The 144,179-nt window shown below is 35.3% G+C and overlaps 7 protein-coding genes across 7 annotated transcripts in view; 4 read left to right on the top strand and 3 right to left on the bottom strand.

Annotated features, from left to right (window-relative positions):
• Positions 1–55,208, bottom strand: part of LOC136820835 (omega-amidase NIT2-like) — a 63,226-nt gene extending 8,018 nt beyond the window's left edge. The window contains exons 1-10 of the mRNA XM_067077070.1: positions 55,122–55,208; positions 29,232–29,350; positions 28,728–28,937; positions 27,667–27,760; positions 26,267–26,341; positions 25,261–25,339; positions 24,938–24,953; positions 21,190–21,272; positions 17,917–17,972; positions 17,400–17,516 (exon numbers count right to left, since the gene is read on the bottom strand). Of these exons, the coding sequence (XP_066933171.1) occupies positions 17,431–17,516; positions 17,917–17,972; positions 21,190–21,272; positions 24,938–24,953; positions 25,261–25,339; positions 26,267–26,341; positions 27,667–27,760; positions 28,728–28,937; positions 29,232–29,350; positions 55,122–55,131 (828 nt within the window). The 5' untranslated portion in view covers positions 55,132–55,208 and the 3' untranslated portion in view covers positions 17,400–17,430. The remainder of the gene's footprint in view (positions 1–17,399; positions 17,517–17,916; positions 17,973–21,189; positions 21,273–24,937; positions 24,954–25,260; positions 25,340–26,266; positions 26,342–27,666; positions 27,761–28,727; positions 28,938–29,231; positions 29,351–55,121) is intronic.
• LOC136820833 (protein IWS1 homolog) lies at positions 6,951–16,807 on the top strand. The gene is made up of 16 exons (XM_067077067.1): positions 6,951–7,094; positions 7,511–7,610; positions 8,172–8,319; positions 8,964–9,030; positions 9,215–9,290; positions 9,776–9,855; positions 10,499–10,628; positions 11,175–11,216; positions 11,729–11,821; positions 12,031–12,096; positions 13,224–13,430; positions 13,603–13,747; positions 14,024–14,289; positions 14,638–14,724; positions 15,324–15,431; positions 16,297–16,807. The coding sequence occupies exons 1-16, from the start codon at positions 7,000–7,002 to the stop codon at positions 16,357–16,359; spliced, it is 1,773 nt and encodes a 590-aa protein (XP_066933168.1). The 5' UTR covers positions 6,951–6,999; the 3' UTR covers positions 16,360–16,807.
• Positions 33,275–36,759, top strand: LOC136820968 (uncharacterized). Its single transcript, XM_067077199.1, has 2 exons — positions 33,275–33,803; positions 36,146–36,759. Exons 1-2 carry the CDS (start codon positions 33,275–33,277, stop codon positions 36,757–36,759), a joined length of 1,143 nt encoding a protein of 380 aa, XP_066933300.1.
• Positions 55,209–55,340: 132 nt separating the features above from the next.
• Positions 55,341–65,936, top strand: LOC136820834 (serine/threonine-protein kinase Chk1-like). The gene is made up of 14 exons (XM_067077069.1): positions 55,341–55,490; positions 58,669–58,768; positions 59,193–59,316; positions 60,530–60,594; positions 61,094–61,163; positions 61,341–61,447; positions 61,918–61,999; positions 62,254–62,358; positions 62,552–62,633; positions 62,864–62,977; positions 63,876–64,074; positions 64,760–64,900; positions 65,195–65,299; positions 65,788–65,936. Exons 1-14 carry the CDS (start codon positions 55,420–55,422, stop codon positions 65,854–65,856), a joined length of 1,434 nt encoding a protein of 477 aa, XP_066933170.1. The 5' UTR covers positions 55,341–55,419; the 3' UTR covers positions 65,857–65,936.
• Positions 65,937–78,554: 12,618 nt separating this feature from the next.
• LOC136820868 (olfactory receptor 1496-like) lies at positions 78,555–79,511 on the top strand. The gene has a single exon (XM_067077106.1). The coding sequence runs from the start codon at positions 78,555–78,557 to the stop codon at positions 79,509–79,511; it is 957 nt and encodes a 318-aa protein (XP_066933207.1).
• A 14,010-nt stretch (positions 79,512–93,521) lies between these two features.
• LOC136820866 (coiled-coil domain-containing protein 191-like) lies at positions 93,522–109,670 on the bottom strand. Its single transcript, XM_067077105.1, has 15 exons — positions 109,507–109,670; positions 109,120–109,231; positions 106,186–106,371; positions 105,786–105,829; positions 105,306–105,422; positions 104,642–104,853; positions 103,952–104,126; positions 103,372–103,562; positions 98,412–98,613; positions 97,248–97,797; positions 96,642–96,724; positions 95,637–95,738; positions 95,117–95,413; positions 94,582–94,736; positions 93,522–93,797 (listed from the first exon to the last, which is right to left on the bottom strand). Exons 1-15 carry the CDS (start codon positions 109,600–109,602, stop codon positions 93,656–93,658), a joined length of 2,664 nt encoding a protein of 887 aa, XP_066933206.1. The 5' UTR covers positions 109,603–109,670; the 3' UTR covers positions 93,522–93,655.
• Positions 109,671–117,151: 7,481 nt separating this feature from the next.
• Positions 117,152–133,969, bottom strand: LOC136820832 (propionyl-CoA carboxylase alpha chain, mitochondrial-like). Its single transcript, XM_067077066.1, has 22 exons — positions 133,816–133,969; positions 129,659–129,685; positions 128,879–128,926; positions 128,567–128,635; positions 128,142–128,255; positions 127,760–127,813; positions 127,387–127,555; positions 126,886–127,067; positions 125,989–126,015; positions 124,457–124,524; positions 123,936–124,079; positions 123,372–123,522; positions 122,940–123,083; positions 122,256–122,442; positions 121,653–121,758; positions 121,212–121,302; positions 120,460–120,561; positions 119,920–119,970; positions 119,481–119,546; positions 119,143–119,217; positions 118,820–118,897; positions 117,152–117,948 (listed from the first exon to the last, which is right to left on the bottom strand). Exons 1-22 carry the CDS (start codon positions 133,876–133,878, stop codon positions 117,877–117,879), a joined length of 2,088 nt encoding a protein of 695 aa, XP_066933167.1. The 5' UTR covers positions 133,879–133,969; the 3' UTR covers positions 117,152–117,876.
• Positions 133,970–144,179: the final 10,210 nt, after the last annotated feature.

Here is a 144,179-nt window from a genome sequence, read left to right as displayed (position 1 = left end):
TATGCGATAAAATATTTTTCAAATCAATGATACCGATTGATAACCAGGACCGGATATCGATTGTTCCCAACAATTGATAAGTTATTGAGCTTATTCCAGAAAATCTTGGGTATCACTAAAATTTATGGTGGTGAGTGTTCTTCAGCGATTACTCCTTAAAAGGCTGTAAATACTCCTCGTCAAAAATTTTAATTTTCCCCTCAGATCCGCCACTAAAGAACTTAGCAGGGTTTGGACTTAGTAAGGGATCTGGTAAGTGTAAGAAATATATCAAAATCTATCAAATGCTGCTTTTTTCGGTGATCGATTTTTTTGTGGGTGTCGATTTTTTTTCTTTGGGATATCGATATTTTGTTTTAGGACGTAAATATTTTTTTGGTATCAATTTATTTTTTGATGTCCCTTGTCGACCACCATAGAAAAGAAATTCTTCATACAGCTGAATAAATAAGAAAGAAAAAAGAAAATTAGAGAAACCTTGAAACAAATATGAATATAGAAAGAGAAAAAGAGATGATTTTTGAAGCAAAGTAAATCTTAAAGCAAAATGTAGAGCTGCTACGATGGTTTTTTGTTTGTTTGTGGTTGGGTAGATACACCCCTTTCTCACAGCGAGATTTCTTCAGCCAGTTGGGGTAAAAAGAGCGGACAAATTCATTAAAAAAAGACAAATTTAGCGAAAATTTTGCAATAGCTTTGTGAGTGCTCGGTTTAGATTCAATACACTCTTCTCGAGATGCATAAATTTATTGTTGTCCTCGTTTTCAAACAGATTTCATTGCTATAAAATTACATATTCACAATGATAATTGTGTTGTTTACACCTCATGAGACATTTTGAATTTCAAGTACTTTTGTTTTAGAGTTAATGTTTGCCTTTTGGGAATTTAAATTGGTTTAAATGTATAATTTCATAGCAATGAAATCTGTTTGAAAACGAGGACAACAATAAATTTATGCATCTCGAAAAGAGTGTATTCTTCTAATGTCGACTAAAGTTGAGCCCCTCTCTTTCTTTGTTCTACGTTTTTTTATAAGAACATCCAAAGTTTTTAAAGCTTTCGGATGTTCTTGACTTTTTAAGTTTTAAGTGTTCTTAACATGTTCTTATTTTCACCGTTTTTGTCCCAATTTTTTGACTTTTTGAGTTTTAAGTCTAAAAAATGTTTTTAACATGTTCTTATTTTCACCACTTTGCGAGTGTTTTTTGTCCCACTTTCCTGAGAAATTGGGCGTTTTATAGTCCGCAAAGCCTTAAAATGTTCTTAATTTGTTCTTGACAGTATCCTTGAACCATAAGCAAGAAGTAACAATATATTATAAGCTCCTGATTGCAATGTAGAGGCTCATAAGTTACCCATGGCAACATTCAAAACAAAAGAGCAAATATGATATAATTTGTTGTTGATGAAAGAGGGAAAAATCTTTTCATTTTATTTGTGTGGGCTACTATGCTATACTTTAGTCTAGCATTCATCTATAGACGTTTGTAAAGGTTATTCAATGAATAGAAAAGGTGTTGATGAATTAATTTTAAAACAAGCTTCAAGTTTCTCCTTCAACAAAAAACAAAACTATTTATATATTAGATCCCTGTGAAAATTTTTTTTGGTTTAGCTTGAATTATACTGTACGAGAAAAGCAGGGATTTTTTGCTCAGGTTTTAAAGCTTAGTAGATAGTACTAATTGTTGGTTTGGTAATATTAAAGGTTTTGTTTTTGAATAAGATTGATATCATTTACTGACTCATCAATTTTTAATTCACAAGCTTTTTCACATTGGATCGACATGGATTTTTTACATGATAAGGCTATCTTAAAGAATTAAAAATTTGAATTTGAATTTTCGGTAAATATCTCCCAAACAGCAACTCTTCGCATTGAACCAAGACTGGAACGCATGTGGACGAGAATGAGGTTTCATAATCATATGCATTTTGCAGAACGATCCAAAGTCAACTTTCCAACTTTCATTTCTACTTAGGGATTTTTAATTATTCTTTACGTTAAGTCTACATTGTCAATAGGGAAGATTTTGAAGATATTGCTTGTGTCTTTTTGAAAAAAAATAGACGGTGCTCACAATTATAATTTACAGGCTTCGGTTGCTGGAAGCGCTTGGTAGACTTGCAGCACACCACTGTGGAAGCGTTGCGAAAAAGCAAAACGTTGCGGAAGGTTGCAATCCTCCGGAACTCTGCAATTTGCCGAACTGGATTAGATTTTATAATTTTCGGCAATGTTTTGCTTTTTGTCACGCTTCCACAACACAAGTTAGAGCAAAAATTTCTATTATTGGTACTCAGAGTTTGAAATATTCTTTGAAAACTCAACCTCTGATACTCCGGGTAACAAGTTAGAGCAAAGAGTTTTTCAAGTGTTAAATGAAAAGCACCCTAGAAAAATTAGTACTTGAGATAATTTGACTTCTGTCATCTTAAGTTTGACACTTCAAACAGTTTTGAGTGGGTAGCTCCTTGAACATAACTTATCATTTTGAGAAAGAGAGAGTCGCTCATGTAATCGAAGATCTGGAATACTATCAAAATCAAAGTAGAAGTAAGTTTGAAGATATTCAGTCTAGTTAGATAGAACTTTTCTAGATCATCTGAAGCACAGATAGATTTACAAAACAACAAGATCTTATAGGTTCACTTAGGCAAAATTCGGTATGAACACGTGTGTCTGGAAGACCCTTCTTGAGCCAATGAGAATCTTTGACTGGGTTTCAAATACATCATATTTCAAGAGGTGGATTTAACAGTTGCAATTAAAATTGGGCGTGCACAATTCCATAGTTTCAATAGACGATATCGGCTTAACGTGAAAACTCAGATTTGATCCCCGAATATTGCCCACAATGCTTTGTGCGGAAAAAATTTCACCATGAACTTTTTTCCGCGCAAAGTATTGTGGGCAATATTCGGGGATCAAATCTGAGTTTTCACGTTAAGCGATATCGCGGTCTATTATTTGAAGGTTTGGATTACAGAGTCTCGTCAGATTGTGTCACAGACTTTTGGAACTTTTTAGGACGGTCTAAAAACCATGAGATTGGGAAGATATTTCATCAATAATATCATCTGATTCAGTCCAGCTTTCAAAAACAATCAAAAATTTCCCCTCATCTACCGAAATGTTTTTTCACCGGGTTTTACTCGTGATATTCATTGTGCAATGTTTTGTGCGCCAAGAGTGGCATATGTCATGTCCGGTGTTGTTTATTTGGCATCCGGTGAAGAAATTCTCTACCGAAAAGCTAAAGCTCTGGTGGGTCCAACCAAATTCTATTCCGTATTTACGGGAAAGGCAATTGAACCCGACTAGTAATGCGGTCCATCAAAGGCCGACTATCATTCCTCTCTGATGGAAAATTATCCCACTGCTTTAGAGTTTGAGAGTGGGCGACGACCAATCAGCAATCGGAATATCAGATAAGGTACACGTTTTTTCTTTTATTAGAACCCAGTTTATAAGAACATTGAGGTTGAAATTCGTCGAAAAATTAAGAACATCGTAAGAACATGCCCAGCCTCAGTTTGGAAAAAAATGACAAGAAACTACAATTTTTTCCTCTTTTCAAGCAGTTTTAAACAAACTTAGGAATGGATTTTCTAAATCGAGAGTCAAATATTGTCCAAATTTTACCAATTTTAAGTTCTCTTTATTTTGCATGATATTGTCGATTTAGAGTAGTCTGAAAATTTAAGAACGCATCTAAGAACATTTCAGGCTGAAAATTGCTAAAAAAATAAGCACATCCAGGCTCAGCCAAATTTTAGATGTTCTAATAGAAAAAAAAACGTGTATGTTAAAACAATGCGTCATTCATATCATGAACAGAGACAGTCTAGTAAACTCCTGTGTGGTAATGCTGAGAAAAAAACAAACGCGAGACAATTTGAACAATTATGTAACAGAGAGAAAATTTAACACAGCTTATTTCCCATCTCCGTTCAACTGATATCCCTTGATATGCTTGTAGTGGGGGGCGTACGAGATTTCGGTATTGCGGAAATGGGCTTGTTTTTGTGCGGAATTTCGGTAATCACGTCAAAACACTTCGGTATTTCGGAATCCAAAAAGACTTCGGTTTCGGAAAAATGACTTTTTTTACTGCGGAAATTCGGTCTGAAGAGCTTTACTTTCGGTTTTTCGGTATCCGATTGTGTGCTTCGGAAATAATACTGAGGTTAAGCATACCAGGATAATCACGATGACGGACGAAAAAATACGAAATTTGATTGGTTGAAACTCACTAGCCTGTTTAATTTTCATGGTCGTGATTTTACCAATTTGGGACTTAACCTCACTAATTTCTATCCACAAAAGACGCTTTCTGAATCAATGACGTCAAGCACAAGCGCGCGCTAGATCCTAGCGGCGTTCGCGCGCACATATGATAGGTATAGGTCGATCTGTCAAGTTGTTGATAGGGGTGTTGTAGTTCTTTTAACTACCTTTACCCATTGAGGATTTTAATTTAGTTTATTTAAGTTTCTGTATCCAGCCTACTTAACTTGTGGGTGGAATTTCTGATTAAAAACATATTATGGGTATAGGTATAGATTGCTCCACAACACAATCTTATTTCATTCGCGGACCTTTTATAAGCAGTGAAAAATTGAAGCTTTTTCAAAACGGACCAAAGCTGGTACGATGAATGGCACGATGCCTCGAGGGCTTTGTGAGAAGGTCAACATTTTTATAATAAGGCGTTAATATTTTACTTAGAGTCAAATCATCACCTATCATTCGGAACGATGAAAATCCAGTTCTATAACAGGGTTCCCAGCGGTCAGGGAAAACTGGAAAATGGGTTGTTTTTTGAAAAAGTCAGGGAAACCTGGAAAGGTCAGGGAATTTCGTTAAAATTTCTCAAAAAGTCAGGGAAAAGTTCGGGAGCTTTTTTTCAGAATGCCTTGAATTGATGGTTTTCAGTCAATTTTGAATCTCTATTTTTTATTTTTTTAAAGTCAACACACTTTGACTATTGTAAAGCTGGGCCGGGTTATTTTTGAAATAATTTATTTTACTACACGAAAAATTTGACGTTTTTGGTCAAAAAGATATTTCCTTTCCATTCTAAAGTCAGGGAAAACTCTTCTCAACACTTTTTAGGGAACAAAAGGGTGGATTTTTAAAGCAAAAGGCGTCAAGGAAAATTTTTCGCGCCCGCTTCGCTCGCTTTCTTTTACAAACTTCATTTTTTGAGGTAGGGGGTTAAACTGAAATTTGTGTCCTCTGGTCTCTGTGTCGTACCACCTCTTTGCAGCGTGCGGTGTCCGCGGGGTGTAATAGCTGTACTGTATGTGTTTCTTCCTTTTTTTATTCAAGTTTTTCTTTAAGTGAAAATTATCTACAGAAAAAAATTCGGTATCGGAATTAGTGAAATATTTTTGCGGAATATCGGAAATCAGGTCAAAAATGCTCGGAATTTCGGAAATCAGAAACCCCGTACGCCCCCCCCCTTGTACAGGGAGACTTGAACAGGCTACAAGGCCCTCTCTTCTCATTCCTCATATGTCTTTAAATTGAACCTTCAATTTTTATTGCGAAAGTCTTGAAAAACTAAGTTATTATATATTAAGTAAATTGTCAAACAGAGATCAATATAAAGGGGGAAACTTAGACGAATGATAAGAAAGCGAAGACTTAGAATAATATGATCACATAGAGAAAAGGTGAAAGACGTTGGTAGGGAACTTTTTTGTATCTGTGTCCCTCTCCTCGGCAGGTGTTTTTTCTGGAGCGGATGGATTTTTCTTCTAATGTTGTTTTTGTTGAAGAACCACGTAGAATTTCAAAAAAAGTGAAAAGGGGAAAAAAGAAAAGGCAAATTTTCAAAAGATCAAAATGTGATAATTTGCTAGAATGAAATATATTATTATACTTTGTGTTCATCATAATGGGTAATACTATTTATTATATCGGTGGACAGTTTGTCATACAGCCTGCAAGAACAAGGTTCTTTTGGTAAGTATGAGGTTGATTGGTATATGGTATCCATTGTTTGAAAATGCACCCAAATGGTGGTTAATGCGGTGTGCAGGTGAAAATTTTGTGTCAACTGAATTTTGAAGCTAAAGAGGAACTTGTGAGGTCGAACTTGAACTTCAACTACAATATTAAAATTTTCTGAAATCAACATGGCCTTTTACTTATGATGTTTCCACCATTTTATCTTAGTCACTTAACTAGCTTGCCTTGATACATTTCGCCTGTTGAAATCATCTAAAAACTCCTCTGATTCAAAACTCATCTTTCCCCGTGGAAAAAAAGACTGTCGTATTACAGACAAAGATAAATGGACTTTTTAGGGGTCGAAATAACAGAAAGCACAGACGTCTAGTCCATAGTGGTTAAACATTGGTGACAAGGTTAGACTTAGAATGATTTTTGAAAGAAACTATACAATATATAAAGGTATCTTTAGTTTCGTTTCGTTCGTTGTCGTGAAAATACGAAATGAATAACCGCAAATATTTCACCATCAAGTCCAAGAAGAAGTCAAATAAAAGTATAATTGTATTACAGAACCACTGTAGAATGTTCTGGTTGTCAAAAGCTTATACGATGTACAGTTGACTCTCTATAATTCCATCTTCAAGAAACCAAAAATTTTCATAATTCTTCGAATTATAAAATTTGGATTTAAGAAAAATAGAAGTTCGAATTAAGGAGAGAGTTGACAATCAGTTTTTTAGGGGCAGGGGACCAAAAGCAACCTAGCGAAGTTTCTGTATATAAGTTATCGCAGAAAGTCTAAGGTAAGATGCAATCGCTCGAAAATAAATATTTCAACTACCTCGTTACTATCTCTCAGCTCCACTATCCTCATTGGGATTTCAATGGGAATTTTTATCCCCAATGAGGAAAGGTTCCACCGGTGCTGTGAGACAGGGGTGTATTATGCCTTTCAAATTGTTTTAATAGTCTTCTTTACATTCTAAGAAAAAGAACAACTAGTAATCCTAAAGAAACTTTAATATCACCACGATGACGACGAAATTCTTAACACCACTGGCTGTGGTTGGTTCAAGTGTATCGATATTGTTCTATTTTGCAACTTTCCTGGTTCTACTATGTCACAAGTAAGTACACACGAGTGGAGGTTCAAACTTTTAGCTCTAGGTTTTGATTTCGTGTAATTATCACAAAAAATCAAGTAAACAAAGCCAACAAAGTCTCTGATTAGACAAAAATGTGAGCAGTTTTCAGCCAATCAGATTTTGTTTATTTGATATTTTTTACGCAAATAACAAGGCCAATGTATTGGACATTACTGGAATTATTTAGGTCGACAAGGATACAAACCACCAGCCAGTCCCCCCAACATTTTGATACAGAGGGCTTTTCCAAAAAAAAACCGTGCACTCCCTGTGAGGAGGTCCAACCTTTTGTGACCTACCCCCTTGGAATTCCAGGCAATTTTAGGATAGAGGGGGCCAAAAAAATCTCCCATTATATAGTAATAAAGTAATAAAAAAGTCATCAAATTTCCTTTTAGACAGAAGAATTTTCTATTACGAATGAAGCAATATTACGGGTTAACTCAATGTATCGCTAATTTTATTATCGTACTTGGGTTGAAAAATTTCACTGAAAATGTAAGTACAAAGATAAACTTCCCGTTGTTTTCAATCACGACATGGCCCCCGTCACCGGGGTGCTAGGGGGCATGCTCCTCCCCCCAATATTTTGCAAAGTAATTTTCTTTTACTATACAAAATCTTATATATACCGTTTAGAGGAGTGAAATAAGGGTGGAAAGTCGAAAATTTTCTTCGTCGCCCGACCATGGTGGGCGACATATTTTTTGGCCCCCTCTATTCGATTAGCACGCCGGGGGCCATGCCCGACGGAAACATAAAAAATGACGTATTTACATTAATTCTTGATTGCTTCGTATGTCATCTAGAAATACATCTCAGCCACACCTTAACTATAAAAGGGGGATTGGATCCGAGTTTGCGATATTTTGTTCAATTCGCACCCAGCCCCTAAGATACAACTTTTACCTAGAAATACATTTCAACTCAACCTTAACTCTATAAAGGGGATCATAAAGGGGATTGGATCCGAATTTACGATATTTCGTTAAACTCGCACCCAGCCCCTATAACACAACTTCAAGAACATTGAAGTAATGACTATCCAAATTTTTTCAGGAGTTGTGTCGATTTATTGTTATCATTTTTCAATACATCATGATCAGCTTGTTTGCATGGATTGCTTTTGATAATTACGTTCTTTGGTTAACGTTGTCAAAGAAATGCAAAGATTTTTTACCAGTCAAAGTCATGTTCTACGTTTTCGGTAATTTTTATTGACATTTATGTTCAGTGGATGCTCCCTAATTAATTGCGTAGAAAAATCGCAGGTGATGTCTAGTATAGGCTAGGGTCCCCGGGGGGGGGGGCACTCGATCTGAAAACGACCATACGTTCGGCCCAAAATTTGGCTTCTAAAATCCGACCCTTACAGTGCAGTGAATTTCCATGAAAAATCATACCCTTACAGTGCAAAGGGCGAAAATTTTTGCAATTTTCCAAGAAAACGTGGAATTTTTCCTCCAAAATTGACCAATTTTGTGCCAATTTAACCAAAAAATTGGCCTTTTATCACAATTTCCTACCCTTACAGTGCAGTTCAGTGCAGCTTTGTAATTTCTGAAGAAAAACCTACCCTTAAGGGCCGAACGTCTGGTAGGTCATTTACCTTGAGTGCCCCCCCCCCCCGGGGCTAGGGTAGCACAGGCTAGGCTGGGAGTAGCTTAAATATAACTCAAATTATATTCATCGTACCAATACCATCGGGTACTTTGAAAATTTTCACCTCCACGATAACTGGAAGATGATTAAAAAAAAAGTTGGAGATAAAGCCGTGTTCAGAAAAGCCGTACCAAACTGGCCTAACAAACTGACTTACATCAACTCATATTCTTTCTTTTCCCTTTTCAGCTTTTCCATTACCATTCTTATTTATCTCACTCATGATTGGTTATCTAGTTGAAGGAACTAATCTAAGGTCAGTAACTTTTAAACATAAAGCTTTCATATAAAAATAACTCCTCCCGAGTATAGCATTGAGATTTCAAACCTACACTTATGCGACAAAAGAATTAGCTTACAAATTGTAGTCTGCTCTTAAAACGACATTACAAAATATGTACATTTCCATCTTTACATCTCATTTACTATGTTTTCTTTAGTTTGGCTTATTACAATTGTTGGAATTCGGATCATATCATTTGGCTTATGATTATTCCGTGTGTTTGCTTGGCTGCAGTGAGAATCTTTTACCATTACACGTTTTTTATAAGAACAAACCACATAAGGCTTCGATGGTCGAAACTTTAGAGTTAAAAATATCTAAGGACTCTAAAACACACTACCGCAGTCGATTGAGCCGACTGCTCTTAAAATATGGAGCCATTTTTGGTGGTTGGTAAAATACCGTAAGCGTATTAAAACATTTTGAAAATATTTAACATTTAAATTTAAAAATTGCTGCAGAGCCTCCGCCTAAATTTATGAGAAATATGTACAGTCAACTTTCTCTAATTCAAATCTCTGCTATTCGAATTTTTCTATAATTCGAACCAAAATATTTGTCCCAGCTAAAAATTAGTACAAAATTTTTGTAATTCGAATCTTTCTCGAATTCGTTAAAAAAATATTCTTGGTCACTCGAAGATTTTGAATTAGAATTAGAGAGAGTCAACTGTATTTCGTGTCTCGAAATATAAACACGTTTTACGCTTCTTTCATAGATTTCCATGAAATTCATAATATCAAGCAATTTATATTGCAACAAGAAGAATAAAAATGATCTGCAGCTTGCTTCTTTAAGGTAGGCGGTAGCAGAGGCGTTTGTATTATAAATAAAATCTCTAGGACTTTTATAATGAATATGGTAGAACTTAGAATCACTGTCAATATCAGATATTTTTAAGTTCTTAGTTCAAGTCCAGGGGGGGAGCACTTAGGCAAACTTGAGTACTAGGACGTACCGCTGGCCAATGTCCCTTTTTTAGGCTCTGAAGATATCCGACAAGGTTCCAAATTTACTAATATCCAAAATATGTATCTGAAAGGGTCGACTATTGGTAATTTTTTTAAATTTATAGGGTGGACATTAGAAAATGTTTAAATTTTTTCGTCTACCTTTGGTCATTTTGGTCACTTTTCAGGGTGAAAATGGGAAAATTTATCTATTTTTAGTTCTGCAGGATCCCAAATTCAACAAATATTAATATCTGACAGGGTCCATTTTTCAAACTTCAGCGGCACGTCCCCGTTGGCCTCCAAGGTCAGTGCCCCTTCCATAATCTTGTTTTGCATGTACCAGGCATCTTAGTTAATAACATAGCGCGCATAACGTGTATAGACTCACTACAGTGAGTGTCGATATTTCTGAGATAAAAGCGTTGTTTCAAAGTCAAAGATGGCTAGAATATGAAAAATCACGTCATTCGTCATTGTTTTTAACTCAGATATTTTGCAAGGACAAATATTGTGATGTTGGTTTTACAGACCATGTTATGGGTTTGTCTCGTTCTCACATTTTGGTATCCAAAAGAAGAAACGTTCCATTCCCTGTTTGGTGTCGTCACTTCGCTAAAGGTCAGTATGTTGTAACAATGGTTTACAGAGATCGCTTTTCAACGATCATACAAGAATGCACTCTATAAGAACTTATTCATGATTAAATTTGGCCACAAAAATAATAAGGATATGTTAAGAATATCACCACCATGGAAATTAGCCCCAAATTGATGAATGGGTGACCTCTTTAAAAAAGTATTTTGTTACTTTTACCTCATATGCTAAGAAACTTTCATTCAAAGAAACAATCAGATCAAAAGTTAAGGGGTAGTACAAGAAAAAAAACCCTCCTAGTTCAGCCCCTAAAAACCTGTATGAATAGGGTTAAACAAGTATTGCTTGTGTCAACTAGGGTAGTTACGGGGCGCTGAATCTCTCTAATTCGGTTTTCAAGGGACCAAGAATTTTCTTCGAATTTAAAGAAAGATTCGAATTACAGAAATTTATTTTATACTAATTTCTAGTTGAGAGGACCAATAATTTAGTTTGAATTAGAGAAAGATTCAAATAGCAGAGGTTCGAATTAGAGCATATTAAAGAAAGATTTTCTGTTTTTTTTTTCAGTCTGCTATTACATTCTTCATGTATGCTATAACATACGTCGAGGTAAGTATCCCTTTCCAAAATCTATTCAAAACTTCCATCAAAAAGCTTTTGGAAGCTGTCCATACGTTTTTCCCGACTAGGTGGAATAAATTACATAAAACATGCTATTGTTTAAGCTTTTAACGAATTGAATCTCCTGTAGGTCACGTAAGACCACATTTGAAGATTATCCAAACTCTTGGATTACCTGACTATAAAAAGCAGTTAGGCGTAGCCTAAGGATAGTTTTACCCAACATTTTTGAGCTTGTCAATGAAGCCGAATATTCTATTAACACCTTTCTAACTTAGATCTTTTTTTCAAAAGTGCAAGAGATATATTGAGCAACTTTCATATAAGCATAAACTTTATAAACATAACACAAAGCCGACATTGTTATGCAAAAAGCAAAGGACTGAATTTTGATAAAGCAATGAAAATCCAAGCGCATATAAGTTTCTTCATCAATCAACTTTGTATAATAAATTAAACTAGTACAGCTAGTGTCAGTTTTCGTTTGTGATTAAATCTAGATGTACAAGCATAATGGTTACCATGACATCCAGACCGAATATTACGAAGACCAGAATGATGATGGTGCAATTAAAATGGATCCACTTGAACATGTAAGTTACAGGTCCTTAATTATTACCGTGTCAGAACCTGCCAGAGCCCAATTTTAGTAATTTCAAATTGTCATATTCCAACTTTGAAATAGAACTTTAAAAAATATTTGGACATTTTGCTCAAGACAAAGGAACAAAATATACAGGTGAAATATCTAAAACACCATCTGATTATACCTTTAAAGAAATCTTGTCATCATTCACTTTAGGAAGTCAGCAATCAGAATCTAAAGGATGTAGAAACAGAGCAAACGGGAAGAATAGAAGCTGTAGAGGTAAGAAGACGCCTTAAAGTGGTAAAAATTCTCCAAATTAGGGTTAAAATGTGTGTTGAATGCAGAAAACACTGCAATGTACTGATAATTTCTTTCTTATTCTCGTTTTCTCTGCACAATTAAGAGTGTTCAATACTTGATTAGAGAGGATTAGAGCTTGGTACATAAAAATAACGGTTTATTTCTTCTCAAAACTTTCAGTTTTTTGCTGACGCATTCATCAGTTGATTAGAAATAATTTTTTTCCATTAAAAAAAACCGTAGAATTTCAAGCCTAAATTATCAAATTAAAGAAAATAGATAAACGAACATCTTCATTTGCAATAAAGCAAGTATTAGCTCACCAAAATTCATATTGAATGAGCACAGAATAAAATAGGGTCGCAGCAATATAGCCTTTTATGGCAAAAAGACAAAGCAGATAGTTGTATAAGTCACCTTTGAGTGGGAGTTAGTACATTTTCATTGAAAGTTTCCTAATTTCAAATCAAAATTTCAAAAGATGCTTTTTCAAAGTATTTTTCGCCTTTTAAGGTCATTTTTGTTTTGAGAAAAGGGAAAATTTACCCGTGCGGAGAAAATTGTGAAAACCACGACATAATACTAATACAATAACAAATTTCTCTAGGTAGTGTTTGTCTCTCTGATTTTTTCGCAAGTATAAATGAGTAGGACCTGAAGACAGTTACATTTCAGAAAAGAAATACATGTGGGTAGTAGTTGTGCATTTTTTTTTCACTTAAAGTATGAAGATCCACAAGGTAAAATAATAATTTCTTTAATTATGATTTTCTTAGGCCCTATTTCGTGTCGATTGCATGCATATTGAATGCAATTATTGAATGTTTTGTAGCTGTAATGCACGGTATTCAAAGTGGTATTCAAACTTGTTTTATTTTAGCTTAAAAGCTGCAGTTATAGGCATTCATTATGAAGGAAAGTAACATTTATTACTGTTAGATTTTGGAAAATATTAACCTTAAACAGAGCAAGCATTGAATTAAATTCGTCTTTAGAAGGGTGGTTGAAAACCTTTCTTTTTTCTTGCATAGAAATGGTTGAATATTAGGTTCTAGCGTCTGGGCTTTTTATTTTATGGGTCATTTAACTAATTATTTATTCTTTAGTTCAATGGGTTGGGCCAACAGAACAACCATCATATACACACACCACAAAAACTCACCCATGATATATCACCTACTACACCACAAAAAGATGTCGTTCAACCTTTCGAAACAGAAGCTTCGGAGGGCGGACCTGTTAAAACAACTGAAACGCCCCCGCCCACACCAATCGAAGAGACAGTGCTTGTTCACCATAAACCTAAAAACGAGGTACCACACGATTTTTTCAGTTTTCCATCAAGGTTTTCCTATACTCAGGTGGCTGATTGGTGGCCAACTATATCAAAATTTCTAAAGTCAGAACCCGGTCAATTACCCAGTCGAGTTCAAGTGAGTTAGAATACTCTTATCTCAATTATTACATGTAATTATATTTTATAAGGATGAAAATCAAAACCATCAAGACGATGAAGACTCCAGTACAACGAATCTCGTAGCTATGACAACTAAAGACGAAGATACTTTTGATTCGTTGAAAAGGGGGCATGGGGCAAGCGTGACCAGTAACAGCAATATCAATGATACAGGTACAAGGATTAGGTTTTTAGTTTCAATATGAACCAGTGCCGAAAGAAACATGGTGATATTGGAGGAAGGGGGTGGCTGAGATTTTGTTACATCATGTGGGCACACAGGTTTGGCTTGAAGGGGAAATTTTGAAAAATTTAAGGTCAAGATGGCCGGAAAATGTACCTTATTGTAAAAGAAGGCCAAGTTTTATAAATATTAAGTTATGGTTTTTTTTCATAAAAGAAATCACGAAACAATAATAATGAAATAAAAACAACGTCACTGTTTTGTAGGAAGTGACGCCGAATCAAAATCCGTCAAAAGTACCAACACTGATATTACCGATATCAGCGTCGACAAATCAAACAGCACCACACCTGTAAGGGTGGAAAAAGGCATTGAAGACGAAAAACCTACACAAGAACGCCCATCTCCTGCGCTAAGCGCTGGAAGAGAGAACACTTTCCCAAGCCAAACCACGATCAGCAGTAAACAGGAGACGCGACCAGCTTCTCGAATTTCTAATGTCTCTTTTACAAGTCAAATGGGGATGAATGAGGTATTATTAATTTTTTATAAGGGTATCAACAAATTTTCCTGATTTTGGCTCATTATTTTCAAACTTAAATTTCCCATAAATACTAATAAAAAAAAAAGTACATTAGACCCGTGAACTGATCAAAATGAAAGAGCCAAAATGGTTTCAGATTTATGGTTGGGCAACAAAGAAAATTTACATTTTTACAACTTTTAAACATCCTACCTAAAACGCAATCTGATTGAAATGACCCATACAGTACATAACCTCCAGAGAGAAAATGGTGCAACTTTGAGCACCAAGTTTAGAAAAATCAGCATTCTATGTAATCGCAACAAGTTTCATAAAGATGCATTTCCAATTTTACAGCTTGAAAGTCTATTCAACAATCCTGACTTATTGAGCCAATCAAATTGGAAAGCACGAAGTAAATCACATGCGTCGCCCAATAGAATGGTAAGACTTTGTCAGGTGATTTTCGAGAAGGAAAGTCGACAATCTGACTAGGTGCTAAGATACTTGTGTATTTAACATATCAATAGTTCTACTTGCAACATATGAGATCAGTTTTAAACTTTTCGGGCATTATTATGGTAGGTCTTACTTTGAAGCGCCGCGACCTAGGTGCTGCCCTGTTTTTTTGACCCCGTCCGAATGAAAAAGTCTAGATTGTCATTATTTTTTCTTAGTTGGGGCGTGAACGCGCACTTTAAATAGAAAATATCTGAACATTTGAAGTTACGTTGTGATTAAATTTAATTTCGCGAGGTTCGCTCTTAGGCTTAATCAGGACAATATGTTATCTCTTTGATGCAGAATACACCTTTTCGACCGTAGCCGCCAATTGTCGCCCGGGCATTCTTTTCTGCTTTACCACCCTAAAACTGTCCCAGTCTTTTTTTCGCGCCTTAAGACTATAGAAAAAAGTGTAAAAAAATGGATTGGATCGAGTTTAGGGTGGTAAATTAAATAATAAAGTGGCACGCGCCTGACCACGCGACTACGGTCGAAAATGTTCATTGAAGTAGTTGGATTAAACCTTTTTCTTTATCCAGGCGACAGAAACAGCAAGGCAGGAGGTGCAACAGAAAAAAGTCGAAACAAAAACCATTATTGAAAATAAAGAGGACGATTCAACTGAAGAAAATAAAGCTAAGAACAATGTAAGTACAAAAATTGCGACGAAATGAGTAAATTCTAGTTATTCTGGTTATTGTAATATGATTCTTATGGTTATTATGGTTATTGTGGTATGTAGGAAAAGCTATCTGTCAAAAATTGAAGAAATTGTGAGGTATTGGGGGAAAATACCCAAAAGATCGTAGCAGTCATGTGTGAAATCTTTTTAGCCAACATATACTCAACACCTTTCAATGTTAATACGATTTTAAACTAGTGTTAGTCTAGCAAGCTAGACGACTAATTCAGACATATTAGAAATAAAGCAAAAAAGTAAATTTTAGTCGTCTAGAAACCTTTGTGCACTAACTCCAAACAAAAAAAAAGTGTCAATATCGCAATTAAAATTTTTTCCCGCTCAAAAAAAATTGTTGAAAATAAAATGTGTGTGGATTTGTGTGTTAATAATGTTTCATTTGAGTTGATTTTATTTTGAGTGTTTGTTGTTGCTTAATAAATTGTTTTTTTCGCTACGCAAGTTTCTGCGTAGCTAGGCCCGGTATCTATAAGGCTGGAACACCGGATTCTTCCAGTCGTTTATACAAACTAAATTCCGTATCATTATTTGTGTTTATTATTAGTATTACATGCATTATAAACGACTCCAGTCTAAACTAGTGTGAGGCGGGAGTTCTATAACAAATCACAACCATGACCCTGTTTTTATAGACTGGTTTTTGGCATTCCAAATCCAATGAATTTTCACAAAAATCAACCGTATAAAATTTTCGTCCCTTCCTTTTGCTAGTATTTTTGGACAACTTGAAAAATGAATTTCAAATCTACAGACACAGACACGTCAAACCCTTTATACTTCTTATTCAAATTGATTTCTAACTATCTTAATAGGACACACCGTCGACAAAGCGAAGTAAAAAAGATAGTCGGAATGAATTTTTCGATTTCAACTGATGACAGCCTGAAGATTCCAAAACAAAACATGGCATCAATGCAGAATAAAAGAAGGTGTAAAGTCCAAAGCCTCAATCATGTGGTTTTTAGCATTGCTTCCACAACAATGGTGCCACGCCACTAAAAATTGGGATGCGTGGATAAAGTTCTGTAAATTCTGAGAACCATCACCGAAAGATTGACCTAAATTGATAAAACGTTTTAATGTCTTGTCGAGAGTTTAAAAGCCTTTAAGACATTTACAACGACATTTACATGATATTGCCTGTGAAACACAATTTAAAAATACAAGGACCTGAATAAATGGAACATTACAAAGATGGAAAAACAAAGAAACATTTACCATAAAAACACTAAGAATCCCAGACACTCCTCCGACTGAACGATTCCTTGAAATGACGATTCCCCGACCGTACGATTTCCCGAGTTGTCCGGTCGGGGAGTTTTCTGTCAGGGAGTTATCCGTCGGAAAATGGTTGGTCAGGGAACCGTCAGCCGGTGAATCATCAGTTCGGGAATCTTCCTGAACGGTAAACAATAAATCCAAAGCTGAGTTATGAAATAGATCATGGACTTAAATAAAGTTTAAGTGCCCTGTACATCGTTGTCTGTGTGGACCAACGAAATTTTTTTATATGTTGTGGGTTGAGTACATGGATAAACGTAATGGTTTTTATGGGTAGTTGTTGCGTTCAAAATTAAATTTTGTCCATCATTTTACTGTTTGTATTATATATATTAATGAAACTGGTAAAAATTTATTTCATAGTAATTTCTAGACATTGAAACTTCTAAATTATCCTTCTGAAATGATGTTACGTAATCCCCAAGCACATGCATATTACATATTGGTAATACATCTAATTAGAGCTTGGTAAGAGAACTGATTTGCTCGCGTATTTTCGGCTTTTCTGGCACTTGCTCCTACGCAATGACCCTTTATCAGTGTACTACAACGCGTATTTATGAGAAAATGTGTCCACATCCATAATAAACCAAAGAAACTAAAAAAAACATTTGACTAAAGTGTCTGTTCTTACCAATCTAAAATTAACGGATTATTCGGTGTGTTTACATTTTACTTTGCTCATAAACATCGTGACGTTTTTGTTGGCGTGTCGGAATGCTTTGACGGACCGTTTCGACAAGTTGAAGATCTGAAAAAAATATTAAAATTTGGTTTGATTTTAATAGGCGGTTTTAGCCCATGTCGAACTAATCAGAGAAAGAGATTTGTGATTGTAATTTTATTGTCTTTTAACGAGCGTTGCACTCCTTCGCATGTTTCCGACGTACTTGCTCTATTGTCTTAAATCTGTCAATGAATCTTGAATTGAAATAACAATGACCAATATTTTGTATTCAAAAGTTGATGAAAAATCTTGATTTAAAACTATTTTGCGTCTCCAGCTAAACTAGCGAAGTCTTTCATATTCAATGGGATCGATCAAAAGTCACGTGATATAATGTACATTTTTAACAATCATTCCGCGAACTATATGCAGAAACACTTATTTTCACACAAAAAACAACTACGTAAATTTTAACAAAACTTACCTAGATCAGCATAAATGATTTCTTCATCGATTCCTGCCTTAGCAATCACTTCCGCCCTAAAAATATCAAAATACTTTAGGCGTAGAAACTTTCGCGAGCAGAAACTTTCACGATTTTCGCGAATTTTGGTCCTTTTCGCGAAAGTAAATGTCTTTAAAAATTCTAGGAAGGGCCATTCACGAAAGTTTATGCTCGTGAAAAATTCTTGACAAAATAGAAAATCTGTAAAACTTCAAACTTTGAATAAAATGTAACTTTTATGGCACTTTTTAGCCTGCTAAAAATACTAATAAGTCAAAAGACAAATATTTCAAGCCAATCCAAGAAGTATTTGCCCCTCTAACCCATTTTTTCATGTAAAAATTCTCAATTTTACGTCTTGATTCGCAAAAGTTTATGCTCGCGGAAAATATTTTTCAGTTAAATTCACGAAAGTAAATGTCATAAATTTCGCGATTTTTCGTCCTCGCGAAAGTTTCTGCTCGCGAAAGTTTGTACGCCTAAAGTAATTAAAACAATTTTGTTTGTTTGTCAAGGAAGAGTATTTATCAGGAGTGTCATTAAAGAATAATAGAAGACTTGAAATGCAAAGAAAACATTAAAAACACCTCGGAATTAATTGTAGGGGTTAAAGGTTTTGTTTTAAATAAATTGATATCGTTTGCTCACTCATCAATTTTAATTCACAAGCTTTTTCACATTGAATTGACACGGATGTGGAGGGAAGATTGGTCAGAGAGAGGGAAAGAAAAACACAATATAACAATAGGAGACAACGGCCTGATATACTACATGTGACGGATATGAAACGGGGACACTTATGTAAAACTAAAACCTTTTAACGTGTACGAAAGTACGTTTGGAGATCAAATATTTCTTTAAAAATTCTTAACAAAGCAAGTCGCGAAAGTTAATGAACTAAAAGGATTCTTGAAAATCTATAAAACTTCGTATTCAAATTATCAGAAGAAAACAATACGTCGTAATATGGGGGATATAAAATTTCAAATTATAGCTTGAGCAACTTTAACGAAATAAATGAAACTAGCCGTCCCGACCTCGTCCAAGATGACTTTTTACCATAATTATTAAACTCACAGTAATTTTTTTTTTGAGAAATTAGATTTTTTTTTTTTACTTTTATGAGAAATATGTAAACAATTTCTTCTATTTTCAAGGAAGACGAAGAATAATAATAAGATGAGAGGTGGATGAACTTTTGTCCTGGAGGGAGAACTGAATAATGTTTTTAAGTTTAGAATAACTTCCATGATTGTAATTTAACTAAAACATCCTCCAGATACATGTTGTTTTTTTTATAAGCAAGTGCCTGCACCTATATCAGGCTCGCACTATGCTTAGCATTCTATTGTTCTCAAACAATAGAGCCATTGTTTAGGTGCCAAAAACTGAGCCTGCGTATGCTTATAAACGTTATGCTTATAAAAGAAAAAACATGTAAGTGCTTCTTTTGAATAAAAACATCCAAAGAAAAATCAATGTAATTTATAGTAAAATCGCCATATCGGTTAGACGAAACCAGTATGGACACAAGCATGTCTTTGAGTTCAGAATTAATTCCATGACTGTAATTTAACTAAAACATCCTCAGAAAAGTGTTTCTTTTGAATAAAAACAACAAAAGAAAGATCAATGTAATCTAAAGTAAAATGACCATATTGGTTAGACGCAACCAGTATGGACATAAGCATGTCTTGAGTTCAGAATAACTAAAACATCCTCAGAAAAGTGTTTCTTTGAATAAAAACAACAAAAGAAAGATCAATGTAATCTAAAGTAAAATGACCATATTGGTTAGACGCAACCAGTATGGACATAAGCATGTCTTTGAGTTCAGAATAACTAAAACATCCTCAGAAAAGTGTTTCTTTTGAATAAAAACAACAAAAGAAAGATCAATGTAATCTAAAGTAAAATGACCATATTGGTTAGACGCAACCAGTATGGACATAAGCATGTCTTTGAGTTCAGAATAACTAAAACATCCTCAGAAAAGTGTTTCTTTTGAATAAAAACAACAAAAGAAAGATCAATGTAATCTAAAGTAAAATGACCATATTGGTTAGACGCAACCAGTATGGACATAAGCATGTCTTTGAGTTCAGAATAACTAAAACATCCTCAGAAAAGTGTTTCTTTTGAATGAAAAGAAAAAATAAAAGATGAAAGTAATTTAAAGTGAAATAGCCATATCGGTTACGCGCAAGCAATATGGACAAAAGCATTTAGTTGAGCTCAAAATGATTTCCATAACTGTAATTTAACTGAAAAAGGCGGTGGTTACACGTAGCCGTGGTGAAATTCACCCCGGGGTGAAATGGAAAAATAATTCACCCCGGGGTGAAATGGAAAAATAATTCACCCCGGGGTGAAAATCATTTTAGGATACACTTCGGCGAAAGGCGGGGTGAAAACCCTTTTTCTCAATCCGGGGTGAAAATTTTAACTTATTTTCACCCCGGCGTGAAAACCTAATAATGCATAACTTTTAGATTTTATCAGTACACGACATCGAGTAGCGTTGAAAAACTCTTTCGTCTCTCACACGCGAGCAGGAAAGATAGCTCCTCTTGATAGAAAAAGCTTATTGATGTTAATTTCTAGTATCACCACAATATTATCGCTTAGCCTTCTGCCAATGCAAATTCATTCAGTTTTAATTGTGAAACTGTTGGCCCAAAAACGAGAGTTTGAGAGATTGCAGATGGAGGCTGTTCTTTCAAGAAACATTGCAAAGCAAAGATATCATCGTCTACGTTTGAGTTAAGAGTTTGACAGTCCCTTGTTTTCTGGTATCTCTGGGCTAAAAGAGCCTCAGCATCAACTTTGCTCGCGAGCACTTTTGCACGAAACAACCGGTCCTCAGGACTGGGGTGAAATCAACCCCGGGGTGAGTTCAACCCGCCTAGAAACGATTTCACCCCGCCTAAATACGTGTATACAGAAACAGTGTTTTCTTTATAGACCGTAGTGAATTTCACCCCGGCTACGTGTAACCGCCGCTGCTCCTTTTGAATAAAAACATCAAAAGAAAGATTAATGTAATTTATAGTAAAATGACCATATCGGTTAACGTGTTGATGATGTCCTAAGGTAGGTATTTCTTGTTTGCAAACCCTGTACGCTTCTCTTTCAATATGAACACAAATTCAGTCTTTGTTAGACTTTGATCAGATGACCTGACCTTTGACCCTATCAGAAAGTGAAAATTCAAATATAACAAGAAATATTAAAGAATAACAAAAGTCATACCATGGGTTACATACTGTACTATGACCCCACGCAACATAGCTTGCATTTTCATCGCGAGCTGGTGAGCACATCGCAGTGTACAGCTGAAAGTATAATGAAAATAAATAATAAAATCTTTCAATGTCAACAGTTTTCTGAAAAAGTAGCACTACCTAGTAACAAAAACTTAAAGAAAATAGAAAAAATTTGAAGTACTTAAAATGCAGCAATACCTTTTCCGAATCATGATTGAAAGTGCTTGGGGTTTTTAGTGATAAGAAAAAAGAGAGCCTTAATCAATGATACTTTTTTTTTTTTTTTTATTTAACATTTATTCGACTTCAATTTTTACAAAATTGTTCTTCCGTCTAAACTAAGAATTATAAAAATGAAAATGCAAAAGATATAAATTATTAAATTATTAAATATAGTAAAATTTTTATATTGATTTAAAATGTAATTAAAGAATGCTAAAGACACAGGACTGGCAAGAAATTGAATTAAGGATGAGATATAGGTACAGAGCTAGGCCTGCTGGAAGTCAAGAAAACATGGACGGTAAACAAAAGGCTGTAAGATTAATAAGTCAGTAAAGAAAAAAAAATATTTATACCGTAAAATACATAAATAATTAAAGTAACAAAATATTTATAATGCTAATTATAATCACAGGGATAAAACCCTGGCTAATGCTTTATCAAAATAATATTTTTTAGCTTCTTTATTAAATTCTTCTAGAGTCTTTAAAGATTTTATGTTTTCTGGCAGATCATCATACCAACGAGCTTGACATTGAAATGTACCATCATTAACAACTTTGATCCTTGGTTCTTTGAGTGTACAGCGAAGCTTCTTACTAGGGTTAGAGAATTCGACATTTAGATAACTGGGATGATTTTTATCTCGACGTGACTTGTGAACAATTTTAGCGGTGTTAAGTTCGATGTACTCTTTGACTGGTAGCCAATTTAGTTGAATTACGTCATTTAAAGTAGCGAATCGAGAAAGCACGTACCCAGCTGCAATGTTTTGGATCTTTTGAAGACGTTCTACTTGGTACTTTGGAATTTGCGCATAGACAACATTGCTGTAGTTAAGCTTGGATAATATCATCGTTTCAGCCAGAGTCTTGCGAACATGAAATGGAGTAAAGCGACTGAATTTTCGTAGTGCTCGTAATGTTCCTTGAGAGGATTTGATGATTTCGTTGATATGTGTTGACCATGTTAAGTTATGATCAAGATAGACACCAAGCAATTTAACGTAGGTTTTGTGCTCGATTGATCGGCCAGAGTAGCGGAATAGTTGGCTTTGATTTTTTGGAAAATTCCTCAAGCGTTGAGAATGAAAAATGATGAGTTGTAGTTTGTCACTATTAAATAGTAGGTTACTGTCTTTTGACCACGACTGAAGGTTCTCAACATCCTTCTCCATATCCTTGATGGTTTCCTGCAAGTCCTTGAGTTTACAGTGACGGTAAAGGGTGGTATCGTGAGCGTATTGAATACTGGATGATGTTACTTGATCTGAAAGCTCGACGACATAAAGGTTGAATAACACAGGGCCTAATATACTACCCTGTGGAACTCCAAAATACATAGGTTTTAATGAAGAGGTTTTATCCTCAACCTGTACATACTGTCTCCTCTCCAATAAATAGCTCGATAGGATTTGTAGAGAATCAGAAGAAAAATTCATATCTCGAAGTTTCAACAAGAGATTAAGATGGTCTATTGTGTCAAAGGCTTTGGAGTAATCAATTAGAATGGAAAGAGTTACTTCACTTTTGCTCATTGCTTTCTTGATGTCATCTCGAAGCTTGATCAGTAAGGTAGTTGTAGAATGTCCTTTACGAAACCCGGACTGCGTTTGACGATAGAGAGCTTTATCTTCAATAAATTTACAGAGCTGATGCAAGATAACTCGTTCAAAGACTTTCGAGAGCACAGGGAGTACCGATATTGGGCGATAGTCTTTGATAGGTAGGTCGATTTTCGGAATAGGGCATACGCGAGCAATTTTCCATTGTCGAGGGAAGATTTTCTTGTCAATGCAGTTATTGATGATATTGACAAGTGGCGATGTGATGAATTCCGATATCGGTTTTACAAAACGAATAGAGATATTATCAGAGCCGCAAGAACAGTCATTTTTCAGGCTCTTTAAGATCTGACATACTTCATCATAAGTGACATGATGAATTTTAAACGCGTTTTCGTCATCTATCGTTTCGATATTATCTGGTAATGTTGATTCTTCGTTAGGTTTGCCGGTGAGTTCAGATGCTAATTTGCAATAGTAATCATTCATCTCGGATGGATGGTGCTTAATTCGGGATTTTTGATTATGGACATGTTTTTTTTTGACTGTACCAAAATCAGGTTTTCGAAAATCGTGAAAATCACTTTATTTTAATTATTTCGTCATTCGCATGATGAATTTTCCCAAAATTTTGATATTTATTGAAATTTGGGAAGGGCTTTAAAATGAGCTATTTGAAATTTCAAAATTCGGAGTATTTCAGGATTAATTAATCATGGAGTGTTTTGGATCATATCTCACTCCATGACTCATTATTCGGTCCTGAGGAGGTTTCTATGCATTCCTGAGGTAGCCTAAAATCATAAAATAGCCTGAGGAGTAATTTTTTTAAAGGCCGGAGTGAGTTATGATCAAAACAAACAAAGGACTTTTTTAATCATTTTTCACTCATTTTAACCATTCCCGTTTTCTTTAGTTGGTTCCTTTCTTATCAACTAAACAAAAATCTCAAATCACTTCCCCGATAGATAGACTTGTCAGGAAAATATATACGATTAGAATTAGCAACTAGATTTCAAAAATGATAAATTTGATCCCATTTTCCTCCGGTTTTTTCCAAAAAAAAGAGGTCGATGTGAAAATTCAATCCTTTAGCTACACCCTGATATAAGTTTCGTATATAAATTGGACACGACAAAGGCCAAATATAGAGCCGACTTTTTAAATCCGAAATAGACTATGATTTTTTTCATCCTGAAATACTCCGGATTCAACAAGCGATATCTTAAGTTCCATAAAAGCTATTAAGATCGGACAAAAAGTATCGGACAGAGCTACTAATCTATTTTCTTATTTTTGAATAACGATAAGAAAGGGTTCAGCTGTCTCTGTTAGTGCCGATTTGAACCGGGTTGGTTGAAAATCGGCATTTTGGTACAGTCAAAAAAAAACATGTCCTTATCCAAAACTCGATGTATTGTACTCCAAACGGCTTTTGGATCCCTCGAAGATAGGGATTTTCTGAAAAAGTTATTTTTGATTTCTTTCAGTCTCTTTTTGTACTTTTTGAGGTTTTCTTTGTAGGTGGTTTTGTCTTGTGGGTTCAACTTAGCCTGTTGACGAGAAAGTTCAAGTTGAGCTCGACAGTTTTTGATAGCTGGGTCCCTCATCCATGGCGCGATGGGGCGGGTCAGCTTCACACGTTTCAGCGGAGCATGATTTTCGATGCATTCGAGGATTAGATAGTTGAGGATATCGATTTGGTCTTCTGGATTGTCGAAAGCATAAATGGTGTTAAAGGGTGCTTGTGCTACATCATTGACATATGAGTTCATATTGAGATTTTTGTCATCACGAAGAAACTTGTAGCGAGGTTGGAATCGTTCTCTAATGATAATGCTAATGTTTTTTTCAGAACATAAGAGCTTGGATGGCAAAAATATCAAGAACAACTTAACAATTAAGCACAACAGAGTACAAGTCAGTGGAATAGAAACAAAAATTTTACCTGGAAGTCGTTTGCCCTGAAACAAACATAAAAAAATTGAAATGTTATATAAGAACATAAGGTTTCGATGGCCAGAATATTAAGAACTTGTAAGTTAAGAAAATCTTAAGACTTTGAGGACCCTAAATTCCAATTTCTTAGGGAATATGGACTAAATTTCTCACAAAATGATGAAAATAAGAACATGTTAAGAACATTTTAGGCTTAAACCTTAAAATGTAAAGAACATCCGAAGGCTTTAAACATTTTGGATGTTCTGATAAAAAGAAGACGTGCACATTCTAAAGATATATATAAAGTCGATCCAACACAGCTAATGATACCTTGCACGTGTAAGTAATTCCCAGTGTTTTGGACCTGTCGTCATATTGAATGCACTTGGAAACAACAACAAGTTGCAACCTAAAAACGATGTTTATAATAACATAACCTAATACGGTAGGTCGTATTCGATTGCATTCAATTAATTTGGTCTTCAATACTTTCAATTAATAACACCACCTGGAGATTTCTTTTTTTTTTCAGAAATGAGCAGAAATTCTTGATATGCGTATGTCATTTTTCTAACGGAAACACCCGAAAAAATCCGGGCTTTGACCCCTCTCTGTTGCTAAAAATAGAAACACGGAGGTCAAAATCCGGCTTTTTTCGAGTGCTTCCGTTAAAAAATATGACGTCATCTTGACTTACGCATATCAAGAATGCGGGACTTGTGGAGATAAACACCTATGAATGTTGCCATTCAAAGTCTCTTTCTTTTAATTTGAGTAAACTCTGATTCATATCATCGAACACTCTTGGAAGATATTAAGACAACAGACTTTTCTTTAATAACATATCTTAGTCTAGTATGCTAGACAACTAAAAGTAGAAGAGAAGCAAGAAATAATGGAAGGGGCAAATATTAACGGCTGGTTAAAATTACTGGTGTTTTTATTCGCATAGAACTTTCCCTAATGTCTTGTTATATTCATGTAATAAGTTAAATGCCAAAATAAGATGTTCTGAACTTAATTGTAGAAGTGTGATTTGCAGTCACGATCAAAGTTAATTACGGCTTTTTAACTAATGGAGAATTTAACTAATGGAGAATGTGCATTTTTAGCATGTATCAGTATAAAATAATTATGGAATAACTTGAATCAAACGATAATGACATGATGAAAACTAGCCCAAGGCTTGAATTGACCCGGACCAAGGTAAGGTCATTTGTCAAGTGAACTACAGTGGGAATCGAACTCGGACCACTCAGACAGGATTCACGAGCGATGACCACCACACAATTACGCCTTGACAAAATTTATTAATTAGGCGATAATCTACTCAAACCTTGTTTCGCGTACACAGCAGACAACTCAGGAAAGCGAATATCATAGCAAATACCAAGTCCAATCTTCCATGGCCCTAGAAAAGGTGAAAAAGGGCTTCAACCAAACCACTTGTTAACAGTTTAACAATTTGTCTGAGGTGGAGATATTAGGGTAGATTAAGTGAAAATATGGAGGTTTTCCGAAGACTAAGGGCAGAATGAAAATTGCTAGGTTGCTTTGTTTAGGGATATTGTGTTCTTTATCATCAGATATACAGGATTTCGAATTATAGAAGTGAAAATCATGTTAACACAATAATATGTCCTAAGGAATCGTTGTATTGGGTAGTTTTCTTGAATGGAAAAATAGGTCAAAACAATATGACCTTAGTTGAGTATAATCTCAATGCCAATCTACACATTTATGAAGCTGTGTGCTAATCTTGCATCATAAACAATTCGATTTTTTCCATCTATTTAGACCATTCCATTCTATTCTTAGTCAACACTTTTTGATGTCAAAGCGTTCTAGGAGGCCCCCCCCCCCAGCGGTTTGCGTGAATGCGTGAATGGGCATTTTCGATTGCGTGAATGCGTGAAAATTGGAAAAAAAATGCGTGAATGCGTGAATTAAAAAAACTTGCGTGAACGTGAAAATTCACTTTTTGATTGCGTGAATGCGTGAATCTGGGCTATTTTGTGCATGAATACATGAATTTTCCCTTTTTTCCACCGATCAGTTTTCCCGATTTTCCAATGTTTCCCCGATTGTTCCCGAAAATTTTCCGATTTCCTGAAAAATCGGGTTATTGCGTGAAACTCGAGGAAAATTTGCGTGAATGCGTGAATTTCGAAAAAAAATTGCGTGATTGCGTAAATTAAGGGTCGGCTGGGGGGACTCTTCTAGTTCAATGATCTATATTATGTAATTTTAGAAAGTAAATTTTGATTTGTTTTGTTCAGTTGATTCGTTTTGAAAAGTGCAATACTTTTGCAAGCTTAGCATTAATCAGACCTCACCTTTCATGCTAACAATCTGGCTTTAAAATTAAAATTGATTTTATGAATATAAAGCAAAATGTGATATTAACAGAACTAAAAAGAACTTAAAAGAACTCGTCCAGCCAGATTTCACGATCACGAATTCGTTCCAAACTTTGCTGCTGATGGTCTTCGAGGAGCGCAAACAAAGTCATTCTACTATAGAACAATCCCTACATGGAATGCATTGCCACGATTTGTCGTCGAGTCGACCTCCATTCACTTGTTTAAACAAAACCTTAATGAAGCGTGGAAAAGACACAAACTTAGATATTTAACAAATTAGAATTGTAATCAAACCGGTTCGTAGAGGCCCACCTCGGGCCTGTGAACTTGTATACTGTATAATAATAATAATAACATAAAAAAGTATTCCTACCAATATTAAACGAATTTGTAGAGTTGCCCGGAGACAATATTTCAGATTCAGTGAATTTAATTCCTCCAGGTACGTCAATGTCAAATAAATGAACCTACAAAAGTGAAAAAAATCGAAATTATATTCTTTATTTGTTTGAGGTGGAGATATTAGGGTAGATAAAGTGAAAATATGGAGGTTTTCCGAAGACTAAGGCAGTTCTTCCAACCATACCAAATACAATTAAATTAATAGGAATTAAAATTTTAGAACTTAGATGTTATGTGTCTATCTTAAAATTGAAAATAGGCGATTAATTGTCGATTGTTTGTTTCATCTCAGTATAGAATTGACAATGGGCCATTTCAGAAAATGTTTTAAAGATAGGAAGGATATAGTGTCCGGGGGTGGAAACTTGCTCTGTTTTGGGGGTAATTTTGCTTTGTTTGAGGGTGATTTATAATGTCCAGGGGGGTCAACTGTTACTTGTTTGGGGGAATTAGACCTGCTGTCCAGGGTCTCAATTTCCAGGGGGGTACAAAAATATTATAACCTCCATCCCCACCATTTAAAATTTTCAGGAAAAGCCCAATGCTTGGTTCTACTGATCAGTCAAATTAATTATTAGAAAAATCAGAAGAATTCAAAATTTTATATAAGTTGCCATTTTTATAGAATTATTCGCATGCATAAACCTTCCGAATCGTCTTCATAAAATTTTTTAAAGATATCAGAAGACATCAACTATTGAACGTCACGGATTCTTTATACGCAATAACGTTTATCTCACTTTGCAATTTTTTTTGAATGTTTGGAACCTTAAACCTATATGTTTCCTACTTTTTGGACCATCCGGTAAATTTCGAGAGAACTAATAACATGTTTGGATCATCCCTTAAAAATGGGACGAGATGGAGTTTTTACAAGCTCTTATTTGATTTGGTTGGTCGTTAACCAGTAATAATTTCGTTACTTTTTCTAAATAACGTGTCATTTTTATTACTTTAAATGACCAATTATTAAAGTATCTTATAAAAACTCCATCTAATATGTTAAATATCTAAAACAGATTAAGTTCATACTTTTCTGTGTTTAGCAACAAGGGATCCATCAGGTCCATAAACAAGACAAGTGTTGTAATATTTATCACCATCTTTTTCGCTAATAGATCCACCAACTAAGTGGATTGAATGTTCCTTTGCCAGTCCCGATAGGAAGTTACTTGTTTCTCCTGGGATCTCTTCCGAGTTTGGAATAAAAAAACCCAAGCCATAAGAGCCATTGAAAATTTCCTAAAAAGAAAGTACATTTAAGTACAAGACCTCTAATAACTGAAGGACTTGATTGTTACAGAAATAAGTATTTAGTAAAAAAATTTGAAATTATTAGTTTTTCCTTAAACATGACTCTCCAACTCGATACAACTTTGATAATCGATTAATCGATAGGTAATTGAATCGAGCCTCCTCCTAATTATCGATTAACAAATCGATTAGTTTTCGATCGGCTATTGAATGCAAAAAGTTATTGATTGTATAAAGTGGGGGGAGTCTGACTTAAAAAGAAAGTTTAGTATTCATACTTACAGGTAAACAAACTAAATTTGATTTTTGTTTCACGGCTGTTTCGATCAATTCTTTAACTCTTGATAATGTCTGACTCTTTGTCTGAAACACTCTTGATTGAATTAAAGCCAATTTGAGAGCTGGAAAAAAAATTAAGTAATCGTCTAGGGTTGCCATCAATTCAAAGAAAAATTTCAGTTAATCGCTAAAATTTAATTTGTTTCATACTAAAACTGTTCAAAATTTTTATATCCGATACTAGTTAAGTCAAAAATAGTGTGCACTTTTTAAAAATCTCCAAATAAGGACAAAAAAGTTATATTTGTCCGTAATTACAGACAATTAGACTACTGTACTACTTCGAATGAACGCTCCTTATTTTAAACGCCCCATCGAATAAACGCTTCTAAAGGAAAAACTTTTAATAAACGCCTCCACCTTCAAATAAACGCCTACTCGAATAAACTCGTCCCCTCTAGGAGGGGCGTTTATTTGGAGCAAGTAGTTGTAAGTTAGAAGATACGAACGAAAACTTAAGTTAAATATGTGTTAATAATTGAATCCTATTATTATTCTATTCAAACTTAACTTTGACCTAATTTTATATCTCAAAACGAAAAGGCAAAACAAGACAATGGCTTAAGATCATTTAATAAACATCCCCTTCTTTTAAACGCCCCCCACTCGAATAACCGCACTTCCTAAATCCTAAAAAAATAATAAACATCCGGGGCATCCGGTATTTTCAATCGGGGTACACAAGTCACTCCCTAATAGCTACATGGGGTTCCATCCATACTTAGGTACATGTTTTGAGGTTTTTTCGAAAATGTTTTGATGGAGAAAAATCAGCTGAGTAGTCACAGTGTTTAATTTGCTCCAAAATCGAAAACGTTCGAATTCTTTTTTTCAATTTCACCTTATTTTCATGATTATCCTACTGTAAGTTATTAAGTTCTTATCCCTGTGAGTATTTGCTGAAATTTGGGTCAATTAGGGAGCAAGTGCGATCCTCTGACTACGCACCGTGTCATTTTCTATATTGAAACAACTTAAAGAAATTTAAGAATTTAAGTAAAGAAGGGAAGTAAAACTTCACGCGGTCATTGTCGGGGAGTGCCTTAGATACCCTTAGCATAAAAAGTTTTGATTTGTGATGTGAAACACTACCACAATCCCATTAGTTGCCCGCTCCTTTTATTTTCGCGGGCTTTTGTACTTTTAATCTAGGCGCTCCTCGGACTATTCGCTCACCCTTTGGCGTATCTTTTTTCAAGAAAATGAAATGAGAAGTTTTTCTTACCTTTAGTATGCGTTTTAGCAAGGTTTTGAGGGAGAGGTGTATTTAACATAACTAGAGGAGTCGTTTCTTTAAAAGAGAGCCAAGAGGCTCGGATATCCCGAATTATTTTTCTCGCGTTCAAAAACCGAATTACGAAAAAACCGAGTTATGACGTCATTTTGTACCTTCTATGACGTCATTCTCAATTTCGTAACTCGGTTTTTTCCGTAACTTTAAAATTTGGAGTGATTGGTGCTGGTATTTTAACTCGAGTATTTTTTCTTCTTTTACATTTTCGAGTAATTTACTTCCTGTAGATTCTCGAGTTCTTTTTTCGTTCCTTTAATGTTTCAAATTATTTCTTGCTTTAAAAATTTTTTTCTCGAAAATCCGCCTCGATCACGATTCGGGCATTGCTAATATGCATTTTTGTGCAAAAAATCGGAAAAAACTAACGATAAAATCTCAAGAAATGAAAAAAAACCGGTTTTACAGGGATGTTTCTGGGATTTGTTTTCGAAAATCGGGCTCTGTCACATTTTGGGTATTACTAATTTGCACCTTTGTGCTAAAAATCAGAAAAAAACTAATGAGCCTCGAGAAAAGGTTAAATTAAAGGACCTCCAAGGTAGTCCAAAAAACAAAATTACGTCGCTTCTGTGTTTACAATTTGTTGTTGAAATTATTTACGAGGATCAACCAATTTCATTGAGAGGAGTGGAGTAGGTGGTTGAGTTTCAAATAACACAGGCAGATCACAACAATTTCGCAAATTTTAACGTATTCCAATATCGAATAAGTTTTTTTCGATATGTTCCATTTATGGATTTCTCAATTTGGCAAATTTTAGTATAAAAGACGCAAAATCTGTAACCACATCTTCGAAGATGCTTAGTGTGAGTGAAATTTGATCGAGAAATATTTTTTCACATGACCAGAACTTAGAAACAAAGCTGAAGAAAACAAATAATCCAAGATCATCAGAAGCCAAAAACAGATGTGGCGAACTTTAGCGGAAAAGACGCCAAATATGTAACTGGGCTTTAGCTTCAATGGAACCAATTGTAAATGCTTAAAAGTCAACTAAAAATGTTAAAAATAGAATAAAATGGAAGATTTAGTTCAAAATAAAAAATCCGAAAATTATCTTTCACAAAATTAGGCAAATAAACCAATTCGGCGACATTTAGTACAAAAGACGCCAAAATTTGTAACTTGCCTATAGCTTCAATGGAAAGTAGTTTGAATGATCTTACATCGACCAAAATATTTGCAAATGGCTTCAACTCTTGAGAATAAACTTGAAAAAGAAAATCCTTATAAATTCCAATATTATCAGAAGCCAAAAACAGATGTGGCAACTTTTAGCAAAAAAGATGCCAAATCTGTAACAGGCCACTATATATAGCTTCAATAGCACCAACTGTGAATTCTTAAAAGTAAAATAAAATTGTTCAAAAGAGACTAAAATGGAAGATTTACTTCAAAATAAATAATCCCAAAATGATCTTTCACCAAATTAGAAAAAAAACGAACTCAGCGACATTTAGCACAAAAAAGGCCAAATTTGTAACTTGACTATAGCTTCAATGGAACGTAGTTTAAATGATCTTAAATCGACTAAAATAGTTGCAAATGGCCTAAACTTAAGATTAAAGTTGCATAAAACCAATCCTTATGAATTCCGAGATCATTAGAAGGCGAAAATAGATGTGGCGATTTTTAGCAAAAAAGACGCCAAATCTGTAACTGGGCTTTAGCTTGAATGGAACCAATCGTGAATGCTTAAAAGTCATCTAAAACTGTTAAAAATAGACTAAAATGAAAGATTTAGTTCAAAATAAAGAATTCCAAAATTATCTTTCACAAAATTAGGCAAAAAACGAATTCGGCTACATTTAGCACAAAAGATGCCAAGTCTGTAACTTGCCTATAGCTTCAATAGAACATAATTTGGAAGATCTTCAATTACCAAAATATTTGTAAATGGCATAAACTTGAAAATAAACTTGAAGAAAACCAATCCTTATAAATTCCGAAATCATTAGCCGCCGAAAACAGAGGTGGCAACTTTTAGCAAAAAAGATGGCAAATCATTAACTGGCCTATAGCTTCAAGAGAATCAACAGTGAATGCTTGAAAGTCAACTAAAATTGTTAAAAAGAGAATAAAATGGAAGATTTAGTTCAAAATAAAAAATCCGAAAATCATCTTTTACAAAATTAGACAAAAAACAAATTCGGCGACATTTAGCACAAAAGATGCCAAATTTGTAACTTGCCTATAGCTTCAATGGATAGTAGTTTGAATGATCTTACATCGACCAAAATAGTTGCAAATGGCCTGAACTTAAGATTAAACTTGAAGAAAACCAATCCTTTTGTATTTCAAGATCATCAGAAGCCGAAAATAGATGTGGCGACTTTTAGCAAAAAAGACGCCAAATCTGTAACTGGGCTTTAGGTTGAATGGAACCAATCGTGAATGCTTAAAATTCAACTAAAATTGTTCAAAATAGACTAAAATGGAAGATTTACTTCAAAATAAATAATCCCAAAATCGCAGTTTCGGGCCAAGGCGTGAAATTATGGTTAGTGGCGGTAGACAAGAGACCGCCTGCGACCCTCCCTAGTCCTCTCGTTCCGGTGTTTATTCGACCCAGACCTCGCGTGGTTTCTTCTTCTTCGACCCTGCTCTTCGGTCGTGAGTTTTCTTCTTAGTTATTAAAAATTTACTATTTACAAGAAATTATTAGTTTAACGAAGACATATATTCTACAACAATGCCTACAAAGAAGTCCAACGCAAACGAACACACCGACCGTGACCACTCCATAGCCGACTGGGGGAAATCATCCATCACTGGTTTAAGAAACAAGCTCAAAGAGCTGCATCTCTCACATGTTGGTAAGAAAATCGAACTACAAACACGATTATTTGAACATTTCAACCCTCCTACCGACACTACCAACATCCAGCTATCAGACGTTTTAGAGGAATTCCGATCAATGAGAACCGAATTAGATACACTTAAGAACAACATTCATAATAATAACAACATTAATAAAACTACTCAAAACAACCTAATCACCTCCGTCGAAAGTCCGACACACGTCAATTTCGAGACTGGACAAAGTCGAGACCCAATTACACCGAATCAAAACAACCCAACACTTACTCAGCAAAAAAACAGAAACAAGAATTCTGCCATTCTCATAACAAATGACGAACAAGATGAGCCCTATATCGAAGAACAGCAAAATGTTTTTGGTTTTGACCTTCAACAAAGCTTATCACAACAACCAACACAAGGTACATTTAATTATAGTAATCCCTACAGCCCACCAGGTCTTAAAACTACCACCCTAAACAAGATAAAGAAACATGAGTACGTTGATTTCGACGACATATTGCCCCCTCCACCCTCAACCAATTGCAGCACGAACTACTGGGTTTCCAACTCGACGATAACAACAATCTCTATCTCAAGCCGAACCAAACAAAATCAAAAATCCGTGACTATCCTTCCTGGATCTGTGCCTGGAACACGTACTGCCAAGCCTACCTACACTACCACCCTGATATGCATTTCAAACTCTTCAGCTATTTTAAGAACATTGCCACCATAGCCAGGAAACACAAGTTTGAAAGTGTTTATCTGTACGACAAAGCACTTCGTCATACCCTAGCAGCTCAACATTCGCTCCCCACCGACTTGCGCACAGCTTCATGGTGCAAAACTAATGACGAACTATTCAATATTTACTTACGCGAAACCTTATTACCATCATGCTATCACTGCCACTCATTCGGGCACTACGTATCCTCCTGCCCATACAAAACAAACTCTAGATCATCTGTCAAACACAATCCCTACAGCTACGTAGCAGAAAAACAGTTTCGGAATGACTCCCATCATCCACAACAAACCGCTTTCTCTAGGAATGGAACCAACAACACACGTCAACCAACTAATGCCACAAATGATATCTGCGGACGATACAATCAAGTCGGTTTTTGCAATAAACCCCCTTGCCAATACCGCCATATCTGCAACAAATGCTACACAGCAGGTCACCCCGGCAACAAATGTTTCTCAGCAGCATCCTCAACCCGTACATCATTCAGACCTACGTCCGGCTAATCCCTTACCAAATGGCATCATAACTCCTGTAAGTATAGATAATCTTTCACTAGCCTTAGTAGGTCATCCGGACCAGGAACTTTGTAATTATTTAATCAATGGACTGACTAACGGCTTTAACATCGGTTACCATGGCCCTCATTCACCATCCCTACAAAAAAACCTACGGTCAGCCTTAGAGCACAAAGAGGCAGTCACTACAGCTATCTGCAAAGAACTACAACGAAAACACACTTCCGGGCCATTCCGGGAACCACCAATACAAAATCTACATTGCTCGCCGCTGGGCTCGCGAGAAAAAAAAGATGGAACAAGACGACTAATTATGGACCTTTCCCAACCACTTGGCGAGTCAATTAATGAAGGCATCCCCAAGGAGGACTTCCTAGTCAAATATGCTAGCTTTGACCAGGCTACAGAACTTGTATATAAAATGGGAAAGGACTGTTTGATGACAAAAATTGACATCCAGCACGCATTCCGCCTCCTTCCCGTCCATCCATCCCAATGGGTATTACTTGGCATTCACTGGCAGGACATGTACTTTGTCGACACTCGCTTACCTTTTGGGTTACGTTCATCACCAGCAATATTTACATCATTTGCAGACACAGTACATTGGATCCTTCAGAATAAATACGATCTTACTGAATCGACACATTACTCTGACGATTTCCTATTTGTTCATCAACCCACAATATCAATAGCCAACAATGAGATTGGAACTGCGCTATCAGCTTTTCATCACCTCGGAATCCCAACTGCGGATGATAAGACTGAAGGCCCTTCTCGTCAGATAACCTACTTGGGGATTGAAATAGATTCAGCAGAGCAAATTATTCGCATACCTGAGGATAAGTATATCGAACTGATAGATTCACTGCCATTCTGGACATCACGTCGAAAATGTACTAAAAAAGAACTGTTATCTCTAATTGGGAAACTCTCATTTGTTTGCAAGGTTGTTAGACCTGGTCGCATTTTTCTACGCCGACTCATAGACACGTCAACATCAGTCACAAAATTGCATCATCATATTACTTTAAACAGCGAGGCACGTGCAGACATCAAATGGTGGATTGATTTCCTCCCGTCCTGGAACAAATCATCCATTATTCCTGACCCATTCACCATACTCTCCAGTGACATCAGACTCAACACGGATGCTTCAAACATTGGTCTCGGGGCGATCTATGGAAACTCCTGGATCCAAGCAGCTTGGCCCACGCAGTTTACCAACGTACAATATGACATTGATTTTAAAGAACTCTTTACAATTGTCATCGCAACTAAGACCTGGGGGCATAACTGGGCCGGGAAACGTATTGTGTTCTTAACAGACAATCTCCCAATCACTCAGATCTGGCAGGCTGGCTCTACGAAATCACCCCTACTCATGACCCTCATTCGAACATTATACTTAACTGCGGCTAGACTTCAATGTTTCATCTCTTTTAAACATGTATATGGCCTTGATAACCCTATAGCTGATGCTATTTCTCGTTTCCAGGACGTAAGATTCCGGCAGCTAGCACCATCAGCAGACGCACATCCAACACCGCTACCATCCAACGCTTGGGAAGTCTAACCATCGAGAGACTAACCACAAAAATGCATCATCTCATGGCTAACACCCTGGCCCCAAGCACCAACGAACAATACAAACGATGCACTACCAACTACTCCAACTTCTGCCAACATTTCCACCTACAAACATTCCCATTAACCGAGGAAGTACTAATGCTTTACACCACTTTTCTCTCTGAATATTCGTCATACAACAACATCAAAATGCACTTATCAGCACTAAAGTTCCACGATATTCGATATTGTTATCACACACAACTGCCACCGCTTCCACGACTATACCTCCTCATACGCAGCATAAAACGCACCCAGGGCCCGCAATACAAAAAACCCAAACGGCAACCCATCACAGTTGAACTACTTACTCAGATTTACAAATACCTGCTAAATTCAGAATATTGCACCTTTGACCGACAAATGCTATGGACCGCCTGTACAACAGCATTCTTTGCTTCCTACGCTCATCAGAATACCTCTCACCATCCTCGCATAAGTTTGAACCAACCACTACATTATTATACAATGACATCACCGTAATGACATCCATGGCCCTGGTCAACATAAAAGCATCAAAAACAGACCCCTTCCGCCAAGGCTGCGTCATACGCCTGTGTCCCACCAGTCACCCAATATGTCCTGTTCGTAACCTAAAGGACCTCTGCCGGATGCATCCGAAAAATCCGGACCTCTCTTCGCATTTTCAAACGGTTCGTTTCTAACTAGGCGCAGATTCAACCAGTTCCTTCACACTATTCTTCATAATACCAAAACACATCCGATCTCAACCCACTCCTTCAGAATAGGAGCCGCCACAACAGCAGCAGCAGCAGGACTACCAAGCTGGCTAATTAAGCAACTTAGTAGATGGAACAGCACTTGTTTTGAGACTTACATTCGTATCCCAGATAAAACCATCAGGCAAACAGGACAATTATTGTGTCGAACTAAAACCCTTGGGTATGGACTGTGGAATCCAGATGCACCTCAGCAACAATAGCCTTTCTAGTATTTATTATATTATTTGCATCTACCTCGTCGGATTCAAGCGTACAATTATGCCCTATTTACATCTCTACTGTGCTCTACTGCGTCGGCACTTCTAGCACTTACTAGTCACTTACTACTCGACGTCCTTTTTCATTCGGGCCTACTCCTCGTGCATCATTTAGCATACGACTATATCTAGGTACTCACATTCTGCGGTAGCCTGTTTTTTTTTTGTTTTTTTTTCATATAGTATATTTCAATGGTATACTTATGTTCTTATTTTAGCATATAGTTATCATATCAGAATCGCTCTTTATACTCAAGTATTTTCTATATACATCCGTAATATTAGTATTTACTCAACTTATTAATTAGTTTGTTTTCTTTCGGCATCCCACACACTAGTTCGTCTAGTACTGTTCTTCCCTCCCTGTAGGTGTGGCATTGGGGTCGCTCTTTGGCCGTTCCTTTATTTGGCGGTTGGTCACATGATTGTGACGCCTAGATTCTCTTCCTAGGGCCTATGTTAGCCTTTGTACTTACGGGGCCTCTGTATTACACATGCCGACCGAGTACCGTATCTGATAGCCTTTGTACTTACGGGGCCTCTGTATCCTGCATGCCGACCGAGTACCCACATGTTTAGTCGCCTGTTAGCCTTGGTACTTACGGGGCCTCTGTCATATGCCGACCGTGTACCTTACTTTCCTATAGGAGTGACCCCAATATATCCGCCACACTTGTATATAGCAATAAGCCTACATTGACATGAAATATATAATCTCAGGGTCAACGGACTCATTCTCGTCTCCATTTCTTGTCTCCCGCCCACTAATCGCAGTTTCGGGCCAAGGCGTGAAATTATGGTTAGTGGCGGTAGACAAGAGACCGCCTGCGACTCTCCCTAGTCCTCTCGTTCCGGTGTTTATTCGACCCAGACCTCGCGTGGTTTCTTCTTCTTCGACCCTGCTCTTCGGTCGTGAGTTTTCTTCCCCACCTTCCCACCCTTTCACAATTTTCTCGGGTCCCTCCTATGTCGCGGTTGGTCACATGATTGTGACGCCTAGATTCTCTTCCTAGGGCCTATGTTAGCCTTTGTACTTACGGGGCCTCTGTATTACACATGCCGACCGAGTACCGTATCTGATAGCCTTTGTACTTACGGGGCCTCTGTATCCTGCATGCCGACCGAGTACCCACATGTTTAGTCGCCTGTTAGCCTTGGTACTTACGGGGCCTCTGTCATATGCCGACCGTGTACCTTACTTTCCTATAGGAGTGACCCCAATATATCCGCCACACTTGTATATAGCAATAAGCCTACATTGACATGAAATATATAATCTCAGGGTCAACGGACTCATTCTCGTCTCCATTTCTTGTCTCCCGCCCACTAATTATCTTTCACAAAATTAGGCAAAAAACAAATTCGGCTACATTTAGCACAAAAGACGCCAAATTTGTAACTGGGCTATAGCTTCAATGAAACGTAGTTTAAATGATCTTAAATCGACTAAAATAGTTGCAAATGGCCTAAACTTAAGATTAAAGTTGCATAAAACCAATCCTTATGAATTCCGAGATCATTAGAAGGCGAAAATAGATGTGGCGATTTTTAGCAAAAAAGACGCCAAATCTGTAACTGGGCTTTAGCTTGAATGGAACCAATCGTGAATGCTTAAAAGTCATCTAAAACTGTTAAAAATAGACTAAAATGAAAGATTTAGTTCAAAATAAAGAATTCCAAAATTATCTTTCACAAAATTAGGCAAAAAACGAATTCGGCTACATTTAGCACAAAAGATGCCAAGTCTGTAACTTGCCTATAGTTTCAATAGAACATAATTTGGAAGATCTTCAATTACCAAAATATTTGTAAATGGCATAAATTATCTTTCACAAAATTAGGCAAAAAACAAATTCGGCTACATTTAGCACAAAAGACGCCAAATTTGTAACTGGGCTATAGCTTCAATGAAACGTAGTTTAAATGATCTTAAATCGACTAAAATAGTTGCAAATGGCCTAAACTTAAGATTAAAGTTGCATAAAACCAATCCTTATGAATTCCGAGATCATTCGAAGGCGAAAATAGATGTGGCGATTTTTAGCAAAAAAGACGCGAAATCTGTAACTGGGCTTTAGCTTGAATGGAACCAATCGTGAATGCTTAAAAGTCATCTAAAACTGTTAAAAATAGACTAAAATGGAAGATTTACTTCAAAATAAATAATCCCAAAATGATCTTTCACCAAATTAGAACAAAAACGAATTCAGCGACATTTAGCACAAAAGACGCCAAATTTGTAACTTGCCTATAGCTTCAATGGAACGTAGTTAGAATGATTTTAAATCGACCAAAATAGTCGCAAATGGCCTGAACATAAGATTAAACTTGAAGAAAACCAATCCTCATGTATTCCAAGATCATCAGAAGCCGAAAATAGATGTGGCGACTTTTAGCAAAAAAGACGCCAAATCTGTAACTGGGCTTTAGCTTGAATGGAACCAATTGTGAATGCTTAAAAGTCATCTAAAACTGTCAAAAATTGATTTAAATGATAGATTAAGTTCAAAATTAACGATCCCAAAATTATCTTTCACAAAATTAAGGAAAAAACGAATTCGACTACATTTAGCACAAAAGACGCCAAGTCTGTAACTTGCCTATAGCTTCAATAGAACATAATATGGAAGATCTAACATTACCAAAATATTTCTAAATGGCATAAACTTGAGAATAAATTTGAAGAAAACCAATCCTTATATATTCCAAAATCATTAGACGCCGAAAACAGAGGTGGCAACTTTTAGCAAAAAAGATGGCAAATCTGTAACTGGCCTATCGCTTCAAGAGAACCAACTGTGAATGCTTGAAAGTCAACTAAAATTGTTAAAAAGAGTACAAAATGGAAGAATTATTTCAAAATAAATAATCCCAAAATGATCTTTCACCAAATTAGACCAAATCGAATTCAGCGACATTTAGCACAAAAGACGCCAAGTTTGTTACTTGGCTATAGCTTCGATGGAACTTAGTTTAAATGATCTTACATCGACCAAAATAGTTGCAAATGGCTTCAACTTGAGAATAAACTTGAAAAAGAAAATACTTATAAATTCCAAAATTATCAGAAGCCAAAAACAGATGTGGCAACTTTTAGCAAAAAATATGCCAAATCTGTAACAAGCCTATAGATAGCTTCAATAGCACCAACTGTGAATGCTTAAAAGTAAAATAAAATAGTTCAAAATAAAATAAAATGGAAGATTTACTTCAAAATAAATAATCCCGAAATGATCTTTCACCAAATTAGACCAAAAACGAATTCAGCGACATTTAGCACAAAAGACGCCAAATTTGTTACTTGCCTATAGCTTCAATAGAACATAATTTGGAAGATCTTACATTACCAAAATATTTGTAAATGGCATAAACTTGAGAATAAACTTGAAGAAAACCAATCCTTATAAATTCCTAAATCATTAGACGCCGAAAACAGAGGTGGCAACTTTTAGCAAAAAAGATGCCAAATCTGTAACTGGCCTATAGCTTCATGAGAACCAACTATGAATGCTTGAAAGTCAACTAAAATTGCTAAAATAAGAATAAAATGGAAGATTTACTTCAAAATAAATAATCCCGAAATGATCTTTCAACAAATTAGACCAAAAACGAATTCAGCGACATTTAGCACAAAAGACGCCAAGCTTGTTACTTGGCTATAGCTTCGATGGAACTCAGTTTAAATGATCTTACATCGACCAAAATAGTTGCAAATGGCTTCAACTTGAGAATCAACTTGAAAAAGAAAATCCTTATTAATTCCAAAAGTATCAGAAGCCAAAAAGAGATGTGGCAACTTTTAGGAAAAAAGACTGTGAATGCTTAAAAGTAAAATAAAATTGTTCAAAATAGACTAAAATGGAAGATTTACTTCAAAATAAATAATCCCAAAATGATCTTTCACCAAATTAGAACAAAAACGAATTCAGCGACATTTAGCACAAAAGACGCCAAATTTGTAACTTGCCTATAGCTTCAATGGAACGTAGTTAGAATGATTTTAAATCGACCAAAATAGTTGCAAATGGCCTGAACATAAGAATAAACTTGAAGAAAACCAATCCTCATGTATTCCAAGATCATCAGAAGCCAAAAATAGATGTGGCGACTTTTAGCAAAAAAGACGCCAAATCTGTAACTGGGCTTTAGCTTGAATGGAACCAATTGGGAATGCTTAAAACTCATCTAAAACTGTCAAAAATAGATTTAAATGAAAGATTAAGTTCAAAATTAACGATCCCAAAATTATCTTTCACAAAATTAGGCAAAAAACGAATTCGGCTACATTTAGCACAAAAGACGCCAAGTCTGTAACTTGCCTATAGCTTCAATATAACATAATATGGAAGATCTAACATTACCAAAATATTTGTAAATGGCATAAACTTGAGAATAAACTTGAAGAAAACCAATCCTTATATATTCCAAAATCATTAGACGCCGAAAACAGAGGTGGCAACTTTTAGCAAAAAAAATGGCAAATCTGTAACTGGCCTATCGCTTCAAGAGAACCAACTGTGAATGCTTGAAAGTCAACTAAAATTGCTAAAAAGAGAATAAAATGGAAGATTTACTTCAGAATAAATAATCCCAAAATGATCTTTCACCAAATTAGAACAAAAACGAATTCAGCGACATTTAGCACAAAAGACGCCAAATTTGTAACTTGCCTATAGCTTCAATGGAACGTAGTTGGAATGATCTTAAATCGACCAAAATAGTTGCAAATAGCCTGAACTTAAGATTAAACTTGAAGAAAACCTATCCTATGTATTCCAAGATCATCAGAAGCCGAAAATAGATGTGGCGACTTTTAGCAAAAAAGACGCCAAATCTGTAACTAGGCTTTAGCTTGAATGGAACCAATTGTGAATGCTTAAAAGTCATCTAAAACTGTCAAAAATAGACTTAAATGAAAGATTAAGTTCAAAATTAACGATCCCAAAATTATCTTTCACAAAATTAGGCAAAAAACGAATTCGGCTACATTTAGCACAAAAGACGCCAAGTCTGTAACTTGCCTATAGCTTTAATAGAACATAATTTGGAAGATCTAACATCACCAAAATATTTGTAAATGGCATAAACTTGAGAAAAAACTTGAAGAAAACCAATCCTTATATATTCCAAAATCATTAGACTCCGAAAACAGAGGTGGCAAATCTGTAACTGGCCTATCGCTTCAAGAGAACCAACTGTGAATGCTTGAAAGTCAACTAAAATTGCTAAAAAGAGAATAAAATGGAAGATTTACTTCAAAATAAATAATCCCAAAATGATCTTTCACCAAATTAGACTTAAAACGAGTTCAGCAACATTTAGAAAAAAAGACGCCAAATTTGTAACTTGGCTATAGCTTCGATGGAACTTAGTTTAAATGATCTTAAATCGAGTCTGTAACTTGCCTATAGCTTTAATAGAACATAATTTGGAAGATTTTACATTACCAAAATATTTGTAAATGGCATAAAGTTTAGAATAAACTTGAAGAAAACCAATCCTTATAAATTCCTAAATCATTAGACGCCGAAAACAGAGGTGGCAACTTTTAGCAAAATAGATGCCAAATCTGTAACTGGCCTATAGCTTCATGAGAACCAACTGTGAATGCTTGAAAGTCAACTAAAATTGCTAAAAAGAGAATAAAATGGAAGATTTACTTCAAAATAAATAATCCCGAAATGATCTTTCACCAAATTAGACCAAAAACGAATTCAGCGACATTTAGCACAAAAGACGCCAAATTTGTTACTTGGCTATAGCTTCGATGGAACTTAGTTTAAATGATCTTACATCGAACAAAATAGTTGCAAATGGCTTCAACTTGAGAATAAACTTGAAAAAGAAAATACTTATAAATTCCAAAATTATCAGAAGCCAAAAACAGATGTGGCGACTGTTAGCAAAAAATATGCCAAATCTGTAACAGGCCTATAGATAACTTCAATAGCACCAACTGTGAATGCTTAAAAGTAAAACAAAATAGTTCAAACTAAAATAAAATGGAAGATTTACTTCAAAATAAATAATCCCGAAATGATCTTTCACCAAATTAGACCAAAAACAAATTCAGCGACATATAGCACAAAAGACGCCAAGTTTGTTACTTGGCTATAGCTTCGATGGAACTTAGTTTAAATGATCTTACATCGACCAAAATAGTTGCAAATGGCTTCAACTTGAGAATCAACTTGAAAAAGAAAATCCTTATTAATTCCAAAATTATCAGAAGCCAAAAACAGATGTGGCAACTTTTAGGAAAAAAGACTGTGAATGCTTAAAAGTAAATGAATTGTTCAAAATAGACAAAAATTGAAGATTTACTTCAAAATAAATAATCCCAAAATGATCTTTCACCAAATTAGAACAAAAACGAATTCAGCGACATTTAGCACAAAAGACGCCAAATTTGTAACTTGCCTATAGCTTCAATGGAACGTAGCTAGAATGATTTTAAATCGACCAAAATAGTTGCAAATGGCCTGAACATAAGATTAAACTTGAAGAAAACCAATCCTCATGTATTCCAAGATCATCAGAAGCCGAAAATAGATGTGGCGACTTTTAGCAAAAAAGACGCCAAATCTGTAACTGGGCTTTAGCTTGAATGGAACCAATTGTGAATGCTTAAAAGTCATATAAAACTGTATAAAATAGACTTAAATGAAAGATTAAATTCAAAATTAACGATCCCAAAATTATCTTTCACAAAATTAGGCAAAAAACGAATTCGGCTACATTTAGCACAAAAGACGCCAAGTCTTTAACTTGCCTATAGCTTCAATAGAACATAATATGGAAGATCTAACATTACCAAAATATTTGTAAATGGCATAAACTTGAGAATAAACTTGAAGAAAACCAATCCTTATATATTCCAAAATCATTAGACGCCGAAAACAGAGGTGGCAACTTTTAGCAAAAAAGATGCCAAATCTGTAACTGGCCTATCGCTTCAAGAGAACCAACTGTGAATGCTTGAAAGTCAACTAAAATTGTTAAAAAGAGAATAAAATGGAAAATTTACTTCAAAATAAATAACCCCAAAATGATCTTTCACCAAATTAGGCAAAAAACGAATTCGGCTACATTTAGCACAAAAGATGCCAAATTTGTAACTTGCCTATAGCTTCAATGGAACGTAGTTTAAATGATCTTAAATCGACTAAAATAGTTGCAAATGGCCTAAACTTAAGATTAAAGTTGCATAAAACCAATCCTTATGAATTCCGAGATCATTAGAAGGCGAAAATAGATGTGGCGATTTTTAGCAAAAAAGACGCCAAATCTGTAACTGGGCTTTAGCTTGAATGGAACCAATCGTGAATGCTTAAAAGTCATCTAAAACTGTTAAAAATAGACTAAAATGAAAGATTTAGTTCAAAATAAAGAATTCCAAAATTATCTTTCACAAAATTAGGCAAAAAACGAATTCGGCTACATTTAGCACAAAGGACGCCAAATCTGTAACTTGCCTATAGCTTCAATAGAACATAATTTGGAATGATCTTCAATACCAAAATATTTGTAAATGGCATAAACTTGAACAATAAACTTGAAGAAAACCAATCCTTATAAATTCCGAAATCATTAGCCGCCGAAAACAGAGGTGGCAACTTTTAGCAAAAAAGATGGCAAATCTTTAACTGGCCTATAGCTTCAAGAGAATCAACGGTGAATGCTTGAAAGTCAACTAAAATTGTTAAAAAGAGAACAAAATGGAAGATTTAGTTCAAAATAAAAAATCCGAAAATCATCTTTTACAAAATTAGACAAAAAACAAATTCGGCGACATTTAGCACAAAAGATGCCAAATTTGTAACTTGCCTATAGCTTCAATGGAAAGTAGTTTGAATGATCTTACATCGACCAAAATAGTTGCAAATGGCCTGAACTTAAGATTAAACTTGAAGAAAACCCTCTTTTGTATTTCAAGATCATCAGAAGCCGAAAATAGATGTGGCGACTTTTAGCAAAAAAGACGCCAAATCTGTAACTGGGCTTTAGGTTGAATGGAACCAATCGTGAATGCTTAAAATTCAACTAAAATTGTTCAAAAAGACTAAAATGGAAGATTTACTTCAAAATAAATAATCCCAAAATTATCTTTCACAAAATTAGGCAAATAACAAATTCGGCTACATTTAGCACAAAAGACGCCAAATTTGTAACTGGGCTATAGCTTCAATGAAACGTAGTTTGAATGATCTTAAATCGATCAAAATAGTTGCAAATGGCCTGAACTTAAGATTAAATTTGCATGAAACCAATCCTTATGAATTCCGAGATCATAAGAAGGCGAAAATAGATGTGGCGATTTTTAGCAAAAAAGACGCGAAATCTGTAACTGGGCTTTAGCTTGAATGGAACCAATCGTGAATGCTTAAAAGTCATCTAAAACTGTTAAAAATAGACTAAAATGAAAGATTTAGTTACAAATAAATAATCCCAAAATGATCTTTCACCAAATTAGGCAAAAAACGAATTCGGCTACATTTAGACCAAAAAGACGCCAAGTCTGTAACTTGCCTATAGCTTCAATGGAACATAGTTTGGAATGATCTTAAATCCCAAAATATTTGCAAATGGCCTAAACTTGAGAATAAACTTGAAGAAAACCAATCCTTATATATTCCAAAATCATTAGACGCCGAAAACAGAGGTGGCAACTTTTAGCAAAAAAGATGGCAAATCTGTAACTGGCCTATAGCTTCAAGAGAATCAACGGTGAATGCTTGAAAGTCAACTAAAATTGTTAAAAAGAGTACAAAATGGAAGATTTATTTCAAAATAAATAATCCCAAAATGATCTTTCACCAAATTAGACCAAAAACGAATTCAGCGACATTTAGCACAAAAGACGCCAAATTTGTAACTTGCCTATAGCTTCAATGGAAAGTAGTTTGAATGATCTTACATCAACCAAAATATTGGCAAATGGCTTCAACTTGAGAATAAACTTGAAAAAAAAAATCCTCATAAATTCCAAAATTATCAGAAGCCAAAAACAGATGTGGCAACTTTTAGCAAAAGAGATGCCAAATCTGTAACAGGCCTATAGATAGCTTCAATAGCACCAACTGTGAATGCTTAAAAGTCAACTAAAATTGTTCAAAATAGAATAAAATGGAAGATTTACTTCAAAATAATAGTCTCAAAATTATCTTTCACAAAATTAGGCAAAAAACGAATTCAGCTACATTTAGCACCAAAGACGCCAAATTTGTAACTTGCCTATAGCTTCAATGGAACGTAGTTTGAATGATCTTAAATCGACCAAAATAGTTGCAAATGACCTGAACTTAAGATTAATCTTGAAGAAAACCAATCCTTATGTATTCCAAGATCATCAGAAGCCGAAAATAGATTTGGCGACTTTTAGCAAAAAAGACGCCAAATCTGTAACTGGGCTTTAGCTTGAATGGAACTAATTGTGAATGCTTAAAAGTCATCTAAAACTGTTAAAAATAGACTAAAATTAAAGATTTAGTTACAAATAAATATTCCCAAAATGATCTTTCACCAAATTAGGCAAAAAACGAATTCGGCTACATTTATTACAAAAGACGCCAAATCTGTAACTGGCCTATAGCTTCAATGGAACGTAGTTTGAATGATCTTAAATCGACCAAAATAGTTGCAAATGGCCTGAACTTAAGATTAATCTTGAAGAAAACCAATCCTTATGTATTCCAAGATCATCAGAAGCCGAAAATAGATGTGGCGACTTTTAGCAAAAAAGACGCCAAATCTGTAACTTAGCTTTAGCTTGAATGGAACTAATTGTGAATGCTTAAAAGTCATCTAAAACTGTTAAAAATAGACTAAAATTAAAGATTTAGTTACAAATAAATATTCCCAAAATGATCTTTCACCAAATTAGGCAAAAAACGAATTCGGCTATATTTATTACAAAAGACGCCAAATCTGTAACTGGCCTATAGCTTCAATGGAACGTAGTTTGAATGATCTTAAATCGACCAAAATAGTTGCAAATGGCCTCAACTTAACATTAAACTTGAAGAAAACCAATTCTTATGTATTCCAAGATCATCAGAAGCCGAAAACAGATGTGGCGACTTTTAGCAAAAAAGACGCCAAGTCTGTAACTGGGCTTTAGCTTGAATGGAACTAATTGTGAATGCTTAAAAGTCATCTAAAACTGTTAAAAATAGACTAAAATTAAAGATTTAGTTACAAATAAATATTCCCAAAATGATCTTTCACCGAATTAGGCAAAAAACGAATTCGGCTACATTTATTACAAAAGACGCCAAAATTTGTAACTTGCCTATAGCTTCAATGGAAAGTAGTTTGAATGATCTTACATCAACCAAAATATTGGCAAATGGCTTCAACTTGAGAATAAACTTGACAAAAAAAATCCTTATAAATTCCAAAATTATCAGTAGCCAAAAACAGATGTGGCAACTTTTAGCAAAAGTTGAATGTGAAGTCAACTAAAATTGTTCAAAATAGAATAAAATGGAAGATTTTCTTCAAAATAATAGTCTCAAAATGAACTTTCACCAAATTAGAACAAAAACAAATTCAGCGACATTTAGCACAAAAGACGCCAAATCTGTAACTGGCCTATAGCTTCAATGGAACGTAGTTTGAATGATCTTAAATCGACCAAAATAGTTGCAAATGGCCTGAACTTAACATTAAACTTGAAAAAAAAAATCCTTATAAATTCCAAAATTATCAGAAGCCAAAAACAGATGTGGCGACTTTTAGCAAAAAAGACGCCAAATCTGTAACTGGGCTTTAGCTTCAATGGAACCAATTTTAAATGCTTAAAAGTCAACTAAAATGTTTAAAAATAGACTAAAATGGAAGATTTACTTCAAAATAAATAATCCCAAAATGATCTTTCACCAAATTAGAACAAAAACGAATTCAGCGACATTTAGCACAAAAGACGCCAAATTTGTAACTTGCCTATAGCTTCAATGGAACGTAGTTTGAATGATCTTAAATCGACCAAAATAGTTGCAAATGGCCTGAACTTAAGATTAAACTTGAAGAAAACCAATCCTTATGTATTCCAAGATCATCAGAAGCCGAAAATAGATGTGGCAAACTTTTTAGCAAAAAATCTGACGCGCCAAATCTTGTAACTGTAAAATAGACTAATTAGACTTGATCTTTCACCAAATTAGGAATTCGGCTAATTTAAAGACGCCAAATCTGAAACTGGCCTATAGCTTCAATGGAACGTAGTTTGAATGATCTTAAATCGACCAAAATAGTTGCAAATGGCCTCAACTTAACATTAAACTTGAAGAAAACCAATTCTTATGTATTCCAAGATCATCAGAAGCCGAAAACAGATGTGGCGACTTTTAGCAAAAAAGACGCCAAATCTGTAACTGGGCTTTAGATTGAATGGAACTAATTGTGAATGCTTAAAAGTCATCTAAAACTGTTAAAAATAGACTAAAATGAAAGATTTAGTTACAAATAAATATTCCCAAAATGATCTTTCACCAAATTAGGCAAAAAACGAATTCGGCTACATTTATTACAAAAGACGCCAAATCTGTAACTGGCCTATAGCTTCAATGGAACGTAGTTTGAATGATCTTAAATCGACCAAAATAGTTGCAAATGGCCTCAACTTAACATTAAACTTGAAGAAAACCAATCCTTATGTATTCCAAGATCATCAGAAGCCGAAAACAGATGTGGCGACTTTTAGCAAAAAAGACGCCAAATCTGTAACTGGGCTTTAGCTTGAATGGAACTAATTGTGAATGCTTAAAAGTCTATTAAAAATGTTAAAAATAGAATAAAATTGAAAATTTAGTTTAAAATAAACAATCCGAAAATTATCTTTCACAAAATTAGACAAAAAAGGAATTCGGCGACATTTAGTACAAAAGACGCCAAAATTTGTAACTTGCCTATAGCTTCAATGGAAAGTAGTTTGAATGATCTTACATCAACCAAAATATTGGCAAATGGCTTCAACTTGAGAATAAACTTGAAAAAAAAAATCCTTATAAATTCCAAAATTATCAGAAGCCAAAAACAGATGTGGCAACTTTTAGCAAAAAAGATGCCAAATCTGTAACAGGCCTATAGATAGCTTCAATAGCACCAACTGTGAATGCTGAAGTCAACTAAAATTGTTCAAAATAGAATAAAATGGAAGATTTTCTTCAAAATAATAGTCTCAAAATGAACTTTCACCAAATTAGAACAAAAACGAATTCAGCGACATTTAGCACAAAAGACGCCAAATTTGTAACTTGCCTATAGCTTCAATGGAACGTAGTTTGAATGATCTTAAATCGACCAAAATAGTTGCAAATGACCTGAGCTTAAGATTAAACTTGAAGAAAACCAATCCTTGTGTATTCCAAGATCACCAGAAGCCGAAATTAAATGTGGCAACTTTTAGCAAAAAAGACGCCAAATCTGTAACTGGGCTTTAGCTTGAATGGAACTAATTGTGAATGCTTAAAAGTCATCTAAAACTGTTAAAAATAGACTAAAATGAAAGATTTAGTTACAAATAAATAATCCCAAAATGATCTTTCACCAAATTAGGCAAAAAAACGAATTCGGCTACATTTAGCACAAAAGACGCCAAATCTGTAACTGGCCTATAGCTTCAATGGAACGTAGTTTGAATGATCTTAAATCGACCAAAATAGTTGCAAATGGCCTGAACTTAAGATTAAACTTGAAGAAAACCAATCCTTATGTATTCCAAGATCATCAGAAGCCGAAAACAGATGTGGCGACTTTTAGCAAAAAAGACGCCAAATCTGTAACTGGGCTTTAGCTTGAATGGAACTAATTGTAAATGCTTAAAAGTCATCTAAACTGTTAAAAATAGACTAAATCCGAAAATTATCTTTCACAAAATTAGACAAAAAAGGAATTCGGCGACATTTAGTACAAAAGACGCCAAATTTGTAACTTGCCTATAGCTTCAATGGAAAGTAGTTTGAATGATCTTAAATCGACCAAAATAGTTGCAAATGGCCTGAACTTAGGATTAAACTTGAAGAAAATTAATCCTTATGTATTCCAAAATCATCAGAAGCCGAAAATAGATGAAGCGACTTTTAGCAAAAAAGACGCCAAATCTGTAACTGGGCTTTAGCTTGAATGGAACCAATTGTGAATGCTTAAAAGTCATCTAAAACTGTTCAAAAATAGACTAAAATGGAAGATTTAGTTCAAAATAGACAATCCAAAAATTATCTTTAATGCAAAAAAACAAATTCGGCTACATTTAGCACAAAAGACGCCAAATCTGTAACTTGCCTTTAGCTTCAATGGAACATGGTGTTGATGATCTTAAATCGACCAAAATATTTGCAAAGAGCCTGAACTTAAAAATAAAATCGAAGAGCACCAATCCTTATGTATTCTAAGATCATCAGAAGCCAAAAACACATGTGGTGACATTTTGTGAAAAAGATAACAAATCTATAACTGGGCTAGAGCTTCAATGGAACAAACTGTGAATGCTTGAAAGTCAACTGAAATTATTAAGAATAGACTAAAATGGATTATCTAATTTAAAATAAAGAATCCCAAAATAATCTTTCATAAAATTAAACCAAAAAGAATTTGGCGACATTTAGCACAAAAGGCACCAAATCTGTAACTCGCCTAGAGCTTCAATGTAACCTAACGTAAATGATCTTAAATCGACCAAAACATTTGCAAATGGCCAGAACTGAAAAAAAAGCTGAAGAGAACTTATCCTTGAATATTCTAAGATCATCAGAAGCTAAAAACTAATGTGGCGACTTTCCACCAAAAAAATGGCAAATCTGTAACTGGGCTAGAACTTCAAGGGAACCAACTGTGAATGCTTGAAAGTCGACTAAATTTGTTAAAAATAGACTAAAAATGGAAGATTTAGTTTAAAATAAAGAATCCAAAAATAATCTTTCAAAATTAGACCAAAAATGAATTCGGCGTCATTTAGCACAAAAGACTCCCAATCTGTATCAAGCCTGTGAATGATCTTGCATTGACCAAAATATTTGCAAGTGGCCTGAACTTAAAAATAAAACTGAAAATAACAATCCCTGAAATATTCTAAGATCATCAGAAGCCAAAAAACACATGTAACAACTTTCATCCAAAAAGACGCTAAATCTGTAACTTGTCTTTAGCTTCAATGGAACATGGTGTTAATGATCTTAAATCGACCAAAATATTTGCAAATAGCCTGAACTAAAAAAAAAACTGAAGAGAACCATTTCTGAAATATTCTAAGACAATCAGAAGCCAAAAACACAGGTGGCAACTTTTATCCAAAAAGACGCCAACTCTGTAACTGGGCTAGAGCTCCAATGGAACCAACTGTGAATGCTTGAAAGTCAACTGAGATTGTTATAAATATAGTAAAATGGAATATTTAGTTCAAAATAAAGAATCCAAAAATGATCTTTCACCAAATTAGACCAAAACGAATTCAGCGACATTTAGCACAAAAGACGAACAATCTGTAACTCGCCTATAGATTCAATGTAACCTAACATGAATGACCTTGCATGGACGAAAATACTTGCATATGGGCTGAACTTGAAAATAAAACTGAAGTGAACCATTCCTGATATATTCTAAGATCATCAGAAGCCAAAAAAACACGTGGCGACATTTAGCAAGAAAATGCCAAATCTGTAACTTGCCTGTAACTTCAATGGAACATGGTGTGAATGATCTTAAATTGACCAAAATATTTGCAAATGGCCTGAACTTAAAAATAAAACTGAAGAGCACCAATCCTTAAATATTCTAAGATCATCAGAAGCCAAAAACACATGTGGTGACATTTAGTAAAAAAGATAACAAATCTATAACTGGGCTAGAGCTTAAATGGAACAAACTGTGAATGTTTGAAAGTCAACTAAAATTGTTAAGAATAGACTAAAATGGATTATTTAATTCAAAATAAAGAATCCCAAAATGATCTTTCATAAAATTAAACCAAAAAGAATTTGGTGACTTTCATCCAAAAAGACACCAAATCTGTAACTTGCCTATAGCTTCAATGGAACATAGTGTGTGAATGATCTTATATCGACCAAAATATTTGCAAACGGCCTGAATTTGAAAATAAAACTGAAGAGCACCATTCCTAAAATTTCTAAGATCATCAGAAGCCAAAAAGACGTGTGGCGACATTTTGCGAAAAAGATGCCAAATCTGTAACTGGGTTATAGCCACAATGAAACCAACTGTGAATGCTTAAAAAGTCAACTAAAATCGTTAAAAATAGACTGAAAGGGAAGATTTAGTTCAAAATAAACAATCACAAAATGATTTTTTACCAAATTAGGACAAAAACAAATTTGGCGACATTTAGCGCAAAAGACTCAAATCTGTAACTGGCCTGTAGCTTCAATGGAACCAAATCTGAGGCCCTAAAAGTGAACTAAAAATGTTGAAAATAGACTAATGGAAGGATTCAAAATAAATAATCCTAAAATGATCTTTCATCAAATAAGGCCAAAAAACGAATTCAAAAGCCATGTAATTATTGAAAAACTTGAGCTCTTATGAATTTAGGATTTGTGAGGAAAATCTTTCTGATTTTCCTATTTTTTTATCTCACACAAAAGAACATCTAAAATTGGTAGGTCAGTATGATGTGTGACCTGCAACTTGTCAACTGGTGGAATATGACTTTTTAAAAGCTGGCTTCGCTAGCTGAGATTTTAAAACCAAAAATATTTTTAAAATCTGCAAGCTTGGTGACATTATTACCTATTTTTTCAGAATATTCTACATATATATACCGTGAGATCGGGTAACTTACATCAATGGAGGCTAACATGCATAGCCCTCAAATGAATGGCCTGGCTGGTCATTAAAATACAAAGTTAACTCGGGTAAGTTATGGCATGTCTCAAAAACTGAAAATTACCATAATTTTTAGATCGCATTAGTCGACAGAAAATGACCAAACAAATGATTGAACGTGAAGGGTACTATGATGTAGTTTCTTACCTGATGTGTAACCTAATTGTTTTTTTGCTGATTTTCGCGAAAAACCGCAAAAACTGATTATTACGTAATAATCGATGACGTCATCAAAACTAAAAATTGAATTTCTCAAGAATGGTTTATCTAATTGTCTTCAAACTTTCACCAAAGATGTATCTTACTAAAGTCGATCATTTGAAAAAAAAATATTTTCGAAATTTTGATGACGTCAGCAGAAATTAGTAAAAAACGAAAAATCCTATTTTCTACTGACGTCATCAAAATTTCGAAATTTTTTTTTTTCAAATGATCGACTTTAGTAAGATACATCTTTGGTGTAAGTTTGAAGACACTTAGATAAACCATTCTTGAGAAATTCAATTTTTAGTTTTTATGACGTCATCGATTATTACGTAATAATCAGTTTTTGCGATTTTTCGCGAAAATCAGCGAAAAAACAATTAGGTTAGAAACTACATGATAGTACCCTTTATGTTCAGTCATAGCGACTCCAGAAGTCACGCAACTATCGTTGACGTCAAACCAAATGTTTCATTTTTCCGTGAACTTTGAACCCTTCTAACTTTTCTTCTATGTATGCTAAAACGTTCCGGTTTTTACTAAAAGAAAGCCCGTGATCTTAGCTTTCCACCGGTATATAACACTGTGGACACGGGCTAGACGGCAAATTGGTAAAATGCCGAACGTTTTGCAACATTTTGAAAATTGTTTGCCGACGGGAGAAAAGAAATTTGCAACTTTCGAAGAATAAATGTGTCTGGAAACGGAGGAAAAAGTAATTGGAGGCTGAAACTTTGTATGTTTATCAGAAAAAGGGTGAGGAATTCAAAAATCACATTCGCTAATTCTAGTTCTTTCATTTTCATGTAGTTTTTTTAACTTTTTTGCTTCTTTAGCATGGGAATGTCCCAAAAAAAAGTTTACATTTCTGCCGAAATGGATTTTCTTTTCATTTGGGGTTTCTCCTTTCAGAAAAACTTATTCTTTACTTATAACTTTTTGTTCCTCCATTTCCAGAGGCCCCTTGAAAATGGGTCCTACCACCTTTTTTGACTCATTTCAACCTTTTCCAAGCTATTTTCTTCAAAAACAAAAATAAAACAATGCAATGTCTTCTTTTTTCAAAAAAAGATATATCTTTCGTTATTTTGATAAATATACTAAATATTTTACAAATATTTTTATATGATAATATCTTAACACCATCAAAGAATTCTCCCTACAAATTTGAGGTCTCTAGCTACACTAGAAAAAGAGATATGCAAAATTTAAGAAGCATGACTGGAAAATTTCTTTTTTTTTCTTTTTTGACACATTTTTCGAATTTTTCCAAGCTATTTTCCTAACCTTTTTTTGACATTTTTAGTCAAAATTTTGACACTAAAATTTGAATATCTTTACAACCACTTATCCTCTGGAGGCCTATGACCCCTCATTTTCTTTCTTTTCCAAAGCTCTACAAGATAGGATAGATTTTGAAAAAAAAATTAAAACTTGAAAAATCTTCTGGAGTTGCTATCAGTCATTTGTTTGGTCATTTTCTGTCGACTAATGCGATCTAAAAATTATGGTAATTTTAAGACATGCCATAACTTACCCGAGAAATCAAAACAAAAATGGTAGAGTAGAGCTGCAAGCGGAGCTGCGTAGATCATTTGTTTTGAAATTTTGCTGCTTTGATTGGTCAGTCATTTGATGGCTATGCAAGTTTCCCTCCACTGATGCGAAAGAATTTCAAGACTTCCCCTATGTATATCGCAAATTGAATGACATTAAAGAATTAAAGAAAGCAAATGAATAAAAATGGACAGGATTGTAGATGAAAAACTTAAAAAAATGGTAGAAAACGAAAGTAACTTACCGGACGCCATCTTGAATTCGAATGTTTTAGCCCTTGCACAAAATCGCAGATTAGCACTGATATATATCTACTCACTAGATCATTTTCTTCTACCGCCCTTTTTCTCGATAGATCTAGTTGAAAAAATACAGAGATCTGTGTCTAGCCTCCGCTCTTTTACCTAAAGAAGCGCGGGAAATATTATGCACGTAAACAAATGCATGTGTTTTTTTCAGAAAAAAAAGTAACAGTTTAATAAAAACTTGTCCACTATTTGATATTTTAAAACTGAAGAAGAGAAAATAGATTTCATTGTTCCATGGCTGAGTACGAACCATTTGTTGAAGGCTGGGACTTTGTAGAAACACTTGGTGAAGGAGCTTATGGAGAGTAAGTATATTTCTTTTTCGTGATGCGCTGTATCCAAGAAGAGACGTAATTATTAGTAAAACCAATGGCAATGGCACTGTTAAACGGTGTTTATAATCAAACTTTATTTTCCAATTAATGTTCACCTAAGTTTTGTTGTTGAACTTTAATTGAATACTCACAAACTCTTCAAAATATATAAATTCATAAAGTTTGATTAATAAAAGGAAGTGTAACTTTTAATCAAACTTTGGCGACTTTTTAATCAAACAGTAATTTGACCCAGACCCCCGCGCTCGATAGGATCGATCATCGGAACGGCTCGATGACGGATCGATATGTGATTGATGGATTACTTATCGATCCGGATAGGAGATCGATAGAGGATTGATACTCAAGATTTTTTTAAGCTTATGATTAGTTATCGATCTATCATCGATCTATCATCGATCTTAATCGACCCTATCGACTCTTTCTAAAAATCGAGCTCTAATATTAATCGATCTTTCTCGCTATCGATTACCTATCGACACCTATCGATTACCTATCGACACCTATCGATTACCTATCGACACCTATCGATTACCTATCGACACCTCTATCGATCCAATCAAAATATCGACCGTTTTTTTATATTGATTAATCGATCCATATCGATCTAATGGCGTCAAACCGGATTTACTTATCGGTACTTATCTGGCACCCGATGTAGAAATTTTCTTTCGACAAGCTAAGAAAGCTCTGGGGGAAAAGGTCGGGGAAACTTTCAACATCTGCTTGAAGGTTTAGATTACGGAATTTCGCCTGAGCCCTAGCTCGATTTATAATCGATGCATAATCGATTTATAATCGATGCATACTCGATTAATGATCGATGACGAATCGATTAATGATCGATGACGAATCGATTAATGATCGATGACGAATCGATTAATGATCGATGACAAATCGATTAATGATCGATGACGAATCGATTAACGATCGATGACGAATCGATTAACGATCGATGACGAATCGATTAACGATCGATGACGAATCGATATACTCGATTGAAATACTAGCTCGATAATGGATCAACGAAGGATCGATACTCAAGACTTTTTGATGGCTGAATCTTCCATCGATCTCCTATCCGGATCGATAAGTAATCCATCGATCACATATCGATCCGTCATCGAGCTGTTCCGATGATCGATCCTATCGAGCGCGGGGGTCTGGTTTGACAAAAACCGTTCTCTAGGCCTCTGCGAGCCGGACTAAAAAAATAACGGTTATCTAAGTTTTAATTGATCCTTGAAAAGAGATTACATAATCAGCGCCAAAACTTATCTCCGCCTGAAAGTGGAAAATAAGAAATTAATTGAAGAATTTAATCAAACTTTTTTTGTTTGATTCAGTTCGACAAAGCTCGATTACTTCGGTCATCGAACTGTTCGATTAATTATGTCTGGTTTATCATCAATGCAATTTAAAAAAAAGGATTACGCATGAAGCCTCATGTTCGCAAAACGTAAGGAATTCTATAGACACCTCATCCCGCCTATTAAAAATGCCTAACTGACAATGGACAGCCAGTTTGCAGAGTGTGGCACGTTTGCTCGAGATCTCAAGTGCACAACTCAGAAAAAGTAGTGTGCGGGTACAAAATTTGAGGTTCAACTGTGCAAGTGCAGATGGTTTTTAACCCCAAGTGCAGAGGTCCACTATTTTCTCCTCAAGTGCAGCTAATTTTAGCAATTTCTTGCCTTTTGGGCCAATTTCTGAGGTATAGGTGCATCTTGTCCGGAACCAAAATTTATCAGGTGCACTCTTCCAATGTGGAACTGGGTATTTCCGAATTTTTCCTTGAGTACAGCCTTATCATACTCTGCAAACCGGATGGACAGTATAGACTAAAACTCCTACATCAGAAAGATATATCAAGATTACGGAATTTGCAGTGTGGGCTGATTTTACTTTCGTTTCCAGTGGTTTCATTTCGATTTCAAGCCAATAGTTTAGCATTCTTCAAAACAAAAATTTTAAGAATTTTACGGTAACACTTTGTTGACAATCTAACTCTTGCATCAAATTTCCCCTTTCTTTTGAGAAAGATGAGAAATTAAAAAATAAACCTTAGGGTCACCGATTGAAACAAATAAAAGAGGTGTTATGGAGGTTGAGATTACCCCCAATTTGGGTAGCCAATTTGGCTAGGTTGTGGGGTAGCTATGTATTTAACGGACGAGAGTAAAAAATAAAAAACTTTTTAGATCATAATCCTCATTCCTCATGATTCAGAAGATATTCAAAGATTTAACTTAACACATGGTCAGAGCTATCTCCACTATTTGAACTCAGACCTTCTGATTACATATACCTTATTGGAACTAATTTACGCGGGAACTAATTTTCGCGGTCGAAAAAAAATATCCGAAAAATTGCATTTCGCGGGTTTTAATTTTCGCGGTTTTTCCATTCTGGAATCTTTGCGGGTTTTAATTTTCGCAGTTTTGCCCTTTTTTGGACAAATTTCTTTCATTTTCCTAGGGATTTTTCAAATTTTTTGATGAAATTGGAAAAGAATTGTATTTCGCGGGAATTAATTTTCGCGGTTTTCAACTCTCAAAATCTTTCGCAGGATCAAATTTTGGCGATTCTGACGCAAAAACCGTGAAAAACGCTAAAATTAAAACCCGCGAAAATTAGTTCCAATAAGGTAATTATCAAATGTAATTTCCTTACAAGGTGTGAATCCCTAAGTTACCATAAGTGAGGTAAATTATCCAATGTTATGGGATCACCCATTGTTCTTATTTTCATTTTTGAGTCTCTGTTAGAATGTTTGGGATCCTAAAATACTCTGTACTTTTAATCAAATAAATGATCTGGTCTGTAATTTTCAAAGTGTGAGAGGAAGGAAGACAAGATGGCGACCACACGGCGACCACACTCAGTAAACAGAAGTAGATTTTAGTACTTTTTACAAAAATGACTACAGTAACTAAAGTTATGGAGCAAATTTAAACCTGATTTCTTTAAATGAATGTTAAAAGGTTCTAACATTGTATTTTAAAACAAATCAAAACACTAGGCTTCAAATATTTGGGCAGAAAAAGGGGTACTCCATAACCTAGTCCAATAGGGGTAGTCAATTGGCTATCCTGCTTTTTAGACCAACCCCTAACATGTGCATTCTGATAATGTATTATTATTTTAGGGTTCGATTGGCAATCAATAGCAAAACTCAGGAAGCAGTAGCAGTGAAAATAGTCAACTATGATAAACTAGCTGAAAACAAAGACAGTTTGAAAAAAGAGGTATATAATACATCCATTTAGGAATATTTAATTTCCAGAGCTAAAAATTCTGACATTTTAGGGTTTTAAGTATAACAAATATTTGAGAAAAAAAATATTTTCACTGAAATAAATATACAAAGCAAAAAATCAACAAGCCCAATAGAAAACGCTTATTAGAACCCAATTGTTATTAAATGGTATACACAGAAAGGATGAAGATTGCCCGCAATATTATATTGTTTTTTTAAGGCGTATATCTAAAAGACATAAATGAAATAGGTTTTTGTTGAATTAGATTTTCAAGCAATTATGAAATTCTAGACAAGGTCATTTAAAAAATAAAGCGAGATAAAACCTGCAGGGTCATAATGCATCATTCTTGATGTTTTGATCTAATTTGATCTTTAATTGTATAACAAAAATTTATCTTTTATGTTACTAGGTTTGTATTCACCGAATGCTACAGCATACAAATATAGTCAAATTTTATGGTCAAAGAACAGAAAAAGACAGAATATTTTTGTTTCTGGAATATGCTCCAGGGGGAGAGCTTTTTGACAAAATAGGTAAGATTGTTTTCTTAATCTTAAATGATTTAGTTAAAATTCGTTTCCTGTTTTTAAACTCCGGTTAAGGAGTTTCTTAAAATCAGTGTTTTTCATTTGTAATTGTGCGATAGTCACGTTCGATTTCCTGATCTTTCCGGTTTGATTTTCCGATTTGGTTTGCATTTGCGCTTGCGCTTGCACTTACTAGAATATACTATTTTAAATTTTATGTTAGATATATTAAGAAAGGTTGACTACAATAAAGATGGTGCTCTATTTAAAAATGACAATTACCGTAGTTTTCGGCCGTCATTACGGCTGTTTTATTTTCCGTTGTAACCGGAGCTTAACATTGTTTTGTTTTGTAGTAAATTAGTCCCTTGTCTACCTTCAAGAGTTTATATCATTCAAACTAAATTGAGTATACAGTTTCTTTACTGACGTTAGCATACTGAGACCATAACTTTAATCAAGATAGAGAGTAGACGCTTTTCATTCCATTTTTTAATCATTGGAAGCAAACAGCTGTTTTGGCTGTGGGAAAAATACTTTTTAAATTTTTGCTTATGATTCAAAAGAAGACATTGAGTTGATAGAATCTGAATGAAAAACAACGGCTTCGTTAAATCAAGCGTAACAGGCATAATACCCGATAACTCTAGGGGTCCTCTCTCAAATGTTACAATACCTTTCAAAAATAATCACATATTTACGAATAGGTAACGTTGCATCAATTTTGATTTCCATAGAAGAAACTTTCAAAGAAAATTACGTGATGAAACTTCAAGATGTTAAAAATATTAATATTTACTTAAAAAATACCAATATTTGGGATACTCTCGGGTACCTAATAGCCGGGGGGTTTGGAATAAGCAGGGGGGTTTGGAATAAGCAGGGGGGTTGGAAAAAATCTCAAAATTTAATAAGCGGGGGGGGGGTGGGAATAAAAATGTCCTGGGTGGAAAATGTTCGAAAAGGAGGCTGATACAGCAGAATTAGGGCAAGAGAGGGAACTTTCAAAAAAAATTTTCCCAAAAATCAATAAGCGGGGGGGTTGGAATAAGAATGTCCTGGGTGGAAAATTTTCGAAAAATTAATTAGCGGGGCCCCCCGGCTATTAGGTACCCGAGAGTATGAATGTGTCAATAGGCGAAGAATGGCGAGTTGTTTGTTCTTGGAGAATGAAGTGACTTGTAATATAGAAATATAATCTTCTTTTTTTCTATTCTAGAACCTGACACAGGAATGCCTATTAGCCAAGCACAAAAATATTTCAAGCAGCTTATAAATGGTCTTGTAAGTAAAGTTTAAAGGATAGCATCTCCTTTATTTATTTACCTTTTAAAGAGTTACTCTTAACGCAACACTGTTGTCTTGACTTTTTTTTCATAATGTTACTTTAGGCATACAAACTTTCGCGAAAGTAAATGTCTTAAAAAATTCTAGGAAGGGCCATTCGCGAAAGCTTATGCTCGCGAAAATTTCTTGACAAAATAGAAAATCTGTAACATTTGAATAAATTGTAACTTTTATGGCATTTTTTTAGCCTGCTAAAAGACTGATAGTCAAAGGACAGATGTTTCAAGCCAATCCAAGGAGTATTTGTCCCTCTAAGCCATTTTTTCATGTGAAAATTGTCAATTTTACGTCTTGATTCGCGAAAGTTTATGCTCGCGAAAAATATTTTTCCGTTAAATTCTCGAAAGTAAATGTCGTGAATTTCACGATTTTTCGTCCTCGCGAAAGTTTCTGCTCGCTAAAGTTTGTACACCTAAAGTAATATCTTTTTTTTTAGGAATATATCCATTCAAAAGGTGTCACACACAGAGATATCAAGCCAGAAAACTTGCTAATAGATAATGAAGGTATGGCATTTTTATTTTCATTTCAAAAAATATATAATAAATACAATAATAATAGCTGCTAAAATGTATTTGTTTATATTTTATTTTTGTTCTCTGTCTAGTAAAACCATGTAAAGCTGCATTAAATATTTCCCCTTTGAAGCTTGTTTACAATTAGATTTAAATTTATTTTTCAAGGTAACTTGAAGATAACGGATTTTGGATTTTCAACAATGTTCAAATATAAAGGGAAAGAACGAATGTTGGAAAGATGTTGTGGTACACCACCTTATGTGGCCCCAGAGGTACGTTCTTAAAGTGTAATTTCTGAATTTCCATCAAGGCAAAAGATTCGATCTCAACATTATTTTCTGAGAAAACTAAGACTTTTCTTATTTTCCTAGCTTAAAATTTTGAGATTGTTTTTTTTTCTTGTAGTGGTCACTAATTTGGAGATTTGACCTTATGCCCTGATGGCAGCCATTTGTGATTTCATTTTTTTATTCTAATTGCCGTAGTTTTTGATGTGTTTTATGATGATGGATTATTTATTAGAAATTGATTGTTTTGTAAATTTGGATCATAACAATAGTATGATAGCATAGCCGAGTGGTGAAAGCGTCAGCGACTGAAACCAGGATTTCCCAAGATCTAATCTCTGGACCTTCCAATTTTCCATTCAGTTCATAGATAGCTGAGTCGGCCGGTGGTAGACCCTGTGAAAACAATCGAAGGACTGTCTAAATTTTATTAACTTCTAAATTTTTTTTCTCAGGTTTTGAAACAAAGGGAATATAAAGCAGAGCCAGCGGATATCTGGTCATGCGGGATAGTCCTTGTGGCAATGTTAGCTGGAGGTACTTTTTATGTAATTTGACAAAATATAAACCCTCTCAACCAAACAGAGAAGGTTTGGTTGACATGAGGATAGTGAATGAAATAATTTATTACAGTTAGATTCGGAATATTTCTCTTTTTTTTCTTTTTTTTTTCTACTACTCCAAGTTATACTTATCGAACATTCTTTCAATTTTGATAGCTCATTGTTTTATTTGAGAATCAAAATGAAGTGCAGTGTGTAGAAATGTATCTTTATAATATATCTCCATAGAGCTTCCTTGGGATGAACCTCGTGAAAAATGTGTTGAATTTTCCAGCTGGTTAAAATGTAAACTGACAAATTCACCGTGGACTAAAATTGATACCCTTTCTCTTGGTAAGAGCTTTTATTTATCTTATCTAAAGAAATATAAATATGTTTAAGTATTTTATTATAGAAAATAATTTTGTTGATATAAAGAGGAAGCTTTGCAGATTTTCTTTGGGCGTACCTTCATTTCAATTCTTTTTAATACAGTTTATTTATTTTAAACAAACTTTTTCCTTTAAATTCATTCACTCTTTTTCAGGCTTTTTGAAGAAACTACTAAATCCTAACCCATCGAAAAGATGCACTATTTCACAGATGAAAAAAGATAAATGGTTCCTACGGTATGATAAGTTTGTTATTTTTATAGGCCTCTAAAAAATCAAAAAATTTTAATTACAAAAAAAACCTTTATGAGCCTAGTCAAAAGAAATTGAAGTCCAACTTTAAGCCCGTTATTGTTAAAAGCCTAACATACCTAACTAGTATCCTTATTCTTTGGATAGGCTAGTATCAAAAGCTGAACTTCTCGCAGGCTAACTTATAAACAATTATTTGTTCTTTTTTCTTACAGCTCTTATAGTACTCTAAACAAAAGTCCTCATTGCTCGCCTTGTATTGATTCTCCTTCACTCAAACGACGCAACTCAATGACCAATACTGACCTCAATACACCAAAAAGAATGCGGTATGTTTTTGACATCGTTTAAGTACTTTAATGGGATAAATTTTCGCGGGGATTAATTTTCGCGGATTTCGCGGATTTGGGTATCATCCGCGAAAATAAGTCCCATTGGAAATTTGAAAAAGGCCCATCCGCGAAAATTAGTTTCAGCGAAAAATTTGAATTTTTTTTGCAATCCGCGAAATTTCTATTTTTATCGTTTTTTATTTTTTTTTCTACATGAGGGCACGCAACCCTCGAAAAAGGTCAAATCCTCGATATGCTTGTTAGCAAAAAAAATCGTTTTCCTCAAAATTTTCTTCACAAATTTACAAACTTGGAAGAGGTATTGTTAAAAGCTTTTCAATGCAAGAGGGTAATCCAACTGGCTTGAAATTAAATTGACATGAGAAACTAAAACTAATTAATTTTCAATTTAATTTTCTTATCCCGAATTTCTCTTCCGCTTTTTTCCCAAATAGGTTGTGAAAATTTAGCTCCGCACCATGGAAGTTCAAATTCAACTTTTGATAGTTGTAATACATATCTCCTCGCCCTCTTCCAAAACGCCCTCTTATTACTTGAAAAAAAATCTTAATTTTCCTGGAAAAATTTTATTTCAATGTTTTGACCCTTTTCAAAAATTTTAATTTGTACCCAAATCCGCGAAAAATCAGGAAATCCCTCATCCGCGAAAATTAAGTTAGTTCAAGGTAAATGACATCGGTTACTTTGACGTCGACCTTATTACTGAATATCAAATAAGTCTCAGCTTTTGGCTCTGTTTATGAGATTTCAAAATATTTAGTATTTCCGACATTGAAAACGCACGCGTGAGGTGCAAATTACCAAGTTACATGAGCATTATTACAGACTCAGAAAAGTATTTTGTTAATCATTTGAATATTTCACATCATTATAGATCGAACGATGGTCAACGTTTCTGTCTCTCACAACCCGATCCTACCATCGACATCAGTGAATTTAAACTGGATTCTAATCAAAACAATAACAACCGTAATATGTTTGCCAACGATGAGAATCATATCGCATGGTCACAACCTGCAAATATCGATGCAATGTTGCTCAGTCAGATTGTTACTACTCCTGGTTCATCACAGGTAAGAGCCTGTTTGAGATATTTTGAAATTAACTCGTATATTTATGATATGCACCACTGCAATGACTTCACGAAATTATGCAACTTTTCTGTTTTTGTTCCACCCAATACGTCACTTTTTCAATTGTTTAAGTGACGTATTGGGTGGAAAATTTTAAAAGTTCTCAGAAGACTCTCCAGTGGTGCATATCATGAATAGGTTGATCCCACTGAAGGTATGTAAAATGAATGTAAAAGTTTTCAAACGTTTTGGCCTTATCTAAGTGCCATTATCAGTGAAATTTGATTTTTATGCTTCTTTGTGATCCAACAATTTTTGTTCTAAACTGTCAATCGTTCAATTATTGCCAGTTAGAAGAGTTTATTCATGCTGACAGATATGATTATTTTCTTTGCGAAAGCAAAAGCAAAAGTAAATTTTTATTTGCATTTACTGTCATTTTTTTCTATTCTTTATAGCACTATTATGCATGAATAGGCTTATAATCGGCTCTTAAAACTATAGAATCTAAAACATATGCTAAATATAAGGGAAAGAGGTGGCACTAGGAAAATTATGTATGAGATCCAATTGCAACGTTTCATTCGCATTGAATACATAGACTGTTAATGTTATAATTCCTTATTTATAAATCGGGTCACCTATTATATTTATCGGCATGTTTTTTGTCAATGTTCCATTTCAGAGCACCAACCCGATCACATGGATAGCCAAACGATTAACAAGATTCAATTTATCATTGACTATCGAAAAAAGTATGAAGAAACTGACAGAATTAATGAAAGAATTTCCACACTGCAAAACAACAACTCCAACGTCGCATCAGGTAGGGCCCCTATAAAAGTGTTTACATTTGTTTGTGATTACTTATTTTTAATTAGGGGGTTGTTTTGGGGCAGTAACTATCTATACGCAAGGATTCTATAGTCAGATTTTTTTCTTACATGGGTTGAGTTTTCTGGATATTTTCTCTTTTCTGAATATTTCACCAGTGAAGTGGGGTTCCTTGACCTGGGATATATAAGTGACCTCAAGAATTGCATTTTATTCAAAATTTAAACCACGCAGAAGGACAGTTGGGTTTCACATGTTTGAACATTTTCTTCTTTTTTCATTTTAGCTAAAAGTCTCAACACTGGACAGAAGGAAAGCTACATTGAATTATCAAATAGATTTTATCGAGACTGGACAATCGTCACTCATGGTTGGATTCAGGCTAACAAAGGTTTTCTTTTGGCTTCCTTTAGCTGCAATTGAATTCGGTTTTTAGATTTAGTGACCAGAATAAAAGAATAATGCTTTTATCTCTCGCGTAATCCTTTTCAAAAAATTGAGTCAAACGATTGCAATTAATTGATAAACAAAGATTTAAGTTACCGATTGAAATGCAATGCATTTAAGGGGGAGGTAGTTGATGGCTAGCGACCGTAGTGCAGTGATAGAGCATCCGGCTACTGTACGCAAGTTCGCGGGTTCAACCCCCAGCCGTGTCATACTGAAGATTTCTAAAATGGTACTTGATGCCTCTATGCGCCCTCCCCTACCTTTGGGTAGCTATCGAAAGAGGAGCCTTAGGGTCACCTCCGACTGCGGTTGCAGACATACTATACTTAGGGGTAGGGGTAGGGCACTTGAGCACAGAACAAAGAACCAAATCTTCTAATTTTTATTTTTTTCCTTCCACTCATTACGACCTTTCATTTTAAATTCTAGGGTGATGGTATCGAATTCAAAAGACATTTCAAGAAGATCAAGAATGATATGAAAGATTTTATCGTTTAAAATCGATTATAATGAAGTGAAACTCGATGTTATTGCATGTAGATTACTGTCGGATTGTGAGATGTTAAACTTCAAGGGAAGTTAGTATGAAATATTTATCAACAGATCGTTCAAATCATGAGAGATAGAAGATTGCTCAAAAACTACTCGTTGGTAACAATGTGTACAAACTGCTGCTCTGTTTTACTGTTTTGTTTTTAATTTCAACGAAACATCTACTTTTAGTTTTTGTTTTTACCAAAACAGTGTCTTCATTACCGTTTTACTTTAAACGCCCCCTTTTTTTAAACACCCCCTCGACTAAACGAGCCTCCTTTAAGGAAATATTTTTAATGAACGCCCCAACCCCTCAAATAAACATCATCTCTGAATAAATGCCCCTTTAGGAGTGGCGTTTTTTTTTGGGTATAAGGTATATATTCGAAGTGGTTAGGCATTTTAAAGCTTTTCCATCATCGCTCCAGTCACAGAATTTCAATATGAGAATACGCCTCAAGATCAGTCACTTTCCAAATTATAGATCTCCTCAAAATCATTGAAATTAGTATCTTTTCAATGATGATGATAGCTTTCATTTTTATCATTTTTTAAAGTGTAGGAATAGTTATCATCATGGCAGATTTCATCGTGGTCACAGATTTTTTTTTGGAGTCAATAAACTATTTCTTTCTCTGTTGTGACTTTAAATTCCCCCAAAGAACTAGACCATGACGTTCTAAATTTGACTAGATGCTCTCTGTAGGATGGAAAACGAGGCCAGTTCTTTCTTATCTAACGCAGGAAATTCAACTTATTTTTATAGTTGCGTCGTACATTTTAAGGCTTTTCTTCTTGCCTTGGGGAGGCTTTAGATTAATTGCATCTGTTCATCTCTGTCTGTGACGCGGTGAATTTTGTTTTAGCACCAAAAAATAATTTTATTTCAATGTACTTATTTGTATTGCATATTATTTTATCTATAGTAAAATATGAAAATTATTTTAATTTAAATTGTTTTAATCGATTTCGTTTTTTCCTTTTTTCTGGGACCTTGTGACTGTAGGTCGGTATTTTCAAACGCGACACTGCTATGAGGAGAAATCCGATTTTTTGAGCTTTTCAAAGAGAAAAAATGTACGAGGGGCTCGAGGGTATCGGACGCCCAGGGTAGTCTCCAAATATCAAAAATTTTGGATGTTCAGGGGGGTTAGTGACATACAAGGCGTACAAACTTTCGCAAGCAGAAATCTAAGCCCTTAACGCGAAAGTAAGTGCCTGTGAAAATTCTTGAAAGGGCTATTTCGCGAATGTTCGTGAAAAATTCTTGAAAAAATAGAAAATCTTTTAAAATGTTTCCTTAAAATAAAATGTAACATTTATGACACTTTTTAGCCTGTTAAAGATAAAAAAGTTGCAATTCAATTCAAAAAGTATTTGTCCCTATAAATCAATTTTTCGTGTCAAAGGTTTTCCTTTTTATGTCTTGATTTGCCAAAGTTTATGTTAGCCTGGATATCCAAGCTCAAAATTTAAGAAAAAACAAAATTTACCTTCAACATACAAAGTTCTTAAATTATAGAGCTTGGTCTGCCTAGAGAATGAAAGTGAAAACCCATGTTTCCTAGCCAACCCAGGGCAGCAAAACAGAAATTAATAAAAAGCAGTCTTACAAGATCTAAAACTATTAAAAACATCCAAAGATTACACCAAAGTCCATAAAAAAGTTTGCATGCATTATCATGACCAACCATGTTTTCTTGGAAAATGAACTTGCCTCTGTTTTCTTCTTTTTCATGTTTTCGTGTAACAGAAAGCCCTATCTTCACTAGCAGCTGGAGGACTATCCTATTTTTGCTTTAGAATTGCTCAACACCGTGTAGATTGGCCCTTAAGGTTTTAGCGAAGTGAGCGCAAGCAAGCGGACTGCATTCTCTTAAAGAGAATGCAAATCGCTCTAGGGAGACCAGGCTGTAAATCAGAACATAAAATATCTAAACTAGACTGTGAAATAATTTACAGCCTGGATATCCAGGCTAAGTTTATGTTCGCAAAAAATATTTATTCGTCAAATCTGCGAAAGGAGATGTCGGAAATTTCACAATTTTTCGACATTCGACCTTTTCGACTCAGACTTTGACTTTACCTTGTAGTAGTCTATATATTAATAGCGGTGCTTTGTGTGTCTGTGTGTCACCACTTTCGTTTTCGCTTTGTTTGTGTTTTAAAATTATGACTTTTAGTCTCTTGCTCCACAAATTTGTTTTTTTGAATTCGCGCCATTTGCAAAAGATCGGATAGAGCTTGGTTTAGACTTTATTAAGCCTTTGTTTTGAAATTTAAGGCCCATCTACATTTAGTAATTTTAACTTCTGCCCAAACTTGCCTTTTTCTCTCTTCTTTTGTTTTAAATGTTTTCGAATGTATTTAACGATCGTATTTTATTAAAGGGATAATCCAATACTACGCAAATCAAAATATTATGGTCACGTGTCTGGAATTTGATTGGTCGAGCGCGATAAAAGTTTACAATTTGATTGGTCGAACGGGATTTTTACTTTCGTTTTCGTAATGTAAACAAACCGAAAAATACTTTGCGACATAAAAAAGTTCGAAGTTGGGAGGGGAATGAAAAATCTTTCGTGTAATTTCTTGTCTTGTATCATACTTTATATATGAAGGAAATTTTCTGTTTTGCTATGCCAAAATTGATTCACAAATGTAAATACTACACAAGAATTTTTCTATACACAAAGAGATTGTGAGATGAGAAGATATAAACAGTTCTTTTTTGTTTTCCTGTGTTCTTTGTGTTTCATCAAGAGCAGATGAACAAAATAACAAATAGTAAATAAAGCATAAAACATTTTTTGAAAAAAATAACATCACATTACAAAATTCCTGTATATACATTTGGATTTTAAAACTATATAAAGTATTTACAAATTCTTTATGGCTTCACTTTTATCAAGAGTGATGCAAAAGTATTTGGATAATAATATGACCTCCTCTTTGAAGTTGCATTCCAAAATATTTCTTTCCATTCAAAAAAAAATTCTCAATTAAAGCACCCTCAGAATTTTTCACACAGTAGCACTTCATAGGGAAAAAAGTTGCCTAGTAAATAAAATTTTATCAAAACTGTTGGTGAAAAAATACTCCCTTTTTTAGCAGAAAATGTTATTAATATCTTATAATTTTATCATTGAGTATATGTATTTATCGTCACTTCATACAACAGTCACAATATTCCACATTCACTCAAGTTAACAACGTAAATAAAATGTAAACAGTTCTTCTTACAGCAGCATATCCATACCACTGTAAAAAATGCAGCAATGTCCATCCATCACGAAACAAACTGGTACATGAAAAACATGTTCAAGTGTTCCCAAATCATAGCATGTACGAGGACTTTCAAAAATGGTGCAGAGATATGTAGCTTCAGAGTCGAACCATGCCAGAAGCACAAGAAGTAGGGTGCGCACTCGTCGGGATTTTTTGCGTGGAAAAAGTCGAAAATCAAAATTAGAACATTCCATCCATCATAACTTATCCTTAACAACTCCAAACTTGTTCATTATTTTTTTTTAAATACTCAGAATTTATCAGAGAAAACAAAGAAAAAAACCCCATCCCATTACCTACCTTCAATAAAAAAATATACCATTTATTAGACATCAAGGTGAAAAAATGGCGACTCGGAATTCGTGGCACCACCGTCGACCTTGACCACCAATTTTCAAATGGCTATCGCTAATGAGCTGGATTAGTTATAGACTCGCGGTTTTTTTTATAAAACGCGGGAAAGATAGTACTTTAGTTTGTCACGTGGTAGCCTTTTCGATAATCTACGGGTCGTCTTTAAATCAAGAAAAAAGAAGAAATTTCGATTTTTCGGCACTTTCCTGAAATTTCTATTAGGGCTACCATATATTGTTGGAAAGCTAAGGGTTTCAGCTTTTCATTGGTAAAATTTTTTTTTAGCTATCATTTCCAGCTCATTAGCGATAGGCTAAAGTTTAACAGTCATTGGGCCGATTTTCAGACCGCGCCAGCAAAACTGCTCACGCCCCGCCACGCGGAAGACTAGATTTCATCCGCCATTTTTGGCGCGATTTTGGTGCTTCCGAAAATTATTTCTTGCTGGCGTGGTGTAAGGAGGCGATTCTTTGAAAAGGTGGTTTTTTGTGGTTTGAAAATGGAATAACTTTGGAACTACTTAACCAATTTTAACAAATGACCCCTCATTTTTCTCACAAAGGTAAGGACTTTCAAATAAAATTAGTTTGGTTTCTAAAAATTGAGGGGAAAATTTTGGCCTGTCCACCCTACAAGAAGACAAAGTCTTTTGATCGATGGTTTGATCTTAATTTTCAATGATAGTCACAGGATTTTAAATTTAATCAAATCAATGTGTCCTACTGCTACTTCCTCAACATTATTTCATAAAATTCCAAATCAGTATACAATATGATGCTCAGAACTAACCAGAGTTTTTCGTTCATCGTAGAGTTACTTTTCACTTCATTTTATTTGGTTCGTGCAAAATCTCACGATACAGTGCTTTTATCGAGAAAATAATATCAGCGTTCCATGATTCTTTCGAAGTATTCTAAAGTTTATGTAGACTAAGTCTCCAGAGTTGATTTTTCAAGTCATTGGATGAACAAAAATGTCCCATATTTTGAAGTACAAACCATGAAAATCTTCTTTGAACGAGGCTTTCTTGTCTTGATGAGTTTCATTCACTTCTCAGATCCATATATAAACACTTTCGAGAGATGAACAAGTCTTTCTTTTTCTATTTTTTTTTTTTTTTTCTATTATTTGATTAGCAAAAACTTTATACAAAGTTATTCTCGCCAATGTAACAAAAAATATGATTAATAAAATGAAAAATATTAAGAATGTAGCCTAAATTTTATAATATATAAATATAGAAATAATAAAATAATAAGTAATAAATAGTAAAAATCAATTTATTATGTACATATAAAGATCTAGATAAAAATATTAGCCTCTAATCTAAAAAACATTACATCCGTGGCTCAGTATATTGGAAAGGGTGTAATCTGGCATTGATAGTTAGTCGAAGGAAAGTAAACTCGAGAAGTTGAGAAAAGCTGAAGTGATTTGTGAATTTGTTAGAGCTTGACAAAGGTTTATATTCGCAATTGTGTGTAAAAATAAATAAGATAATGTTTAAAAATTTTGAATATTTTAATAGGATTAAAAATCGCTAATTGATATTTTATCCATTTCTTTCTTAAAAACATCCAGGTCTTTTATGTTTGTCAATTTTGTTGGTAATTTGTTCCAGAGCCCCACCGTATTTGGTGTAAAAGAGTTTGCGTATATCTTTATCCTGCTTTGGATAGGGTTAAACTTTGTATTAGCACATCTTTGCTTTATTGGTATCATTTCTCTATTTACCTGTTTTGTTGAATGATATATTTCGTGTAGCATTTTTTACCCGAGCTCTGCATCTACGTTCGTCTAGAGTTTCAAGGTCAGCTTTTCTTCTTAACATTGTTGGGCTTACAGTCTGTTGCCACGAGCTGTAGATCCAGCGCAAACTCTTTCTCTGAACCATTTCAATTTTAGCTTTTAAAGTTTCATTTCCAGCTGGGTCCCAAACAGTTGATGCATACTCTAATGTTGGTCTTACGAAGATTTTAAAGCATTTAAGCCGCATTTCTGGGTTACTCTTGACAAGATTTCGCTGTAGGAAGAACCTGGTATTGTTTGCTTTTGCACAGATATTTGATACATGTGTATTCCACAACAGACCTTTTTGCAATGTCACACCAAGGTATTTCGCTTTATCAACTTTCTCAATCTCTTTTCCATGGATTTGATAATCAGCGTTGATGATCTTACGTTTGTTTGTTATCCTCAGCAGCTTGCACTTTTCTGGATGAAATTCCATTGACCATTTTGCTCCCAAAGAACGAGTTTATTTAAATCATTTTGCAGTTGTTCTGCATCTTTGGATGACATTATTTTCCGGTACAGGTAAGAATCGTCAGCGAAATAAAGCAAGTTTTGAATTCGTTTCTAATGGCATATCATTGATATAGGCGAGAAACAGGAGGGGGCCGAGAACGGTACCTTGGGGGACACCTGAAATGACTGCTGAATGTTTAGATGAAGTTCCTCGAACAACGACACATTGAGTTCTATCATGGAGAAAGTCTGATATCCAGTTTAGAATGTCACCGTTTATACCGTAATGTTTCAATTTCAGTATGAGTTTCCTGTGCCCAACCTTGTCAAAGGCCTTGCTAAAATCAAGCAAGATGGAATCAATTTGTTCTTTGTCATTAATTGCTTTAGCAATGTCATGAACTGTTTGGATCAGTTGGGTTTCACAAGATGTTTTCTGAATCCGTGCTGGCTGTTGGAGAGTATCTTTGTTCGGTCAAAATGAGACATTACGTGACTATGTATGATGTGTTCCATGATTTTACAAGTTGTAGAAGTCAAACTAACGGGTCGATAGTTCTCAGGCTTTGAACGATTTTTGTTTCCACCTTTGTATAGCGGGGTGATATTAGCTTGTTTCCAATCATTTGGTACTTTTCCTTGGTGTAATGATGCTGTAAACAATAAGACGAGAAAGTCTGAAATCTCGTCAGCACATTCTTTTAAGATCCTTGTTGATATTCCATCTGGTCCGCTCGCTTTATTTGGATCAAGGTCTTTTAAGAGTTTGGTGATGCCATTTTTGGTAAAGGTAATTTTTCCAATTGGAGGGCCTTGTGGGTCGTTAATTTCGGGTGATATTCCATCATCGGCAGAGAAAACACTAGAAAACTGTTTATTCAGTGTCTCTGCAATGCTAAGATCTTCTGTTTGAATTTGCCCGTTATTGTCTAACAGCGGACTGACTCCAACAATGTTTGTCTTTTTTGCTTTTATAAAGGAGAAGAATCTTTTAGTGTTCTTTTTATCGCTGAGTACTTTGTCTCGGATGTAATTGTTATAGGCGTTGTCGCATGTCTTTCTAGCTTCCTTTTCTGCAAGAATGTATTTGTCATAGTCCTTATCAAGTTTTGTACGTTTGTATACTCGGTAACGTCTTTTTTTCTTTCGGGTAGCACGTTTACAATCTCTATTGAACCAAGGTTGGGTGTATCTTGAAGATGTCATTTTTGTTGGAACATGTGCATCTTGAGCTGTCTGAAGAATGTCTTTGAATTGAAACCATAAAGTGTTTATTGATGTTGCGGTTGATTCAATTTCAATAAGTCTGTTTATCTTATTCTGTACTTGGTCTTTTAAAGCTGTTAAGTTTGCCCTCTTCCAAATATATATTTTGCGTTGAATAGGTTTAATTTTGGTAGGGTGACATAAAATATCTGATATAACTGCTGTATCGTGATCTCCAAAGCCGGGTAGCGGTTCACAACGTTCTATCAAACCTGGACGGTTGGTTAGGAAGAGATCAAGTACTGATTTTTTACGTGTGGTAAAGTTTACGTGTTGGGTAAGGTTTAACGTATCAAAGAGATTTAAAAAATTTTCATTTGTCTCTTTTGAGTAGTGATTTGTAGCGATTTCTTTTGAATCCCAGTTGATGTCTGGCAAATTAAAGTCTCCACCAATCCATACTGGTATGTTTTTGTGTTTAGAGATTATTTGCTCCAAACTGTTTATAAGTTGTTGATCTTGTTCTTTTGTGCTTTGCGTTGATCTATAACATGCTGTCAGTAATATCGGCTTTTCAAATGTTTTTACTTTAATGGAAATGATTTCACCTGATTTTTGTTTAATTTCTTCAACCAACAAGCTGACTTTGTAGATAATAATAACACCTCCTTTTCCGTCTGCTCTATCTTGCCTTGAGGCTGTGTAGTGCTCTGGTAGAAATTCTGAATTGAAGATGTTACATGATAAGTGCGATTCGGATCCTAGCATGATATCAATGTCATTTTCCAATAAAGTATTCTGCAAAAGTTTACCTTTATTATAGATGCTTTGAAAGTTACAAATGCAAATGCGGAGTCTTTTTGATTTGGATTTTTTCGGAGGTACATCAAATGAACGATTGTTTTCCGAGTTGAATGTTTCGTCTGATGATATTGAAGATATCGAGGTGTCAAAAACACTGGGTGTAACGTCTTTAAGTACACATAGAGAGCATGTCCATTCAAGGGTTTCATCGTCAACATAGCAGTCAAAAACCTGGTCCCCCATTGATACACATTCACAGTGGTACCATTGATTACAAATATCGCATGCAATTGCTTTCTGAGAATTCTTTACAGCTTTTGAACATTGGCCACAAGGAAATTTTAATTTTGAAGTCGGTCCTGGGTTGATTTCGACTGTACCGCTTAGGAATAGAAGCAGTTGTTGTAGCAATCCATGTGGGTGTACGCAGTAATGATGTAATCGATTTTCCTGGTAAATAAGTGCAATTGACATCAAACAGATTTCATTATTCGACAGAAGTTTACAGCACAATAAGGAGTTGCCTTGGTTTATTGTTGTAATCTCAGAAGATTGGAGGTGCCAACAGAAAACAATAAGTGATGCTATGCGTAGTAGATTCATGATGTTAGAGTATAGTTGTAAATAGTATTAGTCACTTAGCTGAATGGCTGCACTGTGGGATGAGTGCAGCCTGATGTTGAAGCGTCAGAGTTTATTCGATGAGGTGGTCTTCAGACTTAACATACAAACGAGCCAAGGCAGGATTGATCGTTGTTGATATCCACCAGTTGTAGCTTGCCAAACATTTGATTTTTGACTTTTTCTTCTGTACTTTTTCCTTTTAACTTATTCACTAATTCTTTGACTTATTTATTCACTAAATCTTAAACTCAAATTTGGACTAATTGGTGTTTCTAATTGGTGTTTCTTTTTAATCTTGTCTTGTTGATGAGTTTCATTTTACTTCTCAGATCCAAATGCACACTTTCGAGAGAAAATAGAAATCTCTTTCTCCTCTTGAGTGTTCAAAATTGACTACATTGTTATTTAACTGAAAGAAGCAAGAGAAGATATAGTTCTGTATAAATTGGTTAGCAAAAGAATTCAACCTTGACATTAAATATCTTCTTGTATCTTCAGCATCATAGAAAAATAAACATTGAAACTTTGCACAAAGATAGTTGAATAAAAACACTTTATGATTTTGATAATATTAACATGTTATAGACACCTAAAAGTATATTTAATCAGTGGTAAAAATATAAACATTTCACTGATCAAATTATTTCGCTTCCATTTTGAAAGCTTCGAAGCTTCTGGTGCTAGTCTATCTCAACTTCATTTCTCTCGCAATTCCCGCACAAACTTTCCGTGAATCGTTTTTAAGTTTGCTGGATAAAATGAAACAAGTTTATTTGCTAGCGTCTTTTGTTCTAGTATTGGATTATCCCTTTGAATTCTTTTCAAAACAAAACAATTTCATTTCATAGAAAAGAATATTTCAAAAGTAAATCAAAACATAAAAAGGTTTGTGGACAACAACAAAAGGGCGATATAAAGCATAAGAAAAAATTAGTTCACTTCTTTTTCGTCTTTTTTCTTATAAAAATATTCAAGCCGTCGTAACCATTGAGTTTAAAGCCCGAAGGGCTAAAGTTCAATATCTAACCTTTCTCAGGCAAGAAAAAGTGAAGCCTTAAAATATGCGCCGCATTTTGATGACAGATTGAATCTAGAAATTCCTTTGTTTACGATTGATATTTTTCGAAATTTAGAGGTAAATTTTAGTTTCAATCTGTCATTTGTGTAAAAACCAGGCGAGCCGCTCAAGAGGCCGCGCCACTTTGGTAAGATTTGTTGGCTTCAAATCCTACCAAGGAGATTGACTTCTAGCCCTTCGGGCTTATACTTTAATGGGATAAATTTTCGCGGGGATTAATTTTCGCGGATTTCGCGGATTTGGGTGTCATCCGCGAAAATAAGTCCCATTGGAAATTTGAAAAAGGCCCATCCGCGAAAATTAGTTTCTGCGAAAAATTTGAATTTTTTTTGCAATCCGCGAAATTTCAATTTTATCGCTTTTTTTTTTTTTCTACATGAGGCAACCCTCGGGAAAGGTCAAATCCTCAATATGCTTGTTAGCAAAAAATCGTTTTCCTCAAAATTTTCTTCACAAATTTACAAACTTGGAAGAGGTATTGGAAAATTTTTTATCTAAAGTGATTGCTTATTGTTAAAATCTTTTCAATGCAAGAGGGTAATCCAACTGGCTTGAAATTAAACATTTAAAAGGATATGTAAGATTTTTTCCCAAATAGGCTGTGAAAATTTAGCTTCGCACCATGGAAGTTCAAATTCAACTTTTGATAGTTGTAATACATATCTCCTCGCCCTATTCCAAAACACTCTCTTATTACTTGAAAAAAAATCTTAATTTTCCTGGAAAAATATTATTTCAATGTTTTGACCCTTTTCAAAAATTTCAATTTGTACCCCAATCCGCGAAATTAAATCCCCGCGAAAAATCAGGAAATCCCTCATCCGCGAAAATTAATCCCCGCGAAATCTTAAAATTTCGCGGATGAGCTCAACCGCGAAATTTAATCCCCGCGAAAATTTATCCCATTAAAGTACTTCATTGCCGTTACTGCTAAAAGCCGTGTACGTCATTTTTTATGTTTTAAATTCGAAAAGTTATGACAAGGGTTTAAAAAAGCAACATCGAATTTTATATTTTTTCGATCTGATAAAAACAAAAAGTTGCACAATTCTTTTTGACCTTCCCACTTTTCCTGAAAAATTGTCATTCAAACTGGACGGCATATTTAACGCGAGCGAAGCGAGAAAAATAACTACCTGCAGAGTCGTTTCAAACGACACTGGTACAGTAAACGATGCTCTTTCTGATAACTTTTGACTTAAACAAAAAATTATGTCTCGGGAGGGGGGGGCAGTAAACGATCCAAATATGGTTTAAAGATAAGACACCCGGGGCAGGTTAGAGTTAAACGTTGTACAGATTTCTTTTTTTTCATTTAATCGCTTTTTTAAGCCAGCTTCAACATCCAAAGGACTTTTAGTGCGTTCAGCTACAGCTTAACCGGCGTGCGACGCCGGGTACCGGCTAGTTGTACATATTTTGACTTGTCTATTTTTTGACTGACTAACTGACTACTAACATAGGTAAATATGTCAAGTTATTATGTGTATTTTTTCTTGTGTTTTTATAGACGATCCTATCGTCTACACACAAGGGAAAAAGAAAATAATTCAGGAGGCGGGATAAATTTGAAAAATGAGTTTAGTTCGAGGTGGAATAAACAATGGCAGAAATGTTTACAGTGTTTTTGTTCCAAAACTCTACCGCCACTATTTTTCCCGAAAACCGCCTTGACGCCCTGACTTTGCACATATATACTACTTTCCTGCGTTCACTGACCCTCTAAACGGACGAAAGCATCGTCTAGTGTTTTTAGCTTGAACGAACAAAACAAAATCGTTACGAGACTTTTGTCTATATCCCAAACAATATCCATAAGATCGATCATAAAATTGTGGAAAACTAGGGGATTCAATGGTAAATCGTAAATGAGTAAATATCGATCAATTTCAAATTTTATCCATTCTTGAGGACAAAGAAAGCAAAAGTTTGTAAGCAAAGCTTTGGAAAAATTGAACATTTTACGGTTGCATTTTTAGCTATAAAATAGACTAAAAAATTTCAAAAACTGCCCCGTGAGGGTGGAATTCTTTGCTTAACCTTTTTATTAAATGTTTTCTTTACCATAAGGGTCCAATTTTGAGACGCTAATTCTAGTAATTTTTGTTCGTTTTCATATCGATTTAACCTTTACAGTAACCCCCGGGATCCTTGCTGATGGGACAAGAGTGTGCTGTTGAGTTTCAAAAAGTGGTCCCAAAAACCAAAATTTAGGGAACGGGTCACTTTAAATGGGACACTTAATCCAAAAGTCATATTTCTTTCCATAATTTACAATAGGAAGGTATAATGTTACGGAGGAATTTTTGATATTTCAATGGTTCTGAGACCATACCTTGGACGTTTAAGTGTAGAATGGTACATTGCTATACAGCATATCCACTTACATCTCTTTATCCTCGGTACCTTGTCCACGTAGAAAGCAAATAATTATCCTGGTTCCGTAAGGGTTACCCTTATAGAGCCTAAACAAAAATTACTGGTAAACATTTTTGATGTAAGGATTTTCCAGTGATTTTCAAACAAATTGAGTAGAAAAAGCAGAAAGCACTCATGCTATTCCTCATTAAAACGGAAGAGATCGTTTAAAATGTAAGATATTGGGAAATATTTACAAGATAACCCTATACTTTTTAAGCAGATGAAAATAAAGTCATGCTAAGATTAATTGTTTAGAATTAAATTTAATCGAAACAAAATGATTATTTACAATTATTTCTGAAAAAAACCTCTCCAAATTATTCCTAGCGTGAAATGTAATAATAGAAAGTTCAAAATGTTTTACTTTTAGGAAAAAACGTTATAATTCCCATAAGATGTAATTTTTGAAAGCAATAATAAAATTGCATGTTATTTTCAAAGGAAGATTTTTCGTGTCATATGAAAAGAAGTTTCTACGAAGAATTATAATAGCCAAGATTCTTCAAATTTTGCTCAATTTTGAAACGAAAAAAAATTCGCCGAGACGGACATTCGTTTGAGACAGAAAATCTTTGTAAATTAAAATTGGATTACAACAGGTTACGTGGATATTTCGCCAATAAAAATTTAAAGCACCATTATGGATCACCATGGGAACACGACAACAAAAGAACTATGTCGAAATGCGTACATGCATCGCGAAGGTATCTCTGAAGAACAAAAACAATTTTTGCTGACGTACGCATTTATTGTTAACTGTATCGCAAACTTAATATCAAATTGTCTTGTCATTACAATTCTTTTCGTTTCAAAACAAGTCCGTATACCATCGATGCGCTTGATTTTATATCTTAGTATGTCTGATCTTTGTATTTCATTGGTCACACCATTATTTGAGGCGCTATTATTGACTAAATACCACTACACAAGAATATGCGGGATCGAAACACTTGCTCAGTTCTTTACCGCGTTTTTTGGTCACCTTTCCGCATTCTTAACAGTATTAATTGGGTTTGATCGTTATGCGCGTGTCAAATTGATGACAATGTATAAAACAAAAGTAACCATGAATCATGCTAACTTATTTTCCCTGCTAGCTTTATTTTTGGCGACTTTCAATGCGTTGATGTTTACTTTGGGTACCGTTATGGATTTCTTCGATATCGGTGTATTGGTAGCTCTCATAGTCGATGTGTTTATCGTCATTGGATTAATGTCATCTTACATTCTAGCTGCTTTGAAGATCAAAAGATATCGTAAAGATGCAAATAATAAACATATTCTAGAGTTGGTTGATAACACAGTATCAAGATTAGCGAAATTGGTTCTTCTTTCTATAGGTCTGTTTGATACAATCTACATCATATTGCACGCCTTGTACCATATTGCGTATCCGTATGCCAGTGATAAATGGAGAAGTTGGCTTGAATTTGGATTTTATTTAAGCGTGTTGATTGCTCATACCAATTCGGTTGTTAATGCGGTTATCTTTGTTTCCGTTAATAAGAGAGCCCGGAAAGCATTTATACGGAACTGGAAAGGGAATACCATTTTGAACCCTGTGACAGTACACCCAACGAGTGAAAGCCGATCGTGATAAAGTAATACAAGTTGAATGACACCTTTTGAATGATGTGATGACTTTACAGTAAATACAGCTTTCTTCATGTTTTTCACAACGTATCTTTTGATGTTATTGACGTTAAATGGACATAATTTTGACGTTATTACCTTTATTGGAAAAACCGTGCATTGAATTGGCATCAAGTTAAGAATCTTCTAGATAGTCATTTTTCGACGTGGTTTAAAACGTGTTGCTTCATGTTAAACTCTAAACGTAAATTGAACAAATTTTCCATTAACGTCTTCTAGCTCATATTACTAAAAATGCTAAAATGCTCCCTGCTCGTGTTAGCATTGCTTGAACGTGGTTTGGACGTCAGACAGCCGTTATTTTGACGTCTATTGATAGTATCACAGTCGTTTAATGAATTTCTATCTATTTCTACATAAGTTCAACTGACGATAACAATGAATCATTCGTGTTTTGAGTAACGTTCTTTCAGTATGTTTGACCACACCCATAGAAACCAGGTGGAAGCGACACCGCACACACCACTCATGATGAAGATTCCAATCAAAGGCATGCTGAGTAGAGAAAAACATAAAGTAAATTCAGAATATAATTCAAATGTACTAAATTTTAGAATTTTAGAGGAGCTATTTTTCAAATGCTGAGATTTTCTGGCAGAAAAATTTAACTGTGTTTTATCCATAAATCTGTTTGATCAAAGGGTTCGAAACACATGAAACTTTTAAAGGGAAACAAATAAACACCATTGCAAAAAAACATAAATTAAAACAAAAATAAGAACAATTAAAGATTAGGAACAAATAATATTGCAGTGAACTTTCACTACGTGAACTTTCACTATATTTCACTAGTGAATTTCTATTATTCGAATTATATCTTGAACCTGAATTAATCTCGGTTCCTGGTAAGAAATAAAACATTTTTTTCATTCAAACCTCTCTTCAATACACAAGTTGCAAAATTATATCAATGCAGTCAAAACATGTGATTACTCGAAAAATTTCACGTGATTTTATTTCCATGTTGCTTGCTTTACAACAGCTGATAACTTTATTAGTGTCAATAAATTCGAACCAATCAGAAATAAATTTTGACTAAGTGGTCAAGATGAAATTAAGGCTTATGGAGACTACAAATAAAAACATACCTTTAAGATTTTTGGATAGGTCGACTTTGATAACAACAAATAAAGCTTGACAAATTAAACTTCAATCTTCAGAATCTCTTTCGATTTGATGAACAATTCCTGAGTGAAATCTAAAACTTTAAGTTTGGAAACGAAGAAAAAGAAGGCGTTATTTACAGTACATAACCTAAAGACGTCAAATCAATAAATTCAATCAATTGAACTGAATCAGTATTGTGTATAAATATCATGCTGAAAATGAGTCCCTCTGAAAGATTGGGTAGTAGGGTAGGTGTTTTTAATTCAAAAAATATGATAGCACCTTTCAATGACTTTGTTGGGAACTCACTAACAAAAATGAAATTATTTTGAAGCATACACTCCTGTCTCGAAGCATAAAAATGTCGATCGAAATCTCAATTGGAATAGAAATACTATTGTTCCGAAGTCAAAAAATCCATTTGGGGTGGTTTTGGAGTGCCATTATTAATTTCGCTTAGCGAAAATATTACAATAGCCTTCCGTGTGTCTGGCGAGACATTTTTTGGGGCGCAAATTATGGCGTGGGCGTATGGCTGCGGGCGTACTACGGCAAATATTCTAAAGGTGGACTCACTCACAAAGATAAAAAGTGAAAAAAAACAGGGCTTTTCTTAATAAATAAAATACGCTAGTGCAAGAAGTGTAACCAATCATTTGTAAACATTCATCGTGAGAATTTTTTAATGGCTGCTTGATTGCACATCAGACATGCTTTTGAAACTTTGCTGCTGCTGTATAAATTTTTATCATATTTTCTGGTCTTTTGTAGAGTGTTTAAAGAGGTTTAATATTTCTTTACTACTAAGTATTTTATGTTTGTGTAGTTAGTGAATGCACCAATAAATTGATCATGCTCAGTAAGTAGTAGTACAAAAAGAGTTAATTTTCCACAACAAACAACAACATATTAACCTTCTCTTCTCTTCTTCACCAAAACTACAAACAGCACAGGTATAATACTTTTTTCCTTTTTTCACCAGATAGTTACCTGTTAATAGTGAAACCAGTTGTGACAAACAGTCAGTTTTAGCAAGTACGTTGAAGTCGGGTAACTTGCATCAGTGGAGGGTAACTTGATTGACTGACCAATCAAAGCAGCAAAATTTCAAAACAAATGAACTACGCAGCACCACTTGCAGCTCTAGCCTACCATTTTTGTTTTGATCTAACTTTGTCATTTGTAGTTTAATGACCAAATAAGTCAATCATTTGAGGGCTTTTATGCAAGTTACCCAATCTCACGGTATTTCTTATAGAGAAATCATTTCAATTGAAATTCAGCAATCATTTTTGTATAATCAAAACAACCCTGCCTAGACACTGCCGTACATTGTCATTGTACGGTGATTTACGGTGGGGTGTACAATGCCGGACAAAAGGTTGTAGACAAATGAAATTTCCGTGGAAATGATGAGAAATAGAGCAAAATGACTCTTCAATGTTTCTGAAAGGGGATGGAAGTTAAGAAAAACACTTTTGAAGTCGTTGCATTGCTTTTGAATTGCTTTTGAGGGGACCACAAGCAAAAAATCAGCGTTTTGATACTGGTGTAAGCCAGTTAATCAAGCCCTTGTGGTTTGCCCTTGCAGTTAGACTGCAGTGGGTGACTTTCAAAGACTTTGAATGGGTTTGGAAAGCACCCAGAGCCCCTTGGGAACTTGTTTTTGGTCGATATTGAAGTATTTTGCAAATATTGCAGAAGTCTACAAACCTTTTGTCCAGCATTGTACAGATGACAGATAATACAGCAGATTTCAAATTAACCTATTTTCACCGCTGTACAAAGGACATTTAGATCCAGCCCCACCGTACACCACTGCACAATGAATGTACAGCGGTCCCTCGTTAATGATGACAGTTTTTTATCCGATGAAGTTTGATTGGTGTTCGATGAGTTTGGTTAGTAAAAGTTCCAGCTTTTCCTCCCCGATGGGATGATAGATATTGGCTCGCTCTTTAAGCTTTAGCATGGACGTCAGCTAATACACGCTTTTTCTTTTATAAGAATAACTTCTATAAGAATATCAGGGTGAGATTTCGGGTTTAAAACAATAGGCCTATTGTTTAGAACAATAGAAAAATAAGAATAATGCTCACCCTCAATCAAAGTACACTATTCTTATAAAAAAAAGCGTGTAAAGCTGTCGGAATGTTAAAAGAATGGGCAACAAGTTAATAAATCAAACTAATCCAACTTCACCGATCTTGATACAGCTTGATACACCTTTTGCTAATTAGGATTTTAATTTTGAACCATGGTACGTTGTTTGTATAAGATTCCCACTTCCGCACTAAGATTCTCGTTACTTTTATGGAACTTTCCCCTATATATTTTTCACGGGATAGTCGGCAAGAGATTGGGGAGGGTTTGTTTAATGGGATGCAGTTTAAAGCAGTTATAAAGGAGTCAAAGTTTAATCTCGAGGAGTATTATTTCTTTAAAGCTTAAAGTTGGCTAGTTTTTACCCTGCAATTTTCTAGTCCAGAAGCTGGAGCTCAACTACACTCATTTTTTTTATAAGCATAACGTTTATAAGCATACTGAAGGTCAAATTTCCAGAAAAATTAAGCATTGAGGCTCAGCCAAAGAAATTTTTAGAATCATAATTTCCCAAACTTCAGAAAATACATGTAACAGAAGAATGAAGAAGAGAATTACAAACAAAATTCGAAAAATTGGTGATTTTATTTTGTTTAATCTCTTATAAATAACACAACTTGGTCTCTTAAGAATGTACACTATCTAAACTTACATAATTTTTTTACCAAGCATAGGGTTAAGAATAATTCGAGTCTCAAAATTGAGCTTTACTTAAGCATAGTGAGCTTCAGCCGAAATTTACCGCATGCTCATAAAAAAAAAGAGTGTGCTTTTTGCCTTTAATGGGCACTCCAGAAAATGTCTGCACATGGGAGTGGAGGATATAGTGTCTGGAGGGGAGGGTAGTGAAAAATCTACAAAATTTGCCTTGTCCTGGGGGGGGGGGGGGTAAACTTGCTCTCGATGGGATCAACTCACAACTGATGCTTGTCCGGGACGGGAGGGGGGCTAGACCTGTTGTCCGGGGGATCAAAAGTCAATGTCCAGGGGGGGATTTCCGAAAAATGTAATATCCTTCACCCCCTCCCCCTTATTCAAATTTTTTCTGGAAAAGTCCAATGATTTTGATGGTGGTGGGCCATCATTCATATCAGAAAGCGAAGATAGTATACAACAGATTTTTCTGACTAGCCATTTTTCTCAATTTCAGATAAATTCTACTGTTTATAAAAAGAAGTTGATATAAACTCTGCGCAAGTGAAAGGAGTCTTTATCACAAGTTCCTTCAAAGCACAAAATGAGGTTTCTGGCATCAAAGAATGGAAAGTTCATTTTTTCTTCTTCGTTTTCAAAAAAAAAATTTTTCTCAAGTATATTGCAGTTCTCTGAATTATTCTGAATCGAAAGATTTTGTTTACGCTTTATAGAATAGAATTCTTTAGTCGCATTTTTTAAGGAATCTTTTCTCTAATGGATTGAGATTTTTCATCTGTATCTATGACCTGTGTGTACAATACATTGTGTATATTTTGTGTAACGCTTCATTCAAAATGCATAATGCTGCAGGAGTCACGTTTCACGCGTCTTCGTCGTTGATGTTCAAGTATTATGCGAAATTTTTTCGACTTTAAAGTCGTCTTGTTGCTATTAAATTTCAAATGGGAATTAAAATCAAAGTCAATTTCCAAATGGGGCTGAAAATGAAGGGTATATTTCTAGCCGGGTCTGTGACTGTAGAGGCAGGCAGGCTGGACACAGATTAAGGGTCGGTTTGGAACACGCACACAATAATATAGTCTGTGACTGTGGGCAGGCAGGTGGGACACAGATTAAGGGTTCGTTTGGGAACACGCACACAATAATATGTATTGAAGTTGATTGATGTATTGTGTTGACAGAGTTCAAACTAAAAAGTACAAAATGAAAATGATAAATATTTTGAACTAAAATGACAAATCCTTGACTAAATGACAAAATATCCTAGTATATCCTCAAAATGCTCGTGATAAACCTCTAAAATCTCTCAAAAATGTGAACAAAAATCATAGAGACAAAATGACAAGAAAACATGACTGAAATGAGCTTAATTCCAAAGGAAATTTTAGGTAAATCTATAATTGAAATGTACTGAAATCCTATGGTTATCCTAACTTAAGAGAGGCACTGAGAACCAAAGTCTAGACAAAACCACAGAAAAACAAAGAACCAAAACTCACCGGCTGGCCAGAGTGTGTGCTGTGAATGCCATGCCAATAATTCAGTGAAAATGATGAATTGAAACTTGAAATTTCATTGACGTAAATTCCAAATTTGTAAATCAAAAATAGTGACTTTTTCTCTGACTTCCTCAACATAACATCCTCTACAAAGGTGTTCTGTCAGAAATGTGAAATCAGAAACGTGAAAACTCTCTGATCAAATTGAAACAATTAAAATGCGTAAGAAGATAATTGCTTATGCTAATTATAAAGAAAAATATGTTTTCCTAAGAAATATGCGATCTTTTTATAAGATCAAAGTTCATTAACACGAAGTTAAAATGATTTTGTCCATTTTATAAGCACAAACATTACACTCCACCCATGGGAAAATCATTTTGAACAAGCCAAATCAACATACAATGCCATTTGACCAAGTTGAGTCATTACGTCAGACTCGTCAACATGATGAAAATAAACCAAACCTCGAACTGCTCGTTTGGTTTCACGAAATACGTTCTCTGTCACGTTTTTGTATCGTATGGTGGCTTTACGTGCAACACCGTCGGTACTGTATTCAAGATTAGTAACTTGGCCATACGTATAATCCTTTGATATTGCTGAATCAGTTTTTGTAAAGATGACAACATCTCCAATGTTGATGCTATCTGTTTGGTACCATTTTTGTTGCTTCATCAATTTTGGAACGTGGGTAATAAGCCAAATCTCGAACCAAGACTGATAGATCTGCTCATTTGCTTGTAAGATTTTTGATGGATTGTCGGTGTATATCACGTTTTCCAGGACTTCTATCATTGTTTCTTCCTAGTAACAATCTATTGGAGTTATCAAGTCTATCATTCGAATCACCAACGATGTTACCAAAGGGCGAGTGGTAGGTTATTGATCGTATTTGCCATTGTCGCAGATAACGTTTCCCACTGTAGGAGAGACAATTTTTCCTTGTGAGCGATCTTCTCGATAGATGCATTGATTTCACGTATCTTCCTTTCCACTTTCCCATGCATATAGTGTCCCTGTACAGGACAGACTTGAAATTCGACTTTGTGAAGCTTCATCAGGTTTGATTGGACATCTCGAAGGTTGAGGTTCATCTCTTGCTGCTTTAACCAACTGACTCCCTTCATCACAAAGGAGCTTTTTTGGAAATCCTCTGTCACATGCAAATCTTGTGAATACCATGATGAATGATGTTGCTGAATAGTCATCCATTGTTTTGATGCTGACTGCCGAAGTTGAACAACAACACAAAACTACAAGCCAGATTTTGATAGTCTTCCTTTTGCCAGGTAAGGTCCTGATAGGTCGATTTGTGAGTAAAAGAAAGCTGGTGCTATGGTGAGATTATATGGTGGAACTGGTCCCATTGCGATCTCGACTGTGCGTTTCATCAGGTATCTGCACCTTTGACGAGACTTCTGCCATCAATGATGTACACTTTCTGTAGAACAAATCGATGAGTTGTTTCAACACCAGAATGACGTACAGTAGGGTGGTTCCGCAGTGAATGTCCATGACAATACTGTATGATACAGGAGAGTACCTATCTAAAACAGGCACACAGAAGGTTGATGAGCTCAAGTCTTTCATGACTTTGGAGAATCTTCCCACGATTGAGATGCTTTGATCAGGAAGTATACGTCCAGAATACTTGAGTGTTCCATTTTGTTCTCTTGCGATGTTTTCGTACTTTGATTTGTTGGTGAACTTCTTGATTTCAGATGTTCCTTTCTGAAATAGTACTGCTCTGCTGATGATAAAAATCCTCTTCAGATAATTCCCCATAAGCTTTGGTTTTCTTTGCGAAGATGTTGCAGTAGCGTAATATGTATGCCATGATTCGGATGACTGATGGAATGAATGGCGTTTGGATCCAAGATGTAGGAAGAGAACTCGTATCTCTTCTTTATTTCGTCACTGTTGAGACTGACGTGCACTTCAATGTTCTTGCAGATTTGGGTTTCCTTATTGACTTCGGTAACTCTTGTTTGGACAATGATTTCTTCAACACGCTTTGCTGGGAATTGACTCTTTTCTTGTTTCATCCAATCGAAGCCATTGATCCAGAATGATTCTTGACTGACATCATTCAAAGTTCTCTTTTCCTGGTTCCTATATTGCAATCATGTCACTGGATTTTACGTGCAACCAGTCATCTTTGCTTGTGAATCGATTGATCTCAATGACACGAACTTCTGACCCATTGTCTGAGCACTTTTTGATCGTTGGTTATCCAATACAGGGATATTGGGCTGTCTGTAACTTGTTGCTGATTGAAGTATCGTTTGAGCGATCGTTGAACAACTTCTCCAGTGTAGCCATTAGAGATGCATAAGTTCAGCACGTGGTAATGTCATGTCTTTTGGTAGAGTTTGGTTCTTGAAAATGATAACTGGCAAGAATAATGACCATTCTTGCGGAGAAATCGAACGTATATACATACACAGATCAATGTTTTACTTGCATCTCCGAAATCCAACGTTTCGCTGTCAAGCGATACAGCATCGATAGGCACGATGGCACGTTTGAATTTGATGTTTCCAAGTTCTTGCATCATCTCGAAATGTGATATCCAAATTGGTCGTAGGCTATCTGGTATGGTATCTTCCCAAGTCAATTGAAGATTGGATAACTCTCGTAGATCGAGTTTCATAGCAGCGATAAGTGGTGATAGCCTTGCCAGTAATGTCGAAAACTTCAGCCACCTTTGATGCACAGTGGCGACGTGGAGTACTTTGGATGCTATTTGGTTGCAGCTAAACATTTCTTTCCTCTTCTCTTTGGTGAGAAGTTCAGTTCTGAGATTGAGATCGAAAACTTCATCAGACTTTGAGTACCATTTCATACCACCGACTGCCAATGATACTCCATCGTCAGTAAGGTGTGATGGTGGATCTGCACCTGATAGGGTGATTCCTTTCAGCTTGAAGCCTCCTTTGATTGATACTTCTAGCTCGTCTGCCTCGTTTGCATGCTTCCTCTGTTTGATGTCGCCAGAATACAGTCGTCGACTTACACATCCTCTGAAGAATCGATTGGCAGCTGGATTTGATCTTTGAAGGTTTCGGAAATTGACGCAATCCACGTTCAGCCTGGTTACCGTGGACGGTCCCGTAGATCAGTGTCTTGATTATTTTCTCTGGAATCATTGATGTATTGAGTTCATCTTGCCATAATGGAGCGTTGCAACGTCCAATGCGTTGGGTCGACTTAACAGTGTTGTAATTTTCTGACGTCACTGTGTAAACCAATTCATGGATGGCCATCTGATCTATCATTCTCTGAAGTTTGTTCAAATTGTTTGTTCCCTTGGCTAGCAATCGTTGAGACTGAATCCTGATTGGGTTGGTTGTGACGCATCAAAACAATGCGACATGGAGTGCTGAGTGATGATAACTTCCACACGCTCGCCAGGGTATGAAGTTTTGGACGGTACTGGATTTAGCATCTGTGTGGTCAGCTGGAGATTATGAACATAATCAACAAAACCAAGATCTGAATTTCTTCTCTGACGCAGATGTCATGCTTGTCTTGTTGATTCTCGATTTTGTTTAACTTCTAATTTGCTGGTGGTACACTTTCATGCAATGTCCTTGTTTGGGCTGAGTCTGATGCTTGGATCCTGAAGCAAGGGTAAGGTTGCTGTCACAGTGTTGGTATTGAGGTCGAGTTTGACTGATTCATTGATCAGCTCCTGCTCTGCTTCCTCCCTGATGCTGATATCTTGTTGATGGTCGGAACTTTTGCAGGTCGAGCAGGATCTGCACTTGATGCATCTATATGTAATCTCTGATCCTGTTGATTCTGAGAGCTCGAAACGCTTGTCTTTGCTGATAAGGATAGTATCTTGACATCTGGGTCGACTTGGACTCCTCCTCTTGCGATGAGGTATTGGTGATTGAAGAAACTCAACATCTGGTTATGACTGAAGAATGATTGGTGTATCTTTATGAAGATGTGATGTGGGCCTCCGATCACTCCACGTCCTCCATCGGCGTTTTTGAATGCAGATTGCTAGATACCAAGTCCGGATGGTAGCTGGTAAATGAGCTTGGGATGATAACGTAAATACTTGACACCCAACATCAGGTGAGTGTCTCCTCCAACGTCGTGAGCTGGTTTAGGAAGTGTGACATCTGATATGCCACTTGAGCTGAATGATTGCTGAATATCCTCCATGACTTGATCCAATGGGTAATGAGGAAATGTTGCTGTGATCGACTTGATACAGATGCCGGAAACCAAGGATTGATCTCCGTCACACAATGGTAGTTGTAAACTGTAGGTACCAAGTGTTTGATAGGTTGTTGATTCACCAACACCACCAATTTTGATCGGGTGGAATGATATCTGGGTTGCATGGTTACCAAGTTTGGCGATTGCTGACTCCTTGATGATTAGATCACTGCAACCATTGTCGTAGAACACGTTGATTCGTTGGTCATTGACGACGATTGTTTAAAGTAGGTAGATTCCTCTCTCATTGACAGAATCTTCCTTGGGTGATGTCTCGTGGTTCGATAGGAATGATGCATGGAAGGCGATGCAAATCTCCTTGGCATGGGTTTGAAGTTGGTTATTCTTCATACAACGCTGCTTGAATATCTCCAGCAGATCTTGGTTGTCTTGAGTGGATTTGTGTTCCTCGCATACTAGCACATGCTTTCGAACTTGGTTCCCCTGATGTGATGGGTGTGAGCAAGTGAAGTGGCGTTGACACTGACCATTCTTGTGACGTCCCGATGAGGCATCTGCTCCGGGATATAAACATGATAGCAATATCCTTCTTCTTGAGTAGTGCAAGTCTGTTTGCTGGTGTCAGCTCGGCGAATGCTTTGCATGTGAAGTACTGAAGTAATCGAGAATGTCCTGGTCCATTTGTGGAGACGTGATCATCTGATCCATCAGGGGTGTTGCAGATTGAACACAACAATTCTTTTGAGTCGGCTGAATATCCCCCATGTCTGGGACCGTTCTTGTCCTTCTGTGGTGGATCAGTCTTCTTCTTCTGAGGGTTGTTGGTGTGAATCACTAGTTTCTGTTGTTGAAGTCGTTGTTCTTTCTCCAAGAATTTGATGAAGCGAAGCCAGGTGGTTTTGGGTGAAAGGACTTCGTCAGAGATCGATGATAACCAACGGGTTAAACGACTATGCAAATTTTTTTTCCGTAGACGGGCGGAAATATCTTTAATGGTCGGAAATATCATAGCGCAATGGTCGGAAATATCATTTGATGGTCGGAAATATCTTTAGATGGTCGGAAATATCCCAAACTCTGAAAATTTGAAAATTTAATGGTCGGAAATATCATAGCGTAATGGTCGGAAATATCATAGCGTAATGGTCGGAAATATCATTTGATGGTCGGAAATATCATTTGATGGTCGGAAATATCATTTGATGGTCGGAAATATCCAAAACTCTAAAAATTTGAAAATTTAATGGTCGGAAATATCCCGCGCTTTTAAAAATGCTTCATCAGCAAAAAAAATGTAAACAAAAATGGTAGCAAAGGTGGCATTGTGTGGCCAACTTGTTGTGTGGCCAACATGTTGTGTGTGCCAGACAAGCTTTTTAGAGAGAGAAAGTGGTATTGACCTTTTTATTCTAACACGACTCTTCGTTCTTTCTTGTCTTTTTTATATCCTTTCCTCGTCTGGCCACTGTAAGGGTCATTTTTTGGCCAGATTTTTTCTGCATGCACTGCCAGCTGGATGCACTGTAAAGGTTCGATTTTGGAAGCCAAATTTTCCGCCGAACAGTCGTTTTCAGATCGAGTGCCTCCACTCTACTCCAAAAGCGCGGGATATTTCCGACCATCAAATTTTCAAATTTTCAGAGTTTGGGATATTTCCGACCATCAAAAGATATTTCCGACCATCAAATGATATTTCCAACCATTGCGCTATGATATTTCCGACCATTAAAGATATTTCCGCCCGTCTACGGAAAAAAAATTTGCAACGACTATCTCCAATCAGGTTGTAGATACGATTCAGGCCATCTCCATAAAACAAAGACTCCTCAAGATGGTGTTCCTCTGCTAGTCGCATCAGTTCTTTGATGATGTTGATAATTGATGTTGTAGCTTGGATGAGTTTTTCGGGGTCCTTGATACGATACAGTGGGTCTTTATCACTTAGCATTTGGAGTTTCTTTGTGAGAAGACATCTGGTATCTCCATAGGCTGCTTTGAGGGTTGTCCATATCTCGTCTATGTCTGGGATGTTTTTGACTAATGACAGAGCTGGTCCTCGAAGGAAATTGTTTTTTGAGAAGGTCTGGTAGCAGCTTTGTTGGTGTTGTCTGCAGATGGATTTTGTTGAATGTCGATTGAAAGGTGTAAATGTCGGTCTCTGAAGCATAACCAGCAAATTTTTCCAACTTGATGTTCAATTTTGATTCATCAAACGAGCGTTGTTTGTAGATGTCTCTCTCATCGACTTCAGTTTTCAAAAGTTTCAGGTAATCAGAGAAACTATTGGTCAGTTCTGTGTAGCTTTTTCCAACTTTAGTAATATCAGTGACTAAAGTCTTGTCAGTAACATGAGTTTGTAATAATTGTTCGTATTTGTTAGAAACCTCTTTTATCTCAGTGTTCATATTAGAGGAATCCTTTTCCATTTGAACGAGCCGAACGTCGGTTTTCGTATCGAGTTCAACAGAAAGCTTGCAATTGATCTCCTCGATTTTGCGTTTGAGATCGGCCACGGTGAATTTCATGGCGGTTATTTTGGCGTCATCATCTTGGTTAGCACGTTTGATACGAGGTTGTTCGAGTTTGAAAATCCACTCTTTCGCTTCCTTGAAATAGGCTTCAATTGAGTTTAGGGTGATCGTTAAAAGTGCGACAAACTTCTCATTCTGAATTTCGCTATCCATCAGATGTTTACGGTGTTGTCGAAGAGTGTTGCGATGTTCAACCAATTCGTTGAGGGCAATGTCAACATCTTTGGTCGCACAGGAATGGACGGGTGTTTCGTCTATGATGTCATTGACATGTTCAATTGTCAATTCGATTTGAGATTGAGCTTCCATCGTTGAGTGATGTTGCTTGGTTGATTGATTCGTTTCAGACGGCTTTGAAGGCTGGTCTGAGTTGATCCGAGTTGAGGGTGAGGATGATTGATCCTGTTGATGTGGAACTTTCCTTCCGGTCAAATTATACGTCCGATAGTCGAAGCGAGAAATGTTCCGTCGGGGTCGTTCTGACATGCGATTGGGATGGTAAAGGTGTCCGTTTGAATGTAGAGGCAGGCAGGCTGGACACAGATTAAGGGTCGGTTTGGAACACGCACACAATAATATGTATTGAAGTTGATTGATGTATTGTGTTGACAGAGTTCAAACTAAAAAGTACAAAATGAAAATGATAAATATTTTGAACTAAAATGACAAATCCTTGACTAAATGACAAAATATCCTAGATATCCTCAAAATGCTCGTGATAAACCTCTAAAATCTCTCAAAAATGTGAACAAATCATAGAGACAAAATGACAAGAAAACATGACTGAAATGAGCTAATTCCAAAGGAAATTTTAGGTAAATTCTATAATTGAAAATTGTACTGAAAATCCTATGGTTATCCTTAAAGAGAGGCACTGAGAACCAAAGTCCTAGACAAAACCACAGAAAAACAAAAGAACCAAAACTCACCGGCTGGCCTATGAGTGTGTGCTGTGAAATGCCATGCCAATAATTCAGTGAAAATTGATGAATTGAAACTTGAAATTCATTGACTTAAATTCCAAATTTGTAAATCAAAAATAGTGACTTTTTCTCTGACTTCCCTCAACATACATCCTTCTACAAAGGTGTTCTGTCAGAAATGTGAAAATCAGAAAACGTGAAAACTCTCTGATCAAAATTGAAACAATTAAAAATGCGTAAAAAGATAATTGCTTTATGCTAATTATAAGAAAATATGTTTTCTCTAAGAAATATGCGATCTTTTTATAAGATCAAAGTTCATTAACACGAAGTTAAAATGATTTTGTCCATTTTATAAGCACAAACATTAGACACAGGGGTGTAAGTATTAAGGTTAAAGTTGATAAACTATTTTCATAATATGGGTCTATAGATTTCTTTCTTGGATTTTTCTTTTTGGAAAATAAAGAATAGCTTTTAAGAATATATATTTTTGTGATATTTACATTATAAATTGTGTGCAATAAAAAATAAATAACTATCTTCCAATTCCAATAAAATAAATCTTTCATTATTCATCTAATATATTCAATCAATTTTATACCTGTTCCAAAGCTACAACAGGCTTTTTTGAATTATTTTTTTTAATCCCGAGTGTTAGTCTGTTACGGTCAGATTAATTTTGTGTCTCTCTAGTACCGACTTTCTGGTACTAAATAATTGAAAAACAGGTGCGTAGGAATGCTCTTTTTGAAAACCAAAGATGCCATTGCGTTAAGATTGATAACTATAAAATAACTCAAAACTGCTCGAAAAACCTTTAAAATAATCAGCGTGTCAAATTTGACAAAATTTGAAATTTTAGTGCTAAAACAAATTGAACTTATACGTCGCTTTGAAGACACTTTGAAGAACTCTGTAGTAGTGGCTAGGCTACACGCATCCCTTCTGATATATTTTGATATATATAGGGCATTGGATGCGTAACGTGTATAAAATCCCCGTCCGATTCCCGTACAATCTGGTATAAAGCAAGAAGCAAACCAACTCACTAACTCGAATGAAATCTTACGTCTTTCCTGCGTTGAAATCGGGCAACCAATTTTGTACTTTCTTACGAAGTTCTTGACGCCTCTTTTCTCGGATTCGTTCCTCCTTTTCATTGTTCACAAAGTCTTTCCATTGGTTGAAATGTTTCTTCTTCATTCGACTGAAAAAAAGAAAAGAGAATATTTGTTGCAGATAATCCTTAGTTGTTAATACATAATACTCCATGCTAAAAACACAAGGCTCCAAATAACTTTTTCATTCAGAAAGTTCTAAAAAATCTCATCACGATTAAGGTACAATCATGGTCGAAATCTATTCAATATTAAGCTTATTTCCTCGCTTTTCGAAATTTGAAGTTCGGGCGAGAAAGTCGATTTTGGGCCATCTCTCAAATTTAATCGGATATTTCAATTTGACTCGGGTTTATGAGCCTTATTGGACCATTTTTGAACTTTTTAGCGTTAAGACTCAGAGTTAAGACTCGAACCTTCCAACCACCTACTTTAGAGCACTAACAAATTGATTGTGGTTTCAAAACTTCCCGGTGGATTTCCCTTTTTACTCAAATATTACGACAATGATTGTACATACGACCGATCCCTTAGTCCAGCATGCTTAACAACCAGATATAAGAAAAAGTAGGGTATGATAAAGGAAGCCAATGGACATAACAATACAAACTAATTTCATTATCTTGAAATAATTGGATTGGGTTGATTAGCACTCATAGTTAATTTTCTGATGGTTAGTTCACCAAAAAAACTTTTACTTTACGAGAGGATGAAAATAAGTTTGCAAATTTGAGCCCTGGAGCCTTTACAACCTGGTTGCTTATAAAGGGTTTCACTTTCTCTTGCTTTAGAAAGGTTGGAGATTCCTCTCTAGCCCCTTCAGGGCTTCAAATTCAAACTCCACGTTTAGACTGTAGAAGAATATACACTTACACTAGGTTGTGTTCTTCTGCATCATTCTCTTTAGCCCACATCAAGATACGTTCGTCCACCACGTACGATTGCCATGCAAAGAAAGTTTTCTTCACCATTCGTCGGATGGAAAACATACGCGCCATCTTGTTCAAGTTTTGAAGATGAAAGCGACACTAAAATATAACATAAATAAGATTTTAGTGATCTTGTTCTTTTGGACCAATTGCGAGAGCGTTATTTTTTAGTGTGTCAGAGCCTAACTGGCTAGGTTTTTACATTCTTGCCATTAGGAGTTGAAACAAATTTCCTGCTAGTGATATAGCGAAAAATGTGTCCAGGCTTCGGCAAAGAAATCAGAATTTGACGGCCAATCAAAGGAATATGACTATTTGCTATTAAAGCCTTAAAGTGGATAGAATTTCTAAAGAAAGAGTTCTTCTTTGTCGCTTGTTTTGAGAGTGGCTACACATTGAAATGTCTGATGATAAGAAAGTCAATTGTATCCATATTTGGGAAATGTAAATTCTTTAAAGAAAATGTAGTGAATATTTACCTTTTTCCAAGAACGGAAACTTCTTTTCAATAGAATTTCTTCGTATTTATGATCAGCTAGTTGGTTCTTACGCTCCATCGTTTCTCTTGTATACTCCAGCCAACAGTGAAACATTTTACTGGTCAAAACATTGTTATAGTGTTGATCACTTAGTTCAGTGTTATTTTTCATTTGCTGTACTAGAAGTTTCAATGGTTGGAGACCGTATTTGGTGAGAAGGTTGTGGTGATAGTGCTCAGTGCTCGTTTTGAGTTTCAGACGATGTAGCTCTTGTTGTTTTTGCTTCTCTTTCTCTTTCTGAATGGGAAATAGAAGAAGTTATGATATCTTAAACCTTTGTGGATTTCCAATAGGAGCGATGGCCGACTGGTCAAGGTGTCAGTGCCTCAAACTAGAAGTGTCCAGTTCGAATACCCGCTTCTTTCATTGTTCCGTTTAGATAACCGAGCCGGCTGGTTGTGGAGACAGTGAAAACAATCGAAAAGCTGCCCAGAAGTGTTAGCTGTTATACTAATCATACCTCCATTTGTAATAATTTTTCTTCTCTTCGTTTTCGTATTTTATCTTGCTTCACTTCCTCTTCCAACCTCTCTCGTTCTGCTTGCTGTTCGCGTAACACTTTCTGAAAGTGAATAATAAAGAAATACAAGATGTTACGAGAGCCCCTGTCTCGCAGCCCCATTGGAACTATTTCCCACATCGGGGATGGAAATTTCTATCAAAATCCAAATCAGGATAGAAATTCTATTGTTCCCGACTCAAAAAAATAGTGGGGTTTGGGAGTGCAATTGTTTCTTCTTGAATTTCATATGAGGATGAAATCAAAGTCAATATCGCTATGGGCCTGAAATTGTAAGGTATTTTTCTCAACAGAGACGAAATTTTGGCCAAATTTCCCACTGGGGCGATGGTCTCGCCGCGTCTGTGACACGGGAGAGCCTTTGGCTAATTGACCTATTGACTTCAAACGGGACTCAGAATCAGTAATTCATTGGTTATTAAAGTATTTCAGTAGTTACTTCTCAAATCTGAGGCTAAGAAATTTCTTTATTTCTTCAAAATCGAGGCACGTGTTCTTGTAAAATTGTACTTATTAAAAGCGTGAAGTAAAGAGTTAATGAATACCCCATGGTTCGTATTATTTTCATTATGGGGTGATTGGAATGTAAAACATCACTACAGGGAACTGATCTCTTACTACTTGAATGGATCCGGCTACCCGTATATAGGAAACGTGCCTAGGTTTAGAGCTGACTAGTCCGTTATCTTGTTTTCAATTCTGATCATCAACAGTACGATTCGAATGTTATGAAATTCGAACGTTCGAAAATCTAAAGTTAATTGGAAAACAACATAGCGGACAAGTCGACTTCAAAACTGGACACACTTTCACAGGAAATCTGTGAGCGGTTAGCCTATTAATGTGTAAAAGAATATGATTGCTGTGTTAAAGGGGTGCAAAAGATCGGAATGGGCTATTAAAGGAGGGATGTCGTTCTAGATCAATACAAGAGGATCGTCGTACCAGTTTGTCTTCTTCTTTTCTTCTCTTTTCAGCTTCGATGAGAGCTCTTCGTTCTTTTCGTTGTTGATCGCGCTCTTCCATGGCTGAAAGGTGACGAACAAGGTTTCTTTTACCAAAAGACTTCTTCTTATCCTCTTACAAATCTCTAATTCGATTTTCAAAGGACACAGAATATTCTTCTAATTAAAGAAAGATTCAAATTACAAAAAATATTTTACACAAATTTAGGGGAGCGATGTTTTAGTTCGAATCACAGAAGCTCAAATTAGAGATTTAAATGTATTAAATTATAGTATTTAGAAAGCTCAGGCCTGCCAATTACATCGCACTGGAAATTACACTGGAAATTTTCGTTATATTTGAATGCATCAGACTTTATTATCACCGCACAGAAGTTTTGTTTTGAGACCAAAAACTAAAACACCAAATTTTCACTTGCTGCTACTAATCAATTTAGTTATTACACATTTTATTCTACCAAATAGTCTACAAGGGTAACCCCGTCGAGGAATGAAAACTCAAGGTTGTCAGTTCTAAAAATTCCTCTCATAGTGGAAAAGAGTTGACATTTCTGACTTGAAAATTGGTTATATATATAAAACTAACCAAGATGTAGCGGTTTAGTGGCTGGCTTATCGGATCGAACTCTCGGCGTCACTATTGGTTTCTTATTTTGACCATCATTCAGCCTGTTATCAGAAGGATCGCCTGAGTATAGGTCACTACGATCGGTCAGTGATATTTGTTCGTCTCTTTGATGATTTGTTAAAGATCCCGTTCTTTTTCTTTGGTTTTGAAAATTTTGATCGTTTTTCGTAGCTTTTCTTCTGTTATTGTATTTCAGATGTCTTTGGTGTTCTAAATCATTTTCATTTTCATCATCATCGTCATCAAATTCTTGTTGTAGTTTCATTAATTCTTGTTCGACTCTTTGACGAGGCGTTCTTCGCTTTGATGAATCAAAAGTTCGTGATTTCAGCTCTTGCTGTCCAGTTTTTGAAGCTAGACTTTGTTCATTTCTATTTTGGTTTCTCTCAGGTAATATCATACCCATTCTAATCTCATTTTCAGTTTTTCTTGCAGTAGACTTTTGTTTGTGGGTCCTTTTATCTCTTGACATTTTTTCACCTTTTTGAATTTCTTCTTCATGTTGTTCCTATATTGAAATATGATTGGAAATGGAGAGACTGTGGAAAGGTTATAAGAAATCCGATACCCGGCCGGGCATTAACAAAGTTCACTAAATAACAAACCTGAGATATCAAAGTAGTCAAAAATATGGTCTAGAACTTTGTTATTATCTAAGAAAAAGTATCCAAGCTGAAGAAAAATTCGTGAACAGGGGGCCACTTTCGAAGCGAGTTAACAGGCGATAGAGTTGGCAGTCCCTCGAAACTCTACCACTGTAACTTTTTTCTTTATTACCGGCTGTAGAGTGTAAACTCTGCTCATTTATATTTTCCAGTTTCTACTGTACTATCCATATAACAAATGATAATATAAAGTTGTCATTCTAGATCCAAAAAGGCTTAGCAATTCTTAAGCAAGTTTCTTGAGTTTTGAATCGTTGACATCTTTAAAGTTTCCGCGAGAAATGACATTATGGTCACTTCATAAAAAACTTGTTTAACAAAAATTTACTTAAGTGGAAGTGTTTTTCGAGTCTAACTCGCATAACTATTTCAGGGATGCAGCCCACGGCAACCTCACCACCCCTCCCCCCTTATACAATTTTTACTTGAAAAGGCCATTTCTTGGCATAGAAAGTACCTGTTCATCCTTATCTACTTGTCGATTTTGTTGTAGCATAGCGGCCGCCGAAGTGATAAACTTTTCCATTTTCTTTGCTTTTTGTTCATGTTCTAGTTTCAACATTTTCTTTTCCATTTTATGACGTGTGTATTTTAGCCACGAGTATAAGCAAACTTTCATCAGTTTTTTGTTCCAAAAATGGACCGCCATCTGCTCTTTCCTGAAATGAAATTTGAATAAAATCCTATACTGGCTAGTTTGGATTTAGATCTGTATCAAATAATATTTCAGTCGACATTTTGTACTTTTAGGTGATAGGGAAATAATAATAATGTGAAGCTAGTAAACTAATCATTGATGAATAATGCAAGCAGAGGCTGGGACTGAGCAAACACGATATTAATGAACTGAAAGATGAATAGAAATCAATAGAGTGGGGCTCAGGCCCTCGAGCTCAGACCCCTGAATAGGGCGAGCAAACATGAGCGAGAAAAGGAAAGAAATCGAGGGCTTGGAAGGGAGAGCTCGAAGGAAGAGGACTTCGAAAGAAGAGCTCGAAGGAAAAGGACTTGGAAAGGAGAACTTGAAGGGGAAGGACTTGAACAGAGACTATCGTTAATTACATGCCAGAGTTACTAAGTTATTTGATGTTATTTATGTTACGCTTATTTGACATTTATTGCTTAATTGGAGAAACAGAATTGATGTTGATTGAAATCTATTAGCGTACCTTTAATACGTGTCCATAGACTTATCCCCAATAAGGGATACCCTGATCGAAGGAACAGATAAGCGATCCGAGAGGTCCCCTCAACAACTAAAGGGTGACCCCAATCGCCTAACTTCCCTTCGTCACACTGAAGGTGAACCAGAAGAACTCGCTTCGCAAGAATCAAAGATCCAAGAGGAGAGAGCTACATTACACCAAGGAACAAGAACAATAAAAGATTGTAGTAGGATACTACTTAATTACACCACAGAAACTGAACTATTGTTGATTGGTAGTTTGGTTGATTTCGCGATTAATAAGGACACGTTATTTTGAAAAGGACAAAAGTGATTTTACATCAGAAAGTATTAAAAACTATCAAAACGAGAGTTTTACACAAAATCAATTATTTAAAGTTCAACGAGAAGAGAAGTTTAACTTCAAAATCTTCTCTCGGTATCAATTATTCAACAAACTTGAACGCAGTGAACCTTTGCCGTAACCAAGCATTGGTTGCAATTGATTCAAGTAAAATAATACCTAACATTGTGCAGTAAATTTTGATTTCGATTTGGTGATTTGAATCGAAAGATAAATAAGTAAAGGAAACTAGGCAAAGAGGAATACAGCATCTAGAGGTAACACATTTCGACTACTTATAAATCATTCAACATGCAACTCGCTAAAACGACGGTGTCGATGAAAGCGAAAACAAGCAAGCAATGACGAGTATTTTCAAGATGAACGTAATCCAAATGACTTTGGACGATATACCACAATTCAATGGAACCAGTAATGAAAATATCAAAAGCTATTTCGAACGTTTCGAGAGCATAGCAACCATTGGCAATTGGAGCTCCAAAAAACGTTTGGACATTCTAACAGCATATGGCTTACAAGGTCACGCGATGCACTATTACAGAGCGCTACCAGCAGACGTGAAGCCTTCATACAAGCTGATAAAAGAGATGTTGCTGAACTACTTCTGGTCGTCTGATATCAGAATGTTAAAGAAAGCTGAACTAGCCAAACTCAAACAAGAAGAATGTTCATCACTAGATATCTACCTTGAAAAACTCGAAGAGCTAGTGTATCAATTAAATTACAGCAATGAGCAGAAATTGGACTCACTCATCGCCGGACTGAATGAGGATTTACGAATATCAATCATTTTAAAGAGATTCAAAACCTTCAATGAAGCAGTGGCTTACATCAGATTAGAGAACGCGATCAAGCCGAATTACAATGTGAACTCCACCAAACTGCTCAAAGAGCTGAACGAAAAGATCGACAAATTAGCAGATGGCGCGTGTACTGTCCAATCTTCCAGTGCAACGCCAAGACGAGTGTCATTAAATGGGTACGCTGGTGAAAGAGATCTCGATGAACAAGTATCCGAGGTGATCGAACAAAAGTTACGAATGATTATGCCTCAAACAATCAATACGCTTGGCCGACCAAAATTTGCATCATCAACAGACGGAATGAGAGAGATCGAAAGAATGCTAGCCAAAATCAAGAATCTCAAGCGACAACGGAACAGACCTCCTCAACAAAATAGAAGAATCTCCTTAGATGGACGTCGCGACACTTCAACGCTGGTAAGAGATCAGAAACCTCGAGAATCCTCAAAAATTTACCCACAACCGAATATTATCTACCGACCACCGACAATTATTCGCCAACCGCGCAAGACATTTATACAACCACCAAAGCTTCAACCGCCACCTATCATTATCTAAGTTCACTCACCACCGAGAGTTCATTACTGACCACCAAAAATTATTCAACGACCACGTATAACATATCAACAACCACCGAAGTTTCATTCACCAAGCGAAATTGTTTATGAACCGTCGAAACTTCACCCGTTGTCAAAGATTACAAACCTGTCTCCAAAGATATGCCATCTTCCGCTAAAGAAATCGCAAGAAATGATTCAACATTCATCTAGAATTATTCAAACCCCCTCCAAGGTTATCCATCAGCCACCATATAATTCACAGCATTTGTCAGAAAATAAGAAAAAACTGTCCAAGAATATTGAAAAGTCTTCCAGAATAACCCAGTCCGAGAATATTGTAAAGCCGTCCGAGATTGTCAAAAAGTCATCCGAGATTGTTAAAAAGTCATCCGAAATTGTCAAAAAGCCGTCCGAGAGTCAAAAAGCCGTCCGAGATTGTTAAAAAGTCATCCGAAATTGTCAAAAAGCCGTCCGAGATTGTTAAAAAGCCGTCCGAAATTGTCAAAGAGCCGTCCGAAGTTGTTGAAAAACCGACTGATATTATCGAAAAACCGTCCGATATTATGAAGAAGCCAACCGAGAGTATTAAAAATCCATGTTGTAGTGCTCAAGAGCCGTCCAAGAATATTGAACACCCGTCCAATAATATTCCGAAATCATATGAGAGTGTTCAAATATCCACAAAACAGTCGACAGAATGTATGAGGTTTCAACTGAAATGCCGAAAATACCAGATAGATCGAAGCAGAAACAAGATACAACTGAGTCTGCTACTGAAAATAATCTTACCAACGTTGTACATCCTGATTATGAATATCATATCGTTGATAAATCTTACAATACAATACCAAGTGAAGAGCCAGCAGCAACCAGAAATCAGTGAGAGATTGCTCAACGATGATAAAATATACGACCAGAAAAACCAATGGCACAACCGAAAGATTTACGAGTACAAGAAAAGAATTTCTGAAAAACAACAAATTTATCCCAGAAACAAAAATAAACTTCGTTCATTGTGTTGAGTACTCAATACTTAACCGTGCTTGATAAAGTTGATATTTAATGAAACACGAATATTTAAAGAGCTGCACAGAGCACCAAACCAAAAAAAATAGTTATATCGAGTCAAAATTGCGTACATTGAGAAGGACAGTTAACCGACTACAACCAAGACAAAATTTAGCGCAGAGAAATTGTTGAATAAATTCCGAGATGTCGAATAGAATGCAGATATGTTTACCGAATGAAACTAACAAATACCTAAAGACTGAAATGTTAAAAGAGAAACTGAAATTGGACAAATAGTTTATTGATTTTATGAAATTTTTAAGAGAATAAATTGAGTTTATGTAATATTTATGAATCAGACGATAATTTGTAATTTAGTTATTTTCAAATAAAATATTTCAGCATTAGAAATTGTTAATTATACGTAAAATTTGATATATAAAGGACCGACATCAAAGATGAAAACAACTTAAAGACCTGCGAAGATGAAAAATTGACATGCAGTCCAAAATACACCGATCATGTAATGTTTTAATTTAGTGACGAGAACGTCACTGTCAAACAACGAGGATGGGAAGTCATATCAGTGTACGAACTAAAATCCAGAGAAGAATAAACCATTAAAACGGTTATGAAAACTCGATAAGTAAACAACCACAATTGAGCACTTAATTGCACCAAAACATCAGCACGAAAGCAAAAGCATTAAAAATTTAATGATTCCTGAAAGAAAGAAGTAAGCGAAACCACGATCCCAATTTTTTTTTTGAAGTGACGAGGACGTCACTTGTCGAACGTCGGAGATGTGAAGCTAGTAAACTAATCATTGATGAATAATGCAAGCAGAGGCTGGGACTGAGCCAACACGATATTAATGAACTGAAAGATGAATAGAAATCAATAGAGTGGGGCTCAGGCCCTCGAGCTCAGACCCCTGAATAGGGCGAGCAAACATGAGCGAGAAAAGGAAAGAAATCGAGGGCTTGGAAGGGAGAGCTCGAAGGAAGAGGACTTCGAAAGAAGAGCTCGAAGGAAAAGGACTTGGAAAGGAGAACTTGAAGGGGAAGGACTTGAACAGAGACTATCGTTAATTACATGCCAGAGTTACTAAGTTATTTGATGTTATTTATGTTACGCTTATTTGACATTTATTGCTTAATTGGAGAAACAGAATTGATGTTGATTGAAATCTATTAGCGTACCTTTAATACGTGTCCATAGACTTATCCCCAATAAGGGATACCCTGATCGAAGGAACAGATAAGCGATCCGAGAGGTCCCCTCAATAACTAAAGGGTGACCCCAATCGCCTAACTTCCCTTCGTCACAATAATTTAAGAATTCATGTCGATATCAAAAGCAAAGCTTATTCACCGAAAGCTTCGGCAGATTCAAAAACCGACTAGAGTCTTTTCTGAGAACAAAAAATATCTTATTTCGAATCAGCCTCGACTATTAGACATCAATAATTTTCCATAGAATCAAATCAAATAATAACCTGAAGTCCTATCAAATACCTGAAGTTTTCTTTAACTTTCTGTTCAATCTGCTTGGCTTCCTCATTATACTTAACAGCGACAACGTAAGCACGCCAGGCGTTCCACGCGCGTAACTTACACTTCCAATCGGCGACCGCGCGTGCTTTACCCATTGAGACACGATTCTCCAAAACTAGGTTGTACCACGCGGCGAAATGCTTGTGTAATATCTACGATTGTTAAAATTGGAGTTTGAATATTCAAATAAAAGTGTGTAAGGTTATCAGTCTTACCATGGTCATAAAATTGAAGAATTTAGTTCTTGACGCTTGTGTGACTAATACTAGCAAGTTTATGTATTCGAGATAAATCAAAGAAGACGACGGTATAAAGCAAAGTTGAGATGCCGCATAAATCACCGTCCACTTTGCTCGAGGACGGTAAAAACACCAAAATACCGTGCGTCCTTCGTTTCGGAGAGCCAAGGCGATATATAGCCGTACATCAACTATCGACTTTGTTTTGCGTCGACTTACCATCGCCCTCGATATCCTCTGATATATAAACTGGCTACGAATCAAAGAGTAGGATCGTAAAAAAGCCAAAAGGTTTTCCTGACCTGCATATCCATTTTCATCATGAAAATAGTTTGCTTTTGGAGTTGTTTATCTTTTCTTTCCTGTCTTCGTCTCATCTCCAACTCTTTCATTCTTCGTTGAGCATTCTCCTCTTCTTTCCGTTTCTGCAATTCTCTTTGCATTTGTTGCTTTGCTTCTTCGAAAATTCTCTCTTTCCTGGATACGAACGAAAACAGCGTTTTTAATCTTTAGACTGGAGTCGTTTATATTCCGTGACATACAGTAATATGGGTGTTATGTGATAATACGATAATCATAACTAGGTAAGACCAGTTTCTATAAACTAAAATATGTAGCTTCCATTATTTTTTGTTCATTTCTACTATTTTTGAAAAAGTCGTTTAGGATGCTAGACTACTTAATTTTCCTCAACAAGCAAGATAATTTCATTGGGCTTTTCCAGAAAAATATTTGTATGCGAGGAGGAGTTGGTATCCCGTTCGTAAAAATATGTTTGATTTGCGTAAATTGACGTTCAAAAATGAACCTTGACACGTCTTGCTTGTTTCATTCACAAGAGTGGTTAAAACTTGGAAATGTTCAAAGTTTCTCCATTTTGGGCTTTTTAAACTATTGAAGAGGAATCTCTATTTGAAGAGGAACCACCGAGAATCTTCAAAGGATTAGACTGTAAATAAAGGTACATTGGGAATGAATAATGAACGTGCTACCTGCGGATTTCATCTTCCTTTTTCTGTTTTTCTCTTTCGAGTTCCTCACGAATTCGATTCATTTCATCTTGGATGGCTTTTTCTTCGAGTTCACTTTGAATTTGACGTTCTTTTTCTTCTTCATGTATTCGCTCGCGAGCTCTTCTTTTGATCTCGCGTTCGGTTTCCTTCGCTTGGCCTTTAATCTTCCTTGCCTTGCTTCTCTCTTTGACCTAACAGGTGAATATATAAAAAATCTTATTTCAAGATGTGTCTTGAAGGTAAACGATTGATTTTGATCAGTAACTCCATATGATGAGAAATCACACTAAAATTTTAAATACTTAATCTAATATAGCCCGTTAGACGAAAACCGCTTTTTCACCGCGTTTCAAATAAAGAATTAGGTTTAGTGGGAAGGTATGGCTAAATTTAATACAAATGGGATTAACTTTTCCATAACTTAGATCTATTCTAAAGTACATGGTATAGTGTAAAGGGATAGTCTGAAGGGTGCTCTATATACACAGATTTCGTCAGCCAATTTTACAAACTTTTCAAGCAAACTCAGGGAATCTCGTGATAGATAAGCCAGTATCCGACTGATGTAAGTACAAATCTTGAGTGGTCTCATATTTTATTTTTGTATCTGTATTCATCTTCCGTAAAATGTGCAAACAACTACCTCATTGTGACGGATGTTCATTTTTGGAACTGGATCTCTACTTTTCTTTTTAGAAGAACCATTCAAACCAAGGTCGATACCAGTGGCAATGTTTTTGTTCATCATACCCACCAACACCTTCCATGGATGACAGAAAAAGAAATGTTATAATTCATCATATGCACCATTGCAATGTATTCCATGGACCCAACAGCTGATTGGTTGCAAGTGACGTATTGACTGGTTTTACGTATTAATAACCAACCAGCTGTTGTGTCCGTGATGTAATGTCAGAAGCTATTGCAGTGATGCATGTCATGAATAAGACAATCTTTGATCGGTTAGTTACAATCAGAAACTAAGTGGACGATGTGGAAGCATAGTTCGCGAAAATCTTTTACAAAATTTACTTTACTCTTTTTGCATCACTATCTGTAAAAAGTATGTGAAAAATAACACTCCCAACCTAACAGGAAAAACAGGATACTGCAAATAAAATACCTCACTAACAGCTAAGTCCTCATCTATATCATCGATGTCAAGGCCTAAAAATAAGAAATCTTTAAAAATCAGGTTTCAAAGATATCTAAAATATTTCAGTACACAAGAATTTTCAATGTCAATGATATCCTCCCTTTGGACAGATATCTATATGATCCATCATACTTTATTTTTTCAGTTCCATTCCTTGCCAGCTACAAGTATTATATTGGTAGTAGAGAAAACAAAAAAACGGCGTGTCTATTTTACTTACCTTTTTTATTTGCATTTTTGGAATTCAAGGAAGTTTTCTGCTCATCAGTGTACTATTTATCAAGCCTTCGAAAATGAAACTTTCAAATAAGTTTTAAAGGGTAACTTATGCTTGCTTAAAACTTCTAACGTGTTAATTTAAACTAACCATATCTAGCAGTAGCTTCATCCTGTATTTCAGCTTTGTGAAGCATATTTTCGAAATGTGATCTGTCATTTTTCACGCTTTTTGTTGGTTTTCTTTGTTGGTTCCACGCTTCATGTTGGAACTCCATTTCGTTTTGTGTTTGTGAAAAGGATTTCTCTTTGAGCCAACCATCTAAAAGTTGCTGTGCTAAAAATATAAGATAAACTCGATGATTCTTTTGAGTGAAAAGAGGCAATGTAGCAATTTTTTAAGAAAATTGTTAATGTTAAGAAAGGAAGGAATTTCCTATAGTTAACCCAAAGTGATTTTAAGCATCAAACCGGTCTTGGTAGTTTAGGTCAAGTCGTAAAAAACAAGTGCTACTTTTATAGACCTACCTGGTGATGCATTTAACACATTATACATTTTTTTTTTCTATACAGACTTTTTTTCTATATAATGGCTCTATTGTTTAAGAACAATAGAATACTTAGCATAATGCAAGTCTGATAGAGGGGCAGACATTTTTTCTTACAAACGCAAACGTAGGTCGCGGGTCACGGGTCACTGGTCAACAGATCACCATGAAATCTTCAACACTCATACCCTAGTAGATTTGCAGCCTATGTGTGAGATCAGGCTTATAGCTCAGATATCTTTTAAAATATAGAGATTAATAAGGAAAAAGGAGGCTTATTGTAATTTACGGAATCAGATTCCGCCTTTTAATTTGCGGAATCTCATTCCGCAAATTACTAATCTACGGAATTTGCTCATATCTTTCCAACCAATTAATATTTTTCAACCAAATTTAGCATACATATTACCAACTAACAGATGCACCTTCACAAAAAATATCAACTCTAATAACCTACGCAAACGGATGTTACGACAGAAAAACTTTTAGTTCCGAACTGATTCCGCAAATTACAAATCTACGGAATCTGCTAATAACTCTCGAAGGAATTGGTTATTTCAAACCAAACTTTGCACACGTCTCGACATCCATAAGACGCTGTTCTGTGCCAAATTTGAGCATTTGAAAAGGTCGGTATTACAAGATTCCGTAGATTTGTAATTTGCGGAATCTCATTCCGCAGATTACTAATCTACGGAATCTTGTAATAACTCCCGACGGCGTTATGGTATAAGCTTCAAATTTTCCATGCAAGTTTGTATCAATGAGGGGCTGTTTTGTGTCGAATTTGGGGTTCTGAAACTCATTGGTTTGTGAGTTACGAGTACTTCGAGTTTTGCCTTGACCAGCCTAAGCTGGAGTGTATTACGTAGTCTTATGTTTTTCCACCGTAAGTCTCGCTTACATCATGTGTCAGACTTGATTTTTGGCACGCATTTCCATATTTATGGAGGGCTTCTTTGTGCAAAATTTGGGCTTGTAAAACATATTGGTTCGGGAGATACAACGATTTTGAGTTTTTTTCAACAAGGGCTGTTAGAGTTCCTTACGTGATTTTACGTTATTCCGTAATAGCTGCCGTTACCGACCTTTTCAAATGCTCAAATTTGGCACAGAACAGCGTCTTATGGATGTCGAGACGTGTGCAAAGTTTGGTTTGAAATAACCAATTCCTTCGAGAGTTATTAGCAGATTCCGTAGATTTGTAATTTGCGGAATCAGTTCGGAACTAAAAGTTTTTCTGTCGTAACATCCGTTTGCGTAGGTTATTAGAGTTGATATTTTTTGTGAAGGTGCATCTGTTAGTTGGTAATATGTATGCTAAATTTGGTTGAAAAATATTAATTGGTTGGAAAGATATGAGCAAATTCCGTAGATTAGTAATTTGCGGAATGAGATTCCGCAAATTAAAAGGCGGAATCTGATTCCGTAAATTACAATAAGCCGAAAAAGGATGCTTTCCGTAAATGAACCAACCTTTCTTTTCTGACATCAAAAATGAAAATGCTATTCTTTGGATCAGAGTTTCTAGGGTCCCCCATGAGGGCCTGAATGGTGACCTGAGATCAGATTCAGGCAAAATTCCAAGTACTTCTACCACTAGCCGTTTTTCTGATCAAGAATTGAGTTTCTGCCAACTTAGTAACCACTTACAGCAATCAATACCTATGAGAGGCCTTTAAATTCCAAAGACCCCTTGGATGCTATATGAAAAGTTTATTTTCAAGGATTGCTTATCATAAAGCGAGGAAAATTATGATTTTGCCCAACTTTTTACGTATTCTTGGCATTTTACTGACACATAGTAAGATTTTTCAAATATTGAGTTTTAAAACTGACTTTAAAATTGAGTATTTTGGCCAAATAACGGCCGCAAAAAAGTGCTTGAAATTTTCATTGAGATTGTGATTGTTACGAAAATCCGTTTTTTAAGGCGAATAAGAATTTTCCGGTAAAAACCACTTCAGCCATTCTTTAGAGAATCTTGCCCTCCATCTTTGTACAAAAAATCAGAAAAAAGTAATGACAGGATTTTGCACAAAGTCCAAAAAACCCTATTTTTAGGCAGTTTTTGGCCCAAATTTGCCTAAATATATTTTTTTTCGAAAATCGGGCTCCGTCACATTTTGGGCACTACCATTTTGCATCATTGTGCCAAAAATCAGGAAAAACTAGTGAGCCAATCTCGAGAAAAGTTGGTAACGAACTAACGGACGAACTAACGGACGAACGGACGAACAGAGGTTAATTTATAGGACCTCCACCGGGGTAGGTCCAAAAAAGGATTTTTATATTATTTACAGTTGTTTGGAAAACTCTCGACCTGACCTGGTAACTCTCGACCTGACCTGGTAACTCTCGACCTGACCTGGTAACTCTCGACCTGACCTGGTAGGTAACTCTTGAATCTTACCAGTAATTCAAAATTTGTCCCTAAAAAAATCTCTCAAGTCCTTTAAATTGTAACTAAAATAGCTTAAAAGAAGTGGCATATAGTTGACAACCCTTTTGAAAAAACTAATAACATATTTAATTACCTTCATAAACAGATTCGTCATCAGGCATCAATTCCATATTCTCCAAAGAGTTATCAAAAATATCTCCACCAAATGCTTCTTTAGCTGCTTCCTCTGATGCTGCTTGAATTTTCTTGAGGAGGGAAAAAATAATTCCTTATGTATGATTTTTGGTGATGGTGAAAACAAGATGTTTCTGAGAAATATTTTTTAAGCAGGATAAAGTACATTTTTTTGTATGATTTGAAATAATATTCAATTAAATAGTGGTGAAAGAACACTGTCAGCAGATAAGATTTTTAACCGAGGTTGCAACTTTTCAAACAACAAAAGTAGACAAAAGTAAGTCTTAAAATAATGGTTCTAGAAGGATAACCGATTACCTTATCATTAATAGCTAAAAGATACCTTTATCCAGCCACTCATACTATCTTTAGACTTTCCTCTTGCAGCGTCTATTGGATTTATATATTTTTGCCATTTGAATAGGTTGTTTGATGCCATCTTTAGACCGACAGATATGTCAATGAATTCACTTTAACAGTATTTCTATTTTAAAATTGTTTAACCCTGGTGGAATATAAGGGAAATTCATAAAACACAGTTTACAAGATAAATATTGATTCTAACAAAATAATTAGAATCACAAAGTGCTTCAGAAAATTGCAAGAAAAATTTAAGCAAAAAATCAAAAAATATTGGGTAATTCTTGATATGCTTAAGTCATTTTTCTAGGGGAAACACCCGAAAAAATCTGGGATTTGACCCCTCTCTGTTACTAAAAATAGAAACATAGAGGTCAAAATCCAGCTTTTTTCTAGTGCTTCCGTTAAAAAATATGACGTCATCTTGACTTACGCATATCAAGAATAAACAAAAAACTTTGGACAGGTTTTGACATCTACAGGAAAAACAAATATTTTAAAATTGCTAAAGGAGTTTCAATTTTGAAAGAAATTAGCAAGCTGTATCTGATGAAAAAAGAAAGAAATAATTACATGTGAATTTTTTGACACTTTTTAAAAAATTTTTCAAGCTATTTTCCTAGCTTTAGATAAAATTTTGACACTAATATTTAAATATCTTTAAAACCACTTATCCGCTGGAGGCCTATGACCCCTCATTTTTTTCTTTTTCAAAGGTCACAAGATTGGATACCGTAAGTTGGTCTAATGTTGACATCCCTCTTCTAATTCTGACACCCTTCTTAAAAGATAGGAACAATATACGAAGGTCGGGATTGCTTATGGACAAAAGATATTTTCCTCTCTAATCCCTAAACAAACAAAAATAGTTTCCATCAGCGATTCCGACCTTCCAATTATTCCTATCTCTAAAGAAGGGTGTCGAAATTAGAAGGGGGATGTCGATATTAGACCAACTTATGGTAGGTTTTGAGAAGAAAAAATTTAAAAATCTTCTGGAGTGGCTAGATTTAGTGCTAGCCTAGCTGGAGACCCGTAGACTCTGTTTGTGTGGTTTCAAAGTATAGCATTTAGTTAAAACGAATAATACCTTGAATCACGAATATTACTAGGCATGTATTCAACGGCCTTGAAACTAACACGCAAAAAATTAACACAATTTTTATTTACTTTTAAATTCAAGAACACCACGGCTGGCTTTAAAGGGGTTTTAATTAAACTTGGAATTTCTTAATTCGTGTAAGGCAAATACTTTTTGATTTATTGGTTTACGGATCTGCAGACGTTATTTTTGCCAAAAAATAAAATAAAAAAATAGAGATTTCAAAAACTTTTATTTACTTTTTCTCCTCCGACCTTTAAAAAAGAAGAAATAAATAAAAAAACCTTTACTTAAACAGGAAAACAAAAGAAAAGAAGAGAAAGAAAGAGGGGGTTAAATGTCAGGGAACTTCCCCATGGAATTTCCCTATCTACAAAGGACAAACTAAATTATACAGTGGGAACCCTAAAGTGGGAACCCTAAGGCTGAACCCTAAATGGGAACCTATCAGTCTTTATGTGTACATTTTTATGTTTCAGTTAATTTTTGGTGTTTTTTATCCATTCAACATCTTGCACTTTATTCTTTTGTCTTTAAATCTAAAAAATCGATACTTTAGCTTAGGAAATTTCATAAAATTTTATTTTATTATTTCCTCCGATTTCAGATTTTTAAAAAGAAAGTCAAACAAATTCAAAACATTGATTTTATTTTTATTTATTTTTCCATCCTCCTGTCCAAAACTTTTCCTCACAATGTCCGTAAACCAGAAAATAAAAAAGTAATTGCCTAATAAGGTAATATAGAAATAACAGAGTAGCCGGGTATTTTTGTAGATGCTAAATCTGGTTGTAGAATTCTATTGGCTGTTAAACAATTGTTGAAATCGCATGATATTATTGTTTCGATTGGAAGTGTGCGAATCTGATTGGCTAACCTTATCAACAGCTTTTTTGGCACAAAATTCAAACCAAATGTAAACAAATACAAACTGGCGGGTCATAAATACCATACTCTCACTGAGTAGCCTCTGATGAGGGACATTTTTTCCTGCAATGCAGGTTCGGCCTGATTGGCCAGCTTTTGGCGTATTACTTAGCAGTACTTTTGCGTGCATTTTGATAATTTTGATGCGCGCGCATAATTTATGGAAAAAGCTGACTCTGCAGAAAAAAGGAAAACAAATGAAAATGAAAACATAGATTCATTTAGAAACAAAATGGCTGTTGACAGGAAGTCTAAATACATGTGGCTGATGTTTTGATGTGTCTTTTAGTAGTTTTGAAAGTCTTTACAGGTGTATGTACCGCAAAAGGCCCTGGTACCGCAGAATGTCAGTGATTGAATTTGGCTTGCTACAGGTCAGCAAATTCGTTTTAAACTTACACCATATGTTGGTTTTTATATGACTTATGGATGAGAGATTTGATCCAAGCAGCAATTTGAGCAATTTGACTTCTCTGGAAAATGTTATCGGGCTTTATCACAAAAAATTGTAATGGAAAATTTTAGATTTTTGAGGAAAATTATGAACAAAAATTTGAATTCTGAATATAACTCAGTAAAGTAGCTTTTTTCTAGCAGCTTCAGCACAGTAAAGGAGGGTTTGAGTAAAAAAAATGGATCCCCAAGGCTGTAAGGAAAATATAGGGTCACTTTTGTAAGAGATATTAGACTGACATTTTGCGGTACACCAAAATACTAAAATTGAACAGTAAAAATTCATCGATTTTTTAAGCACTATGAATAAATTTTGAATACTATTGAATAATATGGAATATAAATAGGTAGAAATAATTAAATAAAATCTTACAATGAAAATAATCTATGAATACATTAGAAAAATCTGGAAAAATGTTAAAAAAATAAAATAATAAGCTACAATTTCTTTCTGTCCGTGTTTTTTAACTAGTGAAAATATTTTTTTCACTTTTTCATAACTTGGTACATCAAATTTTGATGAACCTTTGAGTGGATCCACTTTTAGCGGTCCAGCAATCACATCATAAAGGTCAAATTGACACTCATCATGGGGAAGATGAGCTGGGGTATCTTCCAATATTGTGCCTGACCCAAATTTTGGCTTTAATGATCTCATGATCAACTTATCAACAGGACCATTTTCCTCTTGCAGGAAACGTGCAATCACTTTTGAAATATAAAGTGTTTCATTACGTTTACCTTTATAATCAGTTATAACAAACAGCAAACCACTTGCCAATTAAGTTGCCCTCTTTATTTGGAAGACTCAAATAGGCCCAAACCTTTTTCATCGATTCAATAGACCTTTTCGCCTTTCCATCCGCCATCTTGAATTGTATGCAAAAATAGAGGAACGAACAAGCTGTGGAACCAAGCATCTTATAAAGAAATATTATAATCATTAGAACAATAAAAGATGGAATTTCTTAATCCAAAAAGAAATATTCACAGAACAACATAAGGCTTTTAGAAATATGTTCTTGAAGACATTGCATATTCTGTTTTCATGCCATTAAGAAATTCCACGAAGACGGAGTACACACATCAAACTTTCAAAACACACAAACTGAAAAGCAGTAATTGTGACGTCACACATTATCAATATTTTGATTTGATCATTTGGCGGCTCTATTCCCAGGAGAATAATTTACCGTCAGCTGAATAAGGATTATTTTTTACCTTCGCTGGTGATTTTTCAGTTTGAGTTTATGTCTAATGTTATGGATTTTTGAAGTGCTTGTTCTAAGAGATGAGTGAATATAATTTTTAGTTCATTGCTGTCGGTATTAAAATTATCATCATCAGAGATCATATCATGCTTCCTGTTGGTTTTTTGGGCAGAGGCAGCAGCAATCATTACTGGCTTTCTTCCATCTTGAAGGCAACCAGATTTGCTACACACAGATTTCAGAATGTTGTGACATGATGGACATTCTTTTAAATGCATAGCTTTACATTCTTCAACACAAAGGTACTGTTCTTTGCACTTATAAAATGCCTTTATCTCTTGTTGTTTCTTGCTTTTTCTTTCTTCCTTTGCCTTTTCTTTGCTTTCTTTTTCTGTTTTTATTTTTTTAACGATTGAAAGAACTTCCTTTCCCTCAAGAGATCCATGAATTTGTGTTGTTACTCTTGTGTTCTTTGTTGCTGTGTCTGCGATTCCATGCCATCCGCTATCTTGAAAATGTATCCAAACATACAGGAACGAAAAAGCGGTTGTTGGATTTAGTTGGAAAGTATGCAAAACATATGCAAGTTTACACAAAGATTAAAAAGACAACAAAGCATATTATAAATAAATATTATAATCATTAGAACAATAAAAGATGGAATTTCTTAATCCAAAAAGAAATTTACAGAACAACAAAAGCATTATACTGTATACCGTAAGTTGGTCTAATCTCGACACCCGTCTTCTAATTTCGACACCCTTCTTTAGAGATAGGAATAATATGAAAGTTGGATCGGTGATTGAAAAAAGATTTATCCTCCCTTACCACTAAGCAAAGAAAAATAATTTGGAACTTTTTTTCATTTTTCAGCTGTAGAAAAGGGTGTCGAATTTAGCTAGACGAGGGATGTCGAGTTACGGTATAATCTCATCTTGTGCGGTACTAACGTGCTTGCTCTTATCTGATTTTCCAACGGTGTTTTGGTGGCCGCCCAGGCTAAAGCTCTAGAACTCTGGAGGAGTGGGCTAATTCACTGACCTCACCTCACATCTGTCCTGCTGTAAAAAAGCCACACACCACAACCCTTCTAGCTGGTATAACATGTCCCTATTCTGGAGGGGTAACCTCATATTACATTGAAATGTCATTTTAGACTTAGGTAGATGGGGCCCCGTCTACTCACGATTTTTTCTGAACTCGATAGTAGACGGGTAGTTTTGGACAAAAATTTCTACAATTTTTTGTAGAAACGCTTCTGATTGGCCGATTATGTCTATTGTTCTCCCGAAAAATTTATGCAACAAAATTCTGATTGGCCAGTTTTCAAACGGTTTTTTTCTGGTGGCAAATTCAAAATCTCCAATTCTACCATACTAATTTTTATCTCATGTGAGCTTTGTGAAATGGAGTAAAAATTTGTATGGGTCCAGACTAAGACTTAGGTGAAGAGAGAAACTTACCTTAAAAGTAATGTGGTTTCGTGCCTAAACTTTCTAACAATTTTTGAGCTTGAAAACTTTTGAACAAATCGCGGTCAAAACATCAAAACAACGCCACCATCTTGAAAATTTGATAAACCTTTATTTTGATTCCATGTAAAATTCTCAAACTCGCGGAATAAATTATGCAGCTGGCGGGGTCTTGTACTCAGGAACAGAAACACTTTGTGGACAAGACAGAAGACATATTGATGGGGGTGATGGGGTCACAATTCTGGAGATGGGGCATTGGGGCATTCCTACCGATTTGCACCTATTAGATCTTTGACTTAGGGGTCTTAACCGTCATACCGACAAAAACAAATACCGTACGTATAAAAGAAGCCGAATTACCTAAATACCGATACCGGTAGAAAGTGAAATACCGTAATCCCGTTGTTTTTTCTGGTAATACCGATTTACCGGGGGAAAAAAGGCCCAATACCGTCGTACCGTAAAAGTGAACCCCCCCCCCCTTACATGGCACTTTGGGAAGCCTGATAAAACAAAATCATTTAAAGACGCATAGACCACTACGTACCATGAGTGTCACAGCTCGAATAACAGAGATTAGGTCATTTGGGATGCATCATGATACGTTTAGTTCTAGTGTAGGGTTACTCCGTAACCGTTGCATGTCAGTAGTCAGTTACTTAGATTAATCCCCTAAGGTCAAGGATCCAGTTAGATCTGGATTAGGTTCGCACACTGTACCTTAAGTTAAAGGAAGAAATTTTGGCGGGAATTTAATTTGGCGGATGGACGAAAAAACTAAATTTGGCGGGAATTTAATTTGGCGGTCGCTTAAAAATTTAACCTTAAGATGGCGTCAAAACAGCGAAAAAATAGCAAAAACACCTTAAAAGAGATCATATTTTCAAAATGTTTAATTTGGCGGGAATTTAATTTGGCGGATGGCGGAAAAAAGAAATTTTGGCGGGAACTTAATTTGACGGATTTCAGTCAAATCCGCCAAATCCGCCAAATTTTCTTTCCGCCAAAATTTCTTCCTTTAAGGTAGTCCCAACGGTGTTAAGGTTCGCCAGGGCAACCTCCCTGTTTATTTTTTAGCCTCCGTCTTATACGGGGCGTATAAGTCTCCGTCATCAAAACGGGGCTTATCAACCTCCGTCATCAAAACGGGGCTTAGGCGACACCTGTCATCAACACAGGCTAAGTAAGACCCCCGTCATATATAAAAACGGGTTACACAGGACACCCGTCGTCAAAACGGGTTAGGCTCTCAGGATGCATCCCCAATGTCATCCCAAGTTCTATTATACATTTTCGGCCTTCTTGTTTACGTTTCGAAATATACTGTTTCCATTACTGCACACTTATGTCTCTATTCTATTTCCTCTGTTGCTCATATCCTTTGGTACCTAGATCAGTGTATTTCGACCACTTTCAAAAACTTCTCATCTTGCCTCCTTAGTCTGCCTTTTTTGTGTTTTTATTCCTAGGGCCTTATACTTTAATTGCATCTGAGACGTGGGAATTAATAGCTAATGTAATAAGTGTAAGAATTGTTTGCCAAATATGTGGGAAAACGAAATGGGACGAACTGGGAATGAAATTCCAAAATATCGTTTTAACATCTCTAACTCTCTTTTTTATCAGAAGGCCAAAAAAAAAAAGTTATCACATTAATCGCACGATGGGTTATTTTTTCTTATTTGGCACGCCCTCAAAGAGAGCAATTAATCGTTAATTGCATCCTGTAGAGAGCAATTAATCGTTAATCACACTCTCCAATGCCGCGCCAATGTTTACAAAATTGATTTTAATGTTTTTTCTTACATTTTTTTTTGCATCGAACGTTTTAATTGCATTCGAAATTTATTTTGTGAGAAAGAAAATCAATAAACAACAATAAAAGAAAGACATAAAGAGAAGAGAAAAATATAAAACTCTCAGTGTAATTTCTGTAATTTACTTTCCTAACTGGGAAAAAGTAGTGAAAGCCATTGTGCGATTAGCTCGTAATCACATAATAACTCGTACAATTCGAAAATTGCACTCGTGATTTTTTTGTTTCGAATTTTCCTCGTCCTTTCGGACTCGGAAAATTAATAACAAAAAAATCACTCGTGCGATTATATTCGAATTGCACTCGTTATCATGTGATTACATATACGAAGCAAGGGGTGAATTGTTTTTCATTTTTGATAGTATATTTCATAAAAATTCATAAATATGTCATAGATAGGTATCACACGGTACCGAGTACAATAGGAGATATATTTTTTCGAGTTCAGATTTTTCGTTATATTTTCCGAGCTTTTAGGCGAGGAAAATACAGAAAACTCTGAACAAGAAAAATATATCCTATATTGTACGAGTAAAAGTGTGATGACTGATTTATCATCAACTTGAAAAATATCATTTTGTGTCTCTTTCTTCTTTGTTTTGTTTTTGCTCTTCCAACATTTTTTTTTCTTTTACTTTTATTTAGATGAAATCATCAAAACATTCGAAAAAGAATCAAATGGCCATTAAAAAGATCAAAACATTCTTTTCGTAAACTCTTTTGATAACTTGCTATGTACTGCAGGGGCTACTGCATTGCTAGCGAAGAGAAAGCCTTTCTAATCATTTCTACGAAATATGATCTCTCGCTTACCAGACCCCTTTTTGAACGCAGTCTTGTATTTGTACGGTACAATATGAAATACAGCATTTGTGTACGCGTTTTTAGCCAATCAGATTGCTCATATTTTTCATGTTGATGATAAAAATTTAAAATTTTACTCATCAGTAATAATTCTGACGTGATATTGAACTAAAAAATATAAAGTTAAGAAAATCATCTAAGAAATTTATTGACTGTTATCGAACAGTTCGAAAAATAATGTTGATAGGAAAGTCAGCTAAAAAAATTGATATCTCAAAAAGTTAATCCAGACAGCCTAGGGGGCCGTCCACATAGTACGTACGCACTAAAATGTCAAAAATCGAGTACCCCCTCCCCCTGTACGCAAGCATACGCTTTTGAGAAGACCCCTTCCTCCCTCCTTAGTGCGTACGTATTATGTGGACGGCCCCTGGGTATTCTGTCAAAGTATCCTTTTTTTAACTGTTAAGCATTGAAAATTTAAGTCAATTTATGGGAGAAACCTTGTATAAAAATAAGCACTGTGTATGCGATATATTTGCCTAATCATTGAATAAAAAGTCGTTTATTCTTCCAGTTCCAAAATGAGATCGTCTTCGTTTAGATTTTGGCCAGGAGAAACATGAATCTTTTTTACCTAAATGATAGAAGGATAAAAAGTGTTTACTATATAGTTTACTATATTTGATTAAAATATGGATATATGGAGGCACCTAGCCGCAACCTTTCACATTCTCATGATAAATTGAACATTTCGTTATTTCAGAAAAAAAAACAGTTGACTCTCTTTCATTTCAGCTTCAAGGGACCAAAGATTTTATTCGAATAAGAGAAATATTCGAATTACAGAGAGTAATTTGAACCACTTTCCAGCTGAGGGGACCAATATCTAAATTCGAATTACAAAGAGATTCGAATAATAGAGATTTGAACTAAAGAGAGTTGACTGTAGTCAAAAACGGGTGGTCCCACGCTTCATGCCTCAAACTTTGAGATGCCTTGGAGTTTTTACAAGATACTTCACGAATTGGTCATTTAAAGTGATAGAGATGACGCGTTCTTTAGAAAAAGTAATAAGATTCTTTTATTACATCTTAACGACCAACCAAATCAAATAAGAGCTTGTAAAAACTCCAGCTTGTCCCCACCCAAACTTTCCCCCAAGTCACACTTTCACGCAAAATATGACTGGTGGCCTCCATATAAACAAGACATAAAACCTTATAGAACATGAATGAAAGAAACATAGTAAAGGGCGTTCGGTCTGGCCTTGTTTCAAATATAATTTAGTGTGGTCAAAGAAAATAAAGCGACGTCTACAAAAGGAGCTTTGAGCTTTAGTTTAGACTTTTTGTCCTGTCCAATCTAATTGTCAGAAAAGGCAAAAAGCGGACATAAATTTTGAAGATTGAAAAAAACTGATTGCATTGACGTCAAAAGAGCAACAACTTTCTGCCCACTTTAAAACAATTAGAATGCAGGACGGAAACAGTCTGCTTGGTACTTACTATTCCACCTTTACCCATTGTCAAAGCATTTTGTAACTTCATTGCTTCGATAACAGCAACCTCTTGTCCTTCGAAGACCTAACAAGGTGTTAAACGAAAACGATAAAGTTAAAAAATCTACAAAATACACAAACAACAAAATTGAAATACCTGCCAAAAATAAGAACGTCGTCAAAATTAACACTAACACCTTAGTGTTAATTTTAATACGTTCTTATTCTTGGCGGATATTTCAATTTTGTTGTTTGTTGTGTGTTTCTGCCCTTTCCAAGCAGAACAATGAGGAAGAATGCTCTGTATAAAAACATTATTTGAAAAAGTACCTTATCGCCGACTTTACAATCCACAGAGATGACAGTACCAGGCATCGGTGTCCTCAACATCGGCGATGCTCCTTCCTATGGTAATGATCGAAGATAGAATAGTCAGCTTTTTTTTAAGAATCAAACTTAAATTTTGTAAAATGAACAGCCTATCGGATTAGAAAAATTTTCGAAAACTCCTACTCCAGAAAAATTGCAGAAGACCACCAAAGGGAGCCATGATTTTTTTAATGTTTCATATTTCCCTATAGATTATATACCATGATGAAAGAAATTTTCAACTTGGTACAGCACAACACATTAAGTGAGAAACATAAATAAATGTTCATTTGACTTACATCTGGCTTTTCGAGCATGTGTTCGTCTAGTTGGTTTTCCAATTCGGTTTTGACATCTAATGAAAACTGAAAAAGATGAATATTGAAGATGCTAACTGCTGACATTTGAAAATTCCTTGATGTTTAGGTACCAAGACTATTCAGACAGAGAAAAAAGAGTAAGCTAAAAGTAGCGAGCTTAATGCAAAGGTAGAAACTTCGTCTACGGTGCGCAAGATAAATGGTCCCTGCATGATGGCCAGCAATTAAGAGAAGGATCAAAGGTGAGTGTAGCAATTCAGAAAGAAAGAATGGCGGGTAGATAGCGGGTATATGGCGGGTCGTCTCCGACTACAGTCGTAGATCTAAAAATTAAACAAATCTTTCTTTTTCTCAACCAAACTGTTAGGTAGATAGAGTTTTCTTTACAATCATCCAGTAAAATATGAATTTATCATACCACGGTCCCACAATGTTGAAGTTTGTAGGAGTTGCCATTGCGTTCGTGTTTCTGAAAATAAATATAGGTGTTATATGATAATGGAATAACTGTTACCGTACTTATGTTTTCAAAGGTTGCCTCGACATTCAAATGCTTTTCCTAAGCACTGATTGGTCGATTTGGCTAAATTACATCGAAATGGTTTAAATGTTGAACGCAATTTTGGGACGAGATGGAGTTTTTACAAGCTCTTATTTGATTTGGTTGGTCGTTAACCAGTAATAAAACAATTTTGTTACATTTTCTAAAGAACGCGTCATTTCTATTACTTCAAATGAACAATTACTAAAGTAACTTATAAAAACTTCATCTCATCTGGCAATTTTGGAAAGATAGTCGTAAGTATGGTTCGTGATAATGTCGGTTTGTATGAACGACTAGAAACACCCGGTGTTCCGACGCTTCAAAAAATCTCCTTTCAACGAGAAATTTTTAAGTTGAGAAGACTAGTGAGAGAGAGTCTCCAAATTTCAAAAGATAAATTCAAAGATATGAAACCTGGAAGATGACATCTTTTCCGTTGACATTGGCTTCATAAATCAACGATGAATAATCCCAATTGCTTTTCAGGACGATTTCTCTATCACCGTTCACTGTGATCTAAATGAATAAATTGGGATAATAATGTAATCAATGAAGTGTAAGCCCGAAGGGCTAGAAGAGAATCTCTTTGGTAGGATTTGAAGCCATTGCGGCGCGGCCCAACAAGGTCCGCGTGGATTTCACACAAATGCTGGATTGAAAGAAAAATTTACCATTAGATTTTCAAAAATGTACCACTTCAAAACAAAGAAATCGGTAGATTCGTTTCGTCATCAAACATAAAGCGCACACTTTTAAAGCTTCACTTTTTATTGCCTGAGAAAGGTTAAAGATTCGCTTCTACTAGCCCTTTGGGCTTATACTTCATTGAATGTGATACAACTAAACAGTACGATTAAAGCCAACTAACTAATGAATACTTAAAAAAGCAAGAAACTTTAAATGGACACATCAGGTGAGAATGTCTCTTTAAAAATATTCTAAACTCATTGAAAATTGTTATATCATTCCTATCCCTTTTTCTACATTAGAACAAAACACACGTGACCTAAAAAATATTTACAAAAAACGTTACAAACATTTATTATAGTCCCCCCGATAGGAACAATAAAAAGTTATATCGCCAGAGGTACTAGACTTATTAGAACCAAGTTCCTTGTTAGAACAAAGAAAGCATTATGGGGTGGCTAAGATTGATGCTTCCTTACCTTGATGCTGTCAGTATCGTAGAGACCAGTGACCAAATGTTTTTCACCACCCACTTTGATGTAAAGGTCGACACTCTCCTTCGACTTTAGGCTAAAAAGAAGAATGTAAGACCAACTCAATCTAGTCGACGTGTATCCCAGATTTTATCTACGTTAAATGGACACCAGAGAATAAAATGGGGTATCATCTGGCGCTATCAATAATAAAAGCCGATAATACGCAGGTGACAAGGAAGAGAAAAACTGTGGCCACACCTTAACAGTATATTATGTAGGGTTTAAAATCTTAACATCTTTAAGTTCAGAATATAGCGTAGTTGAGGCCACAAGAACTCGATCCTCCCCTCAAAGGATTAAAAGTTAGTCTCTTCCATTTAATCGTGATGCCTGACCGAGGAGCTTATATCAATATTACGAAATTTGGTTGTAATTTTGTCATACCTGACGGGGCGATCGAGGAAAGTTCGAGAGATTTCATCTCTTTTCAAATGCATAAAGGCAACACCAGCTAATAATTCATCTAATTCTTGAACCTTCAATTGATTTCCTGAAATTAAAGAACAGAGCAGAGAAATTATCAACGTGAAAAAATTCGGAAAGCTGGACCTCCATAGTAATACGCACTTCGTAAAATAATATTCCCAAAATAATAATTTTTGGTTCAATTTCCAAAATGCGATTGCATTGATATATCAAACAAAAGGGGTCATTCACTTTCGCTTGACAGCTCTTTTGGAGTTCAAAAAGTTGTGCATGTATGTTGTATAAAGACGCTTTGATAAGTATATCTCGAGTGAATTTGACTTGATGTCGAAAGATAGCTATCGCTGATTTACTAAAAAGCTTCTGTTTCCATTATTTATGGTTGAAAATGAATATGAACCAGTTGGTATTACTTTGAAAAATGGTTCCGATCATTACAAGAGTAAATTATTATTATGGTCTATTCCTCTCTAAAACGGTTACAAACGAACGCAAAATAAATAAAAACCACTCATTACATTTGAATTTGTTTCAGAGCAACGGACTACAAAATTCTCATACCGTGGAAACCTTCCGGGTACTCCTGCGGTAGAAATCCAGTCGTGATGGTTCCTGCACGGAAGTTTGGGTTGTCACAGATATCACGCAACAGCGAGATATTGTGCGCTAGCCCTCGAATCACGTATGAATCTAAAGCTTTGTCCATGGTGTTGAGTGCTGAAGCTCTGTCTTTGCCATATGTTACCAACTGAAATGTTTGAATTAAAATTGATTATTACTTTGAATTATTTTCGCTATCTTTTGCTGGGGTTTTCTCCTTGCTTTCGATTTTTGGGTCCCGAAAATTGAATAATTATCAAAGATTTGTAAATAAAGTTGTTTATAATATTGTGTAATAAAGTATTATGGGTGTTATGTCATAATGCGATTATTATTGTAACAGGATAATATTAGTTTGCATAAACTATAACCACAATTTGCCCCTTCTATTATTTTTTGATCATGTCTTTTATGATTGGAATAAGACTAGATTTTCCAGCAGTTAGTACCCTAATATAGTACCATTTGATTGACTTGATTTTGCAATGAAACAAATAATTTGAAACACAGGCTCCGATAGTGATACAAAAATCTCAGTGAATAACTTTTTACGGAATCTCGTTTTATCAGGATTTGTTTTAGTTTCAGAAAAAAGACGCTGTAATTATCAGTAAACATGTTTACTCAAGCTATTAATTTGCATACCTTACAGATCATGGAGTCGTAGTAGATACTGATTTCCGATCCTTCCTTGATACCACTGTCACATCGGACATTGTTAATTTGTTTTGGTTCCACGTAGTTGCTTAGCAACCCAATGGAGGGTAATCCAAAGTTCTTATACGGATCCTGTAGATATTTAAAGAGTTTCAAAACAATGATAGACAATAAAATAATTTAGATCAAATTTCGCCTTCATAATTTTTGTTTCAGATAGCAGATGAAAATGAATGAAAAAGATTCCAAATTTTATCTTATAAACGAGCTAAAATTATTTGAGGATGAATTGTCTGTCATCTGATTGACCCAAAATCATTTTGATTTCCCAGTTGGCCAATCAGTTTTAAAAGATTTTATTCTATATGAAATCCCCTTTTTCATATACAATGAGCATACAAAAGTGAGCATAATATTTACCTCAGCGTATACACGACATTCAACGGCCCATCCATTCAAAGGGACATCTTTTTGCTCCAAAGGTAATGTTTGACCGGCAGCCGAACGTAACATGAGTTCAACTAGATCTACGCCGGTGATGCATTCCGTAATTGGGTGCTCCACTTGCAATCTGTAAAGAAATTGGGGGTGATATCAAAAAAGATTTAAAGACCTTACTCAATAACTCAAAATTCCTTGACGCGAACAAATTCGTGTTTCCCATGCATGTTCGAATTGTAATAGCTAATACGGGGGTGGAGAAATGAAGAACTAAAAAGCATCGAGATCTGCTGAGATAAATTTAACAAAGTTATAATCCTCTTGGTAATACTGAATTCTTTATATTCATGATATACACTACTGCAATGTCTTCTAACATTACATCACGGACCCAACAGCTAATTGGTGGCAAGTAACGTATTAACTGATTTTACGTCGCTTAAAAAAAATCAGCTGTTGGATCTATGGTGTAATATCAGAAGACATTGCAATGGTAGGTCATATCATGGATAGCTAGAAGCTGGTATTTAATAAAATCATAACCTTGTGTTCATTTCCAAGAAGTAGAAATTCTTATGTTTGTCGACCAAGAATTCGACCGTTCCAGCTGAGTTGTATCCGACTTCTTTTGCTAACATCACAGCTTGCTGACCCATGGCTGCTCGTGTGTCTGGGTCAATAAATGGACTATAATACAATATATGTATATGTATATATAATATATATGTATCATAACATTATGATGAAATGAACTTTTGAAAATTAAAGGAAACTTTTGACAGTAAAACGAACCTAGAAAATATATCAGGTCGTAGTAGTGAGCAGGCATTTTAGTGTATGTGAAAATAAAAAAATATTACACATTGATTATGTAAAAGCTTTAAGCATAAAAATACTGAACGTTTTAAGCTCTTCTGAAATTTTGCATGCTAACATTATGTCAAGCTCAGAAACTTTTGGCCGAGAGAGGCAAAATTCATAGGTCCTTTGTTACCCTTGACAACGAAAATAATGGTAAGCGTTACAAATTTATACAATCAGACAAAGCAAGAGGAGCTCATTACCTAGGTGCTTCTTCGACAACCTTTTGATTTCTTCTTTGAACAGAACATTCTCTCTCATTTAAGTAGACCTGTAGAAGACAACACGTGATCCATGAATAAATATAGTATTAGTTATAGTATTGGACAGAACGGTACTACAACACACCCTTCTCACAGACCTGGTCACATTTCTTCATCCAATGCTGGTAAAAATAACGGACTGAAACTCAATGTCCCCATGTGTTATATGATTGGGGATTTGAGTTCCGTTGTTTTCAAGTCCGAAAATTTGGTGATAGAAATAGAACAATATTTTACAATGAGGTCTTGCTTATTCGATTATTATCATTTTGAGTTTATTTTTCCACTGGGGACGATATTTCGGCCATCTTTTTCAGTGGGAGGGGGTCTTACCGGGTTTGTGAGAAGGGTTATACTATGGTAAAGAGTCAAATATAAACAGTATTACCGGACAGAATCGGATAGTGAACGGTGAATAAGCACTTACCATCTAGTGTGTCAAAAAGTGTACACGATAAGCGCCATTGCAATGTCTTCCAACAATACATTACAGACTCAACAGCTGATTGGTTGCAAGTGGTGTATTGACTGATTTTACGTCACTTACAACCAATCAGCTGTTAGGTCTATGACGTAATGTCAAAGACATTATTGCAATTATGCATATCATGAAGACTGCAAAGAATAAAGGGTCACTGTAAAATTTAGATACCGGGTGACCCACGAAAAAGTTCGGACCTTTCTCGGCTTCTTGAGGCCGAACAAATGTCCCAAAGTGCTTGGAGTTTTGGTATTTAAAAAGTAGATATCCTAACTTAAAATTTGAGCTATCACTTTTTAAATTTGATCAACTAGTTCTCTACTTATGACTTTTTAAACTCAAAATTCACTTTTCGGAAAGTGTAAAAAACACGTAAAAAAGAGGTATTAAATTCATGCAATCAATTAGAAAATCTCTTATAAATTGACTTATTTAACGAGTTTTATGACATTAATAATTATTAAAAACACCTTTGAAAGTAGTTTTTGTTTAAAACAAGACTAGTTTTTATCAAAATTGGCACTTTCAAGGAATTTTCTCAAAAACTGTATATCAAAAACGCCTAAAAATACCTAATTTGATACCCCTTTTTTACCTGTTTTTTACACTTTCCGAAAAGTGAATTTTGAGTTTAAAAGATCATAACTAGGGAACTTGTGCGTCAAATTTAAAAATTAATAGCTTGGATTTTAAGTTAGGATATCTACTTTCTAAATAATAAAACTCCAAGCACTTTGGGACATTTGTTCGGCCTCAAGACGCCGAGAAACGTCCGAACTTTTTCGTGGGTCACCCGGTATGTAAACAAAATAATGTATTTTAATTGCCCTCTTTCTTTCCAACTTAGTTCTGAAAGGTTTAGGTTGATGACGTTACTAGTGTTCTCGAAACCTTTCCTTTTGAATCGGCCAGCTATTAAAATCAATTATGGACTATGGAATTATGTATATTGCAGGAAAAGATCCTAAAAAAAAGGAGGTTATTTACTTACACAGTTTCCGTGAGAATCAGCCATAATCTAAGTGAAAAGATAATTCAAAACATTTCATCACCAAATTATTACTGATAAACCCGTCCAGTTTAAAGTCATATATACCAGTGTCACAGCTGGATTAAAGGCTAGTCTGAATCTCAGGCATTTTAAGGCCTGTCCAAATTTTCCGTAATTTTTAAACACGATATATGGATAAATAATGCAAAAAATGTAAAAATGCTGACGTCAGCAAAACTTATTTTTTAAATAACTTTTGATTGGCTTAATTTTAGATGCTGAAATTTTGAAGAATGCAAGAGAATATTGAAAAGCACATTTTGGATTAAATTTTTTTTTAGAAATTTGATGACGTCAGCAGAAATAAGTAAAAAACGCATTTTTGCAAAAATATGCTGACGTCAGCAAAATTTCAAAATATTTTTTTATTTAAAATGTGCCTATTCATAATGTCCTACTTTGGTTAAAATTTCAGCATCTAAAATTAAGCCAATCAAAAGTTATTCAAAAAATAAGTTTTGCTGACGTCAGCATTTTTACATTTTTTGCAATATTTATTCATATATCTTTATTTTGGCAAGCAAAACAATTATTGAACAGCACTTTTCATATTCTACACCCTAATACGCTTCCAAAAAGGTATGAATGAACACCTCTTGGCGAGTGCTATTGGTGTTTAAAAATTACAGAAAATTTGGACATGCCTTAAAATGCCTGAGTACCCTTAACTTGCCCTTATTAAAACTTAAATTTCGATTTGTACAGAATTTCTTATTGGGACTGTTTTATTGGGACCAAAATATCAGTCAAAATCCCAGATTTCTATCTAAGGACAGAAAAATTGCACCACTGATAATGCACATGCTTCAAATCGAACAAATTACTTGGACAGCTTACTTGGATTTCAATATGTCTTGGCTCTTCTACGAATTTTTCAATCAACAGACGATCATCATTGAAACTTTTTGCAGCTTCTTGTGAACTGAGCACAAATCCTGAGCGTACTTCCTTTTCGTTGTATGCAATACGCATGCCTTTGCCACCACCGCCTGCTGACGCTTTCAACATCACAGGGTATCCTATGATTTTAAACATGTAATTGAAAAAGTAAAGCGTAAAGGTATTATTTTTATGGTTCTATTCGAAATTACTTATGAAACTGTTGTTAATAAGTATTGGACATAATTCAGTGTGAAAAATTTGTCTTGAAAGCTTTTAAAGATTTAGAAATTTCTTTTGCAAAGTTCAAAACCTAAATACGTACACTCTCTAAAACTAAAATAGACATATACATATGGAATCAATAAGAAATGATAATCAAATTTCTGATCAAGATTATACATTGTTAACAGATCTTTAAGATAATTGCATTCAAGCTCTAAAAATGTTAACACTGACCAATAGATTCTGCAAGTTGGACGGCTTCATCTGGGTCCTTAACAACTCCATCAAAACCAGGAATAACATTCACTTTGGCTTGTACACCGATACGCTTACTTTCAATCTTATCACCCATAGCTTGCAAAGCATATTTATTTGGCCCAACAAAAGTGATTCCAGCTTTTTCCTAAAAAAGACACCGAAATGTTACATAAAATACATTCAAACATTCTTTGATTATTTAAGAGATCATGAAGGTGTACAAAGATTATGTTTTTGCAATACAATAACTACAAAGAAGCGCTTGAAAGTTTCAATACTGTAAAGATTAAAATTCATTATTATTGACTAATAAAATGTAAGGACTCATAAAACGAAAAGATTTAATTACCAGGTCCTCATAAAAATGATAGTTTTCAGAAAGGAAACCATATCCTGGATGGACCTGAAAGAAATAAAAGGTGTTAACTAGTATTAGATATAAATATTTGATACATATATCAGTATCTAAAGGTATTTAGCAAGAATATATCAATCACAAGTGCCTTTTAAAGATGTTGGACAAATAAAATGTAAAGTCAAAGTAGTGAAGTGAAGAAAAAAGAACAAATTGTTAAATTAAGTTAACAATAAATTGATTAATGATAGGCAACACTGCAATGTCTTCTGAAATGAACTCATAGACCCAACAGCTGTTTGTAAGTGTTGTAAAATCAGGTAAAATCAGCCAATATGTTATTTGCAACTGATCAGATTGCGGTTTTAAAACTTACAGCTTGAGCACCAGTCTGGCGGCAGGCTTCAATGACTTTGTCAATCACTAAGTAACTTTCGTTTGATGGTGCAGGTCCAATGCACACTGCCTCGTCTGCCATGTCCACATGTTTCTAATAAAAAATGAACCTTTTCAAGCTAGCAACAGAAAAAACTATGGAGAGTAGAGCCATAGCCTTTTTGATATGATAAGTGCTTGAAAATTATGTTATAGCCATGGAAAAAAGTCTGTTCTCTTTCTATATGTGCTGTTCTCTAATAGCAATAACGTCCATTACTAAACCTGTTGAATAATTAAAAACTTCAGCATCACAATGCTTGTAATAAATGTTTTCTTATCATTGTTTTGGTGCAGAGTTTTTAATGTCCAAAAAAAAGACCTATGAGAGCAGACAAAATGAGGTTGATTTTCACAGGTACTCACAGATCTTGCATCAGCTTCACTGTATACAGCAACTGTTTTGATTCCCAATCGTCTACATGTTTCCATCACCTGTGATAAAGAGATCAATTTTAGTTAAGGTCCATTGACTTTTAAACCATTTAAAATTCATTTCTTAAATTACAGACCATCAATTTAGAGCGCTTTGGTGTGTGGAATACGAATTGAAAGAATGATCTAGGTGTTGGATGGATCAAGTAACATATTTTACATCACTTTTGCAAGACAAGCAAACAGCTTCATATATGTATAGATTGGCTTTAAAGCAAATTGACCTAAGTATGTAATACTCACCCTGCATGCTATCTCCCCTCTGTTGGCAATCAATACTTTGCCAAATGGCTGAGAAGGAAAAACACGAAACAGTTTTAAACAATTTTTTTCCCACCATGTTGAGGATACCACAGTTTCCAGGAATTTGGAAAGGTAAATCATCAAGCCCTCATCTGAAAAGGGCTAACACCCCTATATTACTTTTTCAGGCTAAATTCCAAGCACTTTGGTCACTGGCCGTTTTTTGACTTAGAAATTGAGTTTTGGCCTTCAGAGTAACCGTTGTGGGTGGTTGATACGCACCGCAGGCGTAAAGCTTTTTCCAAACCTTTTCTAGGCCACCAATGAAGGGTTTATTTTCACGTACCAAACATTGTATTTGTGAAAATAAAAAGGGATGTATTGAATTGAATTTATTTTCAATCATCATAGAGAGAATACATTCTCATTTTGCTCACAATCTCCATCTTTTTTATATAATTTGAGTTTTGAAATTCAATTCACTTGGAATTTTCACTGTTTTTATCGTAATAAACCCAGTAAATTAAAATTACATTTGGCCTCAAAAACCACCTCCAGAATTCAAATCAACTTTTTCCAATCAAAACAATTATTTCTATTTTCACCACTCTTTTTTACTGTGTGAACAGGAGTGAAGAATACTTCGGTTTGTATTCATCTTTTCGAACAAATCCACTATGATACATGGAAGCCATAATCCTAGACTGATTTGCATCTCTTATACCAAAATATAAAGAGGTATGATTGCAACTAATTACAGTACATAAAATAGAAAATTACCTTGGAATTTGTTGTTGATGCATGTCTCTAAAAAAATGAAAAGATATTCATTTTTAAAACAATCAGTAGATAAGGAAGGAAGTGTTAGGTTTTTCATCCCTCCCCGAATCCTCTTTCAGAATATCACCCAAATATAACCAAAAATTTAACTCAAATACGTGTTATTGCAAGCCCTTTGAAGTATAAATGAAATGGTGCATTCTTGAGACAAACATTCCGTAGTGTTCCTAGAATGTTCCAGAAAGTTGGAGAACATACCACAATGTTTTTGAATGCTTGCGAACAACCCTTTGAGCCCAAAGGTTAATATTTTAACTCAAGAAGAATGTTCAAGAACATTCAAGAACATTCATTATTATAACGTTCTACAAGGTTTCTGATTGTTTTAAGACATCCTTAACCTAGTAAAAAAAGAGGAACGTTTCTAGATCAGGAACGTTTCTAGCGTTCCTTAAATGTTCCTAAATGTTCCTAAATGTCCTAAAACGTCCCATATCGTTTATTTAACTGCAGAACGTTCCATTTAATTTGTATTTAAAATCACATGTGATGACACATATATTGGTAAATTCTAGCCTTTCTTTTACCTGTCATTTTTAGCTAAACAATTCATCCCACACAGAATGCACACAGGTGCAGTCAATATCAATGTTTCCAAATAAAATGGCAAAAATCTTCAAAACTTTTCTATTTAGATTGCGAGAATGTGTTCAAATCATAGGTTGCTTTTGGTTGTTTCCCACACTGCTAAATTAACATTCTGTGTGACAGATATAGGCTATTCCAAAAAAATTCATACAGGGTATTGACAAACATTTTTTACCCTCTCCCTCAGAAATTTTCAAAGAAAATTATCCCCTGGATTTGGGGGAAATGACCCTCTGGGCTCTGGAAAGTAAATTTATTTGAAAATTGGGCTGGAAACCAACTATTGATTCTTTACAAGGAAGAACCCCCAAATCTTCGATGACCTCTGGCAGTTTAGACTAAAACTCCTATATATCAAGATGATTACAGGATTCCGAGTGCGGGCTGATTTTACTTTCATTTTCAGTGGATTCATTTTCGTTTTCAAGTCAACATCTTAGCAACAGGGTCTTCACCCATAGTTACAGGGGTTTGTGCAAAAAAAAACATAGAAAATTTCTACAGTAAAAATCCCCCTTTTCAATTAAAGCTAAACATGGCTCCGACTGGGGTTCTAGGCCCCCCGCCAAATTTAGGTCCCCCCTGAGAGCAAGGTCCCCCCAGCCTGATAAAATTTTAGGTCCCAGTATAGGGGAAAGATTTTATGGCATTCACAAAGCTCTATTTACATGTGTGTGCACTTTTAGAGAATGCAATAGAATGTCTTCATTTTTGCATTTTAAGGATCAGATGATACTTTGCTTGAAAACATAAAGGTTTAGAGAAATTAAAAACCAACAGTAAAGAAAAATATATTGGCTAATTCGAAACGCAGGTATCAGGTCACAGGTCACAGGTCAGTGATGACAGGTTGACTCTAATCAATGTCATTGCAGAGGAAAATGTTTGGAAAACACAAAGAATTATCAAAAACATAATTCTCAAGCAATTTCATCCATATAAAACCATTTCAAACATCAAAATTTAACCATGTGCTTTTATCAATCTTTCGCAGTTTGCGCCGTGTATAACGCAGACCAGAAAATTTAAAACCATATTATACGTATAGCAGGTATATTACATATTGTAATGTTTGTAATGTTATATGATCATAGTTTGCAGAGGGGTATGAACCCCCCTAGGTTTATTTCATCCCCCCCTTTTGTAATGAAATCTTATCACTCCCTTTTTTTTTACAGAAAATCCGTTTCGAAGGAAACTCGCTTTCCCACCTACCAGCAAAGTTATCAACAAGAAAGAGTATGAAGTATTATAGTCACAAGCCAACAATGACAGAATATAACTAGCGTTTTTCATTAATCTTGATCATTTTAAAATCTAATCTAAAATGTGTGTGTTCTGTTGAAACCCCCCCTTTTTTATTTGATCCCCCCCTACATTCCCATCCCCCCTAGTTTTTTTGGCAGATCTCGGTACCCCCCCTACAAAGGCCCTCCAGAAAGTTGGCATCCCCCCTATTAAAAAGGGGGGTGCAAACTATGATGATGGTTACATATAATAAAACTCATTGCTCTAAAACTAACTTCTCAGAGAACTCACGAGCTTCTGATTGGTGTAATTTTATATCCAACCATATTCTTATCATCACATTCGGTATGCTAAATATATTTTTGGTGTTTTTCTCTTGTAAGACATGATATTTTGTGATTCTGTCAACATTTTTGTCAAAAATTGTCATTAAGTCATTAAAATAATAATCGTCAGCCGTGCAAAATTACTCCAACCTGATTGGTTTAGAGGAGTGCAATTAATCGTCAAACTCTGCTTTCTTCTGAAAATGTAAGTCTAAGCCTTAGGATCGCGGATTGAAACAAATAAAAGCGATGTATGTTATGAAGGGTGAGATTTTACAGTTGCCTATTGTGCCAAGCACAGAAAAGCCACAAGCACCAAAAAGAAGGGTTGTGATAAATGCTTCTTGTCAGCACTGTATTGTTGCAAAGGGAAAGATAAAAGAGGTAAGACTAGCACAGCTTAGCTTCTAATCCTGATATAGGAGTTTATCAAGTCTAGACTGCCTGGTAGGGACTGAAAATCTTCAATGATCCCTTGGCAGTTAGTCACATTAGCGTCCCACCGAAATGCGTATCAAAGATTAATGCTGCGAAAGCGCTATATCGTTTAACTGACTCTCAAGCAGTTAGTCACACTAGGGTCCCGCCAAAATGCGTATCAATGATTAATGCTGCGAAAGCGCTATATCGTTTACTTGACTCTCAAGCAAAAAAATGCGCCGCAAAACTTCTAAAGGGGTTCGTGAAAAAATAACCCGGCGCTTTTTAATGAAATTAACATTTTCAAAAACTTTGAGAAATTGCCTAAAATTTGAGCCATAGATGAAAAAATTTGAGCCAAGCCAACCTTGAAAACTAATTTGAAGATCAACTTCCCAAGAAAAAGATCTACGGGGGAGGCGGAACCCACCTAGATCCGCGCACCGCCGGATAGGCTATCTCCCGGAAATTTTGCCGGACCTCAGCAATGACCCATTTACATGTGCGGAATTGTTTTTACTTTAGCGTATAAACAAGGCCTTAAAAATCGAAGCGCTGTCTCGGGAATTGAATGACAAATTTTGGTTGGTTGATTTTGGCTGTTGCACGGTTTATTTTGTTTCCAACTTTCAAGTTTTAATTAATATTGTCTTGCAAACTTGATTCAGGTAACTCTCATCCTTGTTGTTGAAATGTATCCTGTAGATGACTGATGTTGTTTTTTCTGAAAGCTTCATTTCCTAGTGTGACTAACTGTCAAGCAAAAAAATGCGCCGCAAAACTTCTAAAGGGATTCATGAGAAAAAAACCCAGCGCTTTTTAATGATCAATTAACATTCTCAAAAACTATGAAAAATTGCCTAAAATTTGAGCCATAGATGAAAAAAATTGAGCCATGCCAACCTTGAGAACTAATTTGAAGATCAACTTCCCAGGAAAAAGAACCCACCTTGATATCCCACATTGCCGGATAGGCTATTTCCCGGAAATTTTGCCAGACCTCAAACACTGACCCATTTGTACATGTACGGAATTGTTTTTACTTTGGCGTGTAAACAAGGCCTTAAGAATCGAAACGCTGTCTCGGGAATTGAATGACAAATCTTGGTTTGTTGATTTTGGCTGCTGCACGTTTTATTTTGTTTCAAACTTTCAAGTTTTAATTAATTGTCTTGCGAACTTGATTCAGGTAAACTCTCATCCTTGTTGTTGCAAATACATCCTGTAGATGACTGGATGTTGTTTTTCCTGAAAGCTTTTAATTTCCTAGTTAGTGTGACTCTAACTGCTTGGAAGATATGAAAAATGAACAAAAACCTCCTTGGAAGATCTAAGCTCTGTTCTGACCCCCCTGGTGCATATCAGGAATAGCCTATTTTTAGAGGCGTGTCACCAGACACACACCTAGATCAACCCTAGTAGGCTAGCTGCAAGATCAGTCAGTCCTATTTGGCCAAAGACAGCCAGGAACGGTCTAGGCTGCTCTAGAAAATAAAAAACAAAAAGTAATCTTACCACCAATCTTGTATTTTTCAATAATACAGCAAAGCTGTGTTTTCTCAAGAGTCTGTATGCCATCTTTCAGCTTCTGTTATTATTTTTTTGTGTGCTGCCAGTCAGGTTTTCAAGCGTGGAGTTGAGCAAGCGATGATGCCAAGACAATCGGGTTTACCTGTAGTTTATCTTTACATATCCGACTGGCGTATTGATTGGATCGTCAAAGTGGTCGTAGTAAGTTTAAGTTAAATGCGACTGAGATAGCAAATCAACGATATGAGGGCTTTACCGACGCTAGATTATTTTTTCCGCCTGTTATCTGATATTCTGATGATGGCGTATTGGCGGCCGCCCACGCTGCCTGCCTTTTCTTTAGCAGGACACAGGAAGGACGCAAGAGAAGAATAGTGTTTATAAAGTGTTCTTATAAGAAATAGAAATTTCCGCGGGAGAGTAGTTTGGAAATCCATACCTAGATTTGAAGAAAAACGCCCTTTAGCGCCCTCTAGGCTACATTTTCCGCCCTTTGAAATTCTCTAAACCGCCTGAAATCTGAGATGCGCGATTTCTTAAAAAATAAACGACCGTGACCTACAACAATCCAAAATTTCCCTAAAATGAAAACATTTCTACTGCTGAAAATCAAAATTTCCGAAAAATTCGATGAGGGGAGAACGAAACTACTGGCCGGCAAAAAAGACTCTTTCCCACACCGATGCGATATAAATAACATAAGGAAGACTTTCGATTTCGGTAAAAAAAAAAAAACAGGAGGGGGTATCATTAATTACTATTAGCCTCCGTCTCGGAAGAGGACTTTGAATGATGATTCAACCCTTACCGTAATTTCTCTAATTTAATGCGTCCCCTTGCTTAAGTGCAGATAAATTATTTTTGAAATTTGGGACCAATCTATGCGGGTAGTGTTTTTCTTATTAATAATTTTCCTCTTATTTAATACGGTATCTAGTTTAGTACGGGCTCGATTTTTTTAAGTTCACTTAATTACACGAAAAACGAAGGGAAGATGGGCATCAAGGTCATTGGAGAAAGTGAGGTACGCTCCTTAGATCTTGCGAAAGGAGGAATGAAGATCCCGCATATTATAGGTTTTTAAAACATAGAACCACACACTTCACAGCGACAATCATGGTCGTAATATTTGAGAAAAAAGGGAAATCCACCGGGAAGTTTTGAAACCACAATCAATTTGTAAGTGTTCTAAAGTAGGTTGGAAGTGTAGAGTTTTAACTCTGAGTTTTAACGCGAGACTTAAGACGAGGATCCTAAAGTTCAAAAATAGTCCAATAAGGCTCAGAATATAGCCTGGAAGTCTGCCAACCCATCCCAAATTGAAATATTCGATTAAGTTAAAGAGATAGCCCAAAATGGACTTTCTCGCCAGAACTTTAAATCTTGAAAAACGTTAAAATAACCGGAATTCTCATTCTTTTTTGACCATGATTGGAGATGGAGGAGAAGACGCTCCAAGATTTGAAGAAAAGAGAAAAGAGGCTCGGGTAAGTTATGGCATGTCTTAAAATTACCATAATTTTTAGATCGCATTAGTCGACAGAAAATGACCAAACAAATGACTGAACATGAAGGGTACTATGATGTAGTTTCTAACCTGATGTGTAACCTAATTGTTTTTTCGCTGTTTTTTCTCAAGAATGGTTTATCCAATTGTCTTGAAACTTTCACCAAAGATGTATCTTACTAAAGTCGATCATTTGAAAAAAAATCTTTTCGAAATTTTGATGACGTCAGCAGAAAATAGGATTTTTCGTTTTTCAGTAATTTCTGCTGACGTCATTGAAATTTCGAAAAAATTTTTTTGAAATGATCGACTTTAATAAGATACATCTTTGGTGAAAGTTTGAAGACAATTGGATAAACCATTTTTGAGAAATTCAATTTTTAGTTTTGATGACGTCATCGATTATTACGTAATAATCAGTTTTTGCGGTTTTTCGCGAAAATCAGCGAAAAAACAATTAGGTTACACATCAGGTTAGAAACTACATCATAGTACCCTTCATGTTCAGTCAATTGTTTGGTCATTTTCTGTCGACTAATGCGATCTGAAAATTATGGTAATTTTCAGTTTTTGAGACATGCCATAACTTACCCGAGGGGAATGGAAAAAAGAACACACAAAATAAACAAAAATTGTGTGTATTCTTCATTCATGCTCCGACGAAAGCAATAGAATGTGGAGGTCATCTCCAAACAACTTTCGATCTTTCCAGGGGCGGATCCAGGATAAAAATGAAGGTTCTCAAATTTTCGGGTGGAAAAAGATTTTCCCCGATTTCCCGATTTTCGTTCTCGATTTCACGAATTTGGACCCGATTTTTCAGAAACCTTCAACAGTCAGGTACTATTGCAAACTAGGAGAAATGCGTGTATTTCGCTTAAATAGGATGATTTATCCTAAATAAGATAAAATCGATAGCTTAGTTAGGAGAAATAGCAGAAAAAGTTGATTTTCTGAACAAATTCAGAGATCCGCCTCAAGCTTTGCATAAATTTAAGAAATTTGGAGCCAGTATAGTATGCTTGTGAAGTCTGATCCATCAGTCAGCGTGCGTTCAGAAGTTATTCAACTTTTGACAAACTTCAGATTTTATGCATCAAACTCTCTTAGTAAAAACTTTGCTCGTAACGATGTTTTGAAGAAATAGAAACTTAGATATAAATAAACTTATCTTATTGTAGTAGACACATTTGTGCAATTTACGTTTGTGTGGTTTATGTCAAGGAGAATGAACACTTTCTCGTCCTTCGACACTTTTCATTCACGCTCATATTTTTCATACGGCAAAGCGTGTAACAAAAGCATTATTTCTCCTAATTTGTATATTTTATCCAAAATAGGATAAATGTTTTATATTTTTTCACTCCGCGCTGATAAGAAGCTAACATTTGGCCTAACATGATCTTCTTTATGAGTATAATTGATTTAGAGAGTTAAAAAGACGCGGATCTCTGAAGTTGTTCAGCAAATCAACTTTTTCTGCTATTTCTCCTAACTAAGCTATCGATTTTATCTTATTTAGGATAAATCATCCTATTTAAGCGAAATACACGCATTTCTCCTAGTTTGCAATAGTACTTGACTGTTCAAATACTCGTTTTTCACGCAAATTTTTCCCGCGATTTAATAAGAACCTCTGCGATAAAGTGTCAATAAAGCATCTTTTACATTATAAAATTTATTTAAAGTGCTGTCTACACGATATTTTTTACAATTGTTTTGCGAAAGAGTCTCCGCGAAGGAGCTCAATTCAAAATTGAGCGGGACGCTTCCTGACGCATGTAAACACAAATTTTTTTATCTGAGATTTTTAGATTTATCATCTTGAATCAGATGAATTGTGAATTTCTTTATTAAAGTCTTGAGAGATTTAGCATGATTTTACGTCAATATTCATTCTATTGGAATTTTGAGACATTGAAGAACACATTCAATATGTAAAGATATAAATTTTATTGCAGGCGTAAAAACATGTGAGATTTCGTTACACACTCAATCATGAAATAAAAAAACAAGCAAGAAGATGAAAGTCAGAAGTGATAGTCCAAGGTAATTTATTAAGGCTGTTTATTCTGAATGCTTTTAGTTACATACGATTTTGTTTTCAAATTTGTTCATCTACAGATCAAATCTTAGGAACTTTCTCACAACAGTTTTATTTTTTAAATGTACTGTAAACTGCCCTAACAACTTGCTGGACGATTGGTCGAAACATGGGACTGTTGATATCTGGCTTGTATTTTCACTTACTGTTCAACTGACAACAAATTTGTTTTGGTAATTCCACCAACTTTATCAATCATACTTTCTGTCATAAAGATAACATGTCACAATAACTTTCACAGATAGCGCACCCTTTTTAACTTTTTTGTTTTCATTCAAAATGACCGGACGCCGATTGGAAAATTAGTGAACGCCCACTGCCTATCACTCGATGGGATTACCAAATAACGAGAGTGTAACTTGCCGCGTGAGTGACATCAAATGCTCCATATCGTTTTACCACTAATAGACCTTTTTTTAAAGAGGCAGCCATGTTGAATAATTATGTACTCCAGCATAAAAACAATGATACAGCCATGCATAATTTTTAAAATATGTATGATACAGTAATTATATCATTCTAAAGCATTGAAAATCAAAGATTTCCTCCGTCTATGTTGGGCCCTCCTTTACCACAACTATAAAGAAAGTATCTGTTGAATAATGTTATCAAGGTTCTGTTCATAATCAAGGGGATTGAAAAGACTAATTTTTGTTCAAAAGATTTCAAGGTTTTTATGATTTTGTTAAAGAAAACGTCTTAGGGGTATTTTATGCATTTTAAGGGAGTTGAGGATTCAGCCTTGAGAGTTGAAAACTCAACCTTTCTCCCACTGTCCACAGATTTCCTTGAAATCCTTGAAAACTAGCAAAGATCAACTAAAAACCCTAGAAACCCTTGGAAGTTTGTGGTAAAAAACCCTTGGAATTCTGGAAAACTACCTTAAAGGAAGAAATTTTAGCGGAAATTTAATTTGGCGGATGGCCAAAAAAGTTTTTTCAGAGGGAATTTAATTTGGCGGATGGACGAAAAAACTAAATTTGGCGGGAATTTAATTTGGTGGTCGCTTAAAAATTTAACCTTAAGATGGTGTCACAACAGCAAGAAAATAGCAAAAACACCTTAAAAGAGATCATATTTTCAAAATGTTTAATTTGGCGGGAATTTAATTTGGCGGATGACGGAAAAAAGAAATTTTGGTTTAAAGTCAAAACTGACCCTTGAAACCCTTGAATTTGTTGAAAAAGAAGTGCTGGCCACCATGACCCATAACAATCCAAAAGTCCCCCTAACAATAAAAAGCACCAAAATTGTAAAAACTCTGATATTTCTGTGGTATAGCCACTTTTTTGCGGTTTTGGTGTTTTTGATTGTTAAAGGAGCGTTTACATTGATATGGGTAAGTATGGTATATAAATGTCATCAAAAAACGCCTGGTATTAGAAGTTAGTCAAAAGTTAGTTTCCCCCGAATATTTGAAACATCATTAGCCCCCACCTTTTTAGGGCTTTTTGGAGGATGTAACTAGCAGGGGGGGCTGGTACCATGCCCTCCAAGATATGAACAGCTCTTAAAACGTCACTAAACATCCAAAGTCTTTTTTTGGACCACCCTGTAAATTTAATGGAGATTAAACCAACTTATGTGTTTGCTTTTTTTCAATTTCAGTTCTTCAGAAGGAAATACATTATTAGTTCGAGAGCTGTCGGCCTTTTTATTAGGTCATAAGCCTCAGAATTTTAACCATCCTCAACGTGTTCGCCGTATCGAAAACTGTCAAAAAAGTTTTGTCAGATCGAACACTAGCGGTCTCTTTGATCTCCACGAGCCCAAAAAAGAGGTCAAAAAAGGGCTTAAATTTAGGTCATGAGCCTCATGGCTAAAATTTTACAGGTGATTAGTACAACCCTTAAGGACAATGAAAATCGAAAATCTAACCAAAAAATCCGGTTTCTTGACCTGGACCTTGACCTTCATCTGAATGCCCAAAAAAGAGGTCAAAAAAGAGCCTAAATTTAGGTCATGAGCCTCATGGCTGAAATTTTACAGGTGATAAGTACAACCCTTAGGGACAATGAAAATCGAAAATCTAACCAAAAAATCCGGTTCCTTGACCTGGTCAGATGCCCCTGAAGTTGAAAAATTTGAGAATTTTCGGGGGGTCGAAAATGACCCCCCTCTTAGACGAAACATTCTATAGCGTTTGATCTACTCAATATTTAGCGATGAAATTTGGACAGTGTGTCCATAACATCCAATTACACTTGTGGGAAATTTATGTCATTATTTGATGACGTCATTGTGTCGTAATGACGTCATTAGTTGCTCAAAATGGCCAAAATTTTACGTTTTTCTTACTTTTTACTCATTTTAATTCAATTTTTTTATATACCAGATGCTCCCTTTTTCATTCTCCAGTGTGTCCATAACATCCAATTACACTTTGTGGGAAATTTATGTCATTTTCGATGACGTCATTGTGTCGTAATGACGTCATCAGCTGCTCCTCAGTTGCTCAAAATGGCCAAAAGGGGAGTCATAAGTTCATCTTACTTTTTACTCAATTTTTCATTACAGATACCACTTTTTCATTCTCAAGTGTGTCCATGACATCCAATTACACTTTGTGGGAAATTTATGTCATTATTTGATGACGTCATTGTGTTGTAATGACGTCATTAGTTGCTCAAAATGGCCAAAATTTTAAGTTTTCTTCCTTTTACTCATTTTAATTCAATTTTTTTATTTATCAGATGCTCCCTTTTTCATTCTCCAGTGTGTCCATAACATCCAATTACACTTTGGGGAAAATTATGTCATTTTCAATGACGTCATTGTGTCATAATGACGTCATCAGTTGCTCAAAATGGCCAAAAGTGGACTCAAGTTTTTCTTACTTTTACTTATTTTATTTGGTAGATACCCCTTTTTCATTCTCCTGTTATCTCTTTGGGCTTGTAAAAAATAGCCTGTTTGAAAGACGAAGTGGCGCTCTGGGTTTCTTCTTACACGCCAGATGAGTTTTGAATTAGTGATTAAGTATTTTTTTTTTCTCTTACCTGTTTCTTTTCTTTGATATTGAAATCTTCCCTTATGCAGAACTTCTACTTAAGTGAAGAAATGTTTGCAGTATTTAATTTCGCGGTTTTTTGACAAATCCACGTTATTAAATTCCGCCGAACACTAATATCCTCCTCATCCTCCTTAAAAATCATCTCTAAAATTGGTCTTTAAACGAGAAAATAGGCCATTATAAACAAAAATTATCTTAACCGTGAAATTAAATTACGCGAAAATTTCGAATTTCGAGCTGTGAACCCTGAAATTAAATTCCGTGAAAATTCCTTTCCATGAAAATTTCTCCACTTAAGGTAAATAATTGGAGCATCTTTCAATTTATAAAGATTCCTTATTGCGAGTCGTTTTGAAAATGAGACTAGGATTGGTGTAATACATTTCTGGGTTACAGCATTTTCAAGCCGTCGTGGAGTATAATGGAGAGACTCTAAATTTACGGATCCCACAACATTTTACCCAATGCCTAACTAGAGTATATAGCTTTTTAATTCCAGGCGTACGTCAATCTATGAGTTGATATCATTGCGCTAGTTATGCCGTAAATGACGCCCAAATTTGTGAAAATCGCAAATAAGGCTAAAAGAAAATCATCAAATCGAGGATTTATAGTAACATTACATTGAAGCTGCTGTTTTAGCTAAGTTATATGGATTTGGAGAGACAAATTGGACAAATTTGGCTAGTACGCAGGGTTCCAGAGGAACTAATTATTAAGACACTTAAAAATTGACGATCAAACAAAGTTTTACCAGTTTTTGACTTTTGAATACAACCTCATTCGAAAGTCAATGTAAAAATTCGTCACCTAAACCATCCCCAACGGATTTAGCTGAGAATAATAGAATTTCTATCCTTGTCGGGCTTTCGATAGAGAACTTTTTATTCCCCCTTTTTGAAAATGTTCCACTGGGACTGTTAGACAGGGTTGTTAATCTCCCACAATTCACCTTTTATATCTTAATGTAACTAGAAGAACTTGCTGTGAATATCATGGTGTATGAATTTTACACTGTGATGACGGATCACCATTATATCGCCATTAGATCGCCTTAAGATCTACGCTGTAGTTTGTCGGGATCAACCCAGCGTTTGTCTGAAATCCACGCGGGTCACGCGCTTGAGATTTGAGATTTGTGGCTTCATTTTCCCACCTAAGAGATTTCTTACTTGCCCTTCGGGCCTCGAATTGAAGTAAATTAAAGTAATCTTAATTTAGAGCACTTATTTACGACAGACGTTGGTACAATCGTGAGCGCTATCAGAATCACAAAAAAGCGAGCTAAGGGAATGGCTTCGAGTCTGATTTTTCAAGTCTAATTTTTAGCTGAGCTTACGGTAACTTGTAGGTTAATTACTGTGCACATCATAATAAATTGTTTCATTGTACGACTAAGATTTACAGATACCTTAATGATAAGAAGCTCTCACGATCATAGGTCTTAACCCGTGAAATTCTGAAACTTTAATTGATGATCTGTTCCGTAAAGTATCCGTATCTAACGATGCAAACAACCTGTCCCGGGGGGGGGGGGGGTACTAGGGCAAAATGGGTTACGGGGATGCTCCGCTGGTCAGGGTACCTTTTTAAACATCTATGAGTCCCAGGTAGGGTCGCAAAAACACCAAAATAGAAAAATCAGTCCCTCGTAGGGTGCCTATTTTTGGAAAATTTGGGGAAAAAGTAGAAAATTTGAGAAAATTTTGGAATTTCAGTCCCATTCAGCGGAGCACCCCCGTCGGTCGACGAGGGTAGTACCCCCCGGGCAACCTGTTCTTTATAATTTCAAAGATTTCAGGAGAATGGAAAAGATAAAATAAGTAAAAGTAAGAAAAACTTAAAAGGATTCCCCATTTTGGCTATTTTGAGCAACTGATGATGTCATTACAACACAATGACGTCATTAAATAATGACATAAATTTCCCACAAAGTTTAATTGGATGTTATGGACACACTTGAGAATGAAAAAGTGGTATCTGTTATGAAATAATGAGTAAAAAGTAAGATGATTTTAAAATAACTCCCCTTTTGGCCATTTTGAGCAACTGATGATGTCATTACAACACAATGACGTCATTAAATAATGACATAAATTTTCCACAAAGTTTAATTGGATGTTAAGGACACACTTGAGATAGAAAAAGTGGTATCTGTTATGAAATAATGAGTAAAAAGTAAGATGATTTTAAAATAACTCCCCTTTTGGCCATTTTGAGCAACTGATGACGTCATTACGACATAATGACGTCATTAAATAATGACATAAATTTCCCACAAAGTTTAATTGGATGTTATGGACACACTTGAGAATGAAAAAGTGGTATCTGTTATGAAAAAATGAGTAAAAAGTAAGATGATTTTAAAATGACTCCCCTTTTGGCCATTTTGAGCAACTGATGACGTCATTACGACATAATGACGTCATCAAATAATGACATAAATTTCCCACAAAGTGTAATTGGATGTTATGGACACACTGTCAAAATTTCATCGCTAAATATTGAGTAGATCAAACGCTATAGAAAGTTTCGTCCAAGAGGGGGGTCATTTTCGACCCCCCGAAAATTCTCAAATTTTTCAACTTCAGGGGCATCTGACCAGGTCAAGGAACCGGACTTTTTGGTTAGATTTTCGATTTTCATTGTCCCTAAGGGTTGTACTTATCACCTGTAAAATTTCAGCCATGAGGCTCATGACCTAAATTTAGGCCCTTTTTTGACCTCTTTTTTGGGCATCTGACCAGGTCAAGAAACCGGATTTTTTGGTTAGATTTTCGATTTTCATTGTCCCTAAGGTTTGTACTTATCACCTGTAAAATTTCAGCCATGAGGCTCATGACCTAAATTTAAGCCCTTTTTTGACCTCTTTTTTGGGCTCGTGGAGATCAAAGAGACCGCTAGTGTTCGATCTGACAAAACTTTTTTGACAGTTTTCGATACGGCGAACACGTTGAGGATGGTTAAAATTCTGAGGCTTATGACCTAATAAAAAGGCCGACAGCTCTCGAACTAATTCAAATAAAGCACTCACTGGCACTTGCAACTCAACACTGACACAGATAAAAGCAATTTCATTTCCCGCGCCCGCGCATGCGTGATAGGAACTGCCGGAACCGTATCATTCGGGGTCGGAGTTCCGACTGCCGGAACCAAGACAGCCATATTTTATAAAGTTCCGACACTTCGCGCATGCGTGATAGGAACTGCCGGAGCCGTATCACTCGGGATCGGAGTTCCGACTGCCGGAACCGTAACCACTCCGATAAATAAACGCTCATAAAATGCTGTTATCTGAAAAATATTTGTGTGAATTGAACTGCGATATCTCACGAATGAAAAGTGCATGAAGGTTGCCTGAGACAAAATAAACAGATGAATGTTTATAGAACAACTATATCTAATTAAAAAATTCCTTCTGTGAGGCTGCCTATAGGAAAATACACTTTTTCTAACCCAAATTTTGGAAAAATAGACATCACGTGATCGATTCTGTCCAATAGAAGGTTGCAAATGAAGCAAGTTTTTATTTAATTGCACTTTTTACGATGCAAAAGGTCATTAATATTTTTACAACCATAACACGGATGTTTTTTGAGAATCAAGGCAAGTTGGTTATCTATTATTTTTACATCGTTGGGTTAATATAGATTGGCTATTCTTACCGCTTTCTTAGGTTAAGATCGGTCTAGACAGTCTAGATTTAACATTTAGTACATACGTCT

Source organism: Clytia hemisphaerica, unplaced genomic scaffold, assembly GCF_902728285.1.
Source record: "Clytia hemisphaerica strain Z4C2 unplaced genomic scaffold, Clytia hemisphaerica genome assembly, whole genome shotgun sequence".
Lineage (NCBI taxonomy): Eukaryota > Metazoa > Cnidaria > Hydrozoa > Leptothecata > Clytiidae > Clytia > Clytia hemisphaerica.
Note: the sequence above shows the minus strand (reverse complement) of the source record. Positions and strands in the feature narration are given on the sequence as shown.

Excerpts from the sequence above, each read along its gene's own strand:
- LOC136820833 (XM_067077067.1), top strand. The coding sequence starts at position 7,000 with ATGACGACGAAATTCTTAACACCACTGGCTGTGGTTGGTTCAAGTGTA. Across the intron at positions 9,856-10,498 it reads CTGCAGCTTGCTTCTTTAAG|ATATTTTGCAAGGACAAATA; the intron begins GTAGGCGGTAGC and ends TTTTTAACTCAG. Across the intron at positions 14,290-14,637 it reads GTCAAATGGGGATGAATGAG|CTTGAAAGTCTATTCAACAA; the intron begins GTATTATTAATT and ends CCAATTTTACAG.
- LOC136820834 (XM_067077069.1), top strand. The coding sequence starts at position 55,420 with ATGGCTGAGTACGAACCATTTGTTGAAGGCTGGGACTTTGTAGAAACA. Across the intron at positions 58,769-59,192 it reads AAGACAGTTTGAAAAAAGAG|GTTTGTATTCACCGAATGCT; the intron begins GTATATAATACA and ends TTATGTTACTAG. Across the intron at positions 61,448-61,917 it reads CACCTTATGTGGCCCCAGAG|GTTTTGAAACAAAGGGAATA; the intron begins GTACGTTCTTAA and ends TTTTTTTCTCAG.
- LOC136820868 (XM_067077106.1), top strand. The coding sequence starts at position 78,555 with ATGGATCACCATGGGAACACGACAACAAAAGAACTATGTCGAAATGCG.
- LOC136820832 (XM_067077066.1), bottom strand. The coding sequence starts at position 133,878 with ATGGCATACAGACTCTTGAGAAAACACAGCTTTGCTGTATTATTGAAA. Across the intron at positions 124,080-124,456 it reads GTTGTCGAAGAAGCACCTAG|TCCATTTATTGACCCAGACA; the intron begins GTAATGAGCTCC and ends ATTGTATTATAG. Across the intron at positions 123,084-123,371 it reads AATGTCGTGTATACGCTGAG|GATCCGTATAAGAACTTTGG; the intron begins GTAAATATTATG and ends AAATATCTACAG.
- LOC136820866 (XM_067077105.1), bottom strand. The coding sequence starts at position 109,602 with ATGGCATCAAACAACCTATTCAAATGGCAAAAATATATAAATCCAATA. Across the intron at positions 103,563-103,951 it reads TGATGAAAATGGATATGCAG|ATATTACACAAGCATTTCGC; the intron begins GTCAGGAAAACC and ends TAACAATCGTAG. Across the intron at positions 95,414-95,636 it reads AAAAATTATTACAAATGGAG|AAAGAGAAAGAGAAGCAAAA; the intron begins GTATGATTAGTA and ends TTTCCCATTCAG.
- LOC136820968 (XM_067077199.1), top strand. The coding sequence starts at position 33,275 with ATGCCTACAAAGAAGTCCAACGCAAACGAACACACCGACCGTGACCAC. Across the intron at positions 33,804-36,145 it reads ATCACAACAACCAACACAAG|GACGTAAGATTCCGGCAGCT; the intron begins GTACATTTAATT and ends TCTCGTTTCCAG.